Here is a 118,615-nt window from a genome sequence, read left to right as displayed (position 1 = left end):
AGGGAGTTCTTCTGGGAAGACATCTCTAAAATCACAGACCACTGGAATGTTCTCAAGCTGCAACTCCCGCTCCCCTACTTTACTTATACTACACAGAAACCACGGTTGCCCTTGCTTGATCAATTTCTTGACCTTCAATGATGATACGATTTTTATCCTCGGTCCCTTAGGAAGACTCCTATATTTAACCTTCTCCCCCCTAGGTCCACTTAAGGTCACTGACTGTTCTTCACAATTTAATATCGCTTTATATCTACTTAGCCAATCCATCCCAAGTATTACATTTAAGTCATCCATTTCTAGAGAAAATAAATTACTTGGAAATTTTACTTTTCCTATCTTAACCGGCACTTCACGGAACAACGTATCACAATGAAACATCTCCCCGGAAGGAGTAGAGACTGAAAAAGACGTTTCCTCAGGTTTTTCCAATTCTAAGTCCTTAACTCTAGACTTTGAAACAAACGAGCATGATGCACCAGAATCAAACAGTACTTTAACGGATTTTTCATTAATACAGAACGTACCTATGACCACATCCGTCGCCTGCGCTGCCTCTCTCGAGTTAACTGCTGAAAGCCTGCCGTCGTTCTGGGTAGAAGTAGTAGCACCTCCTTGATTCCCACGTTGGCTTGCAAAGAAATTCTCGTTTCTAGCATTTTCCGGTCGGTGCTGAAGACCGGAGTTATTCCCCGAAAACCTTGGGTTTGAGGCACCTCCCAAGTTTCGGCCAAAACTTCCACCATTGTGATTTCCCCTACCAGCATCATTACTACCCCGTCCGTTAGCGGTTCTTTGTTGTTGGAAACCTCTATGATTTCCCCCTTGCCACTCTTGTTGTCCTATGCGAGTATAACACTCGTACAATCTATGGCCCGGCTTACCACAGTAAGAACAGTCCACTAACGCACCCCTGCAGTCCCTTCCTGGGTGGTTCTTGTGGCATCTCCTACAGTTGAAGATTCTCTCTTTCCCATTACGATCATACAAAGGCTTCTGCATTCTAGCCTCTAGCCTCAAACTTCCCCCACTCTTGCTGCTTTGACCAGAATGGAAACCTTTCTCCTGAAAGCCCCCAGACGGTCTGTGCTTTTTAAATTGATTTTGGACTTGGTTACTCGCATTCGTATCATTATAAAACACAGGTTCTTTTCTCTTTTCCCCGCTATGGCCCAACTTCTCTTTTTCCTTCCTGATAACGTTCCCAATCTGCGCAGCTCTCTTATAAAGTTGGTCTAACGTATCATACCTATCGGTCTCAATGTGTTTTTGGATCTCATACGATAGACCTAACTCAAAACGCTGTATTTTCTTTCCCTCAGTTGGGACATCGTCAGGGCAAAACTTCAAGTATTCCATAAATTTCTGATAATATTCATCTACCGTTAGGTTTCCCATTTCGAACCTAGCAAACTCATTTGATTTGTCCTTCCTAACATGAGGCGGATAGAATTGGTCCCTCAACGCCCCCTTAAATTCTTCCCAGCTTAAATCACCGTCGTTTTCGGATATCAATCTCATCTTACTATGTGTCCACCAATAGTCAGCGTCTTCTACTAGAAAAAACGCGGCTTGGTCAACCATGAGCTCAGCAGGACATCTCACCACGCTAAAAAGCTTGTCAAATTCTCTTAGCCAGGTTTCCAACACAGAAGGTTCCCCTTTCCCACTATAAGTCGAGGGTTTACTTTGGGCTATCCTCTTACTAATTGACGAAGCCTTATCCTCCAAGGATTTCGGTCTCGGATTCCTTGCGCCAGCTAGGGCCTTGATTAGGTTTCGAAGTACGCGATCAGAGTTTCCTCTTGGCACGGACCTTCTCAAAAAGGGTGGCATGATGGCAGGTATACTGCATAAGGTTTAAACAAGGTGTGTAAATACATTTCTATAGCGTTTGAGGTTTAAGGAAATACTCATTCTGTTATTGCTCTAAAATATACAAGGTAGTAGCCCTAAAGGTAAAAAGGTTGAACAATAAGTCTAAAATCGGATTTATTTATTTTCCATAAACACAACTCTGAATCGATTCTACTTTCAAATGTTTATATTATCAAATAAAAGGGAATCAAAATTCAAATTCAAAACAAATAAACCATATACTTCCAATCTAGAAAGAATACTTGGGTATAATTTCCCACATAGCCATTGTTCAAAACTACAAAAGTCCGAGATAATCAACCAAATCATCAAATCAACAAAATTGTTCGCAATTTATTCTACTAAGGGACAAGACATACGAACTCAAACACATGCATAGTCAAATAAAGGAAAAACAATCAGGCAAATAAAGGTGATGCATCCATGCGGTCCCGATCCTCCATGTATTGATCAGGGTCAAAATCAGCATCATCAGAGTCATCGCTAGACGCGCTATCGGAAACAGAAGGGGTTCCCACAGATAAGGAATCACTCATAGAAAGTCGTTCTTCAGAATCAGAAAGCTCTACAATTATTGGTTCGGGTGGTTCCTCTTCCCACATCATAATTTCACTCTCTTCCTCACTCATAAGATCCTCTCGTCTCACCGGCCAACCCCCTAAAATAATATGCTCACTATCATCATCACTCATCATTCCAGCTCTATAAGCTAGTTCCCCCTCATCAGGATCTTCTACCACTCCTAAAGGATCCTCCTCCATGAATTCTCCCTGCTCCTCAAATTCCTCTTCTGGATCCTCATCGGGGTCCTCCTCCTCCGGGTCCTCTTCTGGATCCTCTTCTGGATCCTCCTCTGGGTCCTCCTCTGGATCCCTCTCGAAGTCCAACCCGTCAAAGATTATAAATGGCATTGGGTCAGGGTCTACTATGTGAACATCCTCCTCCCTATTATCTCTCCTTGCCCCACTAGACCCTGGAACGTCAACTCCGTTTCGACCCTCAGATTGCAATGTTCTTACCCTCCTGTCAAACTCTAGGTGAAACTCGTCAATCATCCCCATCAATGTATTAGTTTCCTTTTCCATTATCCCTTCATACACCTGTTTGGACTTTTTGAAAATCATTTCCATACGTCGGGCGTAATCCAAATCACATTCTCCCTCTTTTCTATCCCAAATTCCCTGAGCCTCTATTTCTGCCCAAATTGGGGCATTATCTAAAACTCTCCAGGGTTCATCTCGGGTATTAATTCCCTCATCGGCCGGTCTTTTTCCTTTATCCATGAGAGAAGATAATGATCGAACTTCCTGACTCACAAGGAGAGAAAACAAAACAATCAATTTCTAAGATAAGACAAGGGTAGATATTTCAAATCATCAGAGATATAGACACAAAGGTCCTATCATGCACACATCAAGTTATCCATGATATCATGCTTAAAGACACAAAGCATAACACGTCATATCCCCTTAATGTCTACCCCTTTTACTCTCGTTAATTTTTTTTTTTTTTTTTTTTTTTTTTTTTTTAACGTTAGTCTATCGATATAGATAAATAACACTAAATAAAACTCCCGCTCTGATACCAGTTGTAACATCTCGGAATAACTCGGGTCTTTGAAAAGAAAAGAAAATGATCTTTTAAAACAAAACAACTAAAACCCGAGTCAAACCGAAACGTTAGGAACAGTTTAAAACAGTTTTGAAGTTAAGGAAACGTGCGGATCGAGTTCTATTAGCGTTATTTAAAACTATTAGATAATAAGAAATACTTAGCAGCGGATAAGAAACGAAAAGTCAAATCTACTTATTACAACTTGAGAGCGAAAGTCGCCTCATAAAAACCAAATGCTCTTTAACTAAACTTTGAAGTTCTTTTTAAGACTTCTTTACTTTAATAATTTATTTCTTCAAGGGACAATCCTCACTCCCCAGACCTGCAACTTAACTTACTGCTAGTCATTGCCCAGATAGGACACAACATCATCGCAGGGTCGTTAAGACCAAAAGCACACGTCAGCGAAAGTCGCATACCAATAAATAATAACATCGAGAAAGTTTAATTTGATTAATTAACAATTCACAGAACCGTACGCTTGATCATACTTATTAAGAATATTTATTTTTCTTGTAAAAGTTAGTCAGCTATATTGCTGTACTATCCGGCCATACTGCCAGTACTATCCAGCCATACTGCCGGTACTTTCCAGCCATACTGCCGGTACACACCAAACTCCATAAGTGAGACAATACATTAGGGGGAGCTAACCCCTAAGCAAGCCTCTACCATAGACACTCGCCATACTTCGGTGCCTATGGTTAAGTATGCATACCCCCGCGGTGGCTCATAAAGCCCTCATATGCCGCGAGTAATTCTTTTCCACCAATTGACGACATACTACGTCCACTTTTTAAGTTAGTGAGGTCATACTACCTCTACTTTCAAAACAATATATAAAGATTGACGTCATACTACGTCCACTTTTGAGTTAGTGAGGACATACTACCTCTACTTAAGTTATTGAGGACATACTACCTCTACTTATCATAACAATGTATAGAATTATTGATTCGAACGATAGCATTATTCGTTCTATATACCCATGCCTTACTTTTGGGTATCATTAATACATGATACATCGATCTATTGCGAACCACGCTGCGTGTACATACCTTAAACGAAATAACCAACTCGCAAGCGTCTCAATCAATTCCCGGTCACGAACCGACTTCCTACAAAGTTCAATCGTATTCGGGAAATAAGCACACATACACATTTTCCTCAATCACACATAACACACATATTCAATTACGTCCATACCTAGAATGCTACACACAATATGAACATCCATCACATACTACAACATGGTATAAACACAAAACTGGACAGCTTATACATTCTGTCCAGAAACTCATCTTAATACTGTCAAACTGAAAATCCGACTTCACCGTTGCGTCCGGAAGGCGTCAAAACCCCCGGGTACCAAATTTCATAATTTATAACATAGTATAAGTATTTTTAACTTAATTTCAAAGCCAAAAATGCTCCAAAAACACAAATTTTCCACTATTTCAAAACCTACGGGATTCCATTTTTTTATCACCAAAATATAAAATTTCAATGCTTTATTCTTTAATAAATCTAAACAATAAAATTTACATAATTTCCATGATCACCTACAAAAATAAATTTTAATTAATTATCTATATTTTTCTAAAAAAAATAATTCTTTTTACTCCAATGTTCAAACACAAACACATCACATATATATACATGCAAATTTTTCTTCTATCAACCTTATACTTCTCTTTTATTAATCAATAAAAATAAATTTCCATCACCACATACACATTTTTTTTTATGAACAACCATTTTTTTTTTTTTTTAATGTATATATATATATTTATATATATATATATATATTTCAATCATTCATCAAACAATTCTACACACACATGTGCACAAATCTAAAACCCTAAAACCATACATTAAATTTAAATAGAAAAACATCATACATCTAAACATAAATTTTTAATTCATGAACAAAATCATAACTATAAAATCACACATATAAAAACATAGAAATTTAAATTAAAACTTAAAAATAAAACTAGTTTAAGAATTACTTACAATTGCTCAAGATTAACACCAAAATTTTATGAACCAAAATTGATGAATTAAGGAATGCTAGGCGTGAGAATGTGAGGAAAAAGGAGTGTGTTTTTTTCTTACTTGCAAATTGAAATGTGAAAATGAAAAGGAGTAAGGTAAAAGGTTAAGGAAAGGAATAAGGAAAAGAATTGATTAAGGGATTTATGAGATTTTATTGCCATAATCATTCATTAATCCAAAATGGAAGTTACAATCTTCCCATAATACTTGCCATGGCCGGCCACTATTCATATTCCCTTATATTTTATTTATTTATTTATTTATTTTTTTTTTTTTTAAATTAAAGATAGATTAGGAAAAGATTTGGACTTAAAATGATTTTATTTGCCTTAAAAGTTGGATTCTCATGATTTAACCTACTAACAAAATAAATAATAAAAGAAATATATATTTTTTTTTCTAAAAGAATAATAATAATAAAAATAATATATCGGGAAAATATCGGGGTGTTACACATATACTGTTAAAAATGACTTCTACTAAAAGAATGTGTAAGCTCAAAAACACTAAACTTCACATCATGAGCAACAGTGAAAACATCAAACTGTCTACAAAAGTGTAAGCATAAAAACGACTTCAACAAAACAAAAGTGTAATCCCAAATGTAGTTATAGCCTTTACATTATAATCGTTAGCCTTTACATCATCGTCGTCATCATCATCGTTACCCTTTACAATGCCAAAAGTCTAATCCCAAAGTGTCAACAATCATCAACTAGACAAAAGTATCATCATCATCATCGTTAGCCTATCACTGAAGCCGATTCGATATAGTTATCACTAAAGCAACCTGAAAAATGAAAACGCAAATCATTATATTTGAACTAGATTAGATCTATCATCAATGCCAAATGTTTAAGGTTCACTAGACTAAACTTGAGTAAAAACTTGCAAGTTGCAAGAGTTATTATAGCCATCTCACTTTGCAAACAAAACATACGATCAAACTCGGTCATAATAAAACACCAGAATACACAATATTATCACCTTCTAACAGAAAAATATCAATCAATGCTAATTCATAACTTGAGCCTATTTGTTCAGAGGTAGTAGACTAAACACAAAAAACTATGTATACCTTTATTACTTCTTCTTAGGGCACATATTAGGCACAGATGAATGCATATACAAAAATAGACATTTAAGGTCTGTTAATCAACCTTGATATTTCAAAATAATTTCTCGCATTGTATCTTAGGGCACATATTAGGTGCTTCATTTGGATTCTGTCTCTATAGGTCTTGTCCTCTTAGTTGTTTTTTTTTCAATTGTGATTTTTGAGGGCATTGTAGAAGACCCCTTCAAGAAATGAAAAACTGTAAAATGATGGATTTAGCTTTGGAATCAAGCATCGTTTTTAGTATACGTTGCACATTTGTCATTATTTCCCATTTAGTAGCAACTTAGTAGCTTTTGTGAACCACAATGCAAATGACCAAAGCTTATTACACATTCATAGGTTAAGGTTAATGTAGAAACCTGAATGAGAGGGTTGCAGTGTCACCATCATAGTACAAATTTGCAAGAATAGACCTTGAAAATATTAAAATCGAACATAAAACTGAAAATATCAAAATCGAATAAAAAAATCGATTTGCAAAGAACCTAAAACCTTAATTTGTGAAGAAGGAAGAAGAATCAAAAATAAAAGACCAAAATCGACATAAAACTGAACAAAAACAAACTAAACCTGAACATTAAACAAGAACTACAAAACCCTAATTTGCGAAGAAGCAAGAAAATCGAACATAAAAGAACAAAATCAAACATAAAAATCGAACATAAAACCAAAATCGAACATAAAAAGAATAAAATGAGGCAAAAACCTACAAATGTAGGATGAATCGCAGTTGATGGCAGCAAGAAACTTGAAAAAAACGAGAGATTAAAGAACGAAAAGGCAAGACAAAAGCACAGTGAATTTTTGTGGGTATTAGAGAGAAGGTAAGGATGAGATGTAAGAGAGAGAAGCTAGAAAAAGCAAATGAGAGTGGAGAAGGAGGAAACGCGTGAATCCAAAAAATGCGTATCCATCAGGATCGTCCATCTATTTTCTAACGATCTAATGTCTGAAATTAAAGGTTTTCAGTTTTCACTAACATAATTGGTTTTCACCAACATATATATATATATATATATATATATATATATTAAAAAATTCGTAAACTGCACGGAATTTTATATTAGTATTTTATAAATAAACTCATTTTTCCTTATTGGAATATCAGATATTTGGGCAATCATATTCAAACGTTTCAACTAATTCTTGTTGAAATTAAATATTAAATATTTTTAACATTCAGCTTAGATCGTATACGAAAGTAAAAATGTCGAATGATGGACATGGAATTTTCAATCTAATTGTTTATTTTAGATCAACTACTCGAATTTGCTCACCCTATTTGGGAGTAAGAAATGAAATTGTGAGACTAAAAAATAAGTCTTAAGTTAAGCACAAATTCTTGTGAGAAACGGTCTCTTTGAGAGACTATCTCTAATTGGACCAGTCCATTATATATTTTTTAAAATATTATAAATAGGCATTAAGAATGATATAAGTAGATATTTAAGATATTGAAAGTAGACATTAAGAATACGGTAATAAGTAAGCATTAAGGATAATGTAAGTAGTCACTAGAAATACGATAAGTAGACATTAATCTTTAATGGACTGGACTTGAGATAAGTCTCTCAAAGAGACGGTCTCTCAAGATACTAGCTGTTAGTTGAGACCATAAAATTTAGAATATTAAAAATTTACTGAAAATAGATTGCAAACTTGCAGTTGTATTCTTGTTGGAAATTTCGAGTATTAATAACTTCAAACCATTTCTAATTATGTGGTCACTGTACTAACTACTAAGTACAAGAAAAAAAATGCAGTTATTTAGATGATTACGGCATAAGCAAACGAATCATAACGTCAACTAATTTTCAAAGGCATGACTATTCATTAGACGACTTTTGACATTGAATATACACAATTTGGAAAAGGCGACAAAATTATAGACGAGTTATCACCAGGATCGGAGAATTATAGTTATCGATGAGATAGTCTAAGTAAATAATGGTGATTTATAATAGGAAAATTAAATTTGAAAGGTATGAACTTTGTTTCATTTGCTTCTAAAGGTTCGAACTTGCGTTTATCTTTTAAAGGCTCGAACTTTAGGGTAGGTCTGCTTTTAAAGATATGAATTTTAAAGATACGAATGACCTGTAACCAAATAAATTTGAAAAAACGTTTAAGTTGTTCGTGTGCCATTAATTCTCACCTGTTAAAGCTTTGTTTCCCTCCTTTAATTACGACTACACACCCATCTTCATCACCATAACTTCTCTGAGGCAAATCAACCAATCACCTCTCTGCATGATCACTGCAAATCTACTCCAAATGATTTTGTCAGGAGGGAGCTGTAATACCCCATATTTAGCTTGAAAAAGGATTGATGGACTACTCATATCAACAAGGTGCATCTTCTTTTCTAAGGAGCCCATTTGTTAAAAACTCCACAGTTAAGCATGCTTGGTGGGGAGCAATTTTAGGATGGGTGACCTCCTGAGAAGTGTTCCCAGGTGCGCACGAGTGAGGCCAAAGTGCGCTGGAAAGACTTGTGTTGGTTTGTGGGGCCAGTCTACAGTCTCCATGAGTAGTCACCAGCGGTCCGAGGGGCCGGGGTGTTACAAATGGTATTAGAGCAACCCTGCGACCATGACTGATAGTGTTCAGTGCACCTAGCAGGGGAAAAGATCCTGAAGTTACGGTCCAACGAGGACGTTGTATTCTTAAGTGGGGGTGAGTGTAATACCCCAGATTTAGCTTGAAAAAGGATTGATAGACTACTCATATCAACAAGGTGCATCTTCTTTTCTAGGGAGCCTATTTGCTAAGAACTCCACAGTTAAGCCTTGGTGGGGAGCAATCTTAGGATGGGTGACCTCTTGGGAAGTGTTCCCGGGTGCGACGAGTGAGGCCAAAGTGCGCTGGAAAGACTTGTGTTGGTTTGGGGGGCCAGTCTACAGTCTCCATGAGTAATCACCAGCGGCCCGAGGGGCCGGGGTGTTACAGGAGCATTGAAGAACTGTGATGCGCAGAAAAAAAGTAAGTGAAACTGGTTGTTTTGTGTTTATATTTGTTATATTTTTGCCTAATCTGATGCTTCATTTATGCACAATTTGAATGTTTTTTTTGCATGTTTTGTATATTTTGTGAACATGGATAATAATTTTACATTCTGTTACTGGTTTGGTGGTAAATTTGTTGAAGAAAATGATGGTGTTGTTTATGTTGGGGAAATGGGTAGAACTTTTAATGCTGATCTTGTTGATTTATGCCTGAAGTATTTGATGAATCTGGGTGAAATGTGTGTTAAAAGTAAAATAATCGAGGGTTTATTCTATTGTGTTCCTGGTCGGGCATTGAAAGAAGGGTTAAGGAAAATTGTAGCTGAAGATGATGCATTTCAACTAGGTCAAACTGCAATTCTAAATAGGTATGTTGATATGTATGTTTTGGCTAAGATTCTTGTATCCCGTTTTTCTATTTTAGGAAGCCCTTTTGTCCAAACCCCAGTTTCACTCACTAAAAGTGATGCTACATCAGTTGGAGTCAAAACAATAGCCAAGAAGTTGACTGTAAGAAGGGGACCGCAAAGTGGTATTTCTCGTAAAAAACAAACAAAACCGAGCCCACATTTGTCTTTCCATATAGACACAACCATTGATTGCTGGTTATTAAATGAACTAGTTGCTGAACCACCAACTTCTAAACTACCCATTGATAACTCATCCTCCTCCATCATTAATGAAACAATTTACAACCATTAGATCTAGGTATAAATAAGTTACCCACAAAAACAAAACATAACACCAAAGGCAAAGAACCCTGTAGATTTGTAGAGTTAGAAGAGAGTAGTGAAGATGTTGATGAGGATGATGAGGAGTTTGTAGGTGCAAATGCTGAGATCCTTTTACATGAAAATGAGTTCTTGAATGAGGAAGATGGGGTTGAAGACTCTAATGATGAGGAATTTGTTCAAGCAAGAGAAAGAGTCAAAAGTACTTATTTTAGATTGGCTCAAACTAGTAAACAGGTTCAAGAGGAAGTTGTACAAGGTTGTTTAGGTAGTCATTATAAGGATGCAGTCCAGGTTGAAAAACCTCAACAAGGTAACACATCTGAGTATGAAGAGAGTGAAAAAGATTAAGATAGTCCTCTCACTTCAGATGCTAAGGATACAAGTGATATAAGAAATAAAAAGAGGGGATATATGGTTGGTGAAAACACAGATTTTAAAACATTTCAATGGGCTGTTGGACAAAGGTTTGGTAGCAAATCTTTTTTTTTAAGCAGGCTTTAGCAAAATATGCAATTTTTCAGGGTAGAAATGTAGGGATTAGGTCAAGTAACAAAAAGTATAGGCAAAGAACTGTGGTTAAATGTGTTGGTGATTGTCCTTTCTATATATATGCTAGTTAGGATAGAAGGAGAACAACATTTGTTGTCAAGTCTATGCAGGGTGAACATAGTTGTTGTAGGAACATGCAAAAAAACAAGCAAATGAAAGCAATATGGGTAGCACAACAGTTATTAGATGTCTTCAAGACTAGACCACATTAGCCTGCCAAAGAGATTACGGAAGCAGCAAAGAGGGCTTATTGTAATAACCCCAAATTTAGCTTGAAAAACGATTGATAGACTACTCATATCAACAAGGTGCATCTTCTTTTCTAGGGAGCTCATTTGCTAAGAACTTCACAGTTAAGCGTGCTTGGTGGGGAGCAATCTTAGGATGGGTAACCTCCTGGGAAGTTCTCCCGGGTGCGCACGAGTGAGGCCAAAGTGCGCTGGAAAGACTTGTGTTGGTTTATGGGGCTAGTCTACAGTCTCCATGAGTAGTCACCAGCGGTCCGAGGGGCCGGGATGTTACAAATGGTATCAGAGCAACCCTGCAACCGTGGCTGATAGTGTTCAGTGCACCTAGTGGGGGAAAAGATCCTGAAGTTACGGTCCAACGAGGACGTTGTATTCTTAAGTGGGGGTGAGTGTAATAACCCCAAATTTAGCTTGAAAAACGATTGATAGACTACTCATATCAACAAGGTGCATCTTCTTTTCTAGAGAGCCCATTTGCTAAGAACTTCACAGTTAAGCGTGCTTGGTGGGGAGCAATCTTAGGATGGGTAACCTCCTGGGAAGTTCTCCCGGGTGCGCACGAGTGAGGCCAAAGTGCGCTGGAAAGACTTGTGTTGGTTTGTGGGGTTAGTCTACAGTCTCCATGAGTAGTCACCAGCGGTCCGAGGGGCCGGGATGTTACACTTATGGTGTGATAGTCAAGAAGGATTTTGTTTACAAGGTTAAATACAATGCTCATAAGCTGCTACATGGGAGCATGACAGAGTGCTACAAAAAAAATTGGGGGTTTATGTTCATGTGCTTCAACAAACATATCCAACAAGTTTAACTGAGCTTATTACCGATCCTGATCCATCAGAAGTACAAGTGTTTAAAAGATTATATGTATGCTTTAAGGGTTTGAAGCAAGGTTGGATAGAAGGGCGTAGAAAAGTGATATGCATAGATGCTTGTTTTTTGAAAACTTTCTTAGGTGGTCAGTTGTTGGTTGCAATTGGTAGGGATAACAATGACCAAATGTTTCCAATTTCTTGGGCAGTAGTAGAAGGGGAGAATAATGACAGCTGGGGATGGTTTCTTAGGGGATTACAGAGCTATTTGTGTAGACATGGTACAGAAATGAGCTGTGGTGTTTGCAATGGGAAGGGGCACAATAGAAGATCATGCCTAAACAAAGGTTCAACTGCTGCAACAGGTATTAATCTGAATGAGATCCCATAGCAACTTGAAACTGAAGCTCAAGGATCAACTCATACTATGTCCATGCCATCTACACAACCTACAAAGACTGGGAGGTATAGAAGGTCAATAAGGAGTGGTGTAGGTGCTAGAGGTGGAAGATCAAAGAGAGGAAAATCTGGCCAGCCAAGTCAAGCTTCTCAGCCTAGTCACTGTTCTCATCCAACACAAGGATCAAGAATTTAATCAAGCAGTCAGTCAATTAGTATGTAGTACATTTAATGATGGTGTATTTTGGGAATGTATTATTACACCAGTATGTCAGTTAGTATGTTTTAGAAATAATGTTCTTTTGGGATAACAATGGTGTAGGTGTCGTTGTTTTTTACTGATTTTGTGGGAATGTATGTTTTACAAACATTGTTCTTTTGCAGCAAGCAATGAATCAGTAGAAATCAGTTTTATCAAACTGATATTTCATTAAACCATAATTCTTACAAAACAATACTTGCTTAGACATTGCATAATCATGTTCTTGAATTTTGCATTCTACTTCTTAAAAAGGGCAATATACATTACAAATACAACCCATGAAATAAACAAAATTAAAAACATGTTCTTCTCCCTAGTTGTTGCTTTCTTCAATTTCAATTGAAGGTTGTTAATTTCAGCTTTGTATTGTTGTTTCTTCAGTAGGGCTTTGTCCATCTTATATATACTCTGCTTTTTTCTTCATCTCACCCAATTCCTTCACCATCTTCTCAGTCTCATTTAGCTTCAATTGCAAGTCTTGTTCTTCTGGATAAATACATTCTTTTGCCCATTTGAAAAATGCACAATCATCATTCTTCAAGAATACACACAGATTTAGAATGCTAATAAACCTAAAAAGATGATTAAACCGAAAAGTTAAAAAAAACTTACAGGCCAATTAGGGCATCCATAAAACCTTTCTCCCATGTTTGGACTCTTTCTAACCATATGAAGTTTAACATTGAATCCATCGTGACAATAAATGATTTGAGGATTTGAGCTTCGTAAGGTTGAGGAAGAAGAAGCCTTTGACGAATCCTTACTGTTGCTTAGCTTCGCCGATTCAAATCTACAATAAGTTCAACATATGAATGTAACCGGTTATTAAGCGTTACCATTTACCCGAACATCTTTAAAAGCGGACATACCTCAAAGTTTGAGCCTTTTAAAGATAAACACAAGTTTGAACCTTTAGAAGCAAACGAGGCAAAGTTTATACCTTTCGAATCAAATTTTCCTTTGTAATATTGATAAATCACTATAATAATTTGATAAGGTGAGGTTATAGAATTTTTAGAGTTAAAACTTAGTTCAATCATAATTACTCTATAACTTTTATGAGATATAAATAATTTCTCTCTAGTTGTTTTAAAGCCTAAACACAAAATAGCAATTGCCCAATTGTTTTCCGTAATTCAACATTCAAATACAAATAAATCTCGTCATCGTTGACCTTGTCATTCAAATGGTGCTTGTTTTTTTAAATGAAAAGTAAGGCAATATTATTAAGACAGTAAATTCGAAAGAACATAGTCAATGATCTAAGATGGACCGCTTTATAACCATACTTCATTATAGATGTTTGTATAATTGTATTGAGTTTATTTCAAAGTAGTTTTAAATAAAAAACCGGCACTTTAACTAAAGGAAAATGGGTAAAATATTTAGTGAAAATGGGTTAACTAGCAAAATTAGAAAAGAAAAATTATAATTCCAAATTTGCAACTAAATAAATATATTAAAAATTAAATGAATTATTCATAATAATATATACTCCTTTAGGGCGCTCATTTTATTTTTTTAATTACATGTAAAGAGAAGAGAAAAGTTAGATTATAAATAAACATAATAAAAATAATATTTATAGCATGTTCTCTTCAACTTATTTTATTAGATTAGATTATATCATATGAGATCAAATCAAATTAGATCTAATCTAATTATTATTATTACTATTATTATTATTATTATTATTATTATTATTATTATTATTATTATTATTATTATTATTATTATCTATAAACCAACCTAATATACTTATTTAAAAATTTGTGTATTATATATTGTTACTACTTGTATAGTCTATAGATAACTGTTTGGCTTGACAGAATTTCAATAGAAAAGAAACTTGGACGAACAAACTAGAATCAAGAATGCGGAAGTTGAAAGTACTGCAACCAATTTGTAAAAATCGGGAAGCCATTAAAGCAAAATGTCATGATTTGCTCAATATTTTGCAATCTAAGATCACTCACAAACTCTCCTCTCCCTGCTTTCAAGTAATTTTTCTCTTGCTTTTATTTCGCTGTAATTTCTTTACGTTTTACACATGATTCCTTGTATAATCGAAAATCAAACACAAATTTTGATTATGTTATAGAATTTTTGTGATTCTTGTATGGAATCGTAGTTGAGTAATATCAATGTTTATGCCATTGAAGCCCTAGTCATTGCGTTTGAAATTTATTCAAAAGAAATGTATGTAAACCCTTATTTTGATTACACTTGGTGTGTTTTTAACAAGGCAAATCAGATCAAAGGGAGAATTTTTTAGATTTAGTGTAGCAAATTGAAAGGGATAGGGGGAATAACAATTTGCAGGACATATTATGCAGGACACAACTTTGTCTAAAGTGAATAACCAAGGACCACCATTAATCGTAAAGTGATGTGTGATTTTTGAAATTGGAAGTTGCAGACTATTCGAATACATAGTAGTAGGAATGGGCAAGGTTCAAAGACTCTACCCGAACCTTGTTGACAATTTCTTGAGTGCACAACACATACTTTTTTCTGAAGTGAGCAACCACCATTGGGCGTAAATGATGTTGCGCAATTTGAAGTTGAAAGTTGCATTCTATTGGCAAGTAGGGCACAATTGTTTGTGCATTAACAAGAAAGATGGCTGACGATTACTGTTAAGTGGTTTGGAGTTGTTGAGTTAACATCAGCATGTTTACCCACTAAAGTATATGAGTTACAATCGCTGAAATTTTGAGTCTGTTAGAAGGGAAAATATAGCAATTATTGTAACATCAAAGTCAAATGCTTATTAAGGAAGATTTATTATTTCTAATTTAAAATCCAAAATAAAGAAGGCTCCTTGTCCAATTAGTTCTTGAAGGTGAAAAAGGTGGTTAATGAGGACTGTAAATTTGACTGATGCAGTGTTTATGCTCATTGGATTCAATAGTTATACTTGGATGTTAGTGTTATAGACTGACACAGTTAGATCGGTAAACTTATTGCTCCTAGCGTTTCAACTATTACTATACCTAGTCAGATCTGCGAAGAGGTGTAGCTCACTCAAGTTGTTCTTAATTTGCTCAATCATGTTTTCTTAGGTCTTTCTCGACTTCTTTTAGCTAGGAAGAGAAACTATCGAGTCTTAAGTGTATAAATTTGGTGGGTAATAAGTTTCTCTCTCCAACTGTATGCTTTGCAACTTGAAGCGCTTTTTGCAAGGAACTTATGCTAGGAACTTAGAAAGTTCTTCAACACAAAATAGCAATAAAAATAGTCAGTGTTCCTGTGCATAAAAGAAACATCAGTTAGCTCTCAACAGTTATTTTGACTTAGCCGTCTTGGTGTGTTAATTTTTCTAAGGAAAAATTTGGACAGTATAATGGACATGAAAAGAAAACTTTATTTTTGGGCGGGTAGGGGGATGTGTGTTCAATTAGGTTGACAATGTTAAGATGCCTTGGTTGTGAATCTAGTTCATCCGCACCTTTTTTAGTAGAAATTTTGTGTTCAGGAGTAACTGAACTTGAAAGCACTAGACGAGGGCAACGGAGGGTAAATTTTTTTGTGCACTTTATCTTGGTTTGCTCATCCGCATCTCTGGTGTATAGCCTCTGATTAGAAAGGGATAAATCTAGGCTGGACTTTTTTCAGGGCACTATGAATTATGTATGTTTCTTCCCTGTCAGGAAGGACAGTGAGAGAAGGAATGAAATAGCTGTTTTTAAGAGTTGGCATTGGGGAATATTTCTTGGGATGATCCTCTTAATTGTTTGTGCCTTTTGCGCCAATTTGTGGACAAGAGGAGGTGAAGGATGCATTGTCCTTTGGGTTGTTTCGTACAATACAGTTTACTGTTTTAAGTAGTCTTTCGCTTCCATGGAGTATATGCTGCTATTTTTTAACAAGTCCCTCAGGCTTCTATTTTACATACTTGGCTTAGGAAATTCTGGTACTTCCAACTTATATACACTTACATCAGGGGCTGTATTTTGGCAAATTTGTCTGTCTGAAATCTGAATTGCCTAAAAACTTGAGTTTAAACTCTTCAGTCTTGCTTCTTTCCTAATTTTTTGTATTGAGTGTCATGCTATTATGAAGTTTGAACTTGTATCATAAGTTTGGCACAGAATAATGAAACAGGTTCCCCTGGAGATTTTACGTTGGAATGGGATGCACCCAATTCTCAGGACATTGTATTACTAAGGAAATATGGTAATGGTGAAGAAATTGCTATTTCAGCTTTACTTGGAACACTTGACTTTACACAAGAAACTACAAGGGTCGTGAATATGAAGGTGTGCATAAAAAAGCCTGGCTTAAGTTCTCTTTTGCAGTTTAACTGTGAAGTTACGAATAAAAGTTACACTGGCCCTGATTTCAAGATCAGTTCTGCAAGTTATTTCAAATCACTAAGCTCTACAGGTCCTAGATATTACACATCCCCTATGTTCAGGTAAATCTTTGCTTTACAATCAGTTATTTGAAGGTGTACATAAAGGGCTACTATGATCACATGCTCATAGTATATAGTTAACTTGCCATCATCTTGCAAACAAACTTTTGTTTCTTTGTTTATCTATATTGCTTGTTGCCTATTTAGTCGCTTTATTTGTTGGGGTTCTGTAGAGGATCCGTTTTGCTGGTTTAAGTGCCCAATGAATTAGTCTCAACTCATGTTTAAATCTTGATGTTGAGTCTATTTAGCTGTTTTTACGTCTTTCATATTAAGTGCACTTGAATGCCCATTTGATCTAATGTTAAATTCATCTTTTGTGAAATTAAATGATCACAACTTCGTTCGGAGCAAAATTAAACCCATATCTCAGTTTTTACCGTCTTTTGTATTTTAGAAATGTAACAACAACGTCAAAGTCTTAATTCCTAAAAATTTAGAGTCAACTGCATAAACCAATACATCAGTTCTAGTAGTCCTCCACATGAATTTTTCTTTTCCATTCCGATTCAATGTTAATATTTTGGTATCATAATTTATGGTTCTCATTCTACAGTGATTTGGACCCTCTTCTTCAAAATGCATTCAAAGACTATTTGAAAACCAGAGGAATCGGTGAGAACGTTTTGAACTTTCTGCTGGTACACTTGCGCAAAAAGGAGGAAAATCAGTATGTGAATTGGCTTCAGAACCTTCTGGGAATGGTATCTCAAGGTGATAAATGATACATTCAAACCAAAGGCAAGCCGAGAGCGATCTAGTCACATTGTTCCATTCCCATCTCTTCTTTTCATTCAGGTCGAAGCCAGCACAGGTTGAACATTGCAGGCATGTTTTTGGAGACCTGGTTTATCCCCATTGTAGACTAGTCATGCTTTGTTGTAGAACATGTATTAGTTGACACGCCACGTTTTATGAAGCTTCAAAGGAGACTAGAATTCCCAAGAATTTTTCTATTCAAGCAGGCTGAACTTGTCTGTTTGGTTTTAATGGAAGTTGTTGACATGTTTTTTTTATTTGAATCGGCTCATTAAACAACCATAGAAAAATATGGTAACCGTCATGGTTGCGGGAACGGATATGGTGATGTAATGCGGTTGTCGTACCGTCAAATATTGACCTAAACTATGAAATATTGCTTGGAACGGCCTAAAATGCGTTTTTTTTTACACCTATACGGATAGTTTTGGTTCGATAAATTTGAAAACCTTTATGATACGACCGATTCAGAATAATACGGTCTTATTTTTGCACTATATCTACAATAGGATTACAGATACTTCTATATAGATAATGGACGGTACATTATCTGTTTAAAAAAGATAAACAGATATACAAGAAGGATATTGTAATGTAATGTGATTTCCACCAAAAGTATACTATTAAAAGTTCATTAACTATTTCTAAAAGATTTTACTCACAATTTTAGGCTTAGTGTAAGTACAGTTTTTTAAATAAAGTCATAAGTTCGGTTTTTACTAACCTTCTTCACAGTGCAATACAATACGTATTTTTCAGCTCATTTGAAGTATTTTAATTTGTTTTACTAATTTATACAAATGTGAAAATAGTGGTGTCAATAAGAATGGCGTATCCATGGGTTTCATTTTTTCTAATCAATTTGCTATATTTTTATATTTAATTTATTAATTTCTAAATTCTCATCTACTCACTTTTTTCCATTACTTAATTGTCTTTGTCATGTAAATTTTTTTTTTATCTTGTCCCAATAAATTAAGTATCCCTGGTATAGGTGTATCTAATATTATTATGTATACAGAATGACAAAGGCTACTTATGTATCGAAATACTTACTACGTAAGAATTTTTGTTAGTATTTATTATTAAACTTATTTATATATTACGGATAATGTCTAAGAAAAAATAAAATAAAAATTAATCTTATTTGAATTGTTAAATGCACATTTTATAATATTATAAACTTTTTATATTCAAAGGAATATATTGAATTGCATACAATAGTAAAAAACACTCATAAATTCGGAAAGTCTTAACATATATTTCCTCCGTCCCACTCATTTTTGCATCAGTTATTATTTTGGTCCATCTCACTCATTTTGTATTATTTTTATTTTCGTACAATGGCACACAGTTGGCAATATTTAACATGTGAGACAAGATCCCACATAGATGAAATAGTGGGTTGTTGACTTGAATATATATTGGATGAGCTAATCTTCCTACTACCATATGGTTTTGAGAAACAATGAACCTCACTAAGTGTATGTGCAAGTCAACGCTCTTGACTCGTGGATTTGTGGACCCGAGCCCACGTGTGCACACGAGTGGGCCACGGTGAAATTATGTGACGAATTGTGATGGCCTAATACCCACCACTTTCTTTTAATTTTATCTATATATTTTAATTTACTTTTAATTTCATTTACATAGTTCATTCTTTCAAATCATTTATTATCATTGTCCATTTTTTTCTCAAATAACACTCTATTTCTTTTTGAAGCAAAATCAAACTGATGGACGTATACTAGTATTTTTAACGTAAAAAAGGAGCCTATAAATGATACTTCTATAAATCTAAATTAAATTCCGCTTTATAAAAAAATCGAAGTCCATATTAAACCAGAGCAAGCTCTCGAACAGATTACGGAGCTTTCAAATAACGATAACAATGGAGGAGAAGCTGCTCAAAGACTTCAATCTCCCGCCAAAGCCGCCGGAAGATGCTCGATTACGGTGGAGAAAAGCTGTCGGATTACTCACCCGTAATCGCCGTCGTCGATTCCGTTATGTTGCTAATCTCAAACAACGTTCTCAAGCTGCCAAAACTCTTCAGGTACCTTTTATCTTTCTTTCTTTTTCTTTAATGGCGCATTGATTGGCTGAAGACATTTTCAATTGGAGTCATTTTCATTTTCAACTTTACTATCCACTTATTCTTTACCTTGACTTTTTTTTTTTTGGGATCAGCATTTGGCCCTACTTTGATGTTTTATTTTAATTTCACATGAATCATGATGATATCAATTACCATGAATATACAGTCAATTCTTCGTTTTGTATGAATTTTTTCAAGATTTTTATAATTACGAGTATCACTTTATGATTTTGAATGTTTGATTTTGATTATAATGGAATATTCTTTATGATTTTTGTTTATTTTTAAAGTTTTATTTTTGTTTATACGTTCAAAAATTAAATTGGAGTTGACTTTCGTTCTCAAACTTTCCTTTCGGTTTTTATGTAAATGTTTTGCAGTCCATATGGAATGAACAACGTCAAGACTCAATGCACATGTTTTTCTTGAAAAAATAGGGAATTTTAATTTGACTTTACAATTTAAATTAAATTGAAATCATGCCTAAAATCTATAATCAAAAGTAGGATTTTTCAATAGTAGTTCTCTATGTTTTGTTGATGGTCAAAGTAAAAATGTATTCAATAATCACTATAAACTTTTGATTTTCTTAGCTGTTGAAATTTTCTAACATATCTACCAATAAATAAATGTTAATCATTTAATTACAGGGTAATGATATTTAAATTAAAAAGTACTTTTTATTATCAATAATTTTAACATTTTTAGAGAATTTGATCTAGAAATAGAAAATAATTAGTATTTTATATAATTATTTTAACTTTTCAAGAAAGAATAAATGTTAAATTAATAAGTATAATTAAATTCTTATGTTTTAAAAACAAAATTAATTCTCTCTCCGTTTGTTTTTATTATTTGTTCACTCTATTTTTTGCATGCATTTTTTAGTAAATTTTATGTCTTAATATCTCTAAATGTGCATCATAAAAAATTTAAAAAATTATATATTAAAAAATTTTACATCAAGACAAATCTAACAAGATCTTACGTGAATATATTTTATCTTCAATATATACTTAAAAAATCTAATATAAATTTCCTTTTCTACTAAAATTCTATTTATAAATTTATATGTTTCCATAAATTTATTATAATACTTTATCCGTTTTGAAATATTCTCTGCATTAGACTTAGTTTACTATCCATCTTTCGAGCTTATTTTATATATTGCGGTTAATGTGTAAGAAAAAATATAGTCAAGTGATATTTTGTTTGAATCTTCTAATTGCATACTTTCATAATATCAAATTTTTAATTTAACATAATTTAAGATATAATTAATCAAAATTACATAATAAATTGCATAAAAAGTGAAGTATAATGGAACGCAACTTAATAGAGGGTAGAGGTCTAGAGGTGAAATGTCATTGCCATTGGTGCAATGCTTATCACTCATGAATGCTAAGAGTGTGAAATGTTATTGCTAAGGAAAACTACTCATAATCTATTAGACATTTGCGTGAAGTATTGGTTTATAATTACGTTTTCATTTGATATGATAAATTATGTATATATATTATCATCTGAAATTATGTAGATGGTATTTTACCAAATGTCTTTATAATCAATTTTTAATTTGCCCAATGAATTCAACTAAACCAATTACCTAATAGCGAATTACCAAACAACCTATTTGAAAATTATGAAATAACAATTATATTAATATATATTTTGTTATTGGTATTATTCGCACGTATTTATTGAATTATGTTCTATTTGATCGCAACCTCTTTTATTAAGTGTATGGTATGCTGTTTTTTCTTCTCAAATCCTAATTATATATTTTTAAAACGAAATATAATAAATAATGGTGATAATATTTACCTAAAATTTTCCTAGATAGCACTTTTATTTGACCCTACTTTTTCTTTCCACCTCTCCATTATAATGGTTCTTTTCTTGCAAAGTGAATTAATCTTAAAATCCCACTTTCTTTTTTGATTTTTCCCAAAAGATGAATTTCTTATCGTCACGGCTTGAGAGCAAATGTGCAAGTAGGATTCGCAAGTGTGCAACTATTGAGCACCCAAAAATATAATTCTGTGATTGAATTGACTTTACTAAGATGCTGTCGATTAGAATAACATGGATTAGTAGGTAAGAAAAGAAACTTTACCTAAGCTTTTATGTCCTTGGAATAATCAACTTTAAAAAATAACAATATGAAATTTCCTTGAACTTTCACAACATTAAAGATGAGCATATCCACATGAGAACTTCTTGAACAGGCATATGTTCAGAACCTCATGATGTATCAACTACAAACTGATTTGATTTATAACATATTAGGCTATAAGTGTAGATGCAGCATATGTAATATATATAACGTTAAATTTTTCGTCATGTTAGCTTTAGATACCATGTTAAAGAAATAATTCAACCAAAAACTTAAACTGGTGATTAAAACTCCATGTGTGCTATTTACTCTATCACGTGATAGTGTTTTCTCTTTGCCCTCTAGAGCTAATCGGTTACATGGAGTGCTGAGTTTAAGTAACCCACTAACCCATGTCACCCAGGGTTTGCCATTTTAGTAAATGAGTGGTCCCTATTAAAGAAAGAATATAGACAAAATATTGTAAAAAACTTGTAGGAATGCATTGATAGAATTAAAAAATCAACATTTTTACCCTTGTATTGTGTAATTAAGCACTAGAATACATAAGTAACGTTATTTCATTGAGCTTCTCCTCCTTTTACCTACTTTATCCTGTTATTGTGAGCTTGTGACAAACTGCCAGTCTTCTAGTTTTGTTGTACTCTTCTAGCATTTGGCCCCAAGGACCACCTTTGTAACCTGCATTTAGGTACCACTGTCACGGGGATGATTTCTTAATCCTATCTTAAAGATAGATATCCAATACACTGCATTGTTTTCTAAAATTGGGCTCTGCGTATGGGCTGGGGTGGTTGGTTTTGTTTTTAAGTCTACACATTATCACTATTAATTTACACAAATCGTTCTAAAAGATTCTCTTATTGTGAGATGAGCTCCAATGGCATCGCTTCATACATGAGTTAGATGGTCACGCTCTATGTGCATGGTCAATAAACGCTCTATGCGATTCTTGTATATCCTATAACAGTTATAAAGATTATGTGAAGCGAAGTGCTTTTAAGAACAATTGTTTCATTTATATATACCCTTAAATTTTCCCACATGGTCAAGAAACGTTCTATATGCATGCGTTTAAAGGAAATTTGATTAAAAAAACAAACAAAATATGGGGTTTTCATAGCATGGAACATGGATGCTCAACCTTATAAACTCATGCTCTAGATGTTATAATCTTGGCTTCTATTACAGAGGGTCTTTTTGAGCTCATCATGTGGTTTATTTGTTGCCATTCATAGTTCTCTCGGGCATGTGGTGACCCAATGAAGATTTCTATATTGCATTCTTATATAGTCATAAAATTTTCCGAAACACCCTAAAAGCATGAATTATAGCCTTTAAAAGGGGTACTTATGAGTTATGACCTATCTTGGCGTAAACTCAGAATTTTTCAAAACTTTTCCCACCGTCTTTCTAGTTCGTGTTGGGATATTTGGGTTAAGAAAATCTTCTTACCCTAGTCAAATAGCTCACATATGCATTGTGGATCTAAGGCATACGAAGGGTCTTTTTGAGCCCATCATGCTATCATTTTGTTGCCATTCACAGTTTTCTAGGGTACGTGGTGACCCAATGAGGATTGTTATATTGCTGTAACACCTTCAAAATAGGTCGAACTTTTGAAAACGCCTTTAATGAAATCCATGAACCAAAACCTACTCATGGGAGTGTTACCGCCACATCTATTTCTAATAAAATAAATGTAAGGCTTAACGACTTAGAAATAACTTAATAATTTTAAATGCAACAAAGGGTCTTACAACATAAGAGAAGATTGAAACGCAATCTATGTCTATATAAAATTTAAACAACTTAAAATAAATTTAAACTGAAATACGTCTCTAATAAAAGCTATATTTTTAAGTGATCCTCACTCCACGATTCCCACGCAATCAATAACCTGCAACATAAGAATGCAAGAAAAACAAGGGAAAAACTCCCAAAATCAGAAAATTGAGTAATTTCAACTCCATCTCGTAAAACGATTAAGTTTGAAAAGGATTTAAGAAAATAAAATATAATCAAATTGAAAATAATTTTAGAAAATAATTTTAGAAAATAATATATAGCTGAGTTTAAAAGAAAACAATTTGAGAAAACAATATATATAATATCACATAAATCAATTTATTAATTTGATTTTTAATAATGACAAACACATAATCAATTTTTTTTTTTAATTTGAGGGAACGAAAACGCTAGTAGGCCGAGGCTTTACCCCTATATCTACTTCATCAAGAGGTTGTCACCCCAAATAATTCAAGGCCAACAGAGTAGTCTCAGGGAACCCTAGTGTGCACACCCCTTCTACTTAGATCACAACAAATAGAAGGAAGACCAAGCATCGTATCAAGTATCAGAAATAATAATACCTGTCGGCAGCTATACTAACCAAACAGGACAACCTGTTCATCACCCGTATACTTGGATCACAACAAATATAAGAGCTTCATTTCCCTCGTGTTACATTTTACGTGATTTAATATATTTTAATAATTAGTCGCGTGCACGCAAACATATAAACAAACATACATTATACATTAGTTTTATGATCATAGATTTTCTCAAGAAAATATATCTCAAGAATATTCAATTACAATATTAATATCATGATATTTTCCTCCCAAATTCAATCGCATTTACAATCATTATTAAAATAATAATATAACTTTCATCAAAATAATAATATTATAAGTATTTCTCTTTCAAATAAATCGTATCAATTTTCGTTATCAAAATAATAATATAAATTTTATCAAAATAGTAATTATAAATTCAAGTTTGATAAAAATAATAGTAAATATAATTTGAGAATATATAAAATATAAAATCATGCATCCTATTTAAACATATTAATTATCACGTAGCACATAATACTAATAGGATAGTCCTAATTAGATGGACATTGAGAATTACCTTGTCACGCGATCCTAGACAAAGTACGCTCCTAATAATCTCTGTTTACGAATCCGCTGTCTTTAATATCGAAATCTTGCGTTTTCTTGACTTAATTTTAAGCAAATAGGAGATGGAGGAAGTAGTTTGTAGGAGAAAAAGGAAGTGTGAGTAATAATGTGAATGAATTAAGGGTAATTGGTTTAATTTATAGTAGGTAAGTGAGGTTAGTTTTAAGATTTAGAAGGAGAAGTGGGAAGTTATTTGTTAATGGGGAGTTATTTTTTTTTATTATTATTTTTAAAATTTCTGAAATTTATTTATTTATTTATTATTATTATTAATTTTTAAAGTGTGAATTGTAGCCTTTAAAAAATGGTAATTATGACCTATCTCTGGCGCCGAGTCAATTTTCCAAAAACTTCTCCACACTTTGTGTAGGTCCTGTCAGGATATTTAGTGTCATAAAATCTCCTTACTCTAGTCAAATTGCTCACATATGCACTGTGGTGTTACCACCAAGGATACAAAGGGTCTTTTTGAGCCTATCATGTGGTCTTTTTGTTGTCATTCATAAATTTCTAGGGCACGTAGTGACCCAATGAGAATTGTAATATTTCATTCTTACATTGTCATGAAATTTTTAAAAACACCCCGTAAGCATGAATTAGCCTTTGAAATGGGGTAATTATGAGCTATCTCGGGCGTCAGCTTAGAATTTTTCAAAACTTTTCCTAAACTCTCTATAGGTCCTCTCGATATAGTTTGGTTCAGAAAATCTCTTTACTTTAGTCAAATTACTCATATGCAATATGGTGTAACTTTCAAGGCATATAAAGGGTCTTTTTGAGCTCATCATGAGGTATTTTTGTTTCCATTCATTATCATAAAATTTTCAAAAACACCCTAAAAGCGTGAATTATAACCTTATAAATGGGGTACTTTTGAGTTATGACCTATCATGGGCGCCAGCTAAGATTTTTCTAAAACTTTTCCCAGGGTCTTTCTAGGTCATATTGGGATGTTTGGGGTTAGAAAATCTCATTACTTTAGTTAAATTGTCTTGATGGATTATGAGCATTTCTGCAGATTTCTGGTTAAAGGTTTATTTCGTAAGATAAAAAGAACAAGTTCAATGATCAATTTCAAAAGTCCTTTTGATTGGTGTCTTTTGAGGAACAAAGTATGTTTCCTTTGCTTGGTCTGGATTCTGCCATATTGTCGAGACTACTGGAGAGTTTTGAAACCTATCCTAGAATCATTTTCACCGGAACTAGTAAAAGAATAATTTTGAACTGTATATTGCTGTGATTCTTTACATTATAGTGAGTGTTCAAATCAGATGATGTGAGTAGATTGCATCTGCTAGATTTAGCAAAATCAATGGATTACCAGCTTTAAATGATTGAATATAGCTGTGCTTATTTGAGATATAAAGAAAGAAAGCTGCTAGCCGGGGCTTATCAGAATAGATCACTAGCTCCTTGAACTAAATGCTAACTCCCTTACATGCCTCTTGCGGGAAACCTCAAAGTCGCTGTATGTTTGGTTGCAGCTCAAAGATACTACATGTACTTTAGTAGATAAGATATCTGGTGAAAATGGTTGTGTTAGGAATTCCAAAAATGATTTTTGGAGAGATTAGGTTTGCAGAGCTACTAAGAAGATGAGACTAGTTGACAGTTGAATCCACGACTCTCCTCTTTTTTTCTTCCTTATCAGAGGCTACAAATCGTATTAAATCCTTTTGGCATACATTTGTTTTGGTTGGTTGAATGCCAAAAGAGATATTTAAGCTACATGGATGTATCTTAATAGACTAAAGAAACTTAAAAAGTAGTATGTGGGTAAATTAGTTGAATGCCAAAGGAGATATTGGCTACATGGATGTTAATTTATAGACTCAAGAAACTTAAAAGAGTAATATGTGGGTAAACTTAAACTTTATATGCTGTAGAACATGAAAACAGATTGTAATTGCAAGAAAATATGGAATTTTTGGCTAAAAAGACAGCTAACTCTTGGGAGTTCATCATGAGCTGTCATTTGTAGTTTGAACTGTGTCATTAGACATGATTACCTCTTAAAGTTGATTTTATTTTGTCACAGTAATTAGAACTTTCACTTGATCTTGGAGTTAGTATTATCAAGATCATATTACTAATCCGGGTTTTCTTTTTCCCCCATCTCTTTTGACAGGAATTACGTGTTGCACTCATGGTACATAAAGCAGCAATTCGTTTTAGCGATGGTAAGAGCTTTGAGTTTTCTATGAGAATATGTTCTATCCATTTCTTTAATTATCTGTGTGTAATGTAAAGTTAATTTTACAGCTGGTAGGACTGAACATAAGCTTTCAAAAGAAACTCAAGAGGCCGGATTTGGAATCGAAGCTGATGAATTGGCATCAATTGTCCGTGGCCATGATACAAACGGCTTTAATACGCATGGGGGGGTAAAAGGAATCGCAGAAAAATTATCCACAAAACTCAAATATGGGATCACATCGAGTGATCTATGTCTTAGACAAAAACACTATGGACTTAACAGATACACTGAGAAGCCTCCCAGAGGGTTTTGGACGTTTGTCTGGGATGCATTACAAGACTTGACATTAATAATTCTAATGGTGTGTGCTGTAGTATCAGTAGGGGTAGGAATTGCTACAGAAGGTTTGCCGAAAGGCATGTATGATGGGGTGGGAATTTTATTAAGTATTTTTCTGGTTGTTATTGTAACTGCTGTTAGTGACTATAAACAGTCATTGCAATTCATAGCTCTTGATAAAGAGAAGAAGAAGAAATTTGTTCAGGTGACAAGAGATGGCCATAGACAGAAGGTATTTATTTATGATTTAGTCGTTGGAGATATTGTAAATTTGTCTACTGGAGATGTCGTGCCTGCGGATGGAATCTTTGTGTCCGGTTATAACTTGTTAATTGATGAGTCGAGTTTAACAGGTGAGAGCGAACCTCTCCACGTAAACCATGAAAGGCCTTTTCTTTTAGGTGGAACGAAGGTACTAGATGGATCAGCTACAATGCTTGTGACTGCTGTTGGTATGAAGACTGAATGGGGTAAATTGATGGAGACCCTAAACGAGGGGGATCATGATGAGACACCTTTGCAGGTGAAGCTAAATGGAGTTGCTACTATTATCGGAAAAATCGGATTAGTGTTTGGGGTACTAACATTTTTAGTGTTGGCTATTAGATTTCTAGTCAATAAATTAGTTCATGAAGAATTTACACATTGGAATTCAGAAGATGCATTGAAGCTCTTAGACTACTTTGCCACTGCAGTAACGATAATTGTAGTTGCTGTGCCTGAAGGACTTCCATTAGCAGTAACATTAAGCCTGGCCTTTGCAATGAAGAAATTAATGAACGACAAGGCACTGGTAAGGCATCTTTCTGCTTGTGAAACAATGGGTTCTGCCTCTTCTATCTGCACTGATAAGACCGGGACACTCACTACAAACCATATGATAGTCGACAAGATTTGGGTATCTGGAAGAAACACAGAGTTGAAAGGAAAGGATCTAAAATCAGAATTCTCCGAGAGTACCTTAACCGTCCTTTTACAAGTTATATTCTTAAATACTGGTGCAGAAATGGGGAAGAACAAGGATGGAAAGACTTCCATTATAGGGCAACCAACAGAGTCAGCTTTACTTGAACTTGGATTGCTTTTGGGGGGTGATTTCAATGAGTACCGCCAAAAATATCAGATAAAAAACATAGAGCCTTTCAATTCTGTCAGAAGGAAAATGTCAGTTCTTGTGGCTTTGCCAGGAGGTGGAATCCGGGCCTTCTGTAAGGGTGCATCAGAAATAGTTTTAGGATCGTGCAATAGAATGATTGATTGTAATGGCAATTCTGTTGATCTTTCTGAAGAGCACTTGACAACTATAACTAATGTTATAAATGATTTTGCAAATGAAGCTTTAAGAACTTTGTGCCTGGCTTTTAGAGATATTGATGATGGAGATGGTGAAAACAACATTCCTGAAGACGGATATACATTAGTGGCAGTTGTTGGAATCAAGGATCCTGTTCGTCCTGGGGTCATAGATGCAGTCCGGACGTGTTTAGCTGCTGGAATCACTGTGCGTATGGTCACAGGTGATAACATTAATACAGCCAAGGCCATAGCAAGAGAATGTGGAATACTGACTGATGGCCTTGCCATAGAAGGATCAGAGCTTCGTAGTAAGACTCCAGATGAAATGAAAGGGGCCTTATCAAGAATCCAGGTCAGTAATCTAATTTGATTGATTATTTATGCGTACTTGCTGATAACTGGAGCATCACACTCTTAAAAAAAATACAGGTTATGGCTCGATCTCTGCCATCAGATAAGCACACAATGGTGATGGGCCTGAGAACTCTCGAGGAGGTGGTTGCTGTGACCGGTGATGGGACCAATGATGCACCCGCTTTGCATGAGTCAGATATAGGACTTGCTATGGGAATCGCGGGAACAGAGGTCTGTCAGTAATTTCGTTTTTGTGATCTCTTTGATCTATAAAATGGAAGGTGATCAATGAGTTCTTTAAATTCATATATGAGTGATGGTCCGAATAGAGTTAAGCTCCCATCTATAAAAATAAGCCCAATTTTCATGATTCCATCACTTCTATGCTGTTCAAGTTCCGGGAACCAGAATAACTGTATATTATCATTATAGCTTTTCTCTATCCTGAATGATGGTATACAGAAATTCTGGTTTCTAGAACTTGGAGAAGACCATAGAAGTGATAGAATCATGAAAATTGGGCTTATCTTTATAGATGGGAGCTAAACTCTAGTCGGACCATCACTCGTATATGAATTCAAGACTCTTAATATAGCTCCATAGTGAATGTTTAATTGGATTGATCACTTCCCCTCTCCTTGCTTTATATTCAAATCCTCTCATCCGACTCATTTCTAGCTTTAAACGTACCTCTTAGCTCCTTTGCCTTTATTTCACTCCATAAGCTGGTCTGCAGGTTGCGAAGGAAAATGCAGATGTCATAATAATGGATGACAATTTCACCACCATTGTGAATGTGGTCAAATGGGGGAGAGCTGTTTACGTGAACATACAAAAATTTGTACAATTCCAATTGACAGTCAATATCGTTGCACTAATGATCAATTTTGTTTCTGCCTGTGTTGCCGGTTAGTTCAACTATTTTTTGTATTTCTTTTCATGCATAATATCTCCGTAAATACGTTAATATGAAATACATTTGCGGGATTCTAGGGTGTGCTCCATTGACGACTGTGCAGTTGCTGTGGGTCAACATGATTATGGATACACTTGGTGCTCTAGCCTTGGCCACGGAACCACCTACTGATGAGCTTATGAAAAGGCCTCCTATTGGGAGACATGCCAACTTTATCAGCAAGGCAATGTGGAGAAATATCCTCGGCCACAGTGTATATCAGTTCACTGTCCTTGCTGTACTGAACTTTGATGGAGAACGGCTACTTGGGCTTACTGGCTCGGATTCTCAGGCTGTTCTGAATACAGTCATATTCAACTCTTTTGTGTTCTGCCAGGTTTCTTTTTGCTTTTACCTGCCTCTCTTTCCTTCAGTTTGTACAGAAATTGCATTTTGTGGTTGCATGGTTTTCTGTTGTCAGTCTTCTTGAAGAGTGTAAATTTGAAATTGACTATTGTAAGTTAACGCCGATGAAAAAATGATTTCGGGACTCAAATTGACACCAAGTAGATAATAATGCAAACCCGTGTTGATAAAACTGATGTGGTTGCTAAAACTAGTGATAGCATTGTTGTCATGTAGTGGTTTAGAGACGTACACCTTGCAATATGACATGTTACTTGGATTCGTATACTCACCCGATATGGGTACGTCAGTACGTGTACGACTTGGCTATTCGAAACAAATTGAAGTGCTCAAATGTCGTACCTATGTCTCGGTGTTAGGGTCCAGCACGAGCACTTGAGGTAAAAGAAAAGAGTCCGAGCAATAGAGATCATGCCAGCCCACTCTCAAAAAGGAAAACCTTATTGTCTCAGGTGTAGCATTACTTGGTACTTACATTGCCCATCAGATAAGAAAATTTCAGTAGCCAAAATGCTGTTATTTTTGTGCTATTTTGGTTGATGTTATATCTTCTTTTCGTTCATTTTCACATTGGTCGGCTTATAATATGTACTTCTTACCATGTTTCACTAGGTGTTCAATGAAATCAACAGTCGTCAAATAGAGAAAATAAATGTCTTTCGCGGCATATTCAGCAGCTGGATATTCATTGGCGTGATAGCCTGTACTGTAGCATTTCAAGCGATCATAGTCGAGTTTTTGGGTTCTTTTGCAAGCACTGTCCCTTTGAGTTGGCAGCTTTGGTTAATTTGCATTTTGATCGGAGGACTTGGTATGCCTTTGGGCGTCATCCTAAAGTGCATTTCAGTCGAGCCAAGTGCTTCTTTGCAACAACATGATGGCTATGATGCCCTAGCCAGTGGTCCAGAGCAAGTCTAAAAATGTCTGTCGCGCCAATTTTGTTTATGAAGCTCAATTTCGTCTATAAAGCCATGAGACATAAAACTGCCTAATGTATCCTCGAAAGTTGCTTCAATTCCACATTTTTGCTTAAACCTATCATACCTCAGCATCTCAGGTGTTCAAGATTCATCTTATAAGTGCATCACAATGCGAGATTTATGAAGTGATATCATTTTAAACGTAAAGCGAGCTCCTCTATTGAACGCCTTACGTGCACATTATCGTAATGACTTGTGTGATCGAAGTTGCCTTGAATGTGAGTTTTGCTAACATATGTCATTACGTGCACATTATTTTGTGATCATTTTCTTGTCAAGTTATAACTTTGAATGTAAATATTCAGAAAACTAACATCTTCAAATATTGTTTGTAGTTCCAATACTATTCAAGACAGATTTACTGCATGTCTTTATTTATTGCGCAATCTTGAATGATAATAATTATCGATTCGTTACTCGTTATTGCTTTGCGTATCAACAACAGATAAGCGTATTCTGAAAAGCGTAAACTCAGCTTCGAACAGATGAGTCGAGAACCCTTCCAAATCTGAACACAAGTGCCAGGGAGCGAGAAAGTATAACAATACTTGGTTCAAGTTAAGTGAGTCGAAAATATTTCCGTAGTAATGTAGTATCATGGATTGGAGATGAGAGCTTTTACGCTCCCATTTAATCCTTTTTTGGGAGGCAATGGAGAACGTATGTAAATAGAAATACCAGCACAAAACAATCGACACATCCAAATACACATGAACTCCGATAAGAATGAAAACTCGATAAAATTATCTGCAACTAATTCTCTGATATTCGATAAAGTTACAATCCTCTATGTCTCTTTATCAACATAATACCGATTGATTATAGTAAAGATATATATCGGATATTCAATGAAGTTACAATAAGGGGAAGAGGGCGAAATATGCCTGGCTAACTCATCCTTCCTAACAAAAAGAAACAAAAAATTATGATCAAAGGGAGAACATAAAATGAATGAAAGAATGTACTACTTGTATCTCCACTTCGCTTCTCCATAAGCAATTACTCCAAGAACAGTCATCGAGTAACCACCGATACCAATGACGGTAACTGGGTTTTGGAATATAAGTATTGAGATAACAACAGCAACAGCGCCCTTCGCATTGCCTAATACCTGGAGGAAAATAAACCCAATTCGATAAGAAAAGATACACACTAATAACAAGAGGAAAGCACCTATATCACAAGGATCCCTTGGACGCTGATCCTATGAAAGACGATCTCAAAAATATTGCACTTTCTCATTCTCAATGAGGCTAAAGATCTATAGTAATGACTCATTAGTCGTATACACTTCTTATTTAACCAAAGTTACATATAACGTTTGCTAGGCCAGTTCAAAAAAATCCGACCCCAGTCTTGACCCGATTTATCCGGGTACCCAGCTTTTTGGGTACCGAAAATGAACACCCCAAATGTTTGCTATACGGAGTTAGGGCGGCGCATTCGACGTAACAGTTTAAGTACCTTTTTGTTAGTGATTGAATGAAGCTAAAACACTACTTTACAAAATTGTCGATGTTTGTTTAAGTAGCATTTTAAGTTGCGTTGCATAACATGCTTTGCTTGCTAAGTGACATTCTACATTTTGACGTATTCTTTACTAAAAATAAGCAACAGAAAAGCAGCAAATCCGTAACAGATTATCAAACCTGGAGAGTAAGAGCACTCGTGTACTTAGTCACCAAGAAGTTGGACAAATTGGCCGAATAGGCCATGACCGAATTAAGTAGAAGTATTATCCACATGAATTTATGCTCGATCCCGAGAGAAACAAATACTTGTAGTACATTAGGCTCCATAACAAATACAGCAGGAACTAAGGCTACAACTGCAATTGGGGCCATATACAGCATCAAGTTCATTGAATTTAACTTTTCCCTGAACAAAGTGAATTGTTACAGTATATATACACATATCAATCAAAAACTGGCTTATAATTATACTAAATTAATAGGGAATATTTGTTTTGAAACCAAACAATACGCATACTTTCATTTTCGATGGGCCGAAGATTTATAAAAAGGGAACTTTTTATTTATGTGAATTTGCATATGATGGTAACATTGCGTACATCTCCCTCCGGATCCCGCCTAGGTCGAAGCTATTAATGACATTGGAGTAATGAAATGTTATTATTGCCCTTTTATTAACATATAAGGATGTAAATTGTAAGCCTATAGGCGTAAAACATCGGAAAACTTCCATCATCTTTCATATAGTTAGTAATGTTTCTACCTACATTCACATCCTTCAATTAAAACACGTTACTTCATAAACTACATGTGAATAACATTTCAAAAATTACAGCACAATCACCTCATTGACTAAATCTATGTTACTCGGATTCTTCATTTTGCTTCACATACCCGTGTCCGATCCTTCATGCTCGGACATTGGTATGGCACATAGACACTTCATTTTAGGTGTAAAATTGAATATTTAGATGTATCCGATACTTGGACACGTACCAGTATCCGACATCAATACCTGAGTCCAAGTAACATAAGACAAAATAGATGTAAAAAAGAAGTCGAAACTCACCCTTCATTAGAAAGGAGGATGCCTTGGAGAACAGATTTAAATGCCCTTGCTGCAGTGGCGCTTATGCACATAATAAATCCATACAAATGAAAACTTGGCTCCCCCTGTCGAAAATCCAGGAGAAATGGATACAACTTTTAGGAACATATTCATCAAAAATGTAAATTTAGGTTTCCAAACAAGGATAACTAAAGAGAAAATGTGAAATGCAAACATTAGTTTAAGGTTCAGTGCAGTGTAACATAATTCACTAGTTAATTCGCTTTTTGAATTCGCGATTCGCTCAAATTAGCCCAAGAATAGTCTAAAACCGACCATAATTCGCGAGGAGTTAGTGAATCATGTGACAATGGTTCAGTATACTCGAAAGAAGCAAAAGAATAGCTGAATCTCTCCCGAAGTAAAACATAGCTTCCATTTTTCTCTTTTTGTATGTTGCACCAAGACGAAGGAAAGAATTTACAATCAGGGGGCCAAGCCGACTGATAAGAGTTTCAACAATTTGATTACCCTGATGTCATTAATTGGTTTCCACCTAAGCAGGGTTTAAAGGGTCAGATGTGCGCAACCGGGCCTTGTTAGTAATAACAAAAATTTGGCATACTAAAAGATCACAGAAGCCACATTTACAATCAAACATCAACCAACAATTCCAGATCCGGGTTTTTCCTTTTACCAAATCTCTTTACTGCCAACTAAAGGTTTCATATCAGATCAATTGAAAATAATGAACAAATTAAAACCCAGATACATATAAACAATAAATCAAATCAATAATATAAAAAACAGTTTAGGATACAACACAAAAATGCAAAAGCCTTAATCCCAGAAGATTGGGGTCGCCTACATGAACGACCACATGGATTCTTATCATCCACTCAATTCGTTTCTCTAAGATCTCAACGACTCAACCTAAGTCTAAATTCTAATATCCTTTTCCACTGTTGCCCTCGAGATCATCTTCTCTTCTCCAATTTAGTAGAGAAAACATTAAACAACAACACAAAATTGTATAAGCCCTTAAACCGGGATCGCCTACATGAACCAATAGATCAATTCCTCAATTCATTTTAGTATATAAAACGTCATAAATATTAAACAAATTTACAAAACAGTTTAAAGCATAAACATGTGAAATATATTAATAATAAGAAAAATGAGGATTGAATTAGAAAATTACCCCACTAGCAATGATCACACCACCAACAACAGGAACAAGACAAGCATAGGTAACCCAAGCTTCCCTCTTGAAGGTCATTAGATAAGCAAACAAAGCAGTAAAAAACGGTGTCGTAGCACCCACAGCTTGATTGAAAGAAACAGGAAGATATCTCAAGGATATATTACCACCCACAACAGACCCACAAAAAACAAGGCTTAAAGTTGCAATCTTGAGGAATTGTGACCTTGATTTAATCCTTTGTAAAGGCACAATCTTGAGAAAAACAATTGAAATATAGCTAAGAAATGCACAAGCAGACATATGACACATTGTAAGAAAAATTGGAAACCCAAATCCATAATTTGATAACAAAAGTTTGTTCAATAATAAAACCCCAATATTTGAAGAATACCATAATATGATCAATGAAACTATAAAAATTGACTCTTTCTTTAATGACATTATTTGTTTTTTGTTCAAATTAATGGGTTGGGGGTATTAGAAATATAATGCAAATACAAATAAAACAAACCGATTTGTATTTTCCTTGTGTGGATGGCAATGGAACTCCTTGCTTTGTAAATCACCAAATGGACACCATGAAGATAAGGTTGCGACAATCAAAGAAGTCGCTCGGAAACTTGATATCAGTAGAAGGCGTTCATGCACTTTCCTATTGTGATATTTCTCCCACAAAGGTGCTTGGGATGATAAATGAAATTCACAATGAGATACAATCTACACAACAAAATCCTAGCACAAGGAAATTGCAATAGTAAATACAAGTGTTGTAGTGAATTATGAACTTTGATGATATTAAGAGTTAATTACTCTCTCAATATTATCTCATGAAAGGAAGAACAAGAATAAGAGTATTCTTAAGAGAGAAATCATAAATCATATGAAATTGGGATGGAATGTCCCTTGGCATGCAACCTCTATTTATAGAGCTATGCATCAAACAATACCTCATTTTGAAACAAAAGTGTTTCACCAAACAAAGCTTATGAAACAAAGTAATGTTTCACCAAGCAAAGCTTATGAAACAAAGTAATGTTTCACAAAGCTTATGAAATAAAGTAACGTTTCACCAAGCAAAGCGTATGAAACAAAGTAATGTTTCACCAAGCAAAACTTACGAATCAAAGTAATGATTCATCAAATTCTTTGAGGCATTTAATTTGGACTTATAATATATTTATTTAGTCCCACTACTATACTAAGTATGTAGTATATACAAATCTAGGCTTATACACTCTAAATGTTCAACAATCCTCCCCCATTTAGAGTATAAGAAACCTCCTTCTTCCTTTACACATTAAGTATATAATTCCGTTTCATGCATCAACGCTAATGTCCCTACGGATTGAATTAACGCCTAGTATAAAACACTTCACAAGCGATCGAACTAGAATGATGTCCCTACGGATTGAATCAACTAGCCCATCCAACCACTTGAAGGTTAAATACACACAAAACCAATAACACATTGTCATTTACCTTGACACATTATATAGGGCCGTGTCCATATCTATTCATAAGTTTATCATAGTCGGATATGCCAATCTTGACTACTTGAAGCGGCCAAAACTTCAAACTTATATAGGTAGGTTCTCACTACGCAAAACATATCCCCGTGATAGGATACCACCAAGAGCTCTTCAACCCTTGACCTTGAGAACTTAAGCGACTACCTTGTCATCACGGTCTAAAGCAACTATGGGTCATTCATTCTTGTTGCTTTCAAAGACTTTAAAGGACTTTACCACATTGAATTCAAGACACAATGCTACTTGTGTGTGAATTGGGACTTTCCTTTAAACTTTATTGACATAAACCGATCTCAATTGACGCTTGTTCAATTGAAACCTTACTCATGGCTTTAGTGAAAAAATCCGCCAAATTGAACTTGGTGTTCACATAGTCAAGAGTTATGACCCCATGAATGATAAGATCTTGCACTAGACTGTGTCTTAGAGCAATGTGACTCGACTTACCATTATACACTTGACTATAAGCTCTTCCCAAAGCCGTTGTGCAATCCGAATAAATTGCCACCGGTGAAATTGGCTTTGGCAACAAAGGTATCTCAAACATGAGATTCCTTAACCACTCCGCTTCATTTGCCGCCGAGGCGAGTGCAATGAATTCCGCAGACATAGTGGAATCTGCTATTACCATTTGTTTCTTGGAAGCCCATGAAATGGCACCTCCCCCATAAACAAACACCCAACCACTAGTTGAAGAATTATCCTCTTCATTTGTGATCTAACTAGCATCGGAATAACCTTCCAAAATAGGAGGTTCACCACTATAAGTTATACCATAATTTATGGTTCCTTTCAAGTATCGTAATACTCTCCTTATCGCCAACCAATGTTGGGGACCCGGGTTACTGGTAAATCTACTCAATTACCAACCGCAAATGCTATGTCCGGCCTTGTACATGTCATAGCATACATCAAAGATCCAATAATCTTTGCATACTCTAATTGAGAAATTGGTTTTCCGGTATGCTTGGTAAATTTCATACCTTGCTCCATGGGACTTGAGATTGGTGTCGAATCTTGCAATTTTAAACCTATTAAGCACTTTATCAATGTAATGAGATTAACTAAGCTTAATATGACCACCATCTCTTTTGATCTTTATGCCTAAGATCACATCGACCTCCCCCATATCCTTCATTTGGAAGGATTTAGACAAAAATTCTTTGTCTCTTGGATATGTACTATACTAGTACCAAAGATGAGTATGTCATCCACGTATAAGCAAATGATAACTCCATTGCCATGGTTATCAAATTTGCTATAAACGCATTTATCCGCTTGATTCAACTTGAATCCAAAGGACAATATAGTTTCATCAAACTTTTGATGTCATTGTTTTGGTACTTGTTTAAGTCCATATAGTGACTTAACAAGTTTACAAACCTTATTTTCTTGTCCTTTCAAAACAAACCCTTCGGGTTGTTTCATGTAAATTTCCTCATCTAGCTCACCGTATAAGAATGCGGTTTTCACATCTATTTGATAGACCTCTAGATGATAAATTGTAGCCAACGCTACCAACAACCTAATGGTGGTTATCCTTGCAACTGGTGCATATGTATCAAAATGATCAATACCAAGCTTTTGTCTGAAGCTCTGTGCCACTAAACAGGCCTTGAACTTATCAATAGTTCCATCAATTTTCATCTTCTTGCAGAAGATCCACTTGCAACCAATTGATTTACAAGTCAGTGGGAGATCTACTAATACCCAAGTATTATTCCCCATGATGGATTGCATCTCATCATCTATGCCTCGTTCCAAAATGCACTATCTTGTGATGCCATAGCATCACTAAAAGTCAATGGGTCTTCTTCCACATTAAATAAATATGGAACACTAGAAGTAACATTATTCTAGTACCTTTGACCAAACATCAAATTTCTTAGTGCGCATTTTTTCTTGAAAATGACTTTTTATTAAACATCTCAAACAAGAGATTAATGACTTTTTATTAAACATCTCAAACAAGAGATAATTTAATCTTTTTTTTTTTTTGTCTAAAACTAAGACAAATGTTTGTAGATAAAATATTATCTTTATTAGTTTACACTTGGAAGTTTAAAATTACCTCCCCTATTTGTAAACATTCAATCACAAATAGAAATGACAATTCTTTGTGATCCAATTCAAAATTGAATTTCATACATATAATTATGTATAATTCGAAAAAATTTCTTACATTATTACAAACTAGTAATAATAAATAAATTATTAAACATTATGGAATTTATTTGCCACAATATACATTTTATGCTTAAGGCATAAAATACATTATCATACCACTTGATAATTCACAAGTCTTAAAGAACATAATTTTATAAATAAATACTTATAAATAGTATTCACTTTATAGTTTTTTTAAAATAAATCAACTTGTCACATATAATTTATGAATAAATTAAATACGATCCATTTACTTATTTGGATCAAATAAACATACCAAAAATATTATTACAAACTAGTAATAATAATTTGATTCATAAACATCATGGAATTTTAATCACCATAAAACATAATTTGCAAAATCTATGCAAATTAATTTATTCTCTTATATAGAATAACATTTATTTCATAACTATTTTCATAAGTAATGATAAAAACAACCACTTACTTATAATTTCAACATTGTTGAATTGTACATAATAATTTAAATGTAATTATTATAATAATGGTCCAACCATATTAAATTTAGATTTAATATGTGTTCATATACACAAATATGTATATCCATATGACATAAAAATTCTACCCCTTAATCTTCGTTATAATATAACTAGATTGACTTGGGTAATTACATAACTCATTTGAGTATTTCAATATAAATCATTACCCCTTTTATTTCTATAAGGAACTTGGGTAATAAAAAAAAATATGTCACTTTAATTTTGTCTCATCATGAAAAACTTGACAAAAAGTCAATAAATTTATCATTTACTTATAGGTAGTTATTCAAAAATAACTACCATAACTAACCCCAAAATTGGTTACATCAATAAAATTGATACTTTATTTCATAATTAACAATAAAATAAAACAATTACAAATCAACAAACTGAAATTAATCGAAAGTATGCTAAACAATATTATCATACCTTTGTTTATGATGCTATATGACATACATCAATTATCAACATGATAAAACAAAATTAATCACTTTCTTTAAACATGCCTCATGAAGAAATAATTCCATCAAGTATAGAACATAATCATACTTTAATCAATCAATATCCGATAAAACACATACTTAATGTATACTTGGCAATTTTAATTTATATATAATAGTATATAAATCCTAACATTGTAGTACTTTTATTCCATACTACAAAATTTCATTGCCCTATTAACCATGATGATCACATGAATAAATTTCTATTCTCTTTTCTTAATTAATTATTAAGAAAAAAAACACTTTATGATTTCCATCATAAATTTTTATCATCAAAATAACACATACCCACTTCTCTAGATCATATCTTTGTAAAATACTATTACCCACATGTTTTACTTCAAATTAAAATTTGAACACATGTATATGATCATCCAAAAGAAGATTTAAATGTATGTAAAAAAAATTTTTTTCACAAATTTAAACACAAAATATCAAATATAATTTATGATTATTAAATCTCAAGAAAAACTTACTTGTTTTTCATGATACTTCTTACTAAAGATACCCATGAAAATAAATATTTCATTTGCCATCATCAGAACTTCATGCCGAAATAATTGTCCAACTTGATGAAAAATTTTAACGAGATCCTTAACGCTTGCCATCTTTGAAAAATTATCACAATAGATTATTGGAAATATAATGCAAATACAAATAAAACAAACCGATTTGTATTTTCCTTGTGTGGATGGCAATGGAACTCCTTGCTTTGTAAATCACCAAATGGACACCATGAAGATAAGGTTGCGACAATCAAAGAAGTCGCTCGGAAACTTGATATCAGTAGAAGGCGTTCATGCACTTTCCTATTGTGATATTTCTCCCACAAAGGTGCTTGGGATGATAAATGAAATTCACAATGAGATACAATCTACACAACAAAATCCTAGCACAAGGAAATTGCAATAGTAAATACAAGTGTTGTAGTGAATTATGAACTTTGATGATATTAAGAGTTAATTACTCTCTCAATATTATCTCATGAAAGGAAGAACAAGAATAAGAGTATTCTTAAGAGAGAAATCATAAATCATATGAAATTGGGATGGAATGTCCCTTGGCATGCAACCTCTATTTATAGAGCTATGCATCAAACAATACCTCATTTTGAAACAAAAGTGTTTCACCAAACAAAGCTTATGAAACAAAGTAATGTTTCACCAAGCAAAGCTTATGAAACAAAGTAATGTTTCACAAAGCTTATGAAATAAAGTAACGTTTCACCAAGCAAAGCGTATGAAACAAAGTAATGTTTCACCAAGCAAAACTTACGAATCAAAGTAATGATTCATCAAATTCTTTGAGGCATTTAATTTGGACTTATAATATATTTATTTAGTCCCACTACTATACTAAGTATGTAGTATATACAAATCTAGGCTTATACACTCTAAATGTTCAACAGGGGGGGGGGGGGGGGGGGGGTGTTAAAGAAGGGTAAAAGAAGCTCTCAATGCAGTTTCAATGGAAGTTGGATCAGGGTCATTGATAGATAATGGGCATTTTGAATAATTAAAGCTAGCAAATAGTCTTTATGTCAAATTAATTTTCAAGATTTTGTGTTAATAAAAAATTAAAAAAGCAATCTTTTTTGAGAATTTTTGGATGTGTAAATAGTTGAAACGTTATAGTTGGTGTGAAGAAGATAGAAAGCGTGGTGTTTGTGCTTTCGCGAGAATGTTAATTTTGCAAGAGATGTTCAGTAGGTGATAAAACTCGTGGTATTATCACCTAGAAAATAGAGGTTATCCATCAGAAAATGGTGATAAATTAAAATGAAATGAGAAGAGAAGAAAAAAATGACTATATTTTTATCATTTTGTACAAGAGACAAAGAGGTGGCGAAACTATATTTTTTTCTTTCAAAAAGGAAAAATGTAAGTGAAAATAAGATTATTTACTATTTACCGAGGGAAGCGTGGAAAATAGAATGAAAAGATAGTGAAATTTATTTTATTGTTCTTCTTATTTAATTATTAATTTGACACTAATAATTTTAGGTAGCAAATTGAAGAATGATGCATTCAAACTACTTTTATGAAGTTTTTTTTGTCCAACTATTGTTCAAATGCAGTTTTAAGAAGGAAAGAAAAGGAAAAGGGAGAGAGATAAGAAAATGTCTGTCTTTTTATTCTCCATTTCCTTCCACTTAAACATACAGTAAACATCCAATATACAAGCAACAAACCCAAAAGTGCATCATTCTTCATCTCTTGCTAACACACTAGACATGCCAAGGTCGAAATATTCAGTATATAAGGACATTTAATGGCAATCACAAAAGGGTGAGAGGGATCTATATGCGCAAATCGGCAAAATGGAACTCGAAAACGAGAGGGAGACTTACCAACGTGAATTTGAACTACACTCAAAGAAGTACTTGCAACTATGTGTAAGTAGGCTAAGTTTTAATCCCAATAATATGGATCGACTACATAACTGAAACAAATCCACGTGAGACATCATAGCTAATCAAAGATGTAGTTGATACAATGAAAAATGTTGTCAATTTGAATTTCTCCACAATGTATCGTAACTTCGAGTTCTCTTGGCTTCTTTTCTTTCGACACAATTCTCGAAGATACCACACTAGTCATTTCCATTCTAACGAATCTATTGAATCACAAGCTTGAAAACAGGAAACTTTGAACTGCAAAACAAAACAAGAATAGCATCAGAAGCAGCTCATTCATGCACATACAATATGAAACAGTCAAAGCATACTCATAATGAAGTTCATACATATCGACTGTGAAGTAAAGGTCTTCAAGAAAACCAAACCAATATCCAGCGTTGTAAAGGTGTAAAAAACACGCTTGGGACATTTGGAGGGATATATCATGCCATCAACCGACATATAGCATTAGTCATTACGAATTACGATAACCATATCATTTCTCACATCACTATGTCCTTTACTGCAATTGCTACCGTTACAACATTTTTTAACTATGATTGTGATGGTATAACATTGTGTCAATCTCATGATTCTTTAAAGATTGTGTACCATGTTTCAAATTAAGACATTCATCCACTCTTGCACCATTGAAGAAATGTTTGTCATGTAAATTGTCCGTATTATATACGGCAATGATGAGATCATGCACAAAAGGAAGGATTCAAACACAAATGGGGAAGAAAACCAATCGCGTTCATTACACTAAGCAAAGGCCTGTAAGCCCTTTTGTCATTAGTGTAATCAAGAAAAACCAATCGAAAGATTCAAGCATATACGGAAAGGAAGCCTGTGATCATGCACAAAGTGTCCTATGTCTAACACTAAGATATCAAGACAACAATATAAGAAAATTCATTTTTACTTGAATCAATGAAAAAACTTTGCAGATAATGACATTGACGTAATTGACTGCTCAATCACAAACTAATAAAGAAATGATAACTAGGTGTATAGGTCATTGCTATACCCTAATAAAGCATCTATAATGTGCTTCCTTTAACTAAAAATCAGCAGCCCTTTAATCAAGTCTCATCAGTGATCGGGATACCAACGGAGTTTCAAATGTATGCAACCTCACTCTAACCCACCGACGCTAGTAGAGTGACAGAATGCGGCTAAAAATAATGTAAAGCCTTCAGTCCAGAATTCATATTCTCATATGAGAGTACCCTTTTTGAATATTTTGGAAAGACCTTCACTTTTAGTTATATAGTAATGCTTTAGGACTGATTTTCATATGGAAGAAAACAGAAGCATTTCTGTTGCTACTTCCTAATGCAGATATACTTACAGAAAAGTGGACAAAGCGCAAGAACATTTAAGGGGGGAACTTCTATATATTACGCTATGTTACTTGGACTCGGGTACTGATGTTGGATAGTGGTGCATGTCCAAGTGTCGGATACGTCTAAATATTCAATTTCACGCCTAAAATGAAGTGTCTAAATGCCATACCAATGTCCAAGCATCAAGGATCGGACACGGGTACGTGAAGCAAAATGAAGAGTCTAAGTAACATTACATATTAACAAAGATCCATTAACCCATATCGATAAGTGAATCTTACCTAGGCAAGATTTGGACGGTTTGACGTACACAATTTGACTCTAGATATTAAAATGAAAAAATATCACAAATGCACTTAATATCATAGTTAAGAGCTTCTAGGATAGAGGGTACAGATTGCTATTCACGAATGAGTCGATGACAGAAATCATCCCACCTATTTGGTAGTCGACTTCTCCAACTTGAGATCAGTCTCCTTCAAGGATCGAACAAGGTGGAGTATGCGATATTCCTTCTTATCATTCTCAACAATGAGCTTAGCAACCTGTATCAAACCATCCTCACATTTTATCACAACCTCTCAAATCATAATCCTTGTAAACAAACCGACAGAACAACCATATATCTATAATGATACGAACCTTCTCTCTCTCAGAAGTTAACTCCGCTGTCAATCCTTCCAACTTCAACTCCAACTCTTTTACCTTCTTTGCAAATTCCTCATTACCAATGCCAACCTCAGAATCTGCTGTTTCGAAATTAGATCCAAAAAAGAAAATCAAAAATACAAATTATGAGTTAAAGCATTAGGATTATACATTCGTACCCTTCTTACTTGAAACCACAGCCTCAAGTTTCGATAGGCGATCCTTCAAAAACCGAAAACACAACATTAGAATATTCTTTCATTCAAATTAGGAAATCGGAAATGCAGAACAATAGTATTTCTGCATAATTCGGATTGCAAAACAAAATTTGCTTCTGCTTACAATCAAAAGTTGATCAATATAGAATTTAGGCATGAGAATCATATATGAATTCCAACATTTAATCATCAGAAACAACAATAATAAAAAATCCCAGTGAATAGAAAGCATAATTGAAGATATTAATCAAAAAATATAGGAACATCAATCACTAATTGATTCAGATAAGCAGAATAAAAAAACAGAAAAAGAAAGAGGGGTAAAAAAAAAGAAGAAAGAGGGCAAAACCTCAGCTTCAGAAGCTCTACTGTAGAAGGGTTTAAGAAGATCTTTGAGACCCTCGTTAGGAACTACAGAAGTTTCCATGGTTGAATCTCTATCAAACCCTAAATTTGTTTGGTGTTCTTTGTCTGAACAAGTGCAAATTGACAAAAAGTGTTGTTCTTTCTAAATGAAAGATTGGATGGTTTGTGGATTTAATTTTACTTGTTAAACCCCTAATGTTAAAACCTCTATTTTGGATTTTACAAAGTATGCTAGTTGTAAATTTGTATTTAACTTTATCATTTTATACAATTAGTTTAGCTTTAATGTTACTCGTAATATTATAACAAAAAATTATAAAAATTTTATATTAATAATGTTTGCAATGAGACGAATCAAACAAGATCTTACTTGACTTTTTTTTAACTTATAGATTAAAAATTAATCACAAATTAAAAATGATGAATAAATAGTGTTATTTTTTCTAATATTGTAACTAATATGGAACGGAGGAAGTATGTTACTCCATATTTATCATTTTCTTGAAGTGAACTAATTTAGCATTTTTTAAAGATATTTACGATACCGTACATTTCGGCCATAAGGTTAGGAGAAGGCGAAAAAGAGGAGAGAAGGAGAAATGCTCGTGTTAAAAATGAATACAAAAGTCTTCACAATCAAAATAAATATTAAAAAAATAATAAAATAACTTTTTAAGAATCCAAAACTTAAAATACCCAATTGAAAAAATATATGCTAATTAATAGTAACATACCTACACAAAATTCTAAATTGACACAACTCAAAGTATAGATATAAAATTCATCCCAACTCCCAACACACAAAAATACTTAGATACTTCATATTTTGTATTTTAAATCTTGTAAGAAAAATTTGTTTAGAATAATCTTACATATTGTGCATCTCTGTAAATAATTCATATTATGAATTAATTTTAAATAATTCAATTTTTATATTGTTTTGTTGACGGCACATCTTGAAACATTTTAATAAGCTATAATAGGTATTTACTAGCCGTTACACTCACTTTTTTTCCTTCTTATGCTTTTTCATTGGTGGTAATAGCTACAATAGTCAATTAAAATCTAATATGAGTTTTGTCATAAAAAAAAATGTATTTTTACGGCAGCAAATGAACAATATATAAGATTATTTAAAATATTTTTTTTACGACTTACAATAACATAGCCGATTTGGTTATAAACTATAGTGGAGTGTTCGGTTTGGTCTATATCACCCAACATTTATGATAAGTTGATATAGATAAATAACGATTATTTAAAAAAGTGGTAAAGTACCTTTACGTGTCTTCATTTCATTTTATAGGAGGGCTTTTTAAGATTTTTATTTTATTTTTTTCTTTTTATTTATTTCAATATTACTTATTTTCTTCGTTTATGATTGGCATTTGCCAATTGCCATCACTCATCACTGTTAAAATCTCGGTGCGATTGTTTCAGCAAGAAGCGGTGAGAAATCGACGAAGCAGAGGAAGAAAAGATCAGCAATGGAGACGAAACCAACAGAAATCAGCAGTTCAAAGATGTTTGGAGGATTCAACAAGAGATACAAGCATTTTAGTCCTACTCTGGGATGTTCCATGACTTTCCACATTTACTTCCCTCCTCCTACTTCCCCTTCTCAAAAATTTCCTGTATAATTCTTATCTCTCTCCTTTTTTTTTTTTTTTTTTGTCTTTCCTGTGATTCATCTTGTTGATTCACGTTTCTTTCTCATAATACAAATCCTTGATGTGGGGTTTTGCATTTTCATTTCTTTTTTGTTGGTTTTTGTTCGTTTTTGGGTTTGTGCTTGCATGATTTTTTTAGGGTTTATATTTAATGTGCTATGATTACAATTTACAAGTTTGAATTTATGATTGATTTTCGGTGATTTATCCAAATTTTAGAATGTCCATTTGATTATATACGCATAATAGCACGGATTGTTATTTGTTAAAGTCTTTGTTGTGTAGTCGTTCACCTTGGGGTAATTAATTCATGTTTATGTAGGGTTTTCCTTTTCATCTCTTCATATCATATATATAAAAGGCTGATCTTGTTTTCAATCATCGAGAAATGAAAATATAAACAAATGTTTGTGTTTTACTTGCCGCTCTTCCTTCTTCTTGTCTGTTTATTTTTTAGCTACTGTACTATTTCTTGGGCTCATATCTACACTGAATGAAACTTCAGCGTGCATTTAGCGAGAGAAAGTCTAATATTTCCTTTGAGAGGTAGAAATCAGTCCCTTTTACTACCCCAAGTGGGTGTATGTATAGTGACGGTCTAGATTTATACAGTATGAGCTCATATAGACATATTTTAGGTACAATCCCGTACAAAAAGTTTTGTTCCTTGAATGATTTTTGTTGTGCACTGGATGATGGAGAATTGGTGCCATGGCGTAGCAATCACCATGTACTATTAATTAACTTTAATTTAGTTGAAAATGAAAATGTTTTGCTGAAGTTTATGATCGTGAAAGTTTCACCCTTTTGCATAGTCGATTGTTTTAGTTGTCGTCACATAGAGAAAGTAGTGGTGGTTTTTTCACTGAGTAGCCATATCATTCACTTATTTCATAATAACCACCATTCTCTAGTGTAGCTAGTATGTGGACAAAGGCATGCCACCCTACTTACTCATGTACCTGTTATATCCGTAGGATTTTTGAGTTTTGACTGTATGTATGTTGCCATCACTTTGGAACGATCTTTGATCTTGACTTGGTTTCTTTACAGGTTCTATACTGGTTATCCGGTCTTACATGTACAGATGAAAATTTCATTGCTAAATCTGGAGCTCAACGTTTTGCTTCTAGTGAGGGCGTTGCTTTGATTGCCCCGGACACATCTCCAAGTAATAACGATATACCCTCTCCTAATTCTGGTCCTTAAACCGAAATTTCTATTATGGATACTTTTAGTGCTCTGAAATTAATGTTAGAGATTCAGTAATCTGATATTCAGTTTCGTGGCAATATATAACCTATAAACATGATGGTGTCAAATTTGTGTTGTATGCTGTTTATTGTTAATCTTTTCGTTCAGCTTTTCTACTTGATTTATTGTACTTCTGCCAATAGACGGAAAGTAATTTTCTCTTCCATTTTTGTTACGCTTTCAAAGTTTGTTATTGACCAGCTCACTTTGCTTTTTAGGAGGGCTAAATGTCGAAGGAGAGGCAGACAGCTGGGACTTTGGTGTAGGTAAATATGTTATGAGTATCACAAATTCACTGTTGATACTTGCAAATCACAATGTAATACTAATTGCTTGTTTGACATTTACGTTTCCAGATTGCCTCATCTATGTTAAAATCAATTACATATTGAAAACCTTCGATTCAAGTTCTCCATAAGAAAAGGGTGATCTTATTTATTTGGTTACCTCTTTTCTTTTGTTCTAGGTGCGGGGTTCTATTTGAATGCTACACAAGAGAAATGGAAGAACTGGCGCATGTATGATTATGTTGTTAAAGAGCTGCCTGAACTCTTGAAAGAGAACTTCCCACAACTTGACACCACACGCGCGTCAATATCAGGTCATTCAATGGGAGGGCACGGAGCGCTAACAATATATCTGAAGAACCTGGACAAATATAAGGTATTCAGTTTAGTTATGATGATTTATCTTGTTTGACAGATACATAAAAAACTGATCTGATTTTCAGATTCAGAATTTCTGATATTGTAATGATGAATGACTTCGAAGATCAGAATTTACACCTCTGCTTAATGCTTAGTTCCATTAAAATCATATCATGTCTTTGCCGGCTTGTTTGGTAACTGGTACTTAATGGTGAGAATGATATTGGAAAATTAATGTAATTTTCTTGACAAACTTTATGGCCATGCTTATTTTCTTTCAAATATCTCATTTTTAAAAAAATTCATTCCAATACATTACCATTTGAACAAGTGATATTATTTGGTAATGGAAAATTATAAATAGAAAAACATTTTTATGATCTAACTTTCATTACCATGGGAATAATATGATACATATCATGAAAATTTATACTACAAATCATTATCATTACCACCAATTAGTATCGTTTACCAAATGGACCGTGAGTACTTTGTCATTTTGAACTTCCTTTCATCAAGTATTCTCATAGAAGGGCCTTTGTTGCAGTCCGTATCAGCCTTTGCACCAATTACGAATCCAATAAACTGTCCCTGGGGTCAGAAAGCCTTTAGTAATTATCTGGGAGAAAACAAAGCTGATTGGGAGGTACTATAAGTTCTTTGTTTGTATACATAATGTTTTAGAACGTAAAAGTTACACATGAACTTAGAAGCGTTGTGAGGCTGCAGGAATATGATGCTTCTTGCTTGGTTTCAAAGTTCCATGATGTTGCTGCTACTATCCTGATTGATCAGGTAACATTTTGTTCATTTAAGATAAGAAAATTATCGTATCTACATTTATTGGATAATTGATATTAGTTTGTTAGGAACTAGTTAAACATTCACGCCGTTATTATCTCTTCAACTGCCAGATGGTTATGTCAACTTGATTAGATGCTCTATTGGTAACCATTGTGATTGATACAATGGATTATTCGGACTCTTATTCCCATGTTCGACTCGGACACATGTCCTAGTGTTTGATTTGGCTATTTTATTAAAAAAAAATACAATATTTTGCACCAAAATTGAAGTGTCTTAGTGTCATACCTATGTCTGGGTGTTGAGGTGACATTGGTACTTGGGTTAACCGAAGAGTCCGAATAACAAAGATGGAAAGCATTAATGTGGAAAAAAAATAAAATTAGGCTTACATGCTTATCAATAGTTCCCGAGAGAATCGTGGGTTGAACTAATAGTTAGAGCTTTTCCTTCTGTGATAGGGGTTTGATTCTCACCACCTATACGGAAATAAATTCCCCCTTCCTCATCTTGCGTGCAGGGGATTCTCCTTGTAATAAATAAAATATTTGCTATAGTTCCACGATCAATTGATTTTTCATTATGAAACTTGTGTTCTAGGGTGGCGATGACAAATTCTTGCATGATCAATTGCTACCGAACAAGTTTGAGGAGGCTTGCAGAAAGGTCAATGTACCTCTTTTGTTGCGTCTGCAACCTGGCTACGACCACTCCTATTTCTTCATCGCGTCCTTCATAGAGGATCACATCAGTCACCATGCTCAAGCCATGAAGTTATAACTTTGTACTCCAAGAATGTAGTATGCTGTGTGCTTACTTGCGGAATGTACCTTAGTATGTTCATCCTTAGACAATGGCGAAACTTGTTTGATGATACTTTGCCTCATCTATAAGACAAAGGTTGATTTGATGTTAGAATACCAATAAGATATATCTGGGTATGTTTGTGTGTAATCTGATTTGGAAATACACCCGCGTTTGTAAGTGTCCAACTCCAAAATGTTAAGCTTTACGGGTTTTGCTGTTTTCGATACAACATACAAGCATTCCGTGGCTGATGATTACCATTTAAGAACTAATTTTGTTTGTGCATTGTATAAAAAGTCGATATGAGATATGAATATCTAATATACAGAGATAGACTTACGTAACGTAGAAAACATGCAAATAGCTTAAGAAATAGATGAATTCAAACATGGATACTATTAGTATCAAGATTTCGAGCTTCATTGTTAACAACCTTGCTAACGGGAGCCTCTTCTGAATATGCTGAATCGTGTTGTTGAACAACTAAAACAGACGAGACGACACCATTGTTGGAGGATGACAAGATATCCCCAATAGGTCCCAATTCGGCATGCTCAGCCTGGCGGTCCGCCAATTCTGCCACCATTGTGGAAGGAAACCGACCTTTGCCTACGATGATAAGGTTGTAACTTCCACTTCTACCTAGTTCTAGCATTGCCTCTTCTATGTTGTTGGCTTTCTTTTCTATGTACTCCACTTTCCCATTCCATTTGCTCAAGAAATTTTCCATCATTGTATAATCCAATGCCTATATTATTAGCAAGTGAAAGATATAATATCATCCATCATTATCATTTATTTACCATCATTTATTATAAGTAGAGTATTCCAACATATACTTACAGTCTCTTCATTGCAGTTCATCGGAGCAACAGAAAAAGTGTAATTGCTGTCACTGCACTTCTCATGCGACGCCATTAACGTAACATTGTTGCTACCACTCGTTCCTCGATGCCCATTAAACCGTATAACACTAATTTTAGTCCCATAATGTTGTGCCATCCTACCTCCAAGCTCTAACGCCTCTCGATCATCAGGCCCTCCGAAGAACACAACACAAACCTTCTTCCCTTCATTTCCTTCTTGATATTGATGATCGTCTCCTACTTCATCAAATCCACGGTCCAAAAACACCGATACAGAACAAGGAGAACGTTTTAACACCTTCTGATTAATCGCCCTCCATTCATATCCTAGATTCTCTACTACTCTCATTTCCCCACTTTCTTCATCCTTTCTCCACATCTTATGGAAAGGTAGTATGATCATTATTGCGCATTTTTGCTCTGCTACATGACATATATCCTCGTACATGGTTGAAAGTGCGGAGATTGCAGTAACAGGTCGAACCATTACTTGACCCGAACGATCAGCATATGAGTTGAAAGCTAAGGTGACAGGATCATGGACCTCAGACCGACTACGACGATGGGTCGATGAGTCGATAAAAGGTAGCCCATTTTGACGGAAACGTTGGGCCATACGGATGGAAGATGAACGCTCTGTGAGCTCTACAAGGTGCATGATGTATAGCTTGAGTTTGTTCTTGCTAGTTTCACCACGAGTTGACTCAATGAGGCTGATGAGTCCGGGGATGTTAGCTGGTCCATGAGCACAAGCTAAAAGTGTGAATTGTTCTTCTTTTGAGGAAGTGAGAGCAGGAATCTGATCAGTATTTGAAGTGGGATCTGGTTGAAGCTTTCGTTTGGGGTTTTGATGAGATGTTTTGTAAATTGTCATGATTATAGGAGTTGTTATGAAGGTCGTGACTAGAGCCATTAACACCATTATTGCAAACATTGCATCGTTAAGGACCTGAAATGGATCGAGGAAATTTAAGTCATCGGTTGTTTATTAGGAAAAGTGGATCAACAAGAAAAAAGTCATCAAAAAAGCTTACCAAACTGAAAGTTTCACTTTGACTTAAAAGCTACCTTATCGTTCGCTAAAAAGTCAACTTTATGATAAAGTCAATTACTCACAATTGGTGATTGGATCAAGAAAATTTAAGTCATTAGTTATTTATTAAAGAAAAAATGAAGTAACTCAAAAGTCATCAAAAAATTAAGTTTCACTTTAACTTAAAAGTTACCTTATCACTGGCTAAAAAGTCAACTTTATTGTAAAGTCAATTATCTAATCACAATTGGTGATCAAACTTCCAAAAACTAGTATCATTACTTGATTCCACCCCACTAATTGGGATTCTTATTTGTCGTTACTTAATTCATTATGTCATATTAATTCATTATGTCATATGCAATCATGTATGAGCATTTCACCTAAAAATAAAGTTTACACATAATATATTATAACGTTTTTGCCTCCAAAGTTGTCACCATGTAATAATAAATTAGCCTAAAGATGATGAATTCAAACTGATAACATTGAACCATTATTACGCATGACAGTAGATTAAGATTTTGATCATTAGATTAGGTTCAACCGTTCAAGTCATGATACTTCTATTGGATTTTTTTGAACTCTATTAAATCTTATTAACATCTTAATTTAATTTGGATTTAAGTCTAGTAAATTTAAGTCTTCTGTGCCCTTTTCTTGGAGGGGGTACGAGTATGGTCTGTCCGCTACTTTCCTTCTAAACTCTAACTTGTACGAAATACTGAATTGCTGACTACGACTAATGGAAGAATTAAAATATTAGAAAAGAATATGTACTAACCTTTTTTTCCTTGCCAATATTAAGAACAATAAGCTCAACCAAACCTTTGGTATTCATCAATACACCAAGAACCATAGCCTCTCTAGCATTTATCCGGCAGCACAAAGCCACCGTGAATACCCCCACGATCTTGCCAACACAAGCGACAGCAATCACGAGCACGAGCAGACCCCACGTGGTTCCATCTCTTATCTTAGTTATATCCGTCTTAAGCCCACTAGAAGCAAAGAAAAGAGGTAACATCAAGCCAGAAACAAAATCTTCTATTCTTTCTATTAGGCTTCCAGCAAACTCCCCTTCCTTGGGAATAATCAACCCAAATATGAATGCCCCAAATATAGCATGGATCCCTATAAGATCCGTGGTAAACCCGGCCAGGAGTACCCCGGCTAGGGTTAGGGTGACATAAATTTCACTAACACGGTCAAAACATCGGCGAGCAACCCAAACCATTAAGGGTCTAACGGATATGAACATGAGGAGAACAAATCCAACTCCACTCAATAAAACCCAAAGTGAAACTAATGGGTTATTCTTGGATCCTTCATGGCCCGAAAGGGCTACTGCAAGGGCTAGAAGGATCCATGCAGCTACATCATCAAAAGCGGCTATAGTCATGGCAGTTTCCCCGACACGAGTGGTAAGGAGCTTGAGCTCGGCCAGGATACGAGCCAACACCGGAAATGCGGTGATGGACATAGCTACACCCATGAATACTACAAAGGGAGTGTACCCAGCTTGGTCCGCTCCCTCGATGCTCCTTCGGAGTAAAAGTGCTATTGCAGCTCCAGCTGCAAAAGGCAGGCTTATTCCAGCAATGGAAATGATGAAAGCTTTGCGGCTGCCTCGGAGGATGGAGCGGAGGTCCAACTCAAGGCCTACTAGGAATAAGAAAAACAAGAGACCAAGATTAGCCACTGATTCTAGGATGGGTTGGCTCCAACGTGGGAATAGCGTCTTTAAGTAAACTTTGTTTCTTCCTAAAGCTGAAGGTCCCAACAATATTCCTCCCTATACAACAAAATCAGATCAGTTAATATGTCTTGAATCTTGATCACAAATCACAATCAATTATTCATAGAAATTAAATCGAAGTTTTTCAATCATGATATACTTTTTCCTTCCGTCTTAGTGAGATTGCTACGCTTCTCCTCTATAAAGCTCTTACATTGAAAACCTTAGTAGCTATTACAAATGTACACTAAATCGACATAAGAGGTTTTCAGTGAAATGTAGCAAAATTAAAGGGACATAATGAATATGCAATACGGTATTCAAATGCACTAAGACCATTTTGTAACAGCATGAAAAACATGTAGTACATACCAAAATTTCAGCAATGACTTTGGGCTGACGAAGAGGCTTGAGTAATAAGGCGAGAGGACGGGTGATGGCAAGGATTAAGATGGTTTGAATCAAGAGTAATGGGAAGGCGAAATGGAGAGGGTTATCGCCTTGTATAATTCCATCTGAGGAGGTTTTGATGCTGGTTATATTCACTGCCATGGCTTCCAATCTAAATGGGATTGACTAGAGAAACCAATGAGGATATGCTGGTATATATTTAGTAGTATTCATCTGCAGACTGAAAAGTAAACTGTTAAATTATACTTACGGTTATTTAAATAATTTACTTGATGAGAAAAAGTATTAAAGAAGTAGAAATAAGAAAAGGTGTAAGAGTCGCAAATATTAAAGATAAAATGAGAAAGGCCTTGTATATTGCCGAAAAATGCACTACTTGAAAAAGTCAAAGGTTTGAAGAATTTAGAAGCGAGAGGTAAAGCCATAAATTATCTAATAACAATAAAAGTAAAAAAAAGACACGAAGATTCAAGATTTGAAAGAGCATAAGGATGAATCGAGCAGCCCGATGTACAAAGCGAAACTTAAGAGCAAGAGTCCGAAAAAAGGACCCATGTATTAGAGGCAAACCTTACGTTGCATTAGTATCTTTGTTATCGGTTATCTTTCACGTTGATTAATTTTGATTAATGTAGCTGAACTCGTATGATGAGATTAAAGTTTTGTTATTCAATTTCCATGTTGGGTTTTACTTGCTATTTAAAACACATTGCGTATAGGGGTAAGAGGAGGTCTTTGTCTCTTAAAAACTATGCAAATGTAGTTTCTATAGATGACATAACTAGAACTATCTCCTGATTCATTAGCAGGCCTTGTTGCTTAAATAAGGAATGATTATGATGTGTGAACATGTTGCCATACAAATTCTTGACTATGACAAAATAATCTAATTGATTTATAAAATACTCCTTTGTCCATTTATTTTGCATAATTTTGGATATAGATGACAGACTCGACAATATGATATTCACCTGACCTTATAACCGAATCCGATTTGACGTTACTTATAAATGGATTTACAATTATGTAACAACCGATGTGGATTCAAAACCTGATTTTAAACCAACCCAAAACACCTATCCAGAATCAACCCGATGATCCGAATGAACACCTCTAATTTTAGATTATGATGTGCGTATCTTTCTTCTAAATGAGGTAAAAGAATGGGACAAAGGAGTAAATCATTTTCAAATCAGCTGGGGAAGATTCCTGCATCTAAACTAGGTCACTAGTATATTCCATCAGTATCAAGACAATTAAAAAAAGCAACAAGTGATACACTGATAACAAGATTAACAGCTTGACATCCAATCAAAATGGGAAAATATTACTTCAAAGACTTTAAACATCTTTTACTAGTGCACTATATATACTTAATTATAGAGTTATTATAAACTTATAATTTTATACTCCCTCCAAATCACACCAATTATCCCATTTGGTTTTTAAACTCTATCCAATACACTAATTCAATCTAAAATATCTCTAATTGTGCATAATTACATTATATATAAAATTTTTGATGTTAATAAAATTTATATTGAGACGAATCAAACAAAATCTCACTTGACCATATTTTAACTTCAAAATTAAGAATAAAATACAAATTAATAGTGATCAATGAATAGTGTTAAAAAAATCAAATGAAGCAATTGCTTTGAATGGAAGGGAGTAATTTATGTTGGGATGAAAGATGTTTGGTTTTAGCTACCTTTTTTTATAAGTGGTAAGGACAATCTCCTACGTGTAAGAAGAGATGGGTAATTGATTTTCTTGTAGATAGTGAGAATTCAACCTCTGTTTTAAAAAGATTGATTACAACAAGAGTGAAAGAGTTGCAAATTGAAGTATTAAAACACACACATAGCCAATCACATTATAAGATGAATGGCTCAAATTTCATTAGTATCTGGCCTTGATTCCAATATAAGATTCATTACTTGAATATTGAATCTACTTGTATTGTATTTGTATGTTAAATTAGACCTTGATTACCTAATAATTAAATTCAAGTTGGCAAGTTATGTTAAAAAAGCTTACTTTTCCTTCAAGTTGCAGCCTAAATATGAACGTGTAGAGATGAGAGAATTACTTAGCATGACATTGGATGTTAATCAACACATAAAGTATTTTTTTCATAGGAAATAAAAATTCCATGGAGTTTTAGGAAGTTAATTTTTGTGTTTGGTAGCCAATTGGAAATTGTAATTAACACAAGAATTTCTAGTTAGCAAGTGGTATCATAGTGATTAAAATTTTTATCAGTTTTCTTGATGATCCGTTAACATTACCATATTAAAAAAAGGAATTTCACTTGGTAATCTTGAATTTTTTGATTTTTCACAAATGTTTTTTTTTTAAAATCCACGTGGTGACATTGAGATTCCAACTTTTCCATATGGTAGACAAAATGTTATGTATTTAGTTAAATTGAATTTCGAAATATGTGGTCAAGTAGGGTAGGGTGGTCAAGACGTTTGTTTTCTAAAAAAATGTCATTATGTTGGGTAAAAATAGTGTAATGTAACAAAAAAAATCTTCTCTTTTGTCTACCACGTGGAAAAATTAAAAGGTTAAAGTCACCACGTGGATTAAAAAAAGATTTGTCTACCACGTAAAAAAGCCGAAAATTCAGGGTTACTACATGAAATTTCCCTAAAAAAAATCTAGGAGCTCACAGAAATTTATTTTAAAAATCATATATCGTCTCCATCATCCCAAAATCCACAACTGGGTTCAGGAATCTGAAGGACTTTCATCCATCAAAGTCAAGTAAGAAATAGGTCTCACTAATAGTAATTGGTAAAATAAGTTTGATCTGCACCAGAATATTCAGTAGTATGACACTATGACTACTAAGCATAGAAAAATACACTTGCACCTTATCAGTAGACATTGTTACATGGAAGATCAGACGTTGTGCATGAAAAGCGTGTATGTAGAAAGGATCCATTTTTCCAACAGATGCACACCATCTTGATTACCAAATTTCTGCAGATTTAAGATTCTGCGTCAATAAACCTGGAACGATTCGTGAAGTATAGATGTAATTAGATGAACCAACACAAAATTGTCAATACTTATTTCATAAATTCTATTGAGTCCCAATTATACCTAAAAAATTTATGGGTTATTCGTGAAAATAAACTAACATACTACAATCAGCAAACTCAAAACTGCAACCAATTATATTATTGAAGTTTGAACTATCCTTAACAATAAATCTGGAAACTAATTTTTATCTTCATCAATGAATATACAAACAGAATTATCAGAAAAGCACCGTTTTAACCTCTGTTACCTGAAATGGCAAATTTTTCCGGCGTGATTGTGTCCGTCGTGTGTCCGTCGCTTGTCGGAGTCGACACACATCCCTTGGGTTCAAATTGGGTTTGCATGGGGTTTTGTTCTGGTTTTGCTGTCAACATAACAAAATTGATAAGATACCCTAATTTTTTTTGGTTATTTTCGACCACAAATTGTTGTGACTTGTGAGAGGGCGTCTCTTTGAGAGACGCATTAGATATACGGGTTAAATAGCCCAATTAATACAAACTAAAGAGAAATAAAAATATGAGCTTCTTGTTTTGAGACGGTCTCTGACAAGAGTAGCTCTTTTTCAACCCCTCGTAAATACAAATTTCATGATATTGATATGAAAATTTTCCACCCCTTCTCAGTTAAGTTCTGGCTTCGCCTCTGCTTCAAATGAGTAATGACTAATCTTCACTCAATGATACTATTAATTTGTATGAAATTACAATTACAAATATACAAGTTCATCTCAAACTATACTACTATCATTCTATCAACAATCAAATACAAAATGAAGACAAACTAGATTGTTTAATCAACATCGACAAACGAAGTGCAATCGATATCTTGTAGAGTTATTCTACCCATGTACAAATCACTAGCATGGTGAGAACACAAAGCATAGCACCTTCTGTCCAAACTATCATGGAATGCAGCCAATCCAGGAACCCATTTCTGCTTTTGATCCCTTGGGTCGATAATCACTCGGTTTTGCAATAAACAAACTCGGTAAGTGATCGTATTATTGCAATCACAAAAATGGGCAGCACACATATTTGATGGCATATCATAAGCCAGTCGTATTAGAGCCAGAGTTAGCGCACCATCAACGGGTTTTGGATCCGAAAGATGACTGTCTCTTGCCCTTTTAACTTCCCGTTCAGTGGGAAAGTATATTTCCTCATTTCCGTCCAAATCAAAAACTTTCAAATCCTTAGAATAATGCCTAATAGTTTGATTTTTAGTGGCATTGTGCTTTTCTGCTAGTGTCAAGAGACAAGAAAATCGTAAATGGTAGGTTACAACAGTTCGAACCATTTCGAAATTACGACAGCAGCTGAAGTACTCAAGCCATCTTCTGCCTACTCCCGCGTACCACTTTACAATATCGGCATCTTCTAGGGCCACAAGTAAGCTTATAGGCCTAGGACGACCCATGTCATTCGTAAACCCTGCAAGCCTGACCGCCTTCCTAATGAGGTCAATCGGTGCAGTGACTTTCATGCAGAGTTTTGTCAAGTCCGAAACTGTTCGTTCACTGTATTTCCTCTCCTCTTCCTCTTCCTCGTTCTTTTTAACTTCCTCCAATGCCTTCCTAGCTTTCATAGGATTCAAATGTTTATCAACTTCCTCTTGAAATTTGTCATAGGCATCCACAAGCTCTTTAGGCAATTGATCCCTAATTCTTTTCAACGAAAGAAAATCACCCGATGTAAGCTCTCGGTGCCAACTCCATTTTTCATCTAACGACTCAAAAAATTCGTGCACTACTTCATCCGCCCACGTTCGAAAGATTTGTCTCACTTCATCCTCAATCCGATACTCAAACTTAAACCCATCATTACTATTCTTCAACTTCTTAAAAACATGACTAAAGATCTTCATCCCCAACTTCCGCCTATTCCTTTCCCTCGCGTTTTTCATCTCTTTCGCCCTAACTTCCTTTTGTCTACGAAACTTCAATCGTGCCCTCTTCGCCTTATCCGATAAAGGAGGCCGTAACACAGAAGGTGAAACAGCTTGAAACTCCATCCCCAAAAATTCAATCTTCTCCGAAACAGCACTATGTATAATGGTCCTTAATCTATCGACTTTCAACTCCAACTCCTCCTCCAAATACTTAACAACCCAATTCAACAAATCCATCCCTACTATCTTCGGTCCCGAAATGATCAACATTATGTTATCATAATACCTAACAGCATAAACCTTCAGAGGGTTATACACAACAACATCATTTACACAATCAAATTTAGGGTTTTCATCATTCATTCGAAGTCTAATCCTTTGAATTTTTCTATCAAAACTATTCAAGTAAATGTTAAACAAAATCCCACATAACCCACATTCTTGAGGCAATCCTTTCCCATAATCAATCCCACCCAATTCAATCCTCACTACCCCACATTCAAACAATTTCTCAATCAAATTAATCAAACCTACATCATCAATTCTATTAGCTAAAATAGAACACAATTTCCCCAAATGTATAGAATCAAAATTTGCCTTATTAAACCCAACAGTAAACCACCAACTAGGGTTTTCAACATAATTTTTCATATATCTAACAGCTGTATGACAACCTAAACCATCTCTACCACCATAAACAAAAGTAGGAAAAGCACCATCATAGATTAAATCGAGCACAATTCTTAAAGCTTCAATAACAACTTTAAGTTTTAAATTGGGTAAGACAAGATCATTACCATTCTGTTGAGGAGAATACAATCTAACACAGCAAGATTCTGGGTTGAATTCATTGTGGGTGAGTTCATGAGCGAGTTGGAAGAGATTGAACCGAGTTGAGACCGAGTTAAGGGTGAGTTGAGAGGAACGAGTGAGGTTTTGGGAAGCTGTGAAGAGGACAGAAGGTGACGCGACGACGTTTTGAAGAAGGCTAGAGAATTTGCCATTGTTGTAGTGGGATAAGAGGAGGGTTTTGAGTTGGGGTTTAGTAAGGGGTTGGAAGTCAAAGTCCTGGTCAAATGAGAGAGATTGAGAGATAGTTGAATAGAGGGGAGAGAAAGAGAATGGTAAAAATGATGGGTTTTTACTCAATCTTCTGGTTAATGCAAACACCATTGAAGAAGTTTCAAGCAAGGTTTTGTGACAGTTCAACGAGAAATGATGGGGAAGAAGACACAAGAAGAAACTGATTTTTGATCAAATGGGCTGTGTTGTAAAGAAGAGTCCATTTGTCTGTGGGCTTTTGGAATGGGCTGCTAAAAGCCTCCGAAAGCCCGTGGAGGTTTTGATATAATGGGTCATACGTCTAGCGAGTTGTGCCATAGCAGGCCACAAACAGACAGTAATTAGTCGTGTTGTGTTGTGTTTTAGATAGGCTGTCAAACAGATCAGGTTGGATCGGGTTTGCGTTCGGGTCATATATAAACAGGTCACAAAACCCTAGACTTAAACTCAACCCATTTAGTTAATTGGGTCGATAATCACAACCTTGATCTGACCTGCAACAGATTAGGTGGACCTGATTTCGACCCATTTAACCCGTTTATAATTTTTTTGTTTTCGTTTAAGATTTTAACGTTGATTAAATCTAATATTTAAGGCTTTAATTTTAAATTTATATTCTTTTGTTGTTTATTTTGTATTTACTATGAAAAATAAGAAAATATTAAATGAATTAAGTTAAGCTTATACTTATTGATTTAACTCGAAATTAACACCTTTAATTAAATGGGTTATACAGATTTTTTTCAGGTTTAAAATTTTGACCTGAACCTAACTCATTAATAAACAGATCAGGTTTGGTCGACCCATTTAATTAATTGGATCAAAAGTCTCAACCCAAACCCACTTATTTCGGGTTAGGTTCAGATCGGATCAACTTTTGCCAACCCTAATTTTAGATTATTAAAAATGATTCGTAACTCGTTTGAGCTCATGAGACAGATGAGCATGTTGTGGGCAAATGACTAATGTCTTTTTTATTTAATTTTTTATACGGTTATACCTCAATTTGACTATAAATTGGTGTATTTGTGGGCCACATTAAAAAACACTCTAAATCCTCCCCAAACTTGCACAGTTGAAGGAAACATGATGATGAAAATGAAGATGAAGAATAAGAATAAAAATACATATCATGATTTGATGCAGTTTTTATTTTGTCGAAATGTTAAATGTTAATTGGAGTATGTCTTTGTGAAATATCAGATGTTAAAAGTCAATTTAGTTATTGTTAATTGATTATTTTTCGTAATGAATATGGTAAAAAAATATAGGACTTTGTGGGTTTGATCTAAAATTTCAAATCATATAAGGATGAATGAAAGATCGTCTCTCGTTGAGACGACCTCAAAAAAAAGGAGTTTATATTACAAAAAATTGTACTAGTTCTATTTTTCAACCTATATATGAAGAACGTCTCATGGTGAGGCCGTTTCACATAAAAATCTGTATCACTTTAATAGACGTAAAGATAATTTTTAAAAACTAGAGATTATGTGTTTAAATACTAACCCGTAACTCCTAATTTACAAAGCAAAATGCTCCAATTCATGATCATATCTAATTAACAATGACTTATTCAAACTAGTAACAAATAAATATTAAATATTATTACATTAATTCTTATGAAAAAGTATTAAATACTTCGTCATTTTCAAACATCACATAAATAAAAATAAGCGCATTTGCTCCCTTGAAATGATTGGCAAGAAAAAACAGAAAATATTAAATCTATTTTATTAAATTTATCTCATTGTTATTGCTACTTATTATTTGCATTATTTTTTAAACTTTTATCTATACATATAATTAACTTTTTCATTTTATCAAAGTATTTATCTCTTTATTGCACTAATATACTATTATAATATTTACTTTTATCTCAATTTAGTTGATTTTTTTTATCAAATATCGCCAAATTTAGTAGGGAAAAAAATAGGTTTTAAAACTAATTTGGAAGCATGAAGAATAATGAGGTTGATGTGTACGTCCACACAAATGTAAATGTGATAGTAGTACAAAGTACAGCACATTAGACTTATCATCTCAGCCGAACTTGCTTCATCATCCACACCTTTTGTTTACCAAATATGAAAATCCAATACAAATACTCAACTTTCATTTCTATACACAATACACACCAGACAATTGAATTAACCAATTTGTTCAACACTACTATTTTTAGTTTATTCAGTTGACTATAAAACACCAATATAATTCTGTAAGGCCGTGTTCGCCGCAAGGCAGGACCTAAATAAAAAGTACAGATTTGAATGTTGTTTAGGAGATGGTTATTTGACTAGTTAGAAAGTTTACTTTTGTTCTTTAAATACAATTAATCGTGAACCTCACCCTCTAAATTAATTTAGTTTTACGGGTTCTTATTCTAAAATATTATTTCATTCGTTTTCTTTTTAATTTATTGCTTACACTGTAATTAAAATACTCAGAATATATGTAACACATTATAGTGTCTCAACTATCAGTTTCAACTTTTAGTTGAGTTGATTCTTTGACATGGTATCAGAGCCAGTATAACAAAAGGTTACGAGTTCTATTCTCAACCACCCTTTATTTTAAGTGGAATATCTAGCCCAAAGACTCTCGTATGAGGGGCGTGTTAGAGTAGAGTATAATATACTATAGGCCTCAACCATCAGTTTAAATTTTTAGTTAAATTGATTCTTAAAATCTATAATTAAAATAACGCTTCATTTTATATGAGACATATCTCACAATTTCATTTTTATATGAGACATGTGTACTGTTTCAAACAAAAATTTGTGTTAAAAAGAATTATATATTAAGTAGGTGAGTTACAACTTACAAGAATGACCGGAAACAAGGGTCTGTGTTAATGATAAAGAAAACAGCACGTTATAATGAAAGTATTCAGATTTAAATTCCATAAAAAGGAGGGGGGAAATTATCTGTGAAACTTCCTACTCCTTACTTGCCGTGCCCTTTGGGACATTTCTTTTATTATCTTTTTGTTTTTTACCCTTGTATTTATATTACATTTATTTTAAAGTCATTATCAAATGCAAATATTTCAAATGTAGTAAATACTTTATGTTTAATATTTTTATATCAATTGTCAATATATTTAATTATGAACATCTCAAACTGTCTTTAATTAAATATTAATAAATTATTGATGATAATAAAATTTACATCGTTAAACAAAATCACTTGACTATGTTTTAATTTATAAATTAAAAATAAAATATTGTACTTAAATATGATTGATAATAGCTTTCAAAAAATAAATAGGATAATACAATAATAATTGTGAATATAGAAGAGTAAACTATTAGATCAGACATCCTAATCTGACTATAATTAATTTTCTACTCTAAAAAATAATTTTTTCCAAATAGTAAAATATTTATAGTATTCAAAAGGTGGGGACTAGATTGATATTTTATATCCGGTTTAATTGACCCGCAATCAACATGAGATTAAGATTTAACTATGATTATTTTTTAAGCCATAAAAGCCTAAGTTAACTCAAACAATGACCTACGGTCATACTCCAACAATTATCATTTTAATACCACGATATTAACATTTAACAAACAAGGGATGAGTAATTTTTAAGATAATTACTAACAAAAACTCCCATCTTACATACTCACAATTTTCATTCTCATTCTACCCATATTATTAAACTAATATATATATATATATATATATATATATATAATTTACGCCGGTTATACTATAATATTTCATACTCTTTCTTTTCATTTTATTTGTTACACCGACCTTTTTCACAAACTATAATTCCAATCCTAATATTTATAAACATATTTTATAAAAAATTACAAAAAAAATACATATCTATCTAATACTAAATAAGTTATAAATATATTTTAAATTTCATATATCCATTAAAAACATATATTTGATTTTCTTTCTCATATATATATATATATATATATATATATATATATATATATATATATATATATATATATATATATATATATATATATATACACTAGAAGTCGGTACAATATACGGAATTTAGTATAGAGACATATTCCACTCCGGACTCTGGCTATAGTTTTCTATTGGCGGAATAGACCGGATATAATGATAATATTTTTTATAGTCTTCTAAACTTCAATTAGATAAAATAAACAAAAAATTTATGAATGAATTCAGCTTAATTTAAGTCGATTTAAATCAATTTATTTGATTTAAATTTTAAACTAAATCAAACAGCATTTAATATAATTTAAATAAATATATTTTTAAAAAAATATTAGAACTAAAGCAAGTTTATTTTAAAATTATTATGTATGGCATAGTTCCAACTTCTAACACTAGAGCTCTTGTTTAAAAATGATACGCTTGATTCTTCATCACTGAACCACATCTTCCTATTATAATATTTAGATAATATTACAATTTTATAAAGTTAATATTATAATTTAGAAACCAAAGGAAACGTACAATTTTTAATGAGTGAAAACAAAAAAGATTCTAATCAACGAGGAAACCAATTTATAGGTTTATAACTTGTGAGTGTGATGCGTGATTAGCAAACAAAAGTATAAAATTAAGGAAAAAATTATCTCCAATTTTTCTAAAATAATTTTAACTTTTAATTAACCATAAATAATTTTAACTTCTAATTTAATTCTAACCTTTAATTAATCTTAAATAATTCTAAATTCTAAAGGTATCACATAAGCCATATTTTATTTGTCTATTAAATCGATAATTTATCCGGTCGATTAATTAAGATTATTTAGTAAACAATGATTAGTAACAAAGTTAATTATCACTTCTAACATAATTAAAACACCTATCATTAAGCTGAAATTTTCATTTCATTTCATTCCTCCTCGTAGGACAAAATATGTACGGTACATAAACCATGTAGATTCTAGTATGATCATACTTCTCAATTTTCACTATCAAATTCTGTCAAATACCCGTCTCGGATCCTCAATACTCGATTTAATCTAGATCATAGGCTAGCCAAGTCGAACATTTGAACCCGAATTCAAATCAACTACCCAAGTTCATACCAGAAAAAATAAAATTAAAATTAAAATTAAAAAGTAATTTTATCTTCTTGATAAACTCATCATACGACTAAAATCTTCAAAACAAACATATCCATTTTGATTTTTATCCACACCTTCTATCATACGCCGGCAATCTTCTAACGTGCACCGTTCATCACCTAATGCTATAAACCCTGCGTGAAGTTCTTCCGCTGAAATCTTACCATCATGATTAGCATCGAAAAAATCAAACGCACCTTTAAGATCATCTTCATCTGCAGCCGTTGGATCAAGAACAGATCCAGCGGCTTCAAGTTCTTGGAGACTGATACAACCATCACCGTCGATATCGATGGCTTTAATCATATCTGCAATTTCATCTTCCGTCATTGATTGCGCGTTAACTCTTACGCGCTTGAAAAGCGAGTGAAGTTCAACTCGCGTGATTTTACCATCACCGTCTAAGTCCATCATTTTGAAAGTTTCTTCCATCCATGGATCGGATTTCACAGTGAGTTCTTCGGACCGCGTTCGAGCCGGAGTATGACCCGACTTGTGTTGTGTAGATGAGTCGGAGGAAGATGAGGAGTTAGAGTAAGAGGATGCGAATGAACACGGTTCGGATTTAGTTAAGGAAAAGGATGATTTGGGTTTTTTGAATGAAATGATTTTTTTTGGATTAATTGATTTGAGAAGTTGTTTCATGGTGGTTGTTGTAGAATGAAGAATTGGGGAAAGGAGAGAGAAAGAGAAGAATGAAGAAGAAGATGATGAGAAAGAGAAGGGAAGATGTGGGTGGTTATGAAGGGAAAATCCATGAGAGGAAGCAGGTATTTTCCAGGAAACTTCCTTCTTGAGCTTTTTCAGGTTATCACTGTCTTCCTATATTTATTCAGTTTCAAAGAATTTCATCGCCTTTCTCCTTTTTTATCTTTTAATTTTATTACGTACTCTCTCTTTTTTTTCTTTTTTTTTCTACTTAGGAGTAATACATTTATTTTATATTAACTTATTTCTATTGACTTTATTCTATTTTAATTTTTGGGATAAAATTTTGATTCATTCGTCTCACAAGGATTATTAATATTAACTTTTTATAATTTTTAGTTATGCACGATTAGATATATTAAGACTTCAATATATGTCTTGCAAATATTTCCAAATAAAATAGAACAAAGTCATTCAAATAGAGGAATTGTATTTTATTGTGCTTGTTTAATTTTGTTCATATTTTTATGTGGGGTTGGAGCATAATAGAAGTATGATATTAAAAATTTATACTTCTTCTGTTTCATTATACCTGTTACATTTGACTTTTTATACATTCCAACGTATTATTTATAAGTTGAATTATACACACTTAAAAATTATAAAAAGTTAATATTATGAAAGTATGCGATTAGACGATTCAAACAAGATTTCACTTGACTATATTTTTACCTACACATTAAATGCAATTTATAAAATAAGCTTGAACGATAAATAGTGCACATAACCGAGATAGAGCAAGTATTTTAGAACGGAGGAATCAGTTGATAGTTGATTTTTGGTTATTTTAGTTGTTTTTGACTGTGTGTTATATAAGTCTGGCAATTAATTATATTGGTTAAATTTAGTTTTTTATAGTTTTTTCAGAATTAGATTTCTACATTGTAAATTTGCAACATCTTTGAATAACTCCAGTATATTTAACATTATATCAATTCATAATTACAAATTTACAATGGAATATGTTTTATTGTTACACAATAATTTATATAAAATAAGTCGAAAAATATGCATATAACATGTGTGATATAATCATGAATCATAAATAGAGGCGGAGCTAAGGGTGACCGGGATCAACTACAACCCCTTATTAACTTATTTATTTATCTATATATTATATTAACAAATTGGGTGTTTTGGTTCATCATCATTTTAAGAGTTAGCATTGCAATTGTGATGGTGATACAATTTGATTAGAAAAGAATGTCCCTAAACAACCATTGTACCAAAAACAATGTTGAGTGTTCAAGAATTCAAGGTGTTAGATATTTCTTTTGCCTTTTTCCTTTGATGATGATGTATGAAGCTGACATCAAGGAATTTTCTAGAAACAAAATTTAATTACACAAGTACAAGTTTACTTTATTTCTAATTATAAATATTGGACTATTTCATATTTTTAAAAAAATTATACATTTCAATATTGTATCTCTCTCAAAAATTTTTTTTTTTAAATCGTCATTTCATATTAAATTACCACCATTATGATGTTTGTGAAATTTAATTATTAAATAGGAAAAAAGTGTCAAAAAATATCTAATAAAATTTTTTTTTTCAAAAAGGTACCTAATAAAATTTTTTTTTCAAAAGAGTACCAAGTAACGGTTGGGGTTAAGTTTTCCGTTATCTTTTTTGTCCATCTTTAAAAAGTACCTAATAAAATTTTTCTTTTCAAAAGAGTACTTAATAAAATTTTTCCTTTTAAAAAAGTATCAAGACTATAACATAATCATCCAATACAAAACATCATATATAACTTTTAGAACACATCTATACAAAAGTTCACACATCATCCAAGACAAACACAACATAAGAGCATCATCCAACATAAACCTAGAGGTTCACACAACTAAAGTTTTATAATTATCTAATACAAACACAAAATATGACAAATGTTTCAAACACAAAGGAAATTGAATTTTGTCCCTTATATGCATGAAGCATACTATGTGAGTACTTATGCAAAAACATATGCTCCAACATTCCATGGAATGTCTGGTCACAGGCATTGGCCAACTTCTTAATTGGATAAACGTCTTCCTCCACCTTTTAGAAATATGTCAGGAAAACCCACAAAAAACAAGCGAAAGCCCAAGTTTGATGGGGTAGAGATGGAAAGAAGAAGAAGAAGAATTTTGTTGAAAGGGACTTCAAGCAAAACAAGTGTGGGAACAGTGGAGGGCTTGGCCATTACAAGAAGAATTGTAAGAACCTAACCAAATCAAATGAGGCATCCACTAGTGCAACACCAGTTAAAAGAGGAAGATCAAAAAAACATCCTAGTATATCTCCATCAACTACATCATTGTCCCCCACAGCAACTCAAACCACAACTAGAGCCCTTGAATCAGCTCACCCAGCAACTACAACAACTACCATAGCCATTTCAACTCCAACTAACAGTGTTGCCACTTCATTCACTGCCAATTGTGGTCAACGAAGGGTTAAATATGTTGCAAGGAGGAAGAAGCCGGAAAATTCTACACCAACACAAGGGAGTCAATAACAATCAAGCTATGTTAATGATGTAGTAGACCAAAGTAGTCAAGTTTGAAACATTTGTGTTTGTATTGGATAATTATGAAACTTTAGTTGGTGAACCTCTATGTTTATGTTGGATGATGCTCTTATGTTGTGTTTGTATTGGATGATGTGTGAACCTTTTTATAGATGATGTTCTAAGAGTTATATATGATATTGTGTTTATATTGGATGATTATATTGTATTCTTGGTACTCTTTTAAAAAGAAAACTTTTATTAGGTACTCTTTTGAAAAGAAAAATTTTATTAGGTACTTTTTAAAGATAGGCAAAAAAGATAACGGAAAACTTAACCCCAGCCGTTACTTGGTACTCTTTTGAAAAGAAAATTTTTTATTAGGTATGTTTTTGGAAATAAAAAATTTATTAGGTACTTTTTAAAAAAAAAAATTTATTAGGTACTTTTTTGACACTTTTTCCTATTAAATACTTAATTTGATCATTAGACCTAAATTCATACCTTTTTTTTTTTTCAAAATTTCAGTGTAAAGTAGATAAATTAAATAGTCCAAAAATTAAAAATCAATTGTTATGTACTTTAATATTTTATTTGTTATCTTTTGATTTACCTTTCTATTTCTTCCTTAAAAATCTTAGCATTTCCTTTTAGTTCTAGTGGAATCATGTCCGATGGCGCCCACAATATAAGTATATACACGGGCATGCTTCTATATGATTTTGATTGCATTTTTGTAAATTAACACATCTCTCTATCATTGTGTCTTTGATCTTATCGAGTGCCAAAGGCAATCAAAGTCATATCTCATTATCTTAATGTTGTTAAGTGACTTTTACTTAGAAAACAGTTTAAAAAGTCTAAAAATATATAAGTTTTTCTTATAAATAATGAAATTAATCAAAGCTTTATTTTCGATTGACCCTTGATAGAAAACGAAAAAAAAATATTTTTTTATTCTTTTTTACCTAAGGGCCCTATTCTACTTGATTAGGTTTTTTGCATTTTGAAGGTTACTTCTCCTATGCTATTTTGGTGTTGTCCATCACTCATGCTGCATGATTATTACTATCTGGGAGTTTTATTTGATTGCAGGCTTTTCTCCTGTCCTCTGCCTCAATGGAGTATGGGTATGATTTGTGTCAAGGAATCAACTCAATCAAGAGTTTAAGCTGATGGTTGAGGCCTCAAAATATGTTATATACTTTAACACGCACAAGAGCTCTTTGGGCTAGAAGTGTGAATGCAGGCAGGGCCGGCCCTAGGCAAGGGCAAGAGGGGCATGCGCCCAGAGCCCACGAAAAAAATTGACCAATTTTGCCTCTATATGCATCGAACATTCGAACTTAAGACCTTGTGTAGTTAATTTTTGCACTTAACCATCAATTCAAAGTGCTTTAAGTGATAATTCAAACCTTATTTACTAATTATTAAATTATAAATGCACAATAATTAAATAAAATGCGAATAACATAAAGCTCAATCATTAAACTTTACTTCTATTTTTTTTTTGTTGTTTTTGATTTTTCAATAACTAATCCTCTAAATTTATTCTTTTTTACTTTAAAATTTGTTTTTTTTTTGTAATGCATTAATTTTGTTTATATTTGATCGATTTTATGTATGTTGGATTTGAGCAAATCAATTTTATGAGTGTTATATGATTTTTTTATTTTATACTCTGATAAATAGAGTTCTTCATGGATTTTAATGTTGTCCTTTTGGAGTTGTAGTAATTCAATAAAAATATTTGATTGATCGGTATTTAAATATAACTAGGGCCTATAAAATATTTTTTGCCCTCAGACCCTAATATCTTAGGGCCGACCCTGGATGTAGGACATATTTTCCTCATACATTGCGCTAAATATTCCATGTTAAAAGAAGAGTGGTTGAGATTCGAACCCGTGACCTCTTATCACGTTGGCTCTGATACCATGTTAAAGAACCAACTCAACCAAAAGCTTAAGCTAAAGATTGAGGTTCTAAGACATACATATTATATACTCTAACAGTTTGTCAGCTACCTTTCTATCAAACCTTAAATTTATACAAAACGCTGAGTTGATGACCATGTCATTTGAAGATGGAAATGTTACTCCCTCCTATTCACCTTACGAGTTTCATTTGACTTTTCACGGATTTTAAGGAGAGTCAAAAGTGGGACCCTAAGGGTAGGAAAGAGAGTGGTATTATGGGTTTTTAATTGAAGGGAGGAAAATTAGTATGGGTAATAAAAGGTATAATTGAAAATAGGATAAAGCTACTAAGGGCATAAAAGTCAAAAATCCATACTAAAAATAAAAATGGGACAATTAAGGTGATTTGACTATAAAAGAAAATGGACACATAAGGTGAATAGGAGGGAGTGTATGATTGTTTGTGTATGCTATACAACTTTCAAGTGGGTCCATTGGCTTTCTCATCATGGAGTGAAGTATTACAACGTATCCAACATCGTGAGGGCCTGACCCCTTCTAATCCCTTTGTCTTTTATAGTCAACCATCGTATGGGATTCCTCGAAACCCACATTGCATGGCTTGTATCTTATATACTCGCTACTTTCATAGTAATGTTTCCACAATCAATAATATTTAATTTAAAGAGAGAATTTGTATGTGATTTTTTATTAATATTTATAAATTAAAATATGTTTATGTAAGATTTAATTTTGTTATATACGTTTTAAAGTAAAAGTTTACTATATAATTTTCTTAATTATTTTACAAAATATATTTAAAAATTTTAAAAATATAATTTGAAAAATACGTAAAAATCAAATAAGAAAAGGAATACTCCCTCCGTTCCTTTTTGTTTTTCCACATTATTAAAACGGGTAGTTCCATAAGTTTTTCCACTTTAGAATACTTTCCATTTTTGGAAAGTTTTTTTCCCATTTATACCCCTCAAATACCCTCTTTTACCCTAAATAATTATTTTCTCTCTCATACTTTCAATACAATCATTACTTCACACTACTATTTAATTAAAATAATACCCACTACAACCTCATACTTCCAATACAATCATTACTTCCCACTATTATATAATTAAAATAATATCCACTACCACCAAAGATTCTATTTTTCTTAATTCCCGTGAAATACCCAAAGTGGAAAAACAAATAGGAACGGAGGGAGTATCTTATATCATCACCAAATAACAATAGTACTAGCATTAATTAAGTTTACTTACTCCTGTAAAGTTGTTGAGCACTAATTTAGAATATTGATTTTTTGAGAGTTATGTAAAATCGAATAAACAAAATCTTTCATACTATATATATATAATCAATGATACTAAATTTTTGATTCCAAGTTCCAACATATTTTAAACTCTATATACAGAGTTTATACTTATATATCACTTAATTTGCTATTTTTGGGATGTTTTACAAATTCTGTTGTGTTTTATTTGTTTATGTGAGCCATATTTTAAAAGTTATATAGATTTATTTTGACATCTTTTCAAAATTAAGTAACTACTAGGTTATTTAGTTGATGAAATAATTTCTTTTGGAACATTTTTAATAATAATCCGCCATGATGAATGATCTCATATTTTGATTAATGTTATTTTTTTTTTTATATATGGATATAGGCGAGGTAAATTATATAGATAAAAAATTAGAATATTAATCATGAATTTATGTTAAAATGGTGAAAGGAAAAATCCCCAACCACTACATTAACTCATAATTCTCAACAAAATAAATTCCAATGGACACAAACTAATATAAAAAACCCTTTAATTTAAAGAGTCCTATACAATCAAACACCTTATACATATTCAAAACTAGATGCATTCATTCAGATCGATTTTGAGTTGGTTTAAAATTAAGTATTGGGTCCACATTAATTTTTACATAATTATAAATTTATTTTAAATCGAATTAAATTGAATTCGATTGTAAGGTAAAGTGAATATTGAATATATTTTACACCACTATTCAAAATATTCATATTTATTTGTATTTATACCAGTAAATTAAAAGAGATTGAAGTGACAAACTTTTGCAAGAGGATAATAGAAGTAAACGAGACAAGATTTTAGTATAATTTAATTAAAGTTGTGTCATTTAATTTGCTGAGAAGTATCCTAGCAACTCCAATTTACCAAGTACTACTATTATTCATTACTATCGATCAATTATAGAATGCAACAAAGTAGTTGTGTATTTATTTTGATGTCAATTTAATTTTCAATAGATGTATGTTGATTTGATTTTGTTTTTTTTTTTTGAGTTATTATTTATTAATTACTTTTAATTTATATTTTATACTTAATTCACACGTTAAAAAATAGTCAAAATGAGTTTTTATTTCATTTGTTTCAACATAAGGTTTATTGATTCCCTCTGTTTCAGTAACTTTGACCCATTTGATTTTTTGATATTATTGACAATTCACTCTTAATTTGCATTTTTATTCTAATATATAAGTATAAATATAGTCAAGTGGGATATTGTTTGATTTATCTCAACGCAAGGATTATTAATATCAACTTTTTATGCACCATATAGATATCAAGATTTCAATATATGTGTTGGCAAACATGACCAAGTGAAATGGGACAAAAGTCATTGAAATGAAAGGAGTATTTTTTTTATATTTTAAAATATACACAATTATCGCTGTTAAGTATTGAACTAATACACTAACAAACATACTAAAAGCAAATGAGACGTTTGAAATGAAACAAATAAAACATAACATATAACACAAAAAATAATAATCAAGTTAATTCAACACATACTTTTCTCCTTCCATATTACTTATACTGAACCAATTTTTTCACTATTTAATTTTTATAATTTTTAATTTTATTTATAAATAATTTGACAAAGATATTAAATTGCGTAAAAATTTATTTAGTGCAACGGTGCAAAGTAATATAAGTATATAATACAAGTATACAAGTATTTTAAAATTGCCCCATAGAGTGACAAAGTTGAGAAATGACAAAGCATGCCAAGGTTCAAGCCTATCCTAAGTAACACCTTGAAAAGTGGGAGAGCTCAGATGAAAATGAGCACGCGGAAAAATAGTGAAGCACACGGAATTCCTACGGGAAATATATAGGCTCGCACTCTCGCGGGGAACAGTGCAATAGATTTAATTTTTATTTTGAATTGTTTCTTTTATTTGTATAATGTTTACTTTTGAATATAGATATATCACTTTTTTAGATTTTATTCACGTATTCGAATTCTCTTTTATTATCTAACACAATTTTATTTTACTTTTCACTTATTGCTAAATGTTTATATTTTTTTTAAAAATTAACTTATTTTTTCTTTGATTTTAACTCAAACGGACAGAGTATTATAGATAGAGACGGAGCAAAAATTGATGAATCTTTTAAAAATCTTGTGCAAAATTTCATTTTTTTTAATAACTTTGTATCTTTAAACACTTAACATATACTACGTAATTTAATATTGAGGTCTCTAATTTTTTGGAACCCTGTACGATCAAACATATTAAACATGCTCAAAACCTCATCTGAGTATAAACATACTAATAGAATACTAGCATAAAACCTCGTGCAATTCTTAGTATTAAGATATGTACGAAAATAATTTTCAAAGATATTTAATAATAATAATAATAATAATAATAATAATAATAACAATAATATAATAATAAAACATATTATATATTAAAGATAAAATAATAATTATTAAGATATGGTGATATGACATTGTTTATTTGCATAATAAATTTAAATAATTTATAGATAATCTTAAACATAAGGAGAAAATTGTATTATAAGATAAATGTAATCTATCTATCTATACAATATACTAATGAAGAAACGATTAGGACACAAGTCTACTTCATAATAAAAAAATTTCCCGTGCTTTTCATATTCTTATTAGGCAAATATTTTTTAGCATATCATGTAATATCTTTCTGATTAGATTTGTTTAATAGATTAGTAACAAAAGATTTTATAACTATATCTTATTTACTAATTTTTACCATATACAATCAATTAAGATATGTAGTATCTTTTAATTACAATGGATAATTATCAGATAACATATTAATTATTTATGTAAAAAAATTTATTTTCATTAAAATATCTTTGTAATAAATTAAGAAAATAAAATAATTTTGAAATAGTTTTTTTTATAGATAATCATATACACAACTTACGTGGCTATATTAAAAAACCTACATAAATTATATAGATTATACATTAATTATTTAAGTAAATATAAGGAAAAGATTTTGGTGAAATAAATTACAAATGATAATTCTATCACCTATGTTTGACAAAGTTATAACACATAAATAAATAAATCAGGTTATAAGTTGATTATTATAGTAAAATAATACTCCCTCCGTTCCTTAGTGAAGTTCCTACAATGAATGTTCACGAGAATTTTAAAAAATAGAATCTTTTAAATAATAAACATATTATTTTATTAAATAATAAATTTAATGGAGGAAAAGTGGAGACTATAAACATTAAAAAAAAATAAAGTGGAAAAAATATAGAGATTATAACTAATAAAAAATATTTTTATAAAGTAAGTGGAAAAAATATAATGACCATAAAGAATATAAAAGTGTTAAAATAAAGTTAATGGAAGATATGTGGGAACCATAAGTATTATTAAAATATTAAATCAAAATGAATAAGGTAATTTTTGTTCAAAATTTGTGACATAAACAAAAAAATTCTTTACGGGAACAACACCCCGAAATGACAAATGGGAACTTTTTTAAGGACTGGAGGGAGTATGTTCTTTAGGTTGAAAACTTATTGTAAGGTTTTACAAAGACATTAAACATTTAAATTATTATTTATATTATTTTATGTGTTGAAATTTTCTATTATTTTTATGGAATTACTTATAATCTACATTGTTTAGTGCATGATTTTATGATTATGTTTTATATATATTAGTAATATATATCTCAATATAATAGTAATATTTTTACCGCTTTTAAAATAAATCAATTTATAATTTCGATATGATTTAGGAGTCATATAATAACTTAATTATTTATGCAAAATTAGTAACTTTTTATTTAAATAATTCATAAACCGTGTTTGCACGGAAATCTATCTAGTTGATTTATTGATTAGTTGACTATGTGTAAAATCTTTTTGGGTTGATCCTATTCTCTTTGTTGTTTCCTAACTTTGCTCTACATTTATAATGAAATTATTCATAAAACACAAAAAAAAAAAACTTAAAACAACACTGCTAAACTTAAATTTTACAGAATTAATTTAAAGCTTATAATCTCATCATTAATCATATTAGACCGAAATGGTGAGTTATTTGGTTTTATTAATTTTTAAGAGGTTAAAAAAATATTTTAATCAACTTTATTTACAACGTACTAATATCAAATTGATATCCAATTAAAATATTTCAAATGACAAATGTCTTTAAAATGACAAATGTCTCAAAAGATATTTAGCATTTTACAATTTCAAAAGACATTTAGCATTTTACAATTTTTTTAAGTATTTATGTTATGATTAGTGTTAAGTGTTAATTGCGTGCTTACAATTGTCAAATGTCAAACCGCGGGTGCAAAGTCGACAGCCCACGCTTCACGGATTCATTTTAAATTTAATAAACAAAATTCTGAATCAAGACAAATTATGTAGAAACCGTGCTTACAACGGTCCTATTGACGTTCGTCCTTACCATTCTCAATTCAAGTAAAAGTACAAGATATATATGGCATTGTGTGAGTCAGTTTTATTGAGAGACGTATTTTATACATGAGCTAAATATTTAGTCCATTTCATGCATATTAAAAAGATGTGGACTTTTTATTTAAAGTCGTTTCATCGAAAGATAATCTCTCACAAAATAGCTCAGAATATATTAAACACTTGTCTTTTTATCTATCATAAAGCCAATCAATTTATCAAATTAATTTGAGTCATATATTTTGAGTTGGGTCAAAATTAATTTTATATCCATGGTAATTTTTATATTATTATAAATCTATTTTTAACGTATGAGTTATAATTAAGTTTAATTATACAAGATAGAATAACTTGAGTTAAAATCAATTTTAAACGCCTTTTAACATATTATTTTTCTTTTATGTGTTTTAATAAGTGCTACTACTTTCCCACCGTTTTTCATTTTTCTATCTTCATAGTCCACAACCTATTTTGCTTGACTAAATCATTTTATTTTACAATATTAGACTTTCAAGAGATCAAAACTTGTATAACTTCCACATCTTCTTGATAAACACTCCATCACTTGGGGGCCTAGAAGGCTAAGATACACGATAATTTCCTCTTAATTAATCAACTTAATTATGATTAGTGGCAGATTTTAAATAAATTTATGAAGTAATCAACTTAATATTCAAAAAAAAAAACAAAAATTTTTGAGAGAAACGACGTTAAAAAGAAATGGGGGATTAGGTTTTAGTTTGCCCTAGTTTTCTTTGCCCTAATAATTAACTTAATATTGTCAACTTAATAGTGGTTCTGCAGCAGTGGAAGATCTAGAAAAAAAAAAATCAAATAATGTCGATAATATTAAAAAACTATATGTTAAATAAAATTTAAACAAGGATTAATTTTATCACGTATTAAAGCTCATACCAACTTAACCAGTACATATATTAATATCTATGGACACATGATTGAGTGCACTTAGATGCGACATTGCGCATTGGTAAGTTAGTTGAATCCCAATTAGTCAAACTTATTAAGCATCAACTAACTTTTTGTTTATAGACATGTGATATGTTGGTAATGATGGTTAGTGTACACCAATGATCAAATCTTCAAAAAGACAGCTTAATCCTAATCCTTTTTCTCCATAAAGATTAATTGCTTTTGAATTCACAACATTAATCCCCTAAGGCCCTAAGCCTAACCCACATAGTATTCCTAAGCTTTCATTCACATTTTCACATGCTTCAATCAATGTGGCTAAAGTACCTTAGCCCACTATTAATTTGTATTTTATGCAAATTATTAAATATTATTCATTTCGTTTTGTTTTGCTTGTTATATGTACAAGAGCTTTGAACATGAATTAAGATATGTGCATCTTTGTGCTAAAAAGTCACATTTTATTATGTATACTTATCATTGCATTAATTTGATTCTGAATATTTTTAATTATGCAAACTTTAAAATTATAGAACATTAATTTTATCAAAATTAATATTAAAACGAATCAAACAAATTCTTGACTATATTATAATAATATAAAAAACAGAGATAAATAAACCTTAATACAATCTTACAGTTTAAAGTCCTAGACTAACCCAGAAAGCAACCCCTTAAAAACAGCAGGTTGCCAAATGTAGCTAATGGTAATTCGAACCAAGGAACAACCTCGAACCTCCAATGGCGGGTTTTTTCACTGTCAGCTGTACAGTAAGAGCGAAGCTGAGTTTTAAATCCTAATGGGGACTTGAAAGTGTGTAAACGTATCTATCTCGATTCTGTACCGCAATGATATGTTGCTCAAACTTGTCTACGAGTTTGGTGTCAGTGTCGTACACGCAATAATATAGCCGAAAATGTTTTTGGGCTATTTTATAGTGTCACGGGCCGCAACCTCCTTTTCTTCTTTGATAAGCGTATGTTCTGCCGTCATTTAACCCAACTTAGACCCTGATTTTCTATGAGCGGGATACACTGGCTATGATGATCGGTATTTCAAATTGTCCGACTCCAGTGTTGTGTCGAGACTCAATATGTGGGGTGAGTGAGGTGTTGGCATTTCAGAGCTGCTATCGTCTTCTAAGTGTGCAGAGGGATCGACAATATGAGTATTTTCATCATCATTGTGTTCGGATTCTGAGCTCGCGTCAGTTTCTCTTTCAGGACATTCAAGATGTACACACTCTGCAGCTGGGCTCGGCAAGCTAGTAAAGCTCTCAGAATCATTACTACGCCCCGAAACTGTGAGTTCTTCCTTTTTAACGACATTAAATATAATCCCATTTTGGATTCTCTCCGGCTGCAAAAGATCTCCTTCAGCAACAGTAATTCTAGATCCATTAATCCCTCGGTTTCCATACTCTGCATTCTCGAAGTTTCTATCTGGTGTTGTCCCCCTCGATTCCCTACTTACCGTTTGCATTACAACCGAGTTGAGATGTTCCGCCAAGCTTTGCTTTGTTCCGACATCCATGTCCAAACCCTGAACAAAGTCGATAAACATATTTGCAGATGCAGTTCTCATGAGGGGCCCACCAGACCTTGTCCATGTGTTGAGATCAATAGTTTCCGACTCGCTGTCACTACCCTCATATTTAGTCCGGAATGTTCTATGATGACGGTTTGAAGATGACCCACTTACAGCAGAAGTTGAAACTTGCTGCAAGGACGCCACTTCAGTGAGTACTTCTTCGTCGAGTGATCCAGTCGAGTTCTCTCGTGCGATACAGTTCCATGAAGGTATCCTTTTTGAAGCACTAAACCTAACAGAAGTGTTGGGAAGAGTTTGGGACTGGGACTGAGAAGCGGCAGCAGCTCGTTGAGCACTCCGCTTCAGTCTACGCATGTGGTTGAGAATCGCAACACACTCATCCAAAGCAAGTTCAATGGCACAGTTCGCTTTAATTGCAGAAAGTTTCTCCCATGTACATCTTCGACCCTGGTTTGCTGCCTTTTGGAGTTCTCCATATGACGGGTTCTGGATAATTTTTGAGTACTAGAAATAGATGGGGGAATAAAGGTAGTGAGGTTACATAAGAATGTTTCTTTCAGGCATATTCTATAGACTATAAGGATGCAAATAAGAAAATAAAAGTAGAAACAACGGCATTAACTTAAACATTTCATAAACTCCCGGATATTATACTGGGGGTGTTTAGCAAAATAGCTTATTATGCAATTATAGCTTATTTTGATACAAATTGAGGGTTGTGTGGTCAAACCATCCAATGCTAGTGTTTAGTAAATTAATTGGTTGAAACAACTTATTATTATGAATAACTTGTCTTTGAACAAGCTGCTCATAGCAGCAGGCCTAAATCAACTGGTTTGACCAGTCAACAAAATCAGCTAGTCAAATAGCCAATGTAAACAGTTACCAGCTGTTTTCCAAACACCCCTAGTGTCTAACGGGGGGAAGGAAGTCACTAAAATATCCTCCCTTTATCTCATCGGTTTGCAATAAGTACAAAAACCTATTAATAAATTGTTTTGTTTGGCTTTAGTTAGAATAAGACCATGTATTTGAATTATGTGTATGAGATAAAAGATAAATTAAATGTGTGGATGAGAATTATACAGGAAGTGTGGGGCCATTTCCAAAATTAGAAATATGGCAAATTATATGCGGCGGACTAATAAGGAAAATGTAGTAAAACCCAAGAGACGGAGGGAGTATTTATTTGCAATTTGGCTCAAACGATACATGCTTTAAAAAAATTTTAAAATAAGAAAAAGAGTGTCCACAACATACCTGAGCAAGCGTGGCAGGCATCACCACGGTGACATCACCTTCCCAAGCCTGAGCAAACAATTTGGCGATGCCTCCCAAGGGAAAACCTAGTTCCAATATCTGGTTGCATCTGTGTTTCACTTCCATCTCAGCCAATTGAGCAAGCTTCAAAATATGACGAGAGTTAATGTTAGTTCCTTGCTACCAAACTAACAAAAAGAAGCGAGCACACATTATAACAAATAGCATTCTAAAAAACATGATCCAAATATTTGCAACTTGCAACAGAAGTGCAGCTTCACTACTTGACGAGGGTAATCTGTCAGTAGATGAAGTACGAAACAACTTCGCATAAAACAGACAACTCGAGGGATATCTGTTGGCACAGCAAAATATTACGATACTTGAAATTACGGGTATGATTTCTTCTAGCTTCATCTTTATTGACAAAAACTTCTTTTTAATAGGGTTGCATACGCAACCCAACGCTTGAAAACTAGGTCCGCCTATGGATGGATGTATGAGTTTTGGGTGAAGTGTAGATAGCTCGACAGATGGACCAGAAGGGGAGTTTCAAACATGGTCTACCCTATCCAAATCTCACCCGTTGTCATCCCTAATTCAGAGAAATTGCTAGATCATCCGATCCTACAACTTGCCCAGAAAGTCCGAAGTACTCTTTTATTGTTTTCAACTAATTCCCAGCAGGGGCGGAGCAAAAATTTATAAATTTTTTGTAGGCCGTGAGCAATTTTAAAAATTATGATATTTTCTAACAATTTTGTATCTTTAAAAACTTAGCATATACCATGTAATTTAATATTGAGGTCCCCAATTTTTCGAAGTCCTGTGCAGTCGAACATGTTGAACATGTTCATAACTTCCACTAATTCCCAGAATACAGAGGATAATGACTAAAGAGCAATGCATAATTGTAAGTTAAGGCAACAAAAAACGAGAATAGTCACAAGTAATTAAACACGAAAATAAGATGTCGGTTGAGAGTATTATACCTTAGCAGCAAAGTTGCCTCCACATGCTCTCACAAATTCTTTCAACCTCAACAAAGGAGAAATATGAGGGTTAGCTTGACTAACAATAAAGTGATTAACATTGAAAAGTTCCTTCAAATGCATCATAGGTAAATCACTCTCCAAGCTACCATCTCTCCACCGGCGTGCAGGGGTTGTGCCTTCTTCCGGCCCAAGATGGAATGGAGGGTGATAAGGAACCAGTTCACCGGTCCTATCTTTAGCCATCAGTTCCTGGGCCTCGAAAAGGCCGGGAAACGCGCAAGAAGCTGTCACGGCACTCCATATAACAACATGAGGCGATGTCAAGTAGTTTAGGCAACGAGGAGGCTCATGTTTCCTAGGCGAACATACTGTTATACCAAGAATTCTTCCGGTCATATCATAAGCCTCCTGAAAAGTCATGTTACTTGTAAGATTCCTCAACAACATTTGCAGCTGCCGAATTTCATGAACGGCACCCTGTGTCATGACCCTCTTAACAATTGTAAAAACCCCGCCAATTTGGTCAAAAAACTTCAACGAATGCCAAGAATCCTCGAAGAAACTCTGAAGCTCGGGCCAAGATCTAGTAGCAACGACCGAGCACATGATAGATCCTACACTAGATCCAGCAATTATCCGAGGTAAAAGTTTATGATCTACCAATGTTTTCACAACACCAACATGGAAGGAACCAAGGGATGCACCACCACTCAAAAGCAAAGCCGTTCTACCAAAGGCATGCCTCGTCTCGTGCATGAACGCAAGCTTCTCTTCTAAAAGGAGTTCTTCGGAGTCAGAGTCACAAACCATTCTCAACTGCGTGGTGACTTCATCAATGTACTCCTTTATAAGTCTCGGAACTTGAAGCCTTTCCTTATGGAGCTCTGGGTTACACATATTACCGAGATTCCTAATAAGATCTGCCCGCATACAAAATATAATATCCCTTAATGACCCTTCCTGACGACGATGCCTCAACTCTTGGAGCTTATTCCTCACAAGTTCCTCATCATAAAACTCAGCTTCATTCATTTTTGGACTTTCTTTCTCTAACATCTTAGCGGCATGAGCCCATTCCTCATAAGTAAGTGCCGTTCTCATCATATTCCGCCAAAATTTCCTCTTATAAGCTATTTCCGCGGTCCTTTTCACATTCGTATATCGTTTCAGCACAAATGCTATGATTGTTACCATTGCCAATATCCCTTGAGGATTCCGAGGATGAAACCATGAAAAAACCGGTCCAACATAACCTCGAAATCCACGAATCAACCCCATCAACATATGAATCATTTCATGCCAAAAATGAGACACAGACCTGCAGAATAATACCTTAAAAGCGATCGTTCGACCAACAATTGAATTTGGTCCAATGGAGAACAAATCAACAATTGCTTCATTACTTATATCCATGGCTTAATCAAACCACTTATAACTTAGGTTTTACACCACAAACATAATCTAAAAACCAGCAAAATACAAAATTATTAACACACACTCCAATATTTATGATATTGCAACATTAAACAAACCTAAACCCAAGTTCAATACACCGATTAATCCAAGAAAAAGGTTCAATCTTTCTCAAACATTAAGCACCAAACTAAAACAAAAGGTTTCACAATTCACATTCAATAATAGCTCATAAAATCACCTAATTACCAAAATTAGCTTAAAATTTCTCCTAATTACCATATATTCCACAAGGAAAAGAGGGTTTCTTTACCCCCAATTAATAAAAACAAAGCAGAAAATACAAGTAATCAAAATCAGAACAGAAAATAACCCATAAATTTATACAAAAGATTAGGTGAAAGAGAATTGCTAACCTCTAAAATTGACTAAAACCCAAATCAGATGCGTGTTGTCAAAGAACAAGAATGATCCCAGAAATCAAAAAAAGCTGAGATTTTACAGGAAATCAAGAGGGAAAACAAGGAAAAATCAGATGTTGGAAGAAATTAAGAAGGGTAAGGAAGAAAAAGAACGATTTTAATACGGGCAAGATAAAGAAAACAATAATTTACGTGTATGATACATTGAAAACCGTGAAGAAGATAACATTATAGAAGTAATTTGTTGAAGTTAGAATTTCAACTGAAAGCTGAATTAGATCGTAATCAGAAATCAGAATAGAAGTCATGCTCCATTTTGGATTGTGGGTTGAGTAAATTAGAAGGATAAGGGAGAAAGATCTATCCTTTGTTTTTATTATTGTGTTTTATGGATTTATTTTTGGAAAAATTATTTAAAATAATTTAATCTTTTACTAATTTTCTACAAAATCTCGATTAAACATGAATAATTTCAAGTACATAGAGTGTTTGCTAAGAATGCACCAAATAACCTCTTATTTATACAACAAGTCATTTTGCATAAAAATATTTAAAAAGTAAATAAAAAATCAAATTATAAAAAATTAAAATAATAAAAAAAATAAAAATGAAATCAAGTAAGATTATTTATTTGATTTTACTTTTAATTTATAATATTTGTGATTTTTTATTTTATTTTATATTTTCTTGTAGCAATTAACCTGAAAAAATCAGTCACCATTTGGACAACAATGTTCTTGGGTAAGCAACCCTAAATTTAGGATTATTCATGATTAATCAAAAGTTGAGATTATTGTAATAAATCAATAAAAGGTTGGATTATTCTAGATAATTTTTCCCTTTATTTTTCCTGGAAAAAATTATTCTAGAAAAATTATTGTTCGATGTAATAAAAAAAAAATATTTTATATGCCTATATGAGACGGTGGATTAGTGGTTACTCTCTCCGTTTTCTAATGTTCTTCTCATTTTGGAATATTCTTCCTTAAGGAGGGAGAAATTTAATTAATGTTTTTGAGACATATTTAAAAGATAACATATATTCATGTGAGATCTCTTGAGATTCTTCTTAGTGTATTCTTTTTTATTATGTATTTTTATAATTTTTTATTATGCGTATTTAGAGGCATTGAGGTTTAAAATTTGTTTTGAAAACTGTGTAAAAAGTAAACGAGAAAAACAAAAAAAACAGAGGGAGTAATATTTATAAAAAAAAGGCAAAATTTTAAAATAAAAATTGACAAATAATTATGCATTGTTATTTTAAAATGACATACAAAATTTTTTCTAACCTTTTCAATAAACGACTTTTTATTATGAAGTATGATTTTTGACACTTTTTCTCAAGTCATTTTTGACAATTTTATGAAAATAATTTTTAATACTTTTTGACACTTTTTTTTCCAAAATATTTATAACATTTTTCACCACTTTGATCAATAAACCTATATATTGATCGTGGTAAACTAAAAAATCTTAATAATATGATGATACGACTTTATTTTTACACTATAATTACAACAAAGAAGATTAGCCTTGAAGGTTCAATCCTTTGTAAAGTTAATGCAGATGGAGAAGAAACGACAACAATAAACCAGATTTTCTACATCATCACAAAATTTAAAGATGCTTGATGGGCTGGACTCTTCCTGATCCTCAGCCAACTTTGATGAACAACAAAAAGGGTTGCACAATAAAAGATATCCACAAAGAAAAGTTCAAAGAAATATTCATACTTTTAATTAGTTTTTGGCTCCAACAACTTGACATCACTAATATTCAAAGAAATATTTTTGATGCATATTTCTACCCTTTCTTCATAATATATTACTATCAGTTATAAATAAATTTAAACGGAGTGTATATAAAAATTAGAAATTATTTCATGTAAATAATGTTATATTTAATCAATTTTTTAATGCATTTAAGTTTATAAAAGTATGTTTAAGTGTATAATAATTGCACGTACTTTATAACAATTGGCAATCATCTTACTTTTACATATTCATTATTAAGGGATAGATATTATTGTCTCATGTGTCGTGTTTCCGATGAAATAACCGAATTCGATTCTCATTGTCCTTCTCCTTAATACCCCATCTGTATAATTAAGAGCCTGACATTAATTTATATAATTTTACTTATTATTAGGATATATACTTCTACTAAATATGTACTTAAGACACAAAACTTTTAAAATAAATCTATCACTTTTAATCCACATCCATCTATCGATAATAATTATTATTAAAATAAAACACCTTTATATCATCCATTCCAAAAAAAATGTACAAGTGTCTCCCTATTATTAAAATTTTCACTCTATTTTGATATAATAACGTCATTATTGAATGTTCATAACATAAAAGTTAATATATTCATTTAATAGAAATTATAGAATTAATAATACAATTAACATTTCTGAAAACGACAATGTTATTACACTAATGGATTTAAAAAGCATATAGTAAATTCTAAAAATTTTAATTTCTTAACTTTATAAATTTGTTAGAAAAAAAAGTTTAAGTCATGTATTGCACAACAATTATCTAGTTAATTAATAATTAATAATCTATCTTCACGTAACCCCTTTTTTTAATACTTTCTTTGTCTCATTAATTTTTCTTGTAAGCAATTGGTAAACAAATAATGAAAAATGAATAAAAGTTATATTTTATGGTTTAACGTGAGAAATACTTGGATGAATGAAAATGTAAATTAAATATGTAGATGAAAATTTAAAAATACTATACATCATAACAAAAAGAAAAATAAACAAATTTGATAATACATATAAATAAATAAGATAAGTTTCTTAGCACAGAGATAGTAGAAGTATTAATAAAAAGACGATATTAATATACAAGAATGAACTCAAAATTTTAACCACGTGATCCACGAGATTAACTATAATAAATAGATCAGTGAAGGTTTTGAGCATGTTCAACATGTTCGATCGCACAGAGTCTCTAATTATGCATAATTAAAAATTATGGAAAGTTGATATGTAATCCTTAATATCTACAATTAAAAATTATAAATTAATAATAGAATACAAATTAAGAATAAATGATGAATAGTATCCAAAAAGCAAATAAGACATTAGTGCTGAATTGGAGGGAGTAGTATATATTTTTAATGTCTAAAGATATAAAATTATTAGAAAAATATTATAAATCTGAAATTGCACGATAACCTTAAATTTTTTTCAATTTTTTTCTCCGTCTCTAAAATAGACACAAAAATGAATTAAGTAACCATCATAATAATTTTTTATTCAAATTTGTATAACTATATTGTATCGTAGTGTTGGGGACTCTTATGCCTCTGTGTTGATCCGTCACTGCAACTCAACACGTATCGCGTGTGGTATTATTACAAGTAGTATTTCTGATATTGTTTGTTATTAGTTTATTACGTTATAAAATACTTGTTATATTTTGATTATGGATATTATTTGTTGTTCAAATTTAATTTATATATTACAGTTAATGTATAAGTAAAATTATAATCATATGAGATTTTATTTGAATTGTCTAATCACATACTTTCATAATGTTAACTTTTTATAATTTTTAAATATGTATAAATTAACAAAATAACACATTGGATTGCATAAAAAGTCAAATATAGCAAGTATAATAGAACGGTGAAAATATATTAATTTTGACTAATGTGTAAGAAAAACTAAAATCAAGTAGAATCTTATTCAAATCGTTTAATTAAGTATTTTCACAATATGTAATTTTAATGATTTAAAATTGTGCATAACTCAAGATATAAATGATCAAATTAACGCATTAGATTGCTTCATGAAGTGAAACGTAGCAACTAGTTTTTACTTCCTCCATTCTGAAATACATGCTAGATTACGATTATTGGCACTAATCATCAATCGAGCTTATTTTATATATTGCGACAAATGCGTAAGGAAAAATATAGTCAAGCATGATCTTGTTTGAAATTAATCATGTATTCTTATGATATTAACTTTATATAATTTTTAGTTATGTATCATCATCATACCCAGTATATCCCGCTCATAGAAAACTATAGTTAGGGTCTAGGGAGAGAAAAAACAACAGCAGCTCATATTCATAGAGGAGAGTGCGGCCAAAGAGTTCCTCAACCATATTCAAAGGAGAGAGAATCATTTACAAAATTTAGTTATGTATAATCTATATATAAAAAATTCAAATAACACAGAGTAAAATGTAACAAGTATAGAAATTCGATAAATGGAGAAATATATTATACTTGTAAAAATATTGTAATTGCAGCTCCCTCCACCATATTCGCGCTAAATGTCGGGATTTTTTTAAAGGTTGAATAATAATATTATCTTCAATTAGTCAAAAGTATCTTTACATCGCACTCATTATATCGTCTCTTTCTCAATTATCTTTACATCCCATGTCATCATTGCTCAATTTAATCCCTCCATAATTATTTTCAATTTTCAATTTCCATACACTATTCATTTTTATTATTCTGTTTCAAAAGTCCAAATGCTTCATTATTTAAAGAAACATAAATGACAAATCATATTTTCAAATTTTACCTTTGTATTTTAAATGTTGAAAAACTAAAGTTCCTTATGATAAAAGTATACTTTTATTTATACTTTTATGTATTCTACCTATTCCAATCACTGATGAATTCATAATTTTAATTATAAATGATTTCGAAAATTAATTACAATAATTAGACAAAAATAAAAAATAAAGTAACAACACATATTTTACAATTTTACAAATTTTTTGTACAAAATTCGGCAAAATATATGATTTATGGTAGTGTCTAGACACTCCCAAAGTCTAACGCCTCTTATTAGCTCCACTCAATTCCAATTTAGTTGTAATATAATGAGTATTATTTAAATGCTATGTATTCTGATTCAATTTATTATTATCATTTCAATTTAAAAATTTGCTATAACCCCTTTATTAAATTTTCATTTTCATATAGCTTTATGAGTTTGCTATTTTTTTTTGAAAATATATTAATCAATTATTCTTATACATTTGCTCTATTTTTTAATATTTCATTTGTTTACTTTTGTTCTTTCTATTCTCCTTTTGTTTCAAATTTCAATACAAACTTTAAGAATCAAATTATTTCATGTGAGTTACTAAAAGTTTAAAAAAATTTATATTTAGAAATATAGATAAGTTTCTCACATAAATAGATTCATGAGAATTTATAGTCAAAATATATAGGGGTACTAAAATTTAAATTTTTATTAACATAAAAATAAAAAAGAGGAGGGAGAATCATTCACAAAATTTATTTTTTTGTTAAATTCTACAATTTTTTAATACTCCTATCAATTAGAAAATTGATAATAATTTTTTTCCAATTCATTATAATTGTCTCATTGCTTATTGCACGCTTGTTAATAGACTAATTTAATCTTAAATATTTTTTATTGTACATATATAAAAAATTTTAAAAGTCGATATTAACAAAATTTATATTAAGACAAATCAAAACATATTTTAACTCGTATAAAGAATAAAATACAAATTAAAAGTGTTCGATAAATAACATCAAAAAGCAAATAGAACTATAAAAATGATTAGGAGGGAGGGAGTATTACACAACATCCAAAAACTCTTATCTCAATTAGCATAATATTTGAAAATTTTTATAGGAAACTCTTACTTCAACATCTAAAAAATAAGTAAACTTATATACATTCTAATAGAAAATCATTCAGAAATAAAATTTTACTCTCTTTGTCCTTAAGAGATTATAACAATATGACATTTCACGCATATTAAAAAATATAATGACAATTAAATTGTTTAGAACAAATTAAAGTAAAAAAAATTAAACAAATAAGAATTTTAAAACATAAAATAAAATAAAAAAATATAACAAAATTAAATAGAGGAACTAAAATAAAATGTGTGAGCACTTAAATAGAGAGGGATTACTCTATATTCCATAGTCAAATAGTCCGATGATTCTTGGGTGTCCAACTGGAAAGCACACCAAAAATTTCCTTGGATAGAGAGTCCAACATGAGAGTGTTCAGTAAATCACTATTCAAAGGACAACACTCCCATTCTTTTTCTAACCTTTTTAATGATTCAATTTTTCTTTTTAACAATAAAACTTTTACTACTCTTGGAATGAGAATATCCTTCACAACTTTAATTTTTAATGCACACCCATCATATCTAGTCTAGACAAAATTATCACCCTCTTGGACGGTTGGACCCCACGCCAATAAGAACAATAAGAACTCCCAACTCCCCTATTATACTTCTGATTTGTGAACAACCCATCAATTCAAACAAAAAATACAGAAAAACCCATTAATTTCATCTCAAAAATACACTATTTTACATCAAATTGATGAATCACTAATCAATAGAAGTACTATTATTCTTAGCTTCTTGCATGGTTGAATTTGGTTATATTACATCATTCAACACTAAAAATGTCAACAAGAACTTATCATATGTAATATAATGTAAGTAGTACCCACTTTCTTTATTATAAAATCTACTTCTATAAACTGTCCCACCTCCATTAATTCTATTGTATAGCCATTTCTTACTTCATTTTCTGCATATTCCTGTTTACTTGTACTCCATTGATGCATTCTTGCTTTTTTGGTCAAAATCTCAGAGCTTCAATACCCTTTTTTGGTGTTCTTTAGACCATCAAGATTTGTAATTTTCTTCCATTTTTTCTGATTTTCTTCTTTAATGCTACAAAAATATTCACATATGGGTTTAAGAAGGGAGAAAAACAAGAAAGGTTGAAACTTTTCATGTATTAATGCCTTCTAAACCTATTTCTCTTCATTGATGGATTCTTGCTTTTTTGGTGTTCTTTAGACCATAAAGATTACCACTTTTCCATTATTTCTTCTTTGATGCAACATAAATTAGCACATATGAGTTTAAGAAGGGAGAAAAACAGGAAAGATTAAATCTTTTCAAGTAATAATGCCTTACCCAGATCAAAAAATCAGTCAAAGTATAAGATCTAAGGTTGTTCTTTTTGCCATAACAATTTCAGCTGTAGCAATTTTCTTGATGACAATAATCTATATTCTTTACCATTTATGGGACTCTTTTTTTCATCGTTCAAGAACAAACCCATTTGACTCAGCAACTCCTACTTTGAAGCTTCAAAAATTCAGATATAAAGAGCTGAAATCTGCCACAAATCAATTCAACCCAGATAATTGTATTGGTAAAGGAGGGTTTGGGACAGTTTATAGAGGGATTTTAAGGGATGGGAAATCTGTAGCAATCAAAAAACTTGATTCTGCATCTTCATTACAAGCTGAAAGGGAATTTCAAAGTGAGCTTACTATACTTGGTTCAATTAAATCACCTCATATTGTTTCATTGTTAGGGTATTGTATTGAGAAGAATAAGAGGGTTTTAGTTTATGAGTATATGCCAAATAAAAGTTTGCAAGACTTGTTGTTTAGTGATGGGAATGTGAATTTAGGGTTTATGAATTGGGAAAGAAGATTTCAAGTGATTCAAGATGTTGTAATTGCACTTGAGTTTTTGCATAATGAATGTGATCCTCCTGTTATCCATGGTGATATTAAGCCTAGTAATGTGTTACTTGATTGGGATTTCAAGGCAAAAATTTCGGATTTCGGTTTGTCTAGGATGAAGGTAGAGGATGAAATTGGGATTGATATGTTTAGTCAAGATTTGGGTAAGAGCCAAGAATTATGGAAGAGTCAAGATTTTTCAGGGAATTTGAATGGTGAAATGACTCCAACTATTGGAACACCTCCAATTGAAGGTCAAAATATTGGTGGTGAGGTTGATTTTGCTTTGGCTTTGCAAGCATCTAGCTCATATAAGAATAGTAAAGGATTTCATGGCTTGAACGGGTTGAACTCTGCTAATTCATTGAGCTATAATTGTAGTAGTAAAGCGAGTCCGAAAGGGAAGGAAGTTTTGGTGGAAGATATGGTTGGTTCATTTGATCATGAGCTTGCTATAGATGATGTTGGTGAGGGAAAACCATGGGGTAAAGATTGGTGGTGGAAACAGGATGATAGTGGTGAATTAAGTAGCAAAGATTATGTCAATGAATGGATTGGAACCCAAATTTGTGGTTCGAGGAATCGAGCATGGGAGAATTCCAGATCACCAATTGAATCCAACTTGGCCAATTCACCAAACTTAGAAAAATTCAAGGAGAAGGAAGGGCTTAGTTGCCTTGACGAAAAGGGGATGATCGAGCCTCAGGACAAGAACACCGAGAAGAAAAAACCAAGGAAGATGTTAGATTGGTGGAAGGAAGAAAAACATATCGAGACGAGCAAAAAGGGAAGTAAACGCGATAGCCTTGAAAGGAAGATGAGGAAGACTATTCGAGTGCCTCATTTTGGGTTAGGACGACAATTTTGCTTCCTTAAGAGAAGACGAGAAACAGAGCAAAATCAGCAAGATGGTAGCCTAAAACACGAGTTTAGTTTCAAACGAGGTTGGAGAAGAAAAAACTCGCGGTCCATGGGAAGCGAGTTGAGTGGAGAATTGTTCAGTCGGGAGTTAAGCAGCACTACGAGCATGAGAGGAACGTTGTGCTATATAGCCCCAGAATATGGAGGGTGTGGTTACTTAATGGAAAAAGGTGATATTTACAGTTTAGGTGTTCTGATTCTTGTTATAGTTTCTGGTAGAAGGCCTTTACATGTGCTAAATTCACCCATGAAACTAGAGAAAGCAAATTTGATTAGTTGGTGTAGACATTTAGCACAAGCTGGAAATGTGTTAGAACTTGTAGATGAAAGGCTCAAAGATGCATACAATAAAGAGCAAGTGACATTGTGTATACATTTAGCCTTGGCTTGTTTGCAGAGATTGCCTGAACTGAGACCGGATATTGGCGACATTTTAAAGATTTTACGAGGGGAAATTGATCTTCCGACATTACCATTCGAGTTTTCTCCGTCTCCACCTTCGAAATTTTACAGCAGATCTAGGAGAAAACATTCAGAAGAGTAATCTCTTTGTGTTGATTGATTGTATGGGTTACGGTGAATGTAAATCACAAAGGTGAATAAATGAAAAAATTATTAATCACTCGGAAATGCTTTCTTTTGATGAGTTCCCTGTGTGTTGATAAGTGTAAGCTTGATCTAGTGAATGTACACATTGGAGTTTTCTTTGTTTCCATTTTTAAGCTTCTGTTTAACTCACAGAGAAATCCATGATACCATAATAAGATAGGTCGACCTCTACATGTTGAACTAACTCAGGCCACTAATCTTCTGTGTTTACAACTAATAATATGTTACGAAATTGAATATTAAAAGAGTTTTATTCAAATGATTAGGATCATGACTTAGGTAGTCTTGAGCCTAGTTAAGCGTGGACCTAGATTCTTCTTGGTTTCACTTGATTCTCCTTGTGTTATAGACTTATACTAATAGTTATTTGCCAAATACCACTACGACCAGTGTAATTTTAATTAAAAAATTTCTTGGCTACCTTGATGGCTATGCTTGTTCAACTTCAATCATCTCATTTTCGTCATAAAATCCATTTCAATACATTACCATTGGGAGATGTAGAATTAAGCGGTAATGAAAATTTGTACATAAAACTTTTTTGTGTTAGTTTCACCATGGGACGTTAAACTTTTAATGAAATTTTACACTATGAAATATAAATCATTCTCAAAACGGGCCGCTAATGTCATTCATATACCTTTTAACCCTATTTTAATTTCATTTATACAATTAAGTCTCTATCTTTCTTTATTATCAAAAATCCACTTATCTTAAAAACACAATTTTTTCTATTTAATGCTAATTCAAAATGGAGTTACTAGTATAGCAAATTAGCCATGAGCCAATGATTAGATATTTGAGAAGAAGTTTAGGAGGAATGTAGGTGACAACTCATAATGTAAGCAAAAGCAACTGGAGCTCTGAGTTTTTAAGAAATAATGTTGTTTGACTGATTGAACATCTATTGTCCTATCATGTGATCTTTGCAACGCATTATTGTTTTTTGATTGTATGGTTAGTTTGCATAAGTCTAAGGTGACTTGTACTAAAATTTCAGGGGTTATATGAAATAGATTAACTAGGTAGTCCGAGTTCAAGTATCGTTTGGTCTTCATAAAGATTGACTCATATGAATTACAATTGGTAAGATTACTTAAGTCGTATAAGGTGGTTTTTAGCTTCTTTTAACCAGTTTAAAAGATTATGATATTAACTTAATATATTTATTTAAAAAAAGTTTTTTTTTTTTAAAAAAGTATCCCATGATTTTCTATATCATTAAGTTAACATATAATGATATAAAAGTAAATCACCAACTAATAACCATACAAAAAAATGGATGTTTATATTTTGGAGTAATGAATTAATAAATTATTGGTCTATGAATTGGCATTTTTGATTCCAATGAAATGAGAGTGTTTTGCTCTTAATAAAGCAAATTTAAAGGGCAAAATGAGTATCAATGATCAAATGGTAAAATGAAATTTACTAATAAGATGTTTTTGAAATCCTTGATTAGCTCCATGAGTGTAGTTTGTGAAAAGATTATGTTTGGCATGTTTGTCTCTTACTCTAATACATTGAGGAGGAAACCAATCAATGAGTATGAGTGGGACCACAACCTTGTCACTTGTCTATCACAACAAGGTTCATATATGGGAAATGACCACTTGTTTTACATTTATTTATTTATTCTTAAACTATAAAATCCACCAATTTATAATTAATTAAGTGTTTGTAAAAAGAAACAACTGTCACTTGTTTATAATTATTAGGATTTCTAAATCTCAAATCTAAAAAATTTGTATGATATAAAAACGATCAATCATCTAATTATATGATCGAGGAGCTAATAATTTTGTTCATCAAACAATTTTAGAAGGCAAACAGATAAAGACAAATATTTTAATGTATGGGAGCAGTATAACTCTTTCTTTTTACTCACAAAGGCTAATATTTTATAAGGGGTCAGAGTCTAGATTTTTACCATTTACATTTCTAAATGTAAATTTAAAATCTATCTATCCTTAAAAATTTGAATCAAGTTTCACTAGACTAAAAAAAAAGTGTGAATTTGTGATAGAATTTTTAAAGGACAAGTGATGCATGCGTATGTGATTGTTAGGTGGAATTCCTTGATGCAGATGCAGGCCTCAGGTAAAAAAGCTGTAAAATTAGCTAAATGATTAAAGCATAGTACTTACAAATATTATCTCTTCTGCATTTTGGATGAAATTGAGCCTATTTGTAAGTTGGTCCTGCATTGTAGCACACTTGAGTATACAGAAATTTATTGATCAATTGCCATGATAGCCAAAACTTTTAAGATTATAATTTATAGGTTTCAGATTATTGTTGCTCGCACTCTTCATTATCCATGTCAATTTCTTGTATTCATACATAAGACCATTGAGCTCTCAAATTTGGTTTGATGTCTTGAGGATTTTTCATAAATTGTTAATCGGGCATTCGAATATGTATATGTATCATACATAAATATAAAAGTCTAAATACCATAAGTATGAATATCTAGAGATTATCTATTTCGAACATATATATACAAGACCAAGTAACATTACGTCTAATATATCTTGAGATTTTTATATAAAGTTGTTAAATCTAACATTTAAATATATATATAGAGAAAGAGCGCCAAATATAATCATATAGATTAGCATTGAACTATATCTTCAAGTCTAATGAAGTGCCCCCCAAAAAAACAAGATTATACCTTCGAGATGCTTCTGCAACTAGATGCTGCACTGATCTAAACTGCTTTATGTACAACAAAACATTCCTGCACAAAATATTCTTTTTATAAAGCAAAATAGGATTATACCTAGTTAAGTTGTCGCACTCGCATAATTAGAGTCAATCGAGCCAAAAACATAGCACGTTAACCAGCCATTCCTCCGGTTCTACATTTCACTTCACTGTAAGGTTATAATAGACCTAGATCCTGCTTAGACGAAAGCACAAGAATTACAAATAAGACCAGCGTAGCCAGAGACCGATCTTTACAAGGCCTAAAGAGGCCAAGCCCCCTGATAACTTTTGGGTCATTTCATATAACCAGAATATTATCTAATTTGTTCAATAAAAAGATGTGGTTTACTGTTTAAAGTTTTTAAACTAAAGGTTTGGAATTCGAACTTTGATCTCCTTAGTTTTTTCGTTTGGATAATCACTTTGGTCTCCTCCAACTTACGGCCCATTGAACAAAGCATAACATCAATTGTAATGCAAGGAACCAAGAAAACAATATTGCAAGTTATTATCAACAATGATTAATGAAATTTTATAGCAAGAATGTGTTGAAGAGCTAGGGAACTTGACTAGCAAAAAAATATAAAATATGAAAGTTTTTGGATATACTCCTCAAGAGTCAAGGCTATAACCCCCAAAAGCTTTGCCCTAAACTTCTCGAAACGCTCTCACGTGGTAAAGAATAATGGGTAAACTATCGAAAACGAAGGGAACTTACCTATAAATGAAAGGCGCGATAACAATGCTATCTTAGCTAAGAATAGTTAACGTACGACAATCTGTTAAATATAGATTCCTTAAACTTCTAGAACGCATGAAAAGTTCAACATCAAATTCTTCGCACTAATGTCACAACTCACAAGTTTTTTGATAAATTGACATTCAATATATACATACATGCTTGAACGATTCATGTTGCGACAAAAATTGCTGCCACATAGACACCTGAATGTTTTGTAATGGCTCTCCTTATCATCAAAATCAAGTCCATAATCCTGTCATGACATTAGCAATAGGTGCTCATGAGGCAAAAGGCTACATAATCACACAAATGACGCGACCTAAAAGAGATTTTAGTAAATGGCATAATATATCGTGATAAACCAAAACCGAGTTAAATCTCATAGTTTCACCCAATAGAAGATCCTTAAATCTCGAGTGGCTTCAGTATAACAAAGTAGTGAATGCATACAACGACTTACTGCAAAGCTGAAACTCTCAACAATCGAGCTTAATTATATCATGATTAAACATAATAACAAGTTACAACAGCTAACACCACAATTGTCTTGGTACAACATTTTGGCATTTTTGCCAGTTCAACATAGACTTCGCTTAGCTTCAAATGAAACTCGGATATTCAGCAATGAGTGCAGATTTTCAAGATCTTCATGCACAATAAATGTATTTACAGATTACTAAACAAAAAATCATCCATTTAGCTTTATCGTGAGGGTAACACTCTTAAGTCTAATATGATAAAATTATTATACCTACTAAGAGTTGTAAACTTGTAATGCATTTGAGGCTATTGTGAGATAGGACTTGTAAGAGCAACTGATGCAAAGTTTATAGATCAAATGGATTCTCTCACCTACTGGACTAGTATTTTGGGATAAGCTCTTCCATTTAATGGATAACAATCTTGCCAAATAATTACTTGTGTAAATGAAACCAAACTGCAATGTACTTACCCAAGTTAACTCTTCCAAGGCATTGATGTCTCTTGTTGTAAACAATGCAACCTGAAAAAAGACAAAATATAAGAAAAACAGTTTTAAAAGTTCAGGTGTATTTCTTTGTTTAGTTTTCGTTTCCATGGAAGCAATAAGCAATGGAATGTAAATGAGTTCAAGAGTTCCATACATGATAGTAGTGATGACTTGGACTCTCCACTTCAACTGGAATCTCTATCAAATTTGCATCTAAACATCTACAAGGACCGTAAAGATAACTTGGCCATTAGTCCAGCAAAATGAAAAGCAAAGGACCAACTTGGAAATTAAGTATCAAATGCTAAAAATATACGGTCGACAGAATGAAGATGAACCAAAGAAAAGATGATACTACAAAATCCATGTGCAAATTAAGTATAAAATACTAAAAATTACCATTCACTAAGTCATGAATGAATGCCCACATGGAAACCAAGGAATTGGTGGTTCAGGGACACTGTCGTTGACTGATGGAGACGACAATAGTGATCACCAAGAGATGAACTGATCGAATTTATGGAATTCCTTGTTCAGAGGAGAGTGGGTTAAAATCGTGACCAACATTAAGAACTAATTATTTTATGGCGCTTATTTTGCTTTCCTAGTCCGACTAAGATCAATCCAAACCCATGGCGACTAATGATAATGCGCATTCAAAACTAATAATAGACACAGATAACTCAAATTCTACTTTCATTTCCTTAACTTCCTTTGTGCAACCTAACAGAGCATTTAGTGAGTTTGAACCCATACCATCTCTCAATCAAAAGCCATCTAAAGGATGCTTAGTTAGACCTTTGTTAACAATCACCAAAAGTGATCGTATGCTCATTTAATTTTTTATATTCTTTCATCTCTTTTCACTCTTTTATTATATTTTAATAAAATATTGTTAACTAAGCTCTTACTTTAATTTCAAAGGCGTAGAAAAGTGATCGTATGCTCAATACCCGAGAAAACGATTTTAAAGGTTGCCTATACAATCATAAATAGTGCAAAAATGCTTAAATTAAACAAGAGTAAATCCAAAACACAAATGCAAGAGAATGAAAACAAGAAAAACATAAGATAAAGGAGAGGAAAATATTGATCTAAACACATAATAATACTCAGAACGTTACCTATGATTTATAAACCTTGCAACATTTCCATAGAATGTGGAATCTAAACAAAGAAATTCAGTTTCTTTTAAAGCTTTTGCACCCCAATCGGTATCCAGTAGCACTGCATATGAATGTTTGTCATTGCTACTCTTCAGATTTCTATCATGGAGCTCTGTACAAGTTACAATTTCTCCAACATATTCACAAACAAATGCCCCTTTAGGAAGATCTTCCAAGGTCCTCAAACCCCATCCTTTCCCTTCTGGAGTCCAAAACACCTATAAAAAACACTCAAAATTAAAGAATAGATAACAGTAAAATACATAGCGAGATGGGAGCATACTTAACAAATGAACCCATCCATAAATTTGACAAATTCCTATACTAAGGGCAAATTTAGACCTTAGTCCAATAAGAAGTGCAAATCATATTATACCTGCAAGTTGCGGCTTATACCATGTTGGATAACTCTATTCCCACAGTTCTTGCTGCAGCCACATTTTAACCAACATTCTTTGATGAACTTGCGCTTCAAGTGACCTTTGCATGGATCTGGTATATCCTCATTCTTCAATCGTTCAAGGGGACACTCTTTACAATATATGAAGCAGTCTTTCTGAGAGTTTCTGACCATAGCAATACACGTGTCCAAGAAATCTTTCCTCAATAGACCATCTGAGGTATACGAAGACTCTCCTTCATTCCGATGAGCACAGTAGCAAGATGAGGACAAATCCAAGCAATCGCCAATGCAAGATGAGCAACTATCTTCGTTGCCAATTTGAGCGAATGAAAAAATCACATTAGCATTACGTGAGATGACATTCTGGGAAATGTAATGGAAAAATGGTAAAGAATCACAGTTTGTTTGATCAAGTGAAATTATAAATCCTTCTACCCCCCTAGCAATGACATTTGGATCATGAAGACAATTCGTATTGAGCTGCTGCGGCAGAATGAGCACCAAGCTATTCTCATTCAAATTGACAGCACTAAATTCCCTTTCAGCACTATGACCAACAGCAGCATCTTTTTCATATTGATCATATTCTAGTGCAAATTTGGAAGCTAACAACAGATTTGAAGCATCAGAAATTGTTTCCGGGTCAGCTGTGGCAGCCACATAATCAGAAATCTCTAAATTAAGGCAACCTTTTGACTGAAGACAACAATTTCCTTTGCTATCAATGACCTTAGCATCTTGTTGATTACACCTATCTTGACTGGCACCATCAATATTTGTACCCAGCTCCCCGACATGATTGCAAAATTCCTTAAAAATCTTCATTACAGGAAACTTCAGATCAGCAATTTCGTACTTTTTAAGACATGTATCATCAAATTTTTTCAGGACTTCGGGTAGATCAGGAAAATAGATATCCTTGCCTTCCAGGCCAGGGTTGTAGCTCAAAGACAACTTCACCTCTCCCAAACCTGAGGCAGTAATGTCTATAGCTAAAATTCTTTTAGAGACCTCAGCTTCCTGAATATGGTCCGCATCTACACTTGACGATGTCAGTGTTCTCAGATTTCTATCGACAGCATCCACGGATTTGGAAGCCCCAGATTCAATGCCAACCAGAGATTTAGAGGCTTTGGATCCTTGAACATCCAGGCTAGAGACTTGGTTGCTGGTTTCAGAAGAACTTTGTTGATGCATAAATTCTGCCTGACTGGCAACTGGATTACCAGAGATTGCAGGAACTTCTTGGTGAATTTCATCTGCCAAATCAAACCACGAGTCCACAATGAGTCATGCAAGTAAAATCCAGATATTTGAGGCCCCTCCCGAAAAGAATCTAATAAAATAACCTACAAAAGCATAATATTCCATCAAATTTATGAACATTTTTCATCCGCATGATCTTGTATTTCCACTCTATATATATGAACCTCATGAATAATTTTCAAGGCTCCAAATATCAAAACAATGATCTCCAACTTTCATAATCAATTTAAAACCAGTTTACTTGATGTGCACTTCTTATTTATTTTATGTGAAGTACTACTAAATAACTACTATCAAGTATCAGTTGAAAACAAATTCTTGTTTTTACAAGGGAAAATCGTGTTCGTGTACATCCCGCATCGCAAATGCTATTCAAAGTTGGTAGCATTGAATATGATAGATGAAAATCAATTTTTTGTTAATACATTCACCATTTAGAAGTTTGTTGCTTGTACTAAAATGCTGATTCTAGAGGTCGTAACACTTCACACTTTTACTGCCCACTGAAATAATTAGCCTAAGCTTGCAAGTATGAGTGCCACATTATACATTGATAGAGTTGTGTGAGTAGTTGGTGAATTTATGCGAGCATTTCCAAAAATGCAAATTTCAGTGACCCAATAGATTATACATCTTTGCAGTTCAGACCTCAAATGTCTTAAATGTTTTTTTCCCTCAAAACTGACCTACTCAGCTTAGTATGATGAAACTCTCGAAGTTAATAAATTACCGGGAAAGACTACTGCAAGAGGTGTAAGTGATAGCATATCATCAGTAAATGGCTCATCATTAGGCTTCATCACGGTAAAATAAGGCTGTGTCTCCTTAGAAGTGACAGAAGCCTTTTGCTCTTTAATCTGCAATGTTTGAGATGCCTGTTCAGGTCCACTCCTAGTTCTCTGACTAATTTCAGGCGACGAAACTAGTTGTTTCCCCTTGTTTCCCACATGGGTTTGATAAGTTTCAGGCTCCCCAGGTTCTGTTTTAGGTGTCTTCAGTGCGAAAGGAGCAGATATGGGGCTTTGTTGGCTATGAGATGCTGCATCCGTTTTTTGATGCTTCAAACGCAATCGTTTCCATGGCCTCTCAGGCTCATCCTGCATTTGAGCATCTTCCTCTGAAACCTTCGCTTGCTGATCATATGTAAAAGGGTGCACATTCAAAAGACTTCTACAAGGATAAATGCCCTCAAAACAATTAAGTAATGATAGCATAAGTAACCAATTAGGCAATGGCATACATCAGCATTTCCTGATTTCTTCTGCTGTTCTTCCTCTGCAGCCTAACATACAAGCAAGACAAAACATTATTGAGCCAAGCATAATACTTGTAAAACTCAGGAGATTAAAGGAAGGAAAAAATAAGCACCTCAGCATCCTCGTCCTCAAAGATAGTGTCAGCAAGAATTCTATAGTTTTCTTCTACTATCAAATCCCATTTCTTATCAAAAAAATTCAGTAGCTTTATCAAGGCACGCTTTGTTTTTTTCTCGGGAATATCAATTTCTTTCACTGCTTTGAAGGCAGCATTGATCTGAGATCGTCTCATCTTTCAATTTTACTGACTGCCAAAACCTATATAGGGAACCATCAAAATTTCAAGTTAGCGCCATAGTTCATGACACGAAACTCCTAAAGCAGATAACTTCATGAAACCAATACACACAGCTATTACAATACCCAATGTCGTAAAAGTGGCCCTGACTAGGCAAGATAAGAGGGGTCTAAATGTTTAAAACTTTACCCACATAAAAACAAAGTGGTTGTTACTTTTGTCCGATCAACTTTTGCTAGCAAAACACCATAACCAGCTTCACCTTGCTAATACAAAATTTGCACATAATCTAATGAGTCGTTTACTCTAGTTCACCATATTCAAAACACAAGAAAAATAAATCTTTAGTACACAACTACAAGGTTAGAAACTCCTTCCATCCCCCAATCACTTGGACTCTTCATTTTACCTCACACACCGGTGTCTCATCCCTCAATCCTCTGCGAGGACACTTGATTATGGACCATTATCATGGGAATTTTTCAAATAAAAAATGCCTGTTTAGATTATTCACCAAGTCCAAATAACAAAGGCTAATACTTTAGGTCAAATGCATCTTTGATTAAAATCATTTGTTAATATATACAGTATATAAAAACAAGAGAGAATACTCATACAAACTTACTACTCTTATTTTGCATTTTTTTTGGGTAAATGTAATACCTTTCACATTTAAATAGTCGAAAATCCTAGAACAAAATCTAAATTTACATACATCATACAAAAAAGAATGGTCATGGAAAAATGTGCTCAGTGCTCCATAAATGAATCAAAATACCTACAATATAAAGTGTTCATTTCAAAGTTCAAAAATAAAAATAAAAAACGAACTTACTTACGTTTTGGATTTAAATTGGACCCAAGTAAAACCTGTAACAATCAAATAAAAGAAAAACAGCTAATCAATAATCCCAATACAAGAATTTTCAGAATGTTAACGAACGATGATCGGCAACAAATTTATTTCTAAACCATGCAAGAAAACAACTGAACATTTTACTTAAAAAATTTTAAAAGCGTCATACGAAAACAATCGTCGCATCAGAAAAACGACGCAAAAAATATGGAAGAGATTAGTGAAGAACATACCAGAATTCAAGAGGGGAATGTAAAGAGAGTACAATCAATTTATGAGAAGGGTTTTTGGGGTTTTGAGAAAATGGAGGGAAATAAGAAGGCCATGCTGACATGTGATGATGTGAATGGGATATATGTATTTTGAGTCAATTATTTTGGATCATTTAAAAATTCAGTCTTTGAGTCCTTATTGATTTTTTTACATATTTTTTAAATTTATTAACATTCAATTAAAGCCGAATTTGGTTATAAAGTCGGTTGAATGTAAAATTTTCATATTTGTTTTGAACATCTATAAATAAAAATGATTGTACTCAAGAATCGGTTTTTTCTAAATTAAAAAACAACTACTCCACTACTTTTCGGAATAAGTCTTGTGTTAGAATCTCATCTTATAGTTCACTCCTTCCCCTAGTCTACTACGTAAAAATATGAGTGTACTCTGTTTATTATGTGTTTTTTGTCACAAGTACAATCTTTGTGAAAATAAAAAATAAGAAAAATGGATATAAAATGTGATTTATGACCGCTCAAAATATAATTTCCATTTGGGATCAAAAAATTCTTCCTACATTACGATCTTACTTAAAATTATAAATTAAAATTATAATTTTCTTAACAATGTTTTTCATATTATTTACACAATTCTCTTTTTATCCCATTCAATCCACAAACTCACTATCACTTTTAATCTTTTTCACTTTTTTATTTACCTCACTTTTTATTTGTTTTATTCACAAAATAATAATAATAATTTACTCTGAACAAAAAAATAATTGTTATTTCGAATAAATTTTAACTTCATTATATATCTATTTTTAATAGCAACTCATAACAAACTTTAATGAAAATTAAACCCAACTCAAAAGACACCTATATTGAGAGATATGGCTTGGATTGAATCAAACCTAAGACACACCCATCCATAGCAACTCATAACAAAATTTAATCTATAGAATACACCGCTTTAATCTTTAATATCTCTATTATATTTTCATTTATTATATTATACTAGGTATTTACCCGTATTATGTACGGTAATCAAAAAATATTATTATACAAATTTATAAAATATTTTAAACCAATGCTGCTAGATTATAAATAAAATGTTTAAGTAATCAACATGATTAAACAATAACAATACATTTATGTATATATAAATATATAAGTAACAATACAGACAATTAAATTGTATTATTTTATTATCCCACAAAAAACTTACTCGCTCCATTTTCCAATGTTCTTCCCGTTTAGAATATTTTATTTTTGCGAGAGAAATTTGATTAAGATTTTTAAGACATATGTGGATGTTAAAATATATCAATGTGAGATCTCGCCAGATTCGTCTTAATATATACTTTTTTACTATATATTTTTTAGAGATATTAAGACTCAAAATTTACTTTGAAAACTGTGCAAAAAGTAAATAGGAAGAACATTTAGAAACGGAGGGGGTATTTATTATTTGATTATTATACATAAAAAAATTATTATTCAATTATTATACTCAAAAAATCAATATATAATTCATGAATCATTTGACTTAGTTTTCTTAATTATAGACCTCTTTAACAATGAAGATTTGATTGAAACTAAGAGTCAAAGGACATGCAGTATTAGCAATAACTTATGAACAATATAACTATCTTTTTTTTACAATAAAAGAACCATGATTTAGCACCAAACAATCCAAAATAAAAATGGAATCATGACAAAATATTAAAACAAACCCATAAGAATGTGTTTTATATTATTTAATTTAATCTCATTTCATTATTAAAAATGCAGTTTCACAAAATCAATTGGTTTTTGATGTATTTGATTGCATTCCAATTTCTACACCAAAAAAGGTATAATATGAACAACTAATAATAACTTACACATAAATTTAAATTGTACCAAATTGCAAATTTATTAATCTCAATCTAACAATTAGTGTGTCGAAATAAGAAGAATAAAGTAAATTAAAAAAGTACCACTTATAACAAACAAATAAAATAACAAAACTCATCGCTCCTTTATTATCATATATGTAAACACCAAAACCAAATTTAGTAAGCCATATATCAATAAAACTTTTCTGGATACAAATAATAATATGTCATAAACAAATTACAACATTTTTGGAATAAAGTTGAGGTGTGAAAAAACTGATGTTTTTTTTCTTGTCTTGGAACTTGATAAATATATAGTAGAGTTTATAGAATAATTTAAGCATTTCACATTATTAATAATAATAAGAATCATATACTGTGGTTTTCTAAGAATTTAATGGAGGTAATCAAGTGACTTGTTATTTGAATTTTGTGGGAACAACTAATCTCTTAAGAAACCGTCTCTTTGAAAGACATATTTCAAGTTTAGCCCATTAATGATTAATGTCTACTTACCGTATTCTTAATGCCTACTTACAATATTTTTAAAAAATATATAATAGATCGACTCAATTAGAGATGGTCTCTCAAAAAGACCGCCTCTCACAAGAATTTGTCTTCTGGGAATAACCTTCAATTGTTAATTTAATAATAGCTTAAACTTTAAATAATAGCTATATTTAGTAAAAATCAATGCAATAGCTACATTTAATGAAAACCATACAAATCTTATTAAGTCTATTAAGCTCATCAAGAGTCACAACATAAATTAAAAAATGAAGTTCTATCGTTCATATGAAAATGAAAAGACTTTTATTTATTATAGATATAGATATAGATATTATTATTATTATTATTATTATTTGTAACACCCTGAAATTTTAATAATGAAATTATTTAATATTCTAATAACTTTTAAAGATTTTACAATTATATTAAATTATTTCTGAATTAGTTTAATAAATTTCTTGCATACATGAATGTAAATGTTAACTTATATATATATATATTAAAAATATAGTTATGATATCTGAGGTTCGAATCAAAATGATTATTTATTAAAATGTGTGAGCCTACGAAGGTGAGTTCCTTAGTTGGTCTCGCAAGAAAATAAATCAAAAAAAAAAAAATAAAAAAATAATGAGTATAAAAACCGTGAAACCCTAATGCTCTTGGGAGAGCCGTCACTCCCTTCCCCTTCTCCTCCTTCTTTCTCTTCTTCTTCCTTCCTCCCTCACTCCCGCACCCTTTCCCTTTCCCACACCAGCAGTGGCGGCACACCACCACCAGCCACATTTCCTTGCCGTAGCTGCCAGCAGCCGCCAATAGGTGGCGTTTGCCTCCTCACAGAAGCAGCCACGGCTGCGTTCTTCCCCACCAACAGCAGCTGAGCTGCACAATCAATCGTGTAGTTTTTCTTTTCTTGTGCCGCCAGCAACTGGCTGCTGGGCAGCCGGTTTTGGCCCTGCGCCACCGCCTCCGCGACCTCCTCTCATTTCTTCATCCTCTTGCTAGTTTTATTTTGTGAGCCATCTCCTTACTCTTATTTGATTTCATCTTTGTTCCAATTAAAATTTATAAAGTTTATGAGGAAAGTATTGAAATTCGTATGATTGTTATTGAATCTTGTTATGAGTGAGAATTGGATTGATGATTTGAATGTACTTATGAATTGGGTTTTTGAAATGTGGATGAAAAGTGTTGAATTTTGTGTTATTTTTCATTGAATTCTTTTGTGGTTAAGAGTTTAATTGATGAATTGAACTTATTCATGATTTAAGGTTTGAAGTGTGATTAGAAATTATGGGATTTGTGTTGATTGTATATTAGTTTGGTTTAATCCTATCATAGGTAATAGAAATAGTGTTATCTTTGGACATGAAATAATTAGAGTTGATTTAGAAATGAGATTTCTAGTAGTGTGTGTGGTGTATGCTACTTTGGTGGTGTGGTGATTAATCGAATAGCCTTATAAATTATTTTAAGACTTGGTTGATTATCGTTGTGGTAATTAGTAATGATTTTGATTATAGTTGACAATAAAAAAAAAATGGTTTTGGTTGTTAATTGAGAGTAGTAGTTGCTAATTGTTAGTGACTTAATTGTTAGAATTACTAATACCACATTGGGTTGTTATTGAAATCATAAACACATAATTGTAATGAGCCATGAATATAGCGTCAACTGTTAAGAATTATTGAAGTTACTTGTACGATGTCTTGATTTTAGCTCAACCTTGGAGAATATAATAAATGATGTTGTGCGATAACCTTAAGATTCGTTCTTGTCGTCATATTAGCACTACACTAACATTGTGAGACTTAAGTCTGAATCTTCGTTTTATTTCAAGATAATGTGAATCGTTATAACTCAAAGTTAGCTGGTGTAATGAAACACTTGACATAATCCTTTTATTCTTTGTCGATGGAAAAACTTGTGTTATTGTCGAAATGACGATTATGCTTGGTGTTGAATGAGATGCGTACGTGTTAGAAGTAATTGAAATCTTGTCGTGAATGGATGATTGTGGTTACTTTGGCTTTTAGCTGGTATGACAAAGTAGTTAAGGGAACTTATTAGTTCTACTCATAACTTATATAGGTGCCCATTTCGTAAGAGGAAAGTAGAGCCTTAGTTGGGCGATTTTGTGACTTTTGATCGTGCAGTAACGCTTACAGGTACGTACACGCAGTAACGAACTCTTACATGCAATTCTTATTTAAGACATTATTGTTCATTGTAATAATATGCACTGCATCGAAACTGAGATACTAGCGAGTACGCTTTATACGAAACACAATCGACTATGCAATTCTTGCGCTTAGAATAGTTATAGAGAATGAAAGTGTTAGTAGGAGGCGGGGACCACCCCCTTATTTATTTAAGAATTAGATTATGCCTAATTGGAGTTAGAGTGACTCCTTTATAGGTGAATTTCATATTCTATTGAGTGGCTCAGTGGGTTTTGGCGCGCTGCTATCCCAGGGCGCTCATTAATAGTTAAGAGTGGAAGTTATTCCCATCTGATAAGGTACTATATTATGATTAGCTGGCGTGACTTAACTGGATTATGTCCGGTTGTTTTATTAGTCCCCTAGGTGAGGTTCGACGGGACCACCGTAAGGGGGGTATGAGCATGCTTGGGTCACTGGGCGCCGGATGGCCGATACCGCCCCTTGACCGAGGTGATACCATGCGGGCCTTGCAAACCCCAATATGGTGGCCTCTTCACTGGTTTAGTACCCCAGTGTGTTAGGTTTTTTCCCGAAGGTAGGACCCGAGAGGGTCAGCTGGAGGGGGCATGAGCTCATACTTTGGCAATGGGCGCCGGATGGCCGATAACGCCCTTGGCCGTGTCACTATGCCAGGAAGTAGAGAAAAGATCCACTGATAGAAAACTATTCAGTGATAGAAAATTTATTCATTGATCGAGAGTTATTTATTGATAGTAGGTTCATTCTTTGGTAGAAAGCTTATGCGTTGATAAAACGTTTACTCTTTGATAGAATATTTACTCATTGATAGAACATCTACTTATTGATAGAATAGTTTATGCTAGCGAGAAGTGTGCCTAAGTTAAGTTACCTCAAGGGTATTACGGACTATGATCAAACTTACCTTAAGATAGACAAGCTCTATAAGGTCATGCGTTAGGTATTCTGTTAATGCCTTGGTCGAGTTGATACTATACGTGTTTTGCAGGAGTTATGTTTAAAAAGAGGAGCGTGAAGACCTGCATTCTACCCAAGAACACATGGTTCGGGTTAGAAAGCACGTAGTGAAATTAAGAAGTATAAGTGGCCGATAAACGGTTACTATATGTGCTGGTGTCTTATGAAATCGTCTTATGTTGTTTTATAACATAACGTTATCTAGTAGTTGGCCTTATTATATTTGATGCTAGTTACTGACGTGTACGTGTTTTTGTTTATATTTGTTTGTTGATGACTTTCTATGATTGTCCTGCTATGACACATTGGCCGTTGGTTTAATGTCGAGCAGCAGGGGGATCATAGACAAGCGTAGCAGGTACTGGAGCTTCTTTTGCATTGCATTGCATTTGGGGAGAGTGAGGAGGGCGAAGCATACCCTGTGTCATACCGCTATCTTTCAATTTTGTAGCTCTTGTTATCTTTTGTAAACTTTGGTGGTATATGTTTTGTTACGAGGCCTTGTTTCCTCCCTCGTATATTTGTATTTCCGCTGCGTGGTTTATAATTCTGTATGGTTTTTAGGAGTTAAGTCTTTTTAAAACGCAAACGTCGACAATGGAACCACGATCCATGCTTGGCATGTTGATTTGAGAAGCCGGCGACGAATTATTCCGCCGTGACATAGCTTTGATAGGCCGTTGGTGCCTTTACTTTATTAGTTTCTGAATTAGCTTTTGTTTTTCTACAAAGACGCACAGTTTTAAGGTAGATGCTGTCAAAATTTCCACTCCTTTTTAAAATTAATAATTAAAGTTTATCTAAATTCTTTTTCCTTTTCTTTTATGTAACACTCGAATTTCCTCCCGTCCTTTACGGTTTTGGTTTCGTTAAGGGGTCGGAAATTCTGGGGTGTTACATTATTATTATAATAATAATAATAACAATTAAATTTGGAAATTCAACACTATAATGATAATGAAGCAAAACATGGAATGAGCATTTGAGCGTCAAATATTCTTTGATAGTGTGACATGTGACAAAGTTTTCCTACATTATAATATGTATATGATATGATACAAATAAATATAATAATGAATATTATTTAACTAAGCTTTTTTAAGATCAATATACAAGCAATACAAAATCTAAAAGATAACCACATAAATCATGATACCGAAATGCTATTTTCGTTTGATTTAGCATTTGCCTTTTCAAATGCACCTGCAAAAAATAAAGAAATAAGACTTTGTCATTACTAATTTCAATATATATTCTTTAACAATATCATCTTATAATTAGTTAATTACTTCAAAGGACTGTTTGATAGTAGTCATTAGTTTGTTGTATTTCACTATAGGCAAAATGATTAGATGAGTTACCTTACTAGACATAACCCTGATCGGATTACCATGTTTAGCATTTTGCAATCTTGGTTGATCTTACGGCATACTTCCTCCGATCCATTATACTCGATACATTTGACTTTTTACGCAATTCAATATAGTATTATTTTGATTATTTATATATTAAAATTATACACATCTAAAAATTATAAAAAGTTAATATTACGAAATTATACGATTCAAACAAGATCGCACTTGATGACTTGACTATATTTTTTCTTAAATATGAGCAACAAATATAAAAATAATCTTGAACGATGAATAATATCGATAATTGTAGTGTAGCAAGTATCTCAGAACAGAGGAAGTACAAGTTAGGGAAAAGGGATAGAGTCCAAACTCCAAGTAACGTCAATTGTGGGGATGAAACTTAGCCAACCAAGCTTGGCTTGCACCAGCATGCCAGGATGCTATTGTTCATTACATCATTATAAACCAATACATCTTTTCCTTATTCGGTCAATCAGATAACAACTAGCTTAAACAGGGCACTTAAACTGTTAACAAATCACCCAATACTTTCAGCTAATCAAACTAATCAACAACTATTTGACAAACAAACGCAAGACTATTTATAGCAACATATTGGTAAAGAAAGCAAATTACATACATGATTTAGAGATCGGAATAGGAGGTTCTGAAAGAGATCCATCGAAAATCTGATTGGCAACCCAACGATTTGCAGCCTCAGTGTAATGCACTGTCTCCCAGAAAACGTATCTAGAGGGGTTATCACAAGGAGTATCATGAACCTCAGTCTCATTCACAACTTGTCTGTTCCAGTACGGTACATATTTTCTGCATTCCTCGCAACAGTAGCTGAAAGAATCTATAAATCCTGTCATCCCCGTAAATCAAATGTATCAAAACGCTATGTATAATCGCTAATGACATAAGTAATTATACTCCAATGAGACATTTAAGATAGTATAGTCTTACCATTTTGCTTGGCTTCCCTGATAAGATTATATTTGGCAGAGTAGATATCCACATATACAAGAAGTGACTGTTGAAGTTGAACTCGTAGTTCAGACACCTTTTGCTTGAGAAGCCTGTTGAATTCTTGAGCTACGTTGTTTTTAGAACTGACACAACCAATTGCATCAAATTTACCGATCCAAGTGTTACGTGAATGTGGCAAGCAACCGATAGGTCCTGTGTTATGTATCCAAAATCTCCTTCCTCCAAGTTGATACACATTCTGAAACAAAGGCAAGAGAATCAAAATGAGAGCAATTCTTCATACGCAAATGGAGGGTAAGAAAATTATTGACGTGTAGGCGTGTAGCGAAATACCTCAATGGCTGAAGCCAAGTACTCAATTAGCTTAGGAATCATTTCGCGACTTTGATCCTCAGTTGATGACGCTAATGCAATTGTTATATCGTTTTGCCCCATATCAAATGTGTAAAGTGCCTTGGAGAAATCTTCAAGTCTTGGCAACCGGCTTCTATTAATCGAACTATTAGCTGATGCAGAGTTTAATACAAGAACAAAGATAAACCAGCACAGGCCACAGAATAAGTTAGCTATATTGACTTGCATATGATTTGAATAATAATGAATTAGATGTTTTAGCATACGAGGAAAACCTTGCTTTCGTAGCTCACCAATGCGCTCCTTTAATTGCTGAAATTGCAAAAGCTGAATGTTGAGGGCCAAAGGATTGAAAAGGTTGCCATAAATGTTAGCATTAACTGGCTGAATTGGAGCTCCGAAAGCAGCAAAATTTGCTCCATGTCGAAAGTTCCCTTCAATTGCATCTAGATATGAACTTAAATATGGCAATTCTAACTCCTCAGCTGCAAGCAGGGACGGAGAAAAAAGTGAGTTAAATGGTTCAGAAATGAAATCGCTACACCCATGACCCAACTATGAAATTGAACTTTCAAAGCCTCAGTCAGCAATGTTTTTGCCACATTTTGCCTCATACGCAACTTCCCCGAAGAGTGAAGAAATGGAAATTATCAGTTATATACGGAGTTCCGGTTATGGGGGAATGTGCTTCTGTGTCTCTTTCACAAAGTTTTGTGCGGTGATTGCAATATTCTTAACAGATTTATAAAGTAGTTCATGGAGATAAGGATGAGTTCAAAGTTAAACAAAAGGGAACTGTCGAAAAGTATTTGTGGCTACATTATTTGGAGAAAAGCTCATTGTGTACCATGTCAAGCAATCAGCAGTTCAACAGTACCAAACAAAAGTTCAACAAGTGGAGATTTTGGTAGAAGACTAGGAGCTCTCACTTATCATCACTTGGCAGATGGGGATGATCAAATGAGATGTTATGCATATGATCTATATATGAATTATCATCCAATTGATCAATTTTCATAAGTTAACATCACTGCTAGTGTACTGAAACCGCAAGCGGCAAATCAAAGAAAAGACCTGGTGCACACCCCAAAGCTGTTTTTTTGCTTATTTGGATCCAAAGAAGGAAATCACTATAGTAGTTCAAGTTGGCTAGTTGCTTGGTTCTAACATCTCCAACCCTTGGTGCTAATTGGTTTCATTTCAACAGCTGTTGATATTTGTACAGGTTTCTTTATCAACACAGCAAGCTTTTTTACAACAAACAGCACTACAACCCTCTTTTTGAGCAAAGTAGTATAACAAAGCACAAGATCAGTCAGGCAGCTTATCCTTCCCAAAAACACAAATCCTACGCTCATCCTTGGCCAATGGTGCAGATTAAACTAGTTTGTTATTAGTTTGTTAGGATTAGAATTTTATGCCACATGTACTTTATTATCGCAACTGATAAATTTGTTAACAAGCTTGTACACAACAAGACCGGTATAAGAGGAGAGTTGACTGCACAAGGTTCGAGTTTGTGTCTACTATGTTTGGGAAGATGAACATAAATTGTGCATCCAAACAATCAGGTGGTAAGGAATGGTAGCAATGAGTAGATATATGTGATTTAAGAACTTCTACCGGTGTTCTGAACTTTAAGCTTTTAGTAGGCAATTGATCAGTCAGATAATTTGCAGTAGCAACTGTTTCTCTATTGTATTAGAACCTATATATATATATAAGCCTAAAGTATACAATTGTATTGTGCTGTGACTTTCTTGCATAAAACACTCTCATTTTTTGTTTCTTTGGCTCAATTTCTGAGAACATCTATATATATTACTTTTAATTTTTAGTTCAAATCAGACATGTCATTCGTTTTGATCTGTATATCACTTTCGTTCTCACATTTTCACTACCCGTTCTCTTTGCTTCTTTCTTACATTTTCAGTGCTCTTTCAGTTCACTTCTGATCATTGTAGTTCATACTTCAACACTTTTCAAAACAGTCAAGGATAATTCAGGCTCGGGCACGATCCAAGTGATCATTTGAATAAAAATTCTGTTAATGGTATGAAATGTGCAACAAGTGATCAGTATAAGTATAATGATAGCCGAGTTAATATGAACAAATGCAGGTAAATGTTAAACCCAGCTTGTACTAGTATCCCGGAATCTCCGATTAATTCATACAATGAATATTGACAGTTTTCACAAAATATTTCTAATAATCAATAATTGTAATGCATTCAATTCTTACTAAAAAAATACAAATTTTTTGATTGAAGTTGCTATTAAGCACAAAACCAGAAAAAAAAAATCACTGAAATACAACATTCATCCATAGACTACGCAAAATATCATCATCTATGATCCGGAATCCGGATGACCGCATATGATAATCAAATAAATTCAGTGATAAACTTTTTTTTTGAAGTAAAATGAATTTAAACATTAAAAAATGAAGACAAATGAAGTGAAAGGAATTACCAATAAAATCAATGATAAGGCGGCCATCGCAATACCTTCCAGAAGGTTTCCCAAAATAAGTAATACCATTTGGGGAAGAAACACGCCCAAATACAGAAGAATCAGAACCAGTATCAGAATTTGAGTCCCCGAAATTGTAAATCGCTGGTATTTTACAACTTTCTGCTACTGCTATTGTTGTTATTGTTAATGATAAGAACTTAACCAAGATTATGAGCACTGTCACAGATTCAACAATCGCTGCATTGGTTTCCAATTTCAAATATGAGATTTTGATTTTCATTTTGTTGACAATTTTAGGGTTTTTGAAAAAAATCAGATCACTGATCATTCTAATGTTGACGAGAACATTTTCTTCTCTTTTTCCTCCATTTAAGTTCTACTCTGAGATTTCAAAAATACAAAAAAACAAAGGCGGTCAATGGCAATATAAAAAGCCTAAACCATTACGCTAAGTGGCTAGCCCTAAAATGTTGTAACTGAGCAAAAAAGAGTGAGTAAATCATACTTTTAATTTGATCTATTCAAGTTTGTCTGTGTTGGACACTCCAAGTCATAACGGGGATTTGGGGTTAGATTTGCTGAGTCATCATTAATTTCTAAAAGCCTTGTATCCATTCCCTCTCCTTATATATAAACTCTGTTTTCCAGATTTCAAGTATAATGAATAAGAGTGGTTTTCTGTTCTAAGCTTTTGTTAATGTCTTCTTCTCTACATGCCTTCAAGTTGATTTAAATCAAGGTATTCTAACAGTTTGAAATGAATTTGATAGAATCAAATTGAAAGAAAGAACAAATATTTGAGTGTTTCAAGTTGTTTTAACAGAAGTTATATAGTTGATTTGGTGAAATTAACTTAGAAAAATGATTAAAAGAACATATAAACCCTGTTTTTATAGCAAGCCACTTATTGTTATTTGTTAGTGACAATGAATTATTAGAGGCATGAGTTTTTATGTCATCTCTTTGATTGTTGGAGTTTATAGAAGTTTTGAAACTTGGTTTAAAGTTGATTATGTTCTATTAACATTTGATAAAATTTTAGTTGGTGATCTTCTACGATAAATAGAATAGATGAAGAGAAAACTAGAAAATATAATTGTCCAACTATATTACTCAAGTTTCAAAGTATTAGTTCATAACTTCATGTGGCACATCTCACCAATATTATGTGTTACCACACATCTGTCACCACCAAACAACTTATAAGTCCTAACCTTGACTACCACCAAGGAAATCGAACACAACACTCAAACTAATTCAAATAATTCTTTAACATAGTATTAGAGAATAACAAATTTGAATCTTATCATCATTTCATTCAAGCGTAATATAACACTTATTAATGTTAGATATAAGAGACTTGTGTTGTGTTTTCATTTCTTAACCCAATATGCTCTTGTTTGAAGAGTCACGATAAAGCCTAAGTTATTACAAACTTAAATGTTTGTTGTATTAACTAATTTAAAAGTATAGTTCAATTTTAAGTTAATTATTTAATTTCAATTTTTCAAATTATTAGTATTCACTTGTTACCCACATATGAGTTGTCCCAAATTATGTACATCACTCTATATAAAAACTTAATAAATAGCTTGTACTACTACCAATTAGTGTTAGTGGTGAATTAACCTCCTTTGAGCTTATAACTAGGTTTTTGGATTAATCCTTGTTTAGATTACATGGTCCTATTTTCAAAATTACATTATGGTATCAGAGCCCAATTTGTTATTTGATCTTTATAATTAGTCATTTAATTAAGCACATACATATATGAGAGGGAGAATTAAAGTGTCCATTTGTTAGTATTTAATCACATATGAGTTGTCCCACATTGTATAAAGAGAATAAATATTATATATTACTTTATAAACTTAAAGAGTAACTCTTACTAACACCAATTGATTTCTATAGTAAAATTTGTATAAGCTTAGAAGTGTGGGATTATCTTTTCTTGTCCTTGTTTGATGATCCCAACATAACATGCATTGTTCATGAATTAGGTTGCACAAATGGAAAGGAGATGGCCCACCTTTACCAACACCTACAGGAAAGTGTTTAAAACCACTTATTTGTTATCATGGGTCATAATGCCAACTAACATATCAAGACTAGAAAAATAAGATTGAATGGTGATGCCTACACCACGTATTAGGAGTGGTGTGATCAACGGCCAATTTTAAATGATAAGTGGACTTTCTTTATTACAAAAATGGCTTTAGACTTTGATAAGAAGACAATACTTGTGTTTTTTTATAAAGTAAATTGCCTCCTTGTGATAGCTCGAGACAATTCCTTTGAGCAACACCAACCAAACACGTGTGAAAGAATATTCGGTTATTACAGTTGAAATCTTTGCTAATTATAGTATTTTTTTAATAATTGCTAATTATAGTATTAGTATAGCATTAGCATAAATATAATTTTATAGTAAGTATTAACTAAGATTTTATTGAGTATTAGTATGGACCATATTGTTACGGATTGTTATGGGTTTGAGTTGTTTGATGGAAAATTAAATTTTTAAATTTTAACATAAATTGAATTAATAAAATTAAAATCTTTGATATACTTTATTGGCTGAATATATTAAGTATAATAATTATAATAATGAAAACTTCTTGATATCTAGCTATTGAATTTTTTACAATTTTTTATATTTGGTTGAATTAATTTGATTTTGCCCATTTAGTTTGGTTTCATTTAGTAAAACTTTACCTTATGGATTATGCATTATTTTGCGTTTGTGTTTTTTTTTTAGATATTTCTTTTAAAGGGCTTTCTCTACGGGATATATTTTGAACTAAGTGTCTTTTTTGAGTTATGTGAGATGCTATTAATGTTTGATGATGGATATATTTGAACTAAGTGTCTTTTTTGAGTTCTGCGAGATGCTATTAATGTATGATTTAGTAAAACTTTGGTTAAGATTTGGAATTAATAAAAATAAATTGGTTATGATTTTGTAAAATCAAAACAAAAATCAAACTTACACTCTCTCACCTACTTATATTTATCATTTTTGTATCAATATCTTTATTACAATATTATTTTTAATTAGTCTCTCTATTAGAATAATCTTTTTTGACTTACTCTCTTACTACTCCCTCAATCACAAATATGAAAAAAACCCTTTAATCACTAAACTAATCCATAATTTTTAACTCAGAGCTTAAATTTTAAAAAATCAAAATAAATGGGCCCACCAATAAAATTATCATAGTTCTCCATTACCATGTCAACTTCCCACCATCCTTCCTAACTCTCAAGTCAAAATTTTCAACCTCCAAAAAATAAACAATCCAACCCTTTACTTTCCTTTTATAAATAAGCTTCAAAAAACACCAACCATTCTACCAAATTAGGCGCAAACACTAAACCTACTTCCCAATTTTTTAGGGTTCTTCATTTTTAATTTCATCCGTTAAAACACAAAACCTTTTCATAATTATTCATACCCAAATCCTTAATTCCTTTTAAATCAACAATTTTAATGGCAGGGCTTCAATACAAATTCTTCCCAACTGATTTTTTCGTACCAACTTTTGAGCCTAATGTCGTTGAATCATCTCCAAAGGCGATCCCCATCAACAATTCCAATCCGGAAATCGACGGTTCAGATGAATCGTCCAACAAAGAAAATAAAACCAAGTTTAATAAAAAGAAGTCTGCAAAATTATCTTTGTCTTATTCTGGGGATTCAAATAAACGCTCCATTACGCCGGTCATGAAGAACAATTGATTTTCTGAAGGTTATTTATTTTTGTTTTTTTGTTATATATATTTTTGTTAGAAATATATATGTAATGAATTCAGTAATCCATGAAAAAAATCATAAATATATATGTAATAGTTTAACGTTTATAATCGTTGATATAATGGTATTATGATAATGAAATATTAATGTTGAACAATTGGTCCCGTGAAAGAATTCAAATCATTAAAGTTTAATGTTTATTTATTTTTTTTAATGCCTATTTATATTATTTTTAATGTTACTTATCCTTAATGCTTACTTACAAAGTTACAATGCTCTTAATAATGTCTAATTATTATATCCTTAGTGCCTATTTACATCATTTCTAATACTTATTTACAGTATCTTGAATATTATTTACAATATATACGCATAACTTACTTTACATTTTAAATGATCTCACAAAATAAATGTTCTCACTCAAGGATTTGTAAACGTTGAAAGCATATAGTAATCAAATATGTGGAATTATTGAATAGCTTAGAAAAGTTTATGGTCATGGGGAATGAAGAATATTAATATTGAATTAAATTAGCTGTTATTTTTTTTGTTATATCATCACTCAGTGATATGAGTATTCATAGGTTTTTACTTTTTAAGTACACCAAATGAGATGGTTTCAATCCTATTAAAATGATAATTTACACTCTTAAATCGAGAAATTAAATTAGGTTAATTGTACAGGATCGTTTTATGTTGAGACTGTTTTATACAAATTTAATAATTAAATGACTTATATTATACCCGGTATGCATCCGAATTTGCACAATCCATCTTGTAGTTTTTGTAGGTCACCAATAATTTTATAGGATCAAAATATAGGTCACCAAGAATACATGAATTGAGTTGCGCTTAACTAATAATCTATACGGAATTTCTGAATACATAAAGCCCATTTTTTATGGGAATTCTAAACAGTCAACAATCGAACACTTTGAATATCCCTAAAACCACCCTGAATATGCATAAGAGCTCTCACTTTTAAATTTTCAGTATTTTTGCACCTAGTCAAAAGTCAAAACTAGTATGCTACTGGTAGAAGAAATAAAGCCGCCAAAAGTGGGCCATCTGTTTAGAATATTGAATAACAGAAGAATATGCAAAGTTAATATGCTATTGTTGTTGTTTCACGCAATTTTTTTTTATTAATTATTACTCCCTCCTATTCACCTTAGGTGTCCCATTTACTTTTGAAACACTATTTATTTATCACTATTGCATTTTATTATTAATCTATAAGTTAAAACATAGTCATGTGGGATCTTATTTGATTCGTTTTGATGAAAGATTATTAATATCAACTCTTTATAATTTTTAATTATATATAACTCGATATATTAAGGATTGAATAAGTGCATTGGATAGAGTATATAAAGTAAATAAGACAGTTAAGATGAATAGGAGGGAGTAATATACTATTTAATAATTTAATTGGACTTCAATTTGAACACATTTTTCACACAGCTACACTCTTAAGTAATGTGATTTATTCATAATAAACAATTTCAATTAAAGTGGTCATTCTAGAAGCTATATGAAATTTATGAATTATGAGTGTGTTGGAATATGTTGATTTCGACTGGATTAAGTTTAGTTTAGTTTAATTTAATTTGTTCGATAATGATAAGTTATATTTTCAATAATATATCTAGGCTTTAGACCCATTCAACTTCACTTAATCTCGCATAAATGGAACTATATTTGTGAGAAACCGTCTTTTAATAAGTTAATTTCAAAATAAGGAATTTATATGCTAAAATTTGTATTAGTTGGATTATTCAAATCATGTATAGATAGTGTATTACGATAAAACTGTCTTATACAAGAATATGCGATAGACGTGTTGTTTCATGTATTGGCTAAAGCAACTAAGGTGTACTATCTATACTATTGTATCTTCTATTTGGTGCAAGCTCAATCATAAATGGAGATACTTAAAGCATTTGATAATTGGTTGTTGATTAGTTGGTTTGTTTGATTAGTTAAAAATATTGAACTTTTATCAACTTATCATTTAAAAGAAATAAACATAAGACTCGCGAATTATTACATAAAATTGTCTCTTATAGAATGTGGCCACTTAATATTTCACTTATCATTTTTTTAAAGGAAAAAGATTCATTTTCTTTTAATAAAGCACAAATTGCTGTATGTGACAATCTCATCGTGAGAGGTCCTTACACATGAGTTAAATAACTCAATTAAAATAAATTATTTATGTAAAAATAAAATCGTCTTACCAAAAACAGTAGCCTTGATTCTGAATGAATCTTTGTCTGTAGAGAGACTGTCTCATTTGATAATTTGTGTCAATCAATCATGTTTATGTGATATGGGCTTGTTTGGGCAGCCCGTATGTATTTAGTTAGGTTTTGGGTTTTTAGGAAAATTTGAACTAAATAAACAAAATTATATAAAAAAGTCAAACAAGAAGCAATGTTTTAAAATATTTTTCAAAGTAAGCACTTTTTTTTCCAGAGCTGAAGTTTGGGT

General features: G+C 32.6%; 12 protein-coding genes and 1 long non-coding RNA gene across 28 annotated transcripts; 5 read left to right on the top strand and 8 right to left on the bottom strand.

The window, feature by feature from the left end:
• The first annotated feature begins 14,477 nt into the window (after positions 1–14,477).
• On the top strand, positions 14,478–18,292 carry LOC130826153 (mitochondrial acidic protein MAM33). The gene is made up of 3 exons (XM_057691711.1): positions 14,478–14,676; positions 16,771–17,096; positions 17,653–18,292. The coding sequence occupies exons 1-3, from the start codon at positions 14,551–14,553 to the stop codon at positions 17,819–17,821; spliced, it is 621 nt and encodes a 206-aa protein (XP_057547694.1). The 5' UTR covers positions 14,478–14,550; the 3' UTR covers positions 17,822–18,292.
• Positions 18,293–19,507: 1,215 nt separating this feature from the next.
• LOC130826194 (putative calcium-transporting ATPase 11, plasma membrane-type) lies at positions 19,508–31,938 on the top strand. 3 transcript variants are annotated; one of them, XM_057691767.1, is made up of 7 exons: positions 19,508–19,911; positions 27,164–27,215; positions 27,298–29,219; positions 29,297–29,452; positions 29,958–30,129; positions 30,215–30,513; positions 31,155–31,938. In XM_057691767.1, exons 1-7 carry the CDS (start codon positions 19,747–19,749, stop codon positions 31,458–31,460), a joined length of 3,072 nt encoding a protein of 1,023 aa, XP_057547750.1. In that variant the 5' UTR covers positions 19,508–19,746; the 3' UTR covers positions 31,461–31,938. The 3 variants fall into 3 exon arrangements, with proteins under 3 accessions (XP_057547750.1, XP_057547752.1, XP_057547751.1); XM_057691769.1 differs by lacking the exon at positions 19,508–19,911 and adding an exon at positions 24,849–25,826; XM_057691768.1 differs by lacking the exon at positions 19,508–19,911 and adding an exon at positions 25,878–26,147.
• Positions 31,939–32,245: 307 nt separating this feature from the next.
• LOC130826196 (UDP-URONIC ACID TRANSPORTER 1-like) lies at positions 32,246–39,003 on the bottom strand. Its single transcript, XM_057691771.1, has 4 exons — positions 35,244–39,003; positions 34,064–34,167; positions 33,172–33,400; positions 32,246–32,633 (listed from the first exon to the last, which is right to left on the bottom strand). Exons 1-4 carry the CDS (start codon positions 35,685–35,687, stop codon positions 32,487–32,489), a joined length of 924 nt encoding a protein of 307 aa, XP_057547754.1. The 5' UTR covers positions 35,688–39,003; the 3' UTR covers positions 32,246–32,486.
• A 3,339-nt stretch (positions 39,004–42,342) lies between these two features.
• On the bottom strand, positions 42,343–45,140 carry LOC130826197 (uncharacterized). Of its 4 annotated transcripts, none has more exons than XM_057691773.1 (5): positions 44,907–45,140; positions 44,519–44,561; positions 44,334–44,437; positions 44,129–44,236; positions 42,343–42,597 (listed from the first exon to the last, which is right to left on the bottom strand). In XM_057691773.1, exons 1-4 carry the CDS (start codon positions 44,982–44,984, stop codon positions 44,129–44,131), a joined length of 333 nt encoding a protein of 110 aa, XP_057547756.1. In that variant the 5' UTR covers positions 44,985–45,140; the 3' UTR covers positions 42,343–42,597. The 4 variants fall into 4 exon arrangements, with proteins under 4 accessions (XP_057547756.1, XP_057547755.1, XP_057547757.1 ...); XM_057691772.1 differs by having other exon boundaries at positions 44,334–44,440; positions 44,907–45,109; XM_057691774.1 differs by having other exon boundaries at positions 44,334–44,440; positions 44,528–44,561; positions 44,907–45,109.
• Positions 45,141–46,300: 1,160 nt separating this feature from the next.
• Positions 46,301–50,334, top strand: LOC130825336 (S-formylglutathione hydrolase). The gene is made up of 7 exons (XM_057690511.1): positions 46,301–46,557; positions 47,647–47,764; positions 48,066–48,113; positions 48,314–48,510; positions 49,042–49,140; positions 49,224–49,289; positions 49,899–50,334. Exons 1-7 carry the CDS (start codon positions 46,411–46,413, stop codon positions 50,076–50,078), a joined length of 855 nt encoding a protein of 284 aa, XP_057546494.1. The 5' UTR covers positions 46,301–46,410; the 3' UTR covers positions 50,079–50,334.
• A 31-nt stretch (positions 50,335–50,365) lies between these two features.
• On the bottom strand, positions 50,366–60,028 carry LOC130825334 (cation/H(+) antiporter 20-like). 5 transcript variants are annotated; one of them, XM_057690505.1, is made up of 7 exons: positions 59,895–60,028; positions 57,455–57,571; positions 57,035–57,174; positions 54,115–54,373; positions 52,789–53,799; positions 50,949–51,920; positions 50,366–50,853 (listed from the first exon to the last, which is right to left on the bottom strand). In XM_057690505.1, the coding sequence occupies exons 4-7, from the start codon at positions 54,292–54,294 to the stop codon at positions 50,488–50,490; spliced, it is 2,529 nt and encodes an 842-aa protein (XP_057546488.1). In that variant the 5' UTR covers positions 54,295–54,373; positions 57,035–57,174; positions 57,455–57,571; positions 59,895–60,028; the 3' UTR covers positions 50,366–50,487. The 5 variants fall into 5 exon arrangements, with proteins under 5 accessions (XP_057546488.1, XP_057546490.1, XP_057546491.1 ...); XM_057690507.1 differs by having other exon boundaries at positions 54,115–54,366; XM_057690508.1 differs by having other exon boundaries at positions 57,035–57,144.
• On the bottom strand, positions 57,870–61,225 carry LOC130825335 (nuclear intron maturase 3, mitochondrial). Its single transcript, XM_057690510.1, has one exon. The coding sequence runs from the start codon at positions 60,268–60,270 to the stop codon at positions 58,000–58,002; it is 2,271 nt and encodes a 756-aa protein (XP_057546493.1). The 5' UTR covers positions 60,271–61,225; the 3' UTR covers positions 57,870–57,999.
• Positions 61,226–64,978: 3,753 nt separating this feature from the next.
• On the bottom strand, positions 64,979–66,158 carry LOC130826000 (probable calcium-binding protein CML36). Its single transcript, XM_057691468.1, has one exon. The coding sequence runs from the start codon at positions 65,880–65,882 to the stop codon at positions 65,238–65,240; it is 645 nt and encodes a 214-aa protein (XP_057547451.1). The 5' UTR covers positions 65,883–66,158; the 3' UTR covers positions 64,979–65,237.
• Positions 66,159–77,614: 11,456 nt separating this feature from the next.
• On the bottom strand, positions 77,615–83,059 carry LOC130825704 (triacylglycerol lipase SDP1-like). 3 transcript variants are annotated; one of them, XM_057691067.1, is made up of 4 exons: positions 82,693–83,059; positions 80,861–82,324; positions 79,869–80,012; positions 77,615–79,112 (listed from the first exon to the last, which is right to left on the bottom strand). In XM_057691067.1, exons 2-4 carry the CDS (start codon positions 82,274–82,276, stop codon positions 78,096–78,098), a joined length of 2,577 nt encoding a protein of 858 aa, XP_057547050.1. In that variant the 5' UTR covers positions 82,277–82,324; positions 82,693–83,059; the 3' UTR covers positions 77,615–78,095. The 3 variants fall into 3 exon arrangements, with proteins under 3 accessions (XP_057547050.1, XP_057547051.1, XP_057547049.1); XM_057691068.1 differs by having other exon boundaries at positions 80,861–82,181; XM_057691066.1 differs by having other exon boundaries at positions 80,861–83,059.
• A 5,662-nt stretch (positions 83,060–88,721) lies between these two features.
• On the top strand, positions 88,722–92,355 carry LOC130825821 (putative receptor-like protein kinase At1g80870). Its single transcript, XM_057691255.1, has one exon. The coding sequence runs from the start codon at positions 89,661–89,663 to the stop codon at positions 91,692–91,694; it is 2,034 nt and encodes a 677-aa protein (XP_057547238.1). The 5' UTR covers positions 88,722–89,660; the 3' UTR covers positions 91,695–92,355.
• Positions 92,356–93,061: 706 nt separating this feature from the next.
• Positions 93,062–101,738, bottom strand: LOC130825820 (probable inactive histone-lysine N-methyltransferase SUVR2). Of its 4 annotated transcripts, XR_009046962.1 has the most exons (12): positions 101,659–101,726; positions 101,405–101,439; positions 100,384–100,589; positions 100,256–100,297; positions 99,746–100,148; positions 97,723–99,008; positions 97,305–97,564; positions 96,335–96,401; positions 96,163–96,213; positions 95,366–95,463; positions 94,542–94,661; positions 93,062–93,960 (listed from the first exon to the last, which is right to left on the bottom strand). XR_009046962.1 is itself a non-coding variant. In XM_057691254.1 (11 exons), the coding sequence occupies exons 3-11, from the start codon at positions 100,561–100,563 to the stop codon at positions 94,655–94,657; spliced, it is 2,394 nt and encodes a 797-aa protein (XP_057547237.1). In that variant the 5' UTR covers positions 100,564–100,589; positions 101,405–101,439; positions 101,659–101,726; the 3' UTR covers positions 93,062–94,654. The 4 variants fall into 4 exon arrangements, 3 of the variants coding, with proteins under 3 accessions (XP_057547237.1, XP_057547236.1, XP_057547235.1); XM_057691254.1 differs by having other exon boundaries at positions 93,062–94,661; XM_057691253.1 differs by lacking the exons at positions 93,062–93,960; positions 94,542–94,661 and having other exon boundaries at positions 95,034–95,463; positions 101,409–101,439; positions 101,659–101,738.
• A 2,963-nt stretch (positions 101,739–104,701) lies between these two features.
• Positions 104,702–108,118, top strand: LOC130825732 (uncharacterized). Its single transcript, XR_009046940.1, has 3 exons — positions 104,702–105,044; positions 106,122–106,198; positions 107,523–108,118. It is a non-coding gene; the product is annotated as an uncharacterized LOC130825732 (long non-coding RNA).
• Positions 108,119–108,144: 26 nt separating this feature from the next.
• Positions 108,145–113,045, bottom strand: LOC130825731 (GDSL esterase/lipase At3g27950-like). 2 transcript variants are annotated; one of them, XM_057691113.1, is made up of 6 exons: positions 112,366–113,045; positions 110,169–110,378; positions 109,873–110,045; positions 109,516–109,777; positions 109,187–109,414; positions 108,145–108,394 (listed from the first exon to the last, which is right to left on the bottom strand). In XM_057691113.1, the coding sequence occupies exons 1-6, from the start codon at positions 112,694–112,696 to the stop codon at positions 108,339–108,341; spliced, it is 1,260 nt and encodes a 419-aa protein (XP_057547096.1). In that variant the 5' UTR covers positions 112,697–113,045; the 3' UTR covers positions 108,145–108,338. The 2 variants fall into 2 exon arrangements, with proteins under 2 accessions (XP_057547096.1, XP_057547097.1); XM_057691114.1 differs by having other exon boundaries at positions 110,187–110,378.
• Between the last annotated feature and the right edge of the window lie 5,570 nt (positions 113,046–118,615).

Source organism: Amaranthus tricolor, chromosome 10, assembly GCF_026212465.1.
Source record: "Amaranthus tricolor cultivar Red isolate AtriRed21 chromosome 10, ASM2621246v1, whole genome shotgun sequence".
Classification (NCBI taxonomy): Eukaryota; Viridiplantae; Streptophyta; class Magnoliopsida; order Caryophyllales; family Amaranthaceae; genus Amaranthus; species Amaranthus tricolor.
This window is presented reverse-complemented; position numbering and strand designations above follow the sequence as displayed.

Coding starts and splice junctions, on each gene's coding strand:
- LOC130826153 (XM_057691711.1), top strand. CDS start 14,551: ATGCGGAAGTTGAAAGTACTGCAACCAATTTGTAAAAATCGGGAAGCC. Junction 14,677..16,770: donor TCTCCTCTCCCTGCTTTCAA/GTAATTTTTCTC, acceptor AGTTTGGCACAG/AATAATGAAACAGGTTCCCC. Junction 17,097..17,652: donor TACACATCCCCTATGTTCAG/GTAAATCTTTGC, acceptor CTCATTCTACAG/TGATTTGGACCCTCTTCTTC.
- LOC130826194 (XM_057691767.1), top strand. CDS start 19,747: ATGGAGGAGAAGCTGCTCAAAGACTTCAATCTCCCGCCAAAGCCGCCG. Junction 19,912..27,163: donor AAGCTGCCAAAACTCTTCAG/GTACCTTTTATC, acceptor CTCTTTTGACAG/GAATTACGTGTTGCACTCAT. Junction 30,130..30,214: donor TGTTTCTGCCTGTGTTGCCG/GTTAGTTCAACT, acceptor GCGGGATTCTAG/GGTGTGCTCCATTGACGACT.
- LOC130826196 (XM_057691771.1), bottom strand. CDS start 35,687: ATGTCATTAAAGAAAGAGTCAATTTTTATAGTTTCATTGATCATATTA. Junction 34,168..35,243: donor GTGTGATCATTGCTAGTGGG/GTAATTTTCTAA, acceptor GATTTTCGACAG/GGGGAGCCAAGTTTTCATTT. Junction 33,401..34,063: donor ATCCTCCTTTCTAATGAAGG/GTGAGTTTCGAC, acceptor CACTTTGTTCAG/GGAAAAGTTAAATTCAATGA.
- LOC130826197 (XM_057691772.1), bottom strand. CDS start 44,984: ATGGAAACTTCTGTAGTTCCTAACGAGGGTCTCAAAGATCTTCTTAAA. Junction 44,441..44,518: donor TGTGGTTTCAAGTAAGAAGG/GTACGAATGTAT, acceptor ATTTCGAAACAG/CAGATTCTGAGGTTGGCATT. Junction 44,237..44,333: donor TAACTTCTGAGAGAGAGAAG/GTTCGTATCATT, acceptor GGTTTGATACAG/GTTGCTAAGCTCATTGTTGA.
- LOC130825336 (XM_057690511.1), top strand. CDS start 46,411: ATGGAGACGAAACCAACAGAAATCAGCAGTTCAAAGATGTTTGGAGGA. Junction 48,114..48,313: donor CAGCTGGGACTTTGGTGTAG/GTAAATATGTTA, acceptor CTTTTGTTCTAG/GTGCGGGGTTCTATTTGAAT. Junction 48,511..49,041: donor AGAACCTGGACAAATATAAG/GTATTCAGTTTA, acceptor CCTTTGTTGCAG/TCCGTATCAGCCTTTGCACC.
- LOC130825334 (XM_057690506.1), bottom strand. CDS start 54,294: ATGGCAGTGAATATAACCAGCATCAAAACCTCCTCAGATGGAATTATA. Junction 51,921..52,788: donor ATATTGGCAAGGAAAAAAAG/GTTAGTACATAT, acceptor GATCCATTTCAG/GTCCTTAACGATGCAATGTT. Junction 50,854..50,948: donor TGAACTGCAATGAAGAGACT/GTAAGTATATGT, acceptor CTAATAATATAG/GCATTGGATTATACAATGAT.
- LOC130825335 (XM_057690510.1), bottom strand. CDS start 60,270: ATGGTGTTTGCATTAACCAGAAGATTGAGTAAAAACCCATCATTTTTA.
- LOC130826000 (XM_057691468.1), bottom strand. CDS start 65,882: ATGAAACAACTTCTCAAATCAATTAATCCAAAAAAAATCATTTCATTC.
- LOC130825704 (XM_057691066.1), bottom strand. CDS start 82,276: ATGGATATAAGTAATGAAGCAATTGTTGATTTGTTCTCCATTGGACCA. Junction 80,013..80,860: donor GAGGCAACTTTGCTGCTAAG/GTATAATACTCT, acceptor CATATTTTGAAG/CTTGCTCAATTGGCTGAGAT. Junction 79,113..79,868: donor TGCCTGCCACGCTTGCTCAG/GTATGTTGTGGA, acceptor ATCTATTTCTAG/TACTCAAAAATTATCCAGAA.
- LOC130825821 (XM_057691255.1), top strand. CDS start 89,661: ATGCCTTACCCAGATCAAAAAATCAGTCAAAGTATAAGATCTAAGGTT.
- LOC130825820 (XM_057691253.1), bottom strand. CDS start 100,563: ATGAGACGATCTCAGATCAATGCTGCCTTCAAAGCAGTGAAAGAAATT. Junction 97,565..97,722: donor GTATAAGCCGCAACTTGCAG/GTATAATATGAT, acceptor TGTTTTTTATAG/GTGTTTTGGACTCCAGAAGG. Junction 96,402..97,304: donor GCAAGGTTTATAAATCATAG/GTAACGTTCTGA, acceptor CGGTCCTTGTAG/ATGTTTAGATGCAAATTTGA.
- LOC130825731 (XM_057691113.1), bottom strand. CDS start 112,696: ATGATCAGTGATCTGATTTTTTTCAAAAACCCTAAAATTGTCAACAAA. Junction 110,046..110,168: donor TGGTGAGCTACGAAAGCAAG/GTTTTCCTCGTA, acceptor ACTCTGCATCAG/CTAATAGTTCGATTAATAGA. Junction 109,778..109,872: donor ACTTGGCTTCAGCCATTGAG/GTATTTCGCTAC, acceptor CCTTTGTTTCAG/AATGTGTATCAACTTGGAGG.